Consider the following 125,482-nt stretch of genomic DNA (forward strand, 5'->3'; position numbering starts at 1 on the left):
TTCAAGTTTTTAATGCTTTCTTAGTTGGTCTTCATCTGCTTTATAAAAATTATTAAATACACATAACTTTTTCTTTCATTTTTTGAAAAATTATTCTTTTCAATAATAAACGTTTATTCTATTATCCACAGTGTAGAAACTCCATGTTAAACACATCCAGGTTGGACAAAGCATGTGCTCATTTGATAAACCCTGCAGATATAATGAATGCTTCTCTGCATAGCTGCCTGCTTTCACCTCTGACCTTTCATGTCCTACTTTAAACCCTTACCTTGATGTGACATCCCAGTGTAAAGCCTCCAGGTGTCACAAGGAAATGTTTTATGTTATCAGCTAATTACTCACAGCTCTAGTGACCCAGTTATTTTGCACGGTGAAGCAGAAGTTATATTTGGCAGTCACACAAGAAGGGAATTAAGAAAATTGAGAAATATGTCCGTGCCAAGAGATATAGGAAAGCACGGCATATGTTCACATACCCCCGAGCGGAGCTGTGGACCCCCCTGTTGCTGCAGCAGGTGGACCCTCTTTCCTCCCTATATCAAACAAATATACATAGAGATGTGGGAGCAGTCTTTCCTTGCAAGCATTTTCCACAGTGTGAGCATAGGGAAGACTTCAATAGAATAAGAGTATAACTTCTGAATACTCAGAAGGCAACTGCATGATGTGCTGTGATGCAACCAATGTTTTTTGGTGCAAAACTCCTGACATGATTTTATTGTATAGTTGATGTAAAGCAACTTTCCCCAGAAATAAATCCTAACCATGCAAACAACTCAATGTTCCTAAATAAACTGACCTCAACCATTAGGTTTCTGATGTCTAATGAAAGTCCTCTGATGTAAAAGATAATCAGTCTTGCTATTATTGTAATATGAAAGATCTCCATAGAGATTACTTCATTCCAGCCTGCTGCTTTATCTCCCTGCTGTCGTCATAGTTCGCAGCTATAGATTGCCCAATCCGGTTGTTGTACAGCTCATTTTGGGCACATGATCGTCTCCCCTCAGTCTTCATGCTTCAGAGAACCTCCATAAATTTTCCCAGCAGAGGGATTGGGAGGAAAGGGAACAGAAAAAGCCTATGGAAATTGGAGTGTATTTGCCTCATAAGGCTTCTATGTAGTCATAAAGCTGTGAGCTCCAACACAGTGAAGCCTCTGAATTCAACAGAGCCAGTTCATTAAACGTATGAAGAATATGTAAATGATAACAGGCTGATGGAATAGTGATATAAAAGGGTAGAGTCACACTAATAATTTATAAGCCTACCTACACTACCGCATCATGTATGCCTGCATTTTCTATCTTTGATATTCTGGTCCAAGACCCAGTTTTAAGCTGCTTGAATATGATTGGCATTGCAAATGTCTTTTCCCCCTTTTTTTGAAGTTCACTTATTCCCTCGTTCCATCTCATCTTCTTTTATGGCACGTCCTCAGCTGCCACATCTTTTTCTCCCTCCTTTTGTTGCCATTTCCCCTTTCTTTCTTCAATTCACACTCACACAAGTATTATGCAAAAGGTAAATTGGAGGAGAGAAGACATTGAAAAAAAAAGTGTAAGAGTAGTGCTTGATAGTCATCTGCTGTTCTAGGATCCACAGCAAATTCCTGGTCCATCATAAACAGTGTTTCAAGACTGCAAGGCAAATTGCTCATATGTGTGCAATAGGAGGTTATTCTCTATCTTTGCTATTTTGATAGTCAGTATTTAATGGACGAGTCCTTCAGGAGAGATTACATTCTGCTGGGCTCCATTGGGCCTGGAGCAAAATAGCCCAGCAAGGACCTCTATTCATTAAGTTCTTAATTGCTAATTGAGGTCTCTGAATGATTCAGCAATAACTGCTGCTGTTGGGGTGTTAGCTGAGTAATTTATGGCTGAAAAGAAGCAGGAAAAAATGTATATGGCCAAAAAAAGCACTGTTTTAAAAAGGACATTAGTGGCTGTATAATGCTACTATTCTATGCAAACTAAATATTCTTTTCATAGCTGATTGTGATCATTTTTTTTTATTTTATTTTGTGATAAGATGTAATTAGCTTAAATGCAATTTGCACCACAGCAACAGATTCATTTTATTAGACATAATATTTGGTCATTGTGACAGTTTTACATATGTAATAATTAGCGTTGGGGTCCTTACTAAAAAAAAAAAGTCATTCGTTTCTAGTTACTTTAGTGAATTGTAATGAGATTACAAATTACTGCATATTTATTACTTTAGTCAAGTTTCTTAATTCACCACTTTGATACATGAACCATACACTTTGTGGACATGTGCTGTCCGAAAAAGGAAATATGTCTCACTGTAAAATCCACAAGCAGGATAAAGGAAGCTGTGATGAGGCCATGCTACTAGAACTCATTCATTTATTCATTTTCTAAAGTGCTTAATCCAATTCAGGATTGTGGGGAAGCTGGAGTCTATCACAGAAATTAGCAGGGGAGAGGCTGAGTGCAACCTGGACAGGTTGCTGGTCCATCACAAGGCTCACACTCACTCCTAAGGACCGATTTAGAGTGATCAATCAACCATTAGACGGTGGGAGGACTGCCGACTATCTGAAGAGAATCCACACGGAAGAACATGCAAACTCTACACAGAAAGACCACTGGTCTAAACCTCCCCCCCAGCTGAAGTTAAAACCAGTGACCTTCTTGCTGTGAAGCCACAGTGCGAACCACTACGCCACTGTGCAGCCTGCTACTGAACTCTCTGAGCTAAGGTCTTCATAAGGCCGAAGAGACTGCAGCTCATCACCTCATCAACTTAGTGTTCTCGTGTAAAACTCTTAACATTTTCCACGAAGAACAAAACCCCCTAAAGATTTAGCTTCCAGCTCATGTCTCTGTTGTAGGGTTTACTGAGTGTACTAAAGGAAATTATAATTGCTGTGAAATATAATCTTGTACACCAGAAGTGGAAAAGTCAAGTTATTGAGGGCCATAGTACTGCAAATATTTGAGGTTTCCCTGCTGCAACACACCTAACACACATCAGACTTAATAAGCAGATTTGTGCAGCGCTTGACATCAAACTGTGCACAAATCTGTGAATTACCCATTGATTTGAGGCAGGTGTGTTGCAACCATTAAAGTTCTAAAATTTGCAGGACTTCAGCCCTTGAGGACTGGAGTAACCGTCCCCTGTTTAACGGCATCAGTTTTTTAGAACAGCTGTTGATCGATGAGATTGATCAGGTGACAGACAGAGGAGTTACCTTTTACTGATCTGTAAAGTGAAATAAAAAATTTAAACTGAGTGAGCTATAAACAGTATTATTTTATTCCTCACTTAAGTCCATCTCAATGACAAATGTGTTCAGACCAGGACACACACACACAGGCAGCACGTCCACACACTACTTAAACAGATCCAAACTTTACACACAGCTTGGGTAACGCAGGGTAACGTAGGCCATAGTAAAGTCATTTCGGAACTGATATTTTAGGTGTAATACATTACTTTACTTTGTAACCCCAAAAAGTAATAATTTTACTGTAATGCATTAGTAGGTAATGCGTCCATTGCCAGCATTTTGTAGGCAAGACAATAATGTGGATTAAAACCTGTATTAAACTACAAATACTAAAAAAAAAAATTTCTAAATAATCCAAACAGACTCCCACTTTTAAGTTAATTAAATATATAACTCAACATAAGTCTTGTTGACTTGAATGTTAGTATCCTTAAGTTATGTTAGCTAAGTATTAGCATAAACAAAATTAAGGAGGAATGTGTTCAGTGGATCTCAACACACCTAATTATTTACAAATTGAACAAAAACCATTTATTGAATCAATTGTCTTTAAAGTTGTTAATTAATTAATTTGACTTATATACTTTAGAATGACACAGGCTAGCTTTGTAGCCTGTATGCTAAGCTACGATAGCCAGCTATTAGCTGCTGCTGATCACGATTGACAGAATTCTTTAACTTATATAGAGACACTTTTACACGGCTTTGTCTGTGACTGATTAATATCTGTTTGATCTGTTCGAACTGATGTGTAAACTGTAAATAACAACAAACTTACATAAGTAAAAGAATAACCAATAAAGCCCATAAATAATTGTAATTGAAATCTTTATTTATTTTAAATCTTTGTGAAGTGTTTGAATTTTATTCAACAGTTTCTGCATTTTAAAATTTCATAAATTATCAAATCTTTTGAAAGTGTGACAAGGTCTAACTTGCAGGCAAACCAGTTTGGCACCCATCTCCTTTTTTTTTTTTTTTTTTTTTTTCATAGAGCCACACTGTTGTAATAACAGGATTGTGGCTTGGCACAATAATCCAGATGGACCCTGAAGAGGATTTCTACATGGCAGAATATATTTCTCCAAAACAAGTGTATATCACTGAGTATAATTTGACTTCAGATATGTGCATGTTGCTCATGTATTATTCATCATTGGATTCTCATACTGTTTCTGATTCTGGCTTTTGTAGTGTGTTGTAGTGTTTTCTCTTTGCCACAGTTTATCTTAACAAATGTTATCCTGCTGGATATTTATGAATATTGTCTTGTTTGCATGATATTCTATTTGCATTTGTAAACAACATTGTGAAATGGAATTTCTAATAATGTTTTCAAGACATCTTTATGAGTTCATGCTGTGATTTCCAATGCAGAGCAGTGCCATCGCTGTCTCAGGGTATGACCATCAAAGCCATTCAGTATTGGTTTGCAGTCTTTTACCATATGTACAGAGATTTGTCAGGATTCTTTGAATCCTCTAACATCATTGGAGTTGTTCAAATTCTTGGTAATTTGACTGAGAATTATTTTTAAATTGTTAAATTGTTGAAACTCTGAAAAGTTTTCTCATATCTCTACTTTCTGACTGAATTGATCATTTATTTTGTATTAATGTCGCTACGTTCAGGTCGGTTACGGTCATTACTGTGTCTGTAAGTGTACTGAGCGCTTTGATCTGAACATTTTCACTGGCCCATGTTCTTTCAAAGCAGTAAAAACATGGAAACAAGAACAAAAACTAATGGAAACTGCATAAAATGTAATTACATTCCAGTTCACATTTGCATGTTTGTGATGCAGTTTGGTTGTTATTCAAAAGAATTGGCAATAAAGAAAAAGTTAATTTGTCTTATGCAGCCAAATTTTTTTCCAGAGAGGCACATAAAGTTGAGACTTGGCTCCAAAAGGCTCAAGTCTGAAAGGCAGGTGTATCAGTGTCTCTCTGAAGGTGTTTATGAATAAAACACAATCTTATTTTCCTTTTTGAAGACGGTTAAAGTTAGTCATTTTCAGTTGTATGCTGTCAGCAGGCTAAAGATAAAATGCAGCAATGCAACATTCAAGCAGGAGTGTGTGAGTGTGGCCTGAATGCATCTCTCACATCCTGTATGTATTTGTCATCGTGTATGAGCAGTTCTCTTCTTTTTTTCCCCATTCAGAGTCAATGTACATGAGTCAGTGAGGAGAGATCAGAGAGAGGAAGTACTAAAATGATTACTTTCACCGGTTTCTCGCTTCTTTATCTCCTGAGAATTCAGACTCTGAAGCCCCTGACTGTCAGTGTGAAAGAACCAAAGAGGATCCATGAAATACCTAAACTTGGAACCTTTGCAACATGAGAGGATGCAGTTGAAACCTCAAAGAAAAAAAGCATCTCTGTCAAGTTCTCACTTCTCTGTCTTAAGAAACACTTCTAAGAGACAAACAAAGGGTGTGTCAGGAAAAACATGCCATTTATGAGTTGGAACGCATCCACAGTTCCACTGCTGTGTGAAAATGTTATTTAGTATTAATTTCTGGAGCATTAAGAGTGCCATTGTGAATCCAGCCCCACCTCTTCCCTGCTGTTTTTCCTATCAGGCTGCTTTGAATTCAGTCTGTTTTCTGGCCTGGGATGTTTCCACCAAATGTTTGCTGGCAGTTATACCTCATGCTTCTTCCTAAAAGGCTTTGAGGGTCTTACGGACTCATGAATATTGCAAAGGAATCATCTTTGAAGTCTCCCACTTCACTGCATGTGCTAACAGAATAATACATTTTTTTCTTTCCACTTATCATTTTATTAGAAATATGTAATTGAGGGTAACTGACAAGATAATGCAGAAATATCCCCGAAGTGATTCACAAAGGTGATGCATGCAAGGACTGAAAGATTGAAAGCTTATGAATACCTCTACTTAGCAGGTCTCAAATGCCCTCTGGTTATTTTGTTCCTCATGCAGCTTGTGGTTATTTAGTGCTTGATTGCACTGGTTGCATAGTGACCGCCCAGTGATGTCAGCTGTTGCCAGTTTGAGTTTAGAGATTTTTTTTGGAAACTAAAAACTATTTTTTGTGCTAATGGTCAGAGTCTAAAAGTGGATTTTGATCTGACCTTAAAATAAACAACAGCGAAGTATAAACACTTGTGAGGTAACTTGTTGCTTTGCACGTTTCCTGGTCCTCGTGCAGTCCTGGTCGAAATTAGCTGCAATTTTTTTTAAGTTTCAGTTATATGAATGTGGACATCCTCAGAAATAAATTCGAAGAAACCAAGTCTTTAAATGGAATTTTTAGTAACATTAAAAAAGTGAACAAAAGACTAAAAAATGAGCTAAACTTGTCTGATAATAAACAATGATGCCTTAGAAACATGAGCTCTGTTGCTTTACAGTTTTCAGGTGTTTTCACCAAATGGTGTTTAGCACATAAGCTGTAAACATCTCGCGAGACTCCGCTTTGAGGAGCATGGAGACGCAAAACATTTTGCATTTTGGAGCAGGTATTTTTGTTGCCACTACTGCTGTTCCCGCTTTCCTCACCAGAAGAAGAAAGCAGCGAGCTAGTGCAGACACAAGCAGACAGGAATATGGGATTTCTGGGAGAGGATCATCACAGAGGAAGTCACAGATGAATTATGGATTCACAATTTCACAATGACATGGGATATGTTTAATGAGCTTTGTGGCTCATTTCATGCTCTTGGGAGGCAATTCCTACCTGGAAAGCATGGCTATTGCCAGAAACCAGAAACTTTCTTTATGTAAAAAAAAAAAAATTAAAAAAAAAAAACATTTAAAGAAAGAAAAATGTTTATATTACATTTATACAACAGGTCTAAAAAAGCACTTAATGAACGTATAAAATTTTTTTTGGTGATATTTGAATTTTTTGTCATTTATGAGTTTCTATTACCAGTACTTTTTATAGTACTCTTTAGGTTTTGTGCAGTTCTAGGGGTAATGTCTGTGATGGACTAGTGACCTGTCCAAGGTTTTACCCTGCCTCTCGCCCAATCACTGCTGGGATAGGCTCCAGCTTCTCTACGACCCTTAATTGGAACAAGAAATGGAAAGGATGGATGGATGGATGGATGGATGGATGGATGGATGAGGTATTAATGGAAACTCAGCTATGGAAACATTATGACATTGTTCATTTATGTTCATTTGCAAAATCTTCTACAACAATAATGACATCTAAAAGCTACTGTAGTAATTTCTTAGCTTTTTGTCTGCTTGTACCTGGTAGTTTCCACACTGCATGACACTGTCTTTAGTTGCTGTTGTGCTTTTTATGAGATTCTGGTCAAAACTCATCATTAACCAACCTAAAATTGTACTGCTTTTTCTAATGAAATATATGTATACACTGTCCTGAAGATACACCTAAAACCTTCACTTCAGCGCTGGTTTTTGGCACTGGGTAACATTTTTGTTCTGAAATGCTTCGGAACAAAACATTATCATGTAGAACGTGTCATATTCTCCTTCTCAATAGCAGTTTGTGTCAGTATTAAAACACTGCAAACCTCTTTACTGTCTGATGCACAGTACACTGCTCTGCAGCTTTATATTACTTACTGGTCTGTAGTGGTAATCCATGAACCAGCTGCACTAAAAGATTCTGGTCACAGTAAAAAATCTCTAAAATGCTGGCTTATCAACACACAACAGATCATGTAAGGCCTGCAGACCTTTGACCAATTTAAAAGATTTTGTGCATCATGAAACGTTGACTATGGAGAAGAAGATGCCGGACTCTTGAGTAACTTGAATTCTATATCAGACAAGAATGAGAATAGAAAGAACAAATGGGTCCAGCAGCTAACTGGCCTCCTCTTTTCCTGTTTGTTTAGTGTTGTTTAAAAAAACAAGCGGGGATCCGATGGAGGGGCTAGGATGTGGAAACATAGCTCTGTTCCAATTTTTTGAGGTGTGTTTGTGTGGTGGTCAAATTCCAAATGAGCTATTGATTTTCATAAAAGGGTCAAATATCTTATCTGGAGTAATTAAAATGTAATGCTTTTAAAGTTTCATGTAAAAGCACTTTGTATTGTCTTGTGCATGAAAGGTGCCATACAAATAAACTTACTTTGCTTAAACTGTTTTCTATGTTCCATTATAAATACTAAATTATAAGATTGGTAAATTATTACTTTTTTTTTTTACATTTCAAACAGCAGAGTTGTACTTGCTCATGCATCAAACTCGGTTTAATTTAGGAAAACATTTGAATACGATATGTTTTCACTGTATTGTTGAATATTTAGAGACATTACATTAAAATGCTCTACAGAACTGGCTGATTTACATTTTTCTCAGGGTATTTGCATAATCTTACTGACAAACAGACAAACAAGCAAACAATAACAGTGGTTACGTACATCTGTCATGGCAGAGAAATAAAGAAATGTAATCTCTGGAATGCTTCACCTCTCGAATCATGAATGACTGCATGGTAAAAAGTCTAAATGTGTCAGCTAAGACTCTTTAAGAACCCCAAAAAGCTGATATAATGGTGACACATCAGGTGAATTTATGCTGCGCAGGACCTAATTGTCTCACTTTAACATTATTATAATAAATCAAATGATAAGGGATGGGTTATCAAGGTCAGATTATCCCGTGCGAATTGTAGACATGAGCGACTCATATTTAGGGCCCATTGTAACGGAGAACCCTTTTTTTTTTTTAAAATCAGAAGCTCTTCTTGCCAACAGGCAAATGCTGTGGCCCTCGAGCCGGAGGGGGTACCCCTGATGGCTGACCAAGTATGAATCCCTACAGAGCAGTAGAAATGTCGACAGTTTGTAAAGACAGTGGTCGTACAAGAAAAAAAAAAAAAAAACCCAGGAAGAGCCAAAGTGATCAAGACAGTAGTTCAGATAATACTCATGTCAGAGTACTTTGATCTGTCCAGAGGGCTGTTCTGTGAAACTCAGATAAAGGATTAAGCTACAATTTCCTGTTTATCCCGGCTGAATTGATTTTTTTTATGTGGTTGTACAAAAGCAGTGACACATCAGTTACCATGGACATTTAACCTTTTGCAGCTAGCCTGCTCTGGCTGCAGCTAACAGTCAGGCTTAGTTAATGATTGTTCACTATTCCCAGTAACTCCAGACAGGTATAACTTTGTACACTTTCAAAGTTATTTAATTTGGATTTTCATCGTAATATGCTCTTTGTCCTCTATTGAGTTTGTAGTCACACAATTAAATAACTAGGCTTACAAATTACTTTCCAGTTATATAATTTAATTGTCATCATTATCAAAGATCATCATATCACTGTGATGGTAAATGACACAAGGGTTTAGGAGTCCAGAGATTTATTGTAGTGCACAACTTGAAAATATAAGTTGACCATCTTGCAATGAAATTTCTTTTGATTGCGTACTCAAGAATATACTAAATTAAAGCATAGTATTTACAAAACATACAACACAGTAATAATAATAATAGAATAATAATAGTAACGAAAAATATTCATTCATTAATTCATTAATTGATGAACATACTGATGTTATATAGGGTTGGTCTGGATTAGTAATTGACATCAGTCAATCAAAATGTAGATTTTTTTTTTTCTAAACTGTATTTGCTCTAAGTTTTATACTACATTGTACATTGAAAAGACACTTTTATACAAGTTTCTGGATTTCTAGGTCCAATTTATTGAGGATTCTGTCCATTGTGGTAATAAGTTCCACCTCCTGCAGCACAACTAACCTTGTCAGTAGTGTGGTTACAGACATCGTAGTACCAGTTATCTATGTCTAGGAATTAACTAGATTGTACTAAATTATTGTCATCATTAAGTAATGATGCTGTTAGTTAAGTGTATAATTTATAGTTAATGTTCTTCTTGCATTTTTTAATTGAGTTTACATCTGTCTGCAAAAAAAAATCTGTATCATTTTAAATTAGATCTGTTTTCCATGTAAACATATTAAGCAAACAATAAAATACAACCCCCACTGGCACACGGCTAGGCTATTAATGGGGAGTCTCCAGAACACATAGTAAAGGAAAAATATCTACAAACATCATGTAGCTCGATGTTTCTGAAAAGTTTATTTATTTGCTTCAATATAGTGTGAAAATCATAAGGAGTCATAATCCAGGCTTTACCATTTAGTTTAATTTGATGTATCAGAACCATGTTTAAGCTTGTTGGCCTTTTAAGTGAAATAATAATTGTAACTAATAAAATATGAACAAAGAACTTTCAAAAGTTAAATTTGATTATTTTAACACTACTGCAATAAAAGCAATTCATACTATAGAAACATATGATCATTCACACAATAGAATATAACAGGGAGATAAATGTTGGATGAGGGCCCACTGTGAAATTTTGTCCAGGGCACCCAGGAGAATCATCTAGAATCGTCTCTGACTACATGAACCACCACATGATAGTAATGAAAAAATGAATGGACAGAGAGGCAGGAGTAGTACATCTTGTCTTTCATCCATCAAATAGGAGGATGTGATTCAGTAAATGAGGAACAAAATGAAAGCTGTAAAAGCCACAGAAAGAAGAAAAGATGACCAGACAGCAAGTCATGGGTCAGATGGAACATAGACGATGACAGATTTATGTTAAAGAAAGATAAATGAGAAGAGAATGATGCAGAGATCTATAGACAGACGAACACAGAGACAGGCGAAGAAGAGTGGAATGGAAAACAGACCAAAAAATTCACCTGCAGAGAGGCAAAAACAGACAGGGCAGAGGGGCCACAGCTGTTGGCTGTGGACTATTCTCCATTTAAACTTGGCTACATGAAAGTTTTAGTACAGCTGAACTTTACTGTTTTCCATCCTTATTTTGCAATAAGAGGAGAGAAGTGGAGGGGAAAGATGGGGAGATGGACACTAACAGGCAGCCCTGGAAAGCTGAGGAGCAAAAGTACACTGAGACAGGAGAGGGGGACAGAGACAATAGCACTACAGAGTAGAGATAAGAGAGGAGGACAGACGTAGGAGCCCAAAGAGACAGAAACAGCAGAGGAGGACAAAGACAGGAAAGAAACATTAACAGCTATGAGTGTATGTTTGTGTGTGAATTATGGTTGAATGTGAATTTCAGCCTTCCGCGGATGGAGGTGAAGCAGCTTTACATATGCCAGTAAGTTTTCCCACAGTGTCAAGTGTGTTGATATTGTTGTTTGTATTCCACAACTGCTGGTTGTGTAATATTATTTTACAACATTGGGGTGCAAGTCCTGTATGATGGACAATATACACAATGTTCTTTAGGTTGTAATTGCTGGGGCCCCCTTTCAACACTCTGCCTGGGGGACTTTGCATCGTTATTCCAGCCCTGATCTGGCAACAAAAATGTCTTTAAAATTTCATGACTGTCTGTTCAGTAATGTTGATGAGATATTTGAGTGAGGATGAAACTGAAAGACCAAACACATGCTGGTAGGAATGTTACTGATCACAGAAGCAGATGAAGGTGAATGTCTCTTTTCAGCTGCTCTGTTCACAGATGTGATAGATCTTGTGATCACTTGGGACTCGTTCGCTGTACAAGGTAGAGAATCACTTATAAACCTGTCTCATTTTTCACTTTTACCTGAGGACTTCTCTGCCTTTGTCTTTAATGATTTCATAAAGAGCTTCAGCCACAAATAGTAATATTCAGCTGTAGGAATAACATTGGTTTCCACACATTACAAGTAAACAATGTCAGTTTTTAAATGTTTACATTTTTTAATCTTATTAAGTAAAGAAAAGCTTGTTGACTTCAATTTGCAAGAATCAATTTTTTTTTGTTTTGATCCGAGTGTCCCTGTTTCTTTAAAAAATAATGAATGTATTTCACTCAATTACAGCTTGTCTTCTAAATATTTAAATTGCAACTTTTCCGCTAACGTTCAATAGAAGAAGCATTATATCCCAGCTCTAAATGAACCTGAATCAGGAAACTCATATTTTCTCCTATTAAAGCAATCTAAATGCTATTTTTCCTTGCTTAATCACCCATCTACCAACTAATGGCTTCACTTTTGTACATCTGAATAAAAAAGGCTATTCACCATGTTTCCTATTCATCAGTCTCCCAGTGAGTCAGATAGGGTGTCAGAGCTGTTGAAGCTGATCAAAGGTAGAGATGGAGTGAATGGGGGGTTAAAGTTTGATTGGATTGACTAGAAGTCTTTTGACTGCTGGCTTTTACTCTGCTGCTCTGCCACTAATTACAGCAATTAACTCTTAATCATTCAATATTATGGAGCGCTCTGCAGTGTTAAAATGATCCTTCCTTCGGTGGAAAAGGAGATTGTTTTTAAGAGCAGCATGGGGAATTGGGTATGGATTATGTGTGGGTGGAGAGAGATGGTGGAGTTGAAGAAATGCCGGGGAAAACTGCCATGATTTGACTCATACGGCATATGTGTCGAAAATGTTTGTTAAGGTTTTGTAATTTTATATCTGCACACATACTCTCAAATAGTTTGCAGCAATATGGAGGCTTTTTTTTTTTTTTTCAATTTTTCAATATCATTCTGTCCATCATTTTTATTCAATTCGCTGCCTCTCCAGAATGGTTAACAAAAAACCGGAGGACATAAAACATTTACATAAAACATCATTTACACATGAAAATACAAGCACAACTTCTTTAAAAATGTCTTCTAACACAAACCTGTAATGACCTTTAACAGCAATGCAATCATGCCCTAAAATGACCACGTTGAGACTAATTTGATTTTATTTTTGTATAAGTTTCTTAAAATAAATAAAGGTTGAATTTGAAAAGGATTTTGGTTTTTATTTGATTATGTGCAGCATCTCATTTATAAAACTGTAGAAATGGGCCACTGTTGGGAAAAAAAAAAGAATATCCTAGTGTAGCACAAATCACCACAGCCTGTCCATTGGACAAAAAAGTGACATACCAGCAGCCTCAGAGTTCAGAAACAGAATAAAAATGCAGAGCTTGGTCCATAAAATGGTCTGGCTGCAGGTTATGGTGTCACACGGAAGGTGACTTTCTACTCCAGCAGCGGAATATGAAAAAATGTCTCCTAGAAATAATAGGGTTGTTTCATAATATTGCAAAGAAACGCTCTGAATCGTCATAATCCATGTAAATTTCAAAGTGTGTTCAGTGAGAGGCTTCTTCAGGTCCGATGTAAGACTGAGAGATACAGAAGACCATTCCAGCCAGCAGCCATCGGCCTCCAGAATAAAAATCCTCATAATTCTCTAGTTAATTATCTACTAAAATATTCAATTCCCTTTGGGAATCAATAATTTCATTTCATTTCATTTAATTTCATTTGAAAGTATATTGCAAAGAACAAGATAATCACCAGTATGGAATAAGACAAAATGACTGACACATTTTTTTCTTTCATGCTTAAATGTCAGAATCTCCTCGTGACACTTGATGCTCATCCTAAGACTCAGTGGAGACGACTAATTTAATTTCACTTTCTACCACTATTCCAATTCAGGGTTGCCGGGAAGCTTGAGCCTGTCCCAGCAATTAACAGGCAGGAGGCAGGGTACACCCGGGACAGGTCGCCAGTCCATCGCTGGGAGATGATTTATTTAACACATTTTTTTCTCTTTTTTTTATGATGTGAGGAATGGACAAAAAGACTTCATCCTTCAAATTTCTGCAACAGACACAATAACAAGACAGCAACTTAATGTTTTCTGGTATTGTCCTGGTAGCTGGATGCATCACCATAGTAACCCAAAAAATGAAGATGGATCTTGTTAGAGAAGGGGCACGGTACAATATGAGATTATCCTTATTAAACATTATCTTTTAACCCAAAACCTCAGATTTTCTCAAACGTTGATGAGGAGAGGAAAGGAAGAGTGTGGTGTGTAGCGTCAGGAGATGTACACTGGAGTGAGAATGTGGTGAATCATCTGTTCTGCGACTGTGAGCTAATTTATTTGACATGGCATGGTAAATCTTTTATCCGTTCGTTTATTTTTTTTCTAAAAGGAATAAACCAGTCATTGGTGGAGATTTACAGATCCTTTACATACTGTATGCTTTCAACACATCACTAAAAATACTCAAAAGCAGCATAAAATCCTATTCAGCAGTACCTATAATACCATTATGTTAAAAATGAGCTAAGGTAAGTCAAAATGCTTATTCTGCTTTAAACCTCAATAGCTTATAATTAATTACACAAAATAAGGCAATAAAGTCGTATTACACTTTACATTTATTACACAAGATGACATTAAGACATGAGATTATGACTTCTTCCCTTTATTTTATTTATTTGTTGTTTCTGATGTAGGGATCCAGAAAGAAGATACAATGAAATGCAAAGACTATTTTTACCCATGAAGTGTTGTGAAGTGGAAGCAGAAGGCCTGTAATAGCTGGAAACACTCAATGATTATTGGGATATCCATGTGATGCTATTTTCATATGTGAAAATACAGTTCACATATATAGTGAGATTTATCAGACTCACACATGTGACTCACAGCTGCCTCCATGTCAGCGTTCCTGCCACCTCCCACTGGCAGCAGTGTGTCTCAGCCTCCACAGCAAAATGATTCACACGCTGAAATAAATGCTGCATAAACATTTACTGCAGAAAAAGGAGAACTTGTTGTAGTTCTCAAGCCTCAAGCAAAAATATTACATTTCCCTGCTCCTTAAATGTGACATTAAACCCTTTCCTTGTTGTCTTGGTTACATTTCTGTCCCTTTTAGCTGGTTGCTATTACAAATAAGCAACTACTCGCAACTGTTTTGTTTACCTGATAACAATGGAGATCAAGTTAGAACAGCAGGAATTCATTCAAAAGGACAATTAAAAACAACCTCGGGTGACTGAAGTGCTGTACAAACTATTGAAATAGAATTCAAAATGAGTCATAAATATGAAGTAATATGTAAAGGTAAACACCACAGTAAAAGCCAAGATATCCTGCTCAACCAGACTTTAAACCAGCAGGAGGGAATTTGTTTTCAGCTTTGTTTTAAAATGATCCTGAGTCTGGGCAGCTCTTATCTGAAAAGGCAGGCTGCTGCCAAAAGGCTCTGCCATATCTGTTGTTCAGCCTGGATCTAGAAATGACCAAGAACAGTCGCTTTATGGACCCCAATGCCCTGGCTGGAGGTGGGGCAGTAAAAGTTTGGACAAAAGGGATGGAGGTCATGCTGTGGAGAACCTTTAAAATAAGTATTAAAACACTTGATTCTGAAAGGAATACTGAAGGAAGCAAGGTTGATATGATCACACAGTTTCCTCTTATCGGAAGACAAACTGTTGCATCTAGTAAAACCTGCAGGCTACAAACGGCTGACAGCTCCAGACTAACAAGGAGAGACACAAAATATTGTGAATAAGAAGAAATGGAGGCATGCATTTCACTTTAAAGTCATGTTGGGGGGTTTCAATGAACTGATTCATCTCACCAGTATTATCTCAGCAAACTCACTGTTATTTTGTTTGAAAAAAAGTCAGAAAGATTAGTCAGAAAGACAATAATATCTAAATTTTAGCTCTAAAGTAATGTAAAGCTCTAAATAAGGATAACAAAATTAGTTGGTTTTAATAAGTTACTATGGCACATATCAAAGCTGAGAGATCAGAATAAAAACATGGATTAGTTACAGTTTATACACACCTGGGATATCCTTCTTTGTCAGTGTCTTAGTAAATGTCATGATTTGGGTTTTTCTGTGCTTTGTTTTTGGGCTTCCTGTTTTATTTTGTAGTTTTTCCTGTCTTGGTTCTTGGTTAGCTTCTTAGATTTCCTGTTCATTGATTTGATTCACCTGGGTTCATTTAGTTCATTTGTTTCACCTGTTTCTCGTTCGGTTTTTCCTGTGTATTTATACCACTCATGTTCACTCATTGTTTGCTGGATCATTTTGTACCTTAGTTTAGTTTGTCTGTTCTGAGTTCCCTGGGTTCCTCTGGGGGAGGGTAGAGCTGTCTGGGTTCTGCATGCCGGCTTCCCTCATCTCTGCAGTTGGGTCCGCGCCACATCTCCACTGCTTTCGTGACAGAATGATCCAGCCAGACGCGGACCCAGCGGAGAAAATAACCCCATATGAGCTCTTCTGCAGACGGGCTGCTATGAACTCTCCAAGCCGGGGTAAGCCAGCACCCAATCCATACTGGGGGTCCAGATTGGCTATTTGGTCTCCTCCATCGCTAGGGCTTAAATGGACTGCTGGGATGGCCAGGAGGAGGCGGGACTGCAAACAACATTGCTCCCCTTTGCCTCCTGCTCCGAGGCCCACGTCTCCAGTGTCCCCGCCTGCTCCGAGGCCCACGTCTCCAGTGTCCCCGCCTGCTCCGAGGCCCACGTCTCCAGTGTCCCCGCCTGCTCCGAGGCCCACGTCTCCAGTGTCCCCGCCTGCTCCGAGGCCCACGTCTCCAGTGTCCCCGCCTGCTCCGAGGCCCACGTCTCCAGTGTCCCCGCCTGCTCCGAGGCCCACGTCTCCGGCGCTGCAGGCTCCCACGCCAGCGCCCAGAGCTCGTCCACATCCCTTGCTCCATGTTCCCGAGGGGGTCCCAGGACGGGACGCGCCTCCCTTGCTCCATGTTCCCGAGGGGGTCCCAGGACGGGACGCGCCTCCCTTGCTCCATGTTCCCGAGGGGGTCCCAGGACGGGACGCGCCTCCCTTGCTCCATGTTCCCGAGGGGGTCCCAGGACGGGACGCGCCTCCCTTGCTCCATGTTCCCGAGGGGGTCCCAGGACGGGACGCGCCTCCTCCCCCGTCTCCAGTGTCCGGCGAGGAGGTCCCAGGACGGGACGCGCCTCCTCCCCCGTCTCCAGTGTCCGGCGAGGAGGTCGCTCCTCCTCCTCCGTCTCCAGTGTCCAACGTGAGGGATCCTAAGCCAGGCCTGCCCCCGTCGTCTGGGCCTCCCGGCCGTCCTCCAGAGCCGAGGCTGCCCCCAGACTGTTTCCTGAGCTGGGCCGTTTGGGGGGGGGGGGGGGGGGGGGTACTGTCATGATTTGGGTTTTTCTGTGCTTTGTTTTTGGGCTTCCTGTTTTATTTTTGTAGTTTTTCCTGTCTTGGTTCTTGGTTAGCTTCTTAGATTTCCTGTTTCTCGTTCGGTTTTTCCTGTGTATTTATACCACTCATGTTCACTCATTGTTTGCTGGATCATTTTGTACCTTAGTTTAGTTTGTCTGTTCTGAGTTCCCTGGGTTCCTCTGGGGAGGGTAGATCTGTCTGGGTTCTGCATGCCGGCTTCCCTCATCTCTGCAGTTGGGTCCGCGCCACATCTCCACTGCTTTCGTGACAGTAAATTTAATAATAATTAAAAACAAACAACATTGTTTGGTTGGTTGATAACTTTTTTTATTTATTTTTTGTAATAACTTTATATGACTTTTTATGGGACTTAAAAAAAGAAGTATTTCGGAGATATGTTTATGGGCACAATGCTCATCTTATTTTTAGGCTCCTTAAAAACTAGGTCACTGGTTAAAAGCCAGATCCATCCTCACATTAAAATTATATTTTAAATGATTCATTTATTCATTCATTTTCTGAACCCGCTTAATCCAAGTAGGAGTCGCGGGGAGCTGGAGTCTATCCCAGCAGCCTTCGGGTGAGATGGAGGGTACGCCCTGGACAGGTCGCCAGTCTTTCCCAGGGCTAACACAAACAGACGAACAACCATTCACACTCACTCCTTAAATTAATAAAATGTAAACTTTTTGTCCTTTACTTATTTATTCAATTGTACCTCCAGTCGTGTTCGAATCGATTTATTTCTCAACCTTGAGTAAAACCTTGTGTGGAGCATATTTTTCAGTCCTGGCCTGTTTTTAGATCCCACTGCTACTTTATTTTTTGGTTTTCTGTGTGTGTGTGAGCCTGCAGCTTTTCTGAACAGTGTTCATCTGTGTTTCCCAGCAGGCCCTGCTGCAGGACGAGGATGACTGGGAAGACCCAGACCAGCAACGTGACCAACAAGAACGACCCACGCTCCCTCAACTCCCGTGTCTTCATTGGCAACCTTAACACAGCCGTGGTGACCAAGGCTGACATCGAGGCCATCTTTGCCAAGTACGGCAAGATAGTTGGCTGCTCGGTGCACAAGGGCTTCGCTTTCGTTCAGTATGCCAGTGAGAGGAATGCCCGGGCAGCTGTGGCTGGGGAGAATACCAGAGTCATCGCTGGACAGTCGCTAGGTGAGAAAATGTTCCTGTGTTGTTGACAGTTTAGATTACAGCGAGGCAGAAAAAAAACATGCTGCTTTAATTTACAACTCAACTCACGTCCACCAAACCTGCACTATAGGGCTATTTTTCAAGCACTGTTTTATGTGACACCACAAAAGAAATACAAATACAAGATGCTAGTTAACATTAACTTAGATCATCCCAAGAGTGGCCTACACAAGAGGAAATAAACAACAAGTTCTGTGATTAAATTATGAGACAATGTCTCCCTGAGCTGTTGTGTGAAAAGCCCTCAATCACTTCCACAAAGCAGAAAGCTGAACAGACAGACACACAATGTTAAAAGTGAGCTTAGTTTCTTTTGCTGCTTGATTCCATTTGTGTCTCTTGGTTTTCTGGATATTTTTCTCTGTTAAAGCTGCTCCGTCTCTTAAGTGTTTTATATAGACTGACTGGCTGCCATTGTACTTGAGTGTCTTCATTTTTACCTCTTCTGGTCATTCTCTTCTGTTCCTTCTGGTCATCCTGTACCACTCTTTCGTTGTTCCTTAGTTGTTTAGTTATCCATTCTTTGTCTTTTTAGTTATTTTGTCTCTCATTGACAGTCCCTCGTACTTGTGTGTCTGTGTTTTTATCTTTCTGGTACCGTTGTGCATTTAACGTCACCTTTTTTCACTTTGCACTTGCTGTGCATTTTATTGTAGTTGGTGTCTGTTGCTTTTTTGATGTTATGCCTCTATTTAGTGATTGGCTTGCTTGTTGACTATGTCACCTTTTTTAATTTATTATTGTTTATGGTCCTTTTATACTACTTTTCAAAATTCAGTTTGTAGTCACCTCTCTATAAAGATGTGGTGTTTGTGGTGTTTTCATTACCTGTCATTGATTGATTATTGGCCGTTTTGTCTCACTATAGCCCTCTTATATTCTTTGTAGGGTTTGTGTGTTTTTAAAATCTTTGTTCCCTGCTTTATTTTTTTTTCTATATTTGTTGTCTTTGCTGTTATTACAGGGCTTTAACTTTTTTTTTTCTTTTTTTTTTTTTTTAATCACCAGCAAATGTCGCTAGTAGATTCCTCAAAATCACCATTTTTTTTCAGGAAAAATAATCTACTCTATAGATATATCCTATGATACTTTTTTGTTTATTAGTAATATTTTGAATTAATAAGATTTATTTTAATATATTATATAAAATAATAAAAAGATATAATACACACATAATATATAATACAGATACTAAATCAGAATTATATTATGTAAATATTCTATAAAATATAGCTGTATCCCTTCCTTTTCCTTGTTTAATTGCAATGTATGCATTTATGTTCAATTATATAATGTATTTATTCATTCTTTAGTGAGTGGTAATGTATTGGATGTCACACTAACATCCACTGAAGTGGTTCATTTACAAATATACAATCCTCATTCATGAATATGCAAGAAAACACTTGAAAATAGGTGTCTATTATAGTGACCACTATGCATGAATGGATTAATAACCAGTTACATATCAGCCTAGTTTATTTTATGAGCCAGATTTTAATATTCTCTCTGCATGTCTTTATTCATTTAAATTTCTTCCCTCATTCAGCTACACTTTATTCAGGCAGTAGCTCGTGAGCGACATCAGTTACATTAAAGTCAGCACACAGCCAGTGCATGGATGATATTCATGTAACAATTTTCATGGAAAATATAGTGAGCAGCTTCATTCATCACAGTGACAAAGAAGATTCAGCTCCCTTAAAACAACCGACTCTCTAAGGTCCATAATGATTCTTCATCCGGCATCACTCTGAGCTTCTTCTTTTTTTTTTTTTTTTCTTTTTTTTTTTTTTTAAACAAATTTAGCGTTCATAATGCCAAAAATTTGTTTGTATGCATTGTTGTTTAAAAAAAAATAAGAATTAGGACTATTGTTTTACATTATGGTCATTTTGGCCTCTTTCAGTCTGTTTTCGTTATGGTTGCCTGCAATTATAAACCTTCTAATTTGTTTGTCTTTTGTCTCCTTGTTGCCAGCATGATTTATAATTCTATTGTTCGTCTTCATAATTATTTGCCTTTGAAGCTGTCTGCATTACCTCTGCCAGATTATTTTTGATTCCTTCTGTCTCTTGTATTTGTTTCTGCTCATTTTGTAGCCGCATCTTTCTATTCTTTTTTTTTTTTTTTTTTTTTGTCTAAACTTGGCACAAAATGTAGGGCAATGATGGATTTTTTTACTACTCCACCTTAATATTAATAATAAAAAAAGAGTGCTATGTTATACATTGCTAAAAAACCCTGATTAGTCACCTATACATAGAGGTATAAGGATTGTGCTTCTGTGTAATGAATAACACAACCAAACATGTGGGTAGTCCCCCTACAACATTCGCCTGGTTTGCGCTTGTTTTAAGGAGATAATTGCATTCTTCTGCTGTAATAATTAAAAAGAAAACAGCACACATTGTCTGTTTTCAGACTTCATGTTGCACTGTTTGGGATCTCAGTAGTGTATGGAAGATCCATATGCACTCTCAAAAGCTTTGCACATCCTCATCGGGGTCACCAGTCTGATCCTATTGCAGGTGAATAACATCCCTTTCCTAGACCAGGATCTGCTGAGGGTCAACCATCCAGGGTTTGTGGATCTTTCTAGCATAAAGAATGCACAAACTGATCCCACTAGTCTTCTGCCTGGTTGAAGTCTTTACTTGAGCCAGGTCATGTTGTCTGCTTCACTGCTAAACTATGGAAGGGACAATCCTGGCTCTTTTGGGGAGAGTGTTGCCATCTTGGAGGATGAGTTAGGTCCCAGAATTTGGTGATATGGGATCATCCTGTCTTCAGACTCTCAGTATATCTGTCTGTCAGTCTGCTGCCTGTCATGCATTGTGACAGACACACCTAGCAGTAATTGAATCTCAAAATGAAAATGAATAATGCTGGGGATTTGGCACAGTTTGAGGGGCACTACTGACATGTCCAGCTATGCTGTTCATTCCACAGAGGAGAGCCTAAGTTATACCTTGTTGTTAAGGTGACCAATCAGGATTTAAAACTTTACATATATGTATTTAACACTAATTGGTGTCACAAAAGGGAGAAAACGGAAGAAATAATTCACTAAACAGTTTTCCTTACCTTTGTGCCACATTAATTTTCCATCTTTTATTTACTAGTGTCAAGTCATTTGTCTGTCTGCCAACCAATACGATGATAGCTGTTATGTCTTATTGAAGCTCTGGCTCAGAAGTAAATAATCCACATGAAAACGACTCACAACATCCACTGGATTTATAGATTTCACATTAATCTTGAGCACTTACACACTTGCGTAGTCTTACTGCTTATTGATGTGCCAATATTCATAATTTAAAAAGAACATTTCGCTCTCTATAACAATTAGGGAAAAATAATAACACTTAAAATAATCATTAGTATTAATTTTTGTGCATTTCCTTTCACTTAGATGGCTTGTATAGTTATTTTCCTGTCTGTCTAAAAACAACTTAAACTTCAAATTGTAAGCAAATATGCATAAATACAATTTTCAGGCAGACAGCGATGTCTCATAATTTTTTCTGTTTTGTTATATTGTTAAAATAACATAATTGAAAATACCTATACTGTATAATTATACAGCCTGTTACTAAAAATCTAAAAACTGATAAACCTTTCCTCCCTACTGCTTTAATATTTTCCCTTGCTAAGGTACTTTTGTTTTATGTTGATAAAATGCATTTCCAGGTTGTTGTTTGCAGAATCACAGAGAAATGTTTCTCTTTCATCTGGAAATGCATTAAATCAAGTGATATCATATCTCTCAGCAGCATTTTTCCGTAGCTTTGTACACAATCTCATTGCAGTAAATGAAATACAAGGTAATATAGAAGCAATAAAATCAAAACAGCGGTTCATTTAAAACGCAAGCTATGGGTTATAAAACTGTGGTTAAAACCAATAACAAAAGATAATTTCATAAACTCATATAAAATAAGCTTTAAGATTTGAAATGCAATACAGATTTACTCTGAGACCTTCATGCACGTTATTTTTAGCTCCTGCAGCCTGAATGGCAAATCTTCATTTTTATTATTTCCTGACGACCTCGAGCTACTGTCGACCTCATGCTGTTTATGGCCAAAAATCCTGCTATATATCTGTTTCGACCTTAAATTCAGCTGGTTAAATCTTAAAAAGGAATCAATAAATCAAAGTACAGCATGTGAAGGTGTGAAATAAAGTTGGAGTTAAATAAAACACATAAGACTGAGAGGATGAGAGGGAAGTGGGAAGAGAGACAGATGGTCAGCAACACAAAGGTAACAATCAGAGCTCAGTTCACATGGGGTTTTAGTAGATCCCTGTAAATCCTCCCTATATTACTTATTGATTGATTCAGCCTCCTCCATTGAAAATAAAAGTACTTCACCAATTCTCATTTCTCATCAAATATGAACAAGAGCGCTGCAGAGTCATGTTTCTAATTCAGCCTTGAGTTTGGCCAGTTTCATGCATTTTTGGCTGTGAAATTGTAAGTGGAAAAACTGCAAAGCCAAGTTGTGTTCACAGTGTAAATAATTACGTGCCTCGGGAGCTATGAGAGTCTACCTGGAGAACTATGTGATGGATAGCTGAAGTGAAAGTCATTTTTTTCTATCATTTTTATTTGTGAACACGACTGGAAGCAAATCCTCCTGCAATTTTTTTATTTCCAATCACAGACCAAAACTTTTAGGTTTTGAGTCGTTGTGCAAACAATGCTGGTTAAACAGGCCAACAGACAATAAGCAATGAGAACCACTGATTTCTTTGGACGGAGTGAAAACCACCTGCAAAAGTTCTTTGCTTTTTTTTTTTTTCCATTAACCACTTAAATGCAGATGCAACCATCACAAAACTCAAATTTGTCGTATCTCCTGGATCCTTTCTTTTTCTGTGGACGGAATGACGTGATACTGATAAATATTGTAACAATAAAACTGTGACCCTGAGGATAAAAGCAACAAAACCAGACGCCACAACATTTCATGCTCAAGTTATCTTCATAGATTTGCTGTATTTCTGTTTATGGTCACTGTTTTGTCTGGCTGTTGTGTTTTTCATTTTTGTGCTTTCTGGAATGAGTTTTGTTTTCTGTTTCATCGTTAGGATTTGGAAAATTTTGCTTTCTGAATTGTGCTGCATTTTTCTTTTTTACTGTCCTTGGTTTGCATTTGTAGCTCTGTTTCTTTTTTTATTTCATTGTCATATAGTCTGAAATGTTGCTCTTTTCTGTTTTGTGGTTTTGTTTGGTTTTATTTGTGGTTGTTTTTTTTGTTTTTTTTTTTTCAATTTTGTGCCCTGCATCTAAGTACCACTATAGAAAACAGCAGCCAGCATCATTACCACCCCAGTGCTCTGTCACAGCGCCAGAAACAAGGGACACGCCGGATAGATCTCCAGTCCATCACTGTAATTGAATGAATTAACTTGGAAAATCTGGAAAAGATGTTACATTTGAGCTGTGTATTTTTGTGAGAATGTTTTTTTTTTTTTTCTCTCTAGCTCATGTATGTATTAACAGTTAATGGCAAAATGAACCATAATCACTTGGCTAGATCCTACCCATATTAAGGTCCTCACACCCAAGTCCAAACAGGATGCCTCTTCCTCACTGATTATGATCACCTCTAGATCATAATCTAGAGGTGAATGGAAATCAAAAGTTTAAATTCTTGATTTAAAAGGTCAAATGACCTCAACATAAACTGATTTAAAAGAAAAGTATGACTGATCTTTAGCCTCCGCTGCTTCAACAGGTGTCAAGTGTAATCTATAATATATGGTATATATTTATCATTAAATAACCCCCATCCTGAATAGTCTCCCCTTTCCATTGTGTTAATAATTTTAATATAGGCACAGCAATACGAACATTTGGACATTCACTGTTAGTATAAGGCTATAAAGATTTGTGCAGATTAGCCTATGTTAAAACCACATTTGTTTGCAAACACTGTAATAGTCCGATTTTCTTAACTCAATATCACCATTTATTTAAAAATCTCTGTATTTATGTGGAGTGTTGTCATGAAGTAAGATAAGAGACATTTAAAAAGAAAATGAAGCCTGTCCTCAAATGTCAATTATATATAAAAAAAAAAGTTGCTTAATTCTTGCCAATCAGGCTTTGAGACTTGAGCTGTAGACGGAAGGTGATTGACTAAACATAACCACTGGGAGCAGCTGGTGTTGTGAAAAAAAAACTGTGAAAATGTCTACTGTTCCTTCTAACTACATAGATGGAAGTGTTGCATCTCTGCTCTGGTTCTGTTTCTTGTTTAGCAGCAGCTGTGGGGTTGCCAGGAAAACATCTATCTCAAGGGAGTCAATTTGCCTCTCAGCTATATGCGAAGATAACTGAAGTTTGCTGTTTTATCACCTCTCCGTGTGTTTAAAATAGCTGAACATACATGTTAATTAGAGATGTTCAGACCCTGCAGATTTTTTTTTCCTTTAACCACACCCAGGCAAACAGTGTGAAGTTCCTGTTTCCATACTTTATGCTAAACTAAGTTAAGCTAAGATTGCTAGTGGCTAAAGCCAACTCTGTTTTTGCCATGCAAAGATTATGCTAGTGTATTGTCAGTTCTCTGCATTTCAGCTCTTACACCAGTGTAGATCTGCATATCAGATGATATGACCAGAAAAGGGCCCTCTTTAAGCTCTTCATTTCCTTGCCCTAATTAGAGACAAGAAAAATGAAGCACAGACGAGAATCATAGTGCTTTCTACAGACACATCACACATTTACTGTAATGTCAGCATAAATTCACATGTCTAATCTGCATCTACTTTGACTTTTTTTTTTCATTAATATGCATTCTAATAAGCTTGCTTTCCGTGAAGAGCCACGACTGATACTCCACACAAAACTGATGTTAACATCTGAGCATGCTGCTGGTAAATTTTGAGGTGAACTCGTATCCTCATACTGCAGTCAAAGAAATATATTCCTATGCTTGGTGTTGCATATTGCAGCTCCACTCTACCCTTGTAAACACAGACTAGTCACGAACACACATGCACACACATGCAATAAATAAACTATATGAACAATGCACCTTAAGTGTCAGAGGTGTTCTGCACGTGCCTACAGTAATGTCTCCCTCTGCAGCAGAGATCTTTTCCTGTGCCTTTATTCTCCTCCCTCTGGGAAAGTTAACCCTTAATAGCTTATCTTTTAAACATGAACTTGATATTTGATTAAGCTCCTGCAGTGTGTGAAACCTGCACCAGATAAGATCTTCGGTGCCTTTAAATTATACTCAGTAAGGGGCAAAAATAAGGGGGGGAGGGGGAATGGTTATGTGACTGTATGACATACGACAGGAAGGTCAGAATCAAATGCATGACATCGTGGATACGCAATGAGCACTTCATCCCTCTGAGGTACCACATCTGCTCATGCTTGAGTAGATTTAATAGCCAGGAGATACTGAATCTCCAATGACTGCTTTTATTTCTGAAGACATCACTGAATGGACTTCAAGATAACTTCAAGTGTTAAGGCAAATAAAAGTGACATTCAGTTGTGCTGGTGGTAGGTGTCCTGGGGTGGCAGCTATTTAACTTTTGATGAAGATGCCTACTGGTGATGCAGGATGCACGGAAAGGGTTTATTCCAGTTTCAACAAATCAGCTTTGCTCTTCATTTCTGCATCTGTGGATCAAATATGGACATAAATGCATTGCTATTCCTACCCTCATGCTTTTTTATAATCAAATCTTGCTGTGATTATATCTGCGTCGGGTTGTAGCGTGTCAATGCGCTCATGTGTGACTGGTTTTTGCTGGTGTTTGAGTGCCTCTCTGTGGTTACAGCACAAACTGCAGAACTTCCCACTGAAGTCAGGTTATTACTCTTTTTGCTTGATCTGTTAAGAAGATAAGGCTAATGTCTAATTGATTAAACTCTTAGAAAATTTGATAGAGGTTGAAAACAATTATCTTAATTTTTGTGTTTGAGAGAATTGTAAGAAAATGCATTGGTTTGTTAAGAAAATTTCACCCTGTATTTACAGGAAATCTGATCATTTAAACAGCTTGTCTTTCAGGTTGATTTGGTGTTATCAGTCTGGCAGATTCAGAAGATTAAACAGACAAAATTAACTAAATTAAGTTATAATACACTCTAAAATTATTAAATAAAGTCAGTGCCAAAGGAAATTTCATTGACTAAGATTTCAAACTTCTGCATTAACTCTGAATTAATTGCTGATCCTTCTCAGCATGATAACAGTAGAACTACTTGCTTACACATTCAATTTTTTCCCCTCTGCATGAACACTAGATGGTGCTGAGAGCAAAGCACCGACAGGTTTCATTTGTCTGCATCCTCAGCAGTAAAACAGTAAAACCTTCCATGCATTCTGTGCAGAATATATAATCACAGTTACTCTTACAAAACATTAGCTGTTTTTAAAATAAATCTTTTATCTTTTATCTAAAAGTTTTTTCATGATAAATGATAATGGTTTGAAACTGAATAAAAGATCCATCTGTAATTAACTTCTATAATGAATTTCCAAATGCACATTTAATGTTTTTTGTCCCTCTCTTCCAGCTTCGACACTCTTAATAAATTGTTGTACATTCATTTCAGTATTTCTGCATAGATGTCAAACTGAAACAACAGATGGTGTGTGTGTGTGTGTGTGTGTGTGTGTGTGTGTGTGTGTGTGTGTGTGTGTGTGTGTGTTGCATTAAAGTGTCCAGCCTTGATTATATGAATGTGTTACATTCAGCTTTCATTAGCTTTCAGTTTCGTGGACCACCAAGATGTCAGGCTGAGCACAAGACAGCCGCAAACACCATGTCACGGTAATTTGATATTATAATTACACAGCTCCGTGTTCCACTGAGACCAAATGCTTCAACAGCTGGGGAATCAGTGGGCTGCTTCACTCCCTCTGAGATCTGCTTTTTAATCTGTCTTCTCAGTCCACAGCTCATCCTTTAAATGAAATTTTAAAAAAAGAAAACACTTGACAGATTAATCTGAGACACTGTAGAGATGATTTGCCTTCTGAGTGAATGAAAGAGTGGAATGATCACAAGAATAGAGTCAAACATGAATTTTACAGAAGCTTTAAGATAAAAAAAAAAAAAAACAGGAAATATATCTTCTGACATACCCCTTGAATATTAAACTATATTTGCAAAACAAAATGCACTTAACCTGTTATAAGTGTATGTTGAAGAAAAAAGTCATAAATTAAAAAAAAAAAAAAGAAAAAAATTATTAAACTTTTTCTCCCACATTTTTCTCAAATTAGAATTATTTTTCTCTGTAATGTGTGATAATTCATTTTGTGCAATAGACATTCCTGTTTTTTATGTAGTCCTTTATTTATATTTTTGATGAAGCTGTTAAGCTGTAAAATCCACAAAACATCTTTGCTACGGAAGAAAAATTTTAAATTGGTCATGAAATAATTAATTGGAGAAAATTTAGATACAATGAGATACAATGCTATTGATATGTGTATACAAAGGAGTACAGTACTTAAGCACCTATATAAAACGAATGGGGGGGAGTGCAGATTAAATAAAAAGAAAGCGACAGATTGTTTTTTTATACATGCAGATAACCGGTTCTGTCTGCTTTTTAGCATAAAAAATTTGGGGTTTTTGTTTATGAGTGAGGCAAATCGTAATGTATTCAAGCTCCATTTTTGTATATATTTACTATTTTGCATCTTTTTCAGTATTCAGGTTTACTGTTGTCAGTTGTTTACTCTCTATTAAGACATACCGGTGTATAAATATGTAGAACCTGCAAACAAAAGACAATGGATCTGGTGTCAGAAGCTTTATGGTTTCCATTTGTATTCCATCAAGTGTTGGCCTGTCTTTTGCTGCATGCATGTAAACGGTGTTTGGAGTAAGGGATGATGGATGTATGGGCAGAGAGAGAAGCTTGAAGCTAATGGCTGTCCTCCAACATTTTTGCCTTTGAATTTATCTGCACTCGTAAATGCTTGTTGACAACCCAAGAAGTCTTTGGCAGGATACCTTAGAGAGCATATGCTGATGGGTTTCACACAACATCCATCCAGTCAAAGTTGTTGCTCTGAGCTGCGACTCCAGAAAGAGTTCATTAAGTCCACGTTTTCCATGAGCATTTAAGCATCTTTCAATTCATTGTTTCATACAGATGAAACAATGAATTGCGTAGAGGCAGCCATTCCAGCAATTGTTTGTTTTTGTCATTAAAATCATCAAGATAATGGTCCTGATTATGTTAGAAAATTAGACTTTTATTTTGTTTTCTGTAACTGGTTGTCACAAGATAATAATGATCCAATGGTCAGAATCTCTGGCATTAAGTTACACGCATGCCTTAACAACAGTATGCTAAGATATGCATGTTTTATTCAGTTTTCTCCTTGGCAAGACTCTCTGAGCTCTAACAAAAACCTTGTCTTGTCATAGTTTGGAAAATGATAAAAACCTTTATTTAGGTCTCAATGTTGTACCAAATGAAAGAATTCTTGTTATTTTGAGATAATGAAATGGTTAACTTGTTAATTTGAGATAATGTTTTATTTTTTCAACCCTGACAGCGCTCAGTTTTGATAGTTTTGGTTTAAATTCTCTCACAATATGCTTTAATTCCACATATTTACCTTCAACCTATACTCATGGTTTTCTATTTAAAAGCTTTGGTAGAAATGTTAGTAGTGAACCAAACAAATAACAAAGACATAATCTGTAAGTATGTATATATGGTATATACCAAAATTAAACTCTTATAGTCATTAAAAGTTTTGGGTTTTAGGAAGGGTTTTTGCAGGATGACAAATGTTACAGTTTTGTAAAGGAGGACCTGAAAAACCAGGTAAAGTCCAGACGTCATGGCAAACAATAATGTAAACAAACCTTGCAAGTGGACGGGTAAAAGGCTAATCCAAAAAAGGAAGCATGCACAAAGTGAACAATGATACTTCCAGGTATTCATTAATATTTTTTTTCTCCTCTTTTTCATGTTTGATCCTAAAGCAACATCACAACTATATATATATATATGTCCTATAGACATTTTCACAAGTGTTGTAAACAAATTAAACAATGTGTCCCACTCCAAAGTGACATATGTCCAGCAAGGATAAATACTTTTTTTCTTTATTTAACTGAAAGACTTCAGAAATATTTCAAATGTATTCCCCCATCTGTTGAAATTAACTTGGTTTTTGCATATTTACGCACAAGATTAAAATATTTATCCAGAAAACTCAACTTATTTTCAATGAAATTACCCTGTTAACACAACATTTTTCCAGATAACATAAAACTCTGCAGCAATGAAAATTTCTTGAAATAAAAGACTGTTGTGGAATTAAACAAACACACGATGTGAAAATAATTAGATATACTAAAACTGGAATTTCAAAATAAGAGACAAGAAGCAAAGTCCCACAACGACAAAAAAAAGTTTCACACTTTTTAACTTTTTAGAAAATGAAAAGAAAAGAACTATTTATTCATTCAAATGTTGCGAAGATGTCAGCCGTACTTCGTTTATCAATCAATATTTCTATTTATTATTAATACATCCGTGAAGATTCATAATGAACGTGTATTTAATAATAAAGTATGAGACAGTAGGACTGCGGTTGAGGAGACCGTTGCTGCAGGCTGTAGACGCGAGGACCCCTCTCTCCCCCCCGGTGCAAGTCGGTGAATGGTACGGTCCGAGGCGGCTCGACGCGGAGCGTGAAGCTGCAGCTGCTCCGGCGGCAGTCCGACCGACAGCTGGCGGAGGAAGAGGAGGCAGAGGCGGAGACAGCTCAGCTCTGAAACGCCACCACTGCTTTTTCTCTGTCCCGTTATGACCATGTACAAAGGCAGGCGTCGCAACCACAGATGTAAGTATGAAGCGTAACATTAACGCTCAAGTTAATACTGGCGATTTTTTTTTTTGTCTGCTGCTGGTTAAGGTAAAGTAAAATGTTAAAAGTTCATCAACCCTGGTGCCTCGTATGCATCACAACGCAGCTATAAGATAGTTATTTAACTTGATAGTTGTTCGCGTTGTGCACTTCTGAAGTTTTAATTATGACCTCTGGACTTCAACCTACATATGTGTTTGTATTCCTGCAAAGCTTAATTTGTCATAAATGGCACTGGGGGCTTCATCAGTGTAATACACAGATACAAATCCTGTAGGACAACACCTCGTGTGTCCAAACTAGTCTTACACAAATGAGACAAAACACATTTCTCATTTGTGTGCTTTAATGTGGCCTGTTTCATAGACTGTTAGTGACTTGTTGACTGGCAGGAGAGTGTATCCCAAAGGCTGCAACATCAATTTAATATTGGTGATGCTCTAAATCTAAATTTAGTGTGTCTAAATCAATCTGTTTTGTGTGAAAGTTAATATTCAGCATAGAGTGCACGGAGACCTTTGAGAGAGATGGATTTACACAAGCCTTAGGATGCACAGAATTGTTTTATGTGTGTGGACTGAGTGCACAAGAGAGAAGTGTTTGTGTGAGTGATAAATCATTTATTATATTAATAGGTCTGATATATTAACTTCTACTGTATATGCATAGTTTTAAAATTAATGACTGTGTTTGCAGTTCTAACATGAAAACCACGTCTTGCTGATGCCTGGCTCGCTTGCAGAGCATCCATGTCTCTGAAGGTGAAGCAGATAAAAACATTATTATGGCGTTGATTGTTATTATTGACATGCTATGACATTAAAGAGAGGCTTGATTAGAGTTAAAGGTTTCAATAGATGCCTCATAGTGAATTTATTGATCATTTGTTCTGTAGAATGTCAGGAGACAGCAGAGGATATCCATCATCATCATCATGAACAGCCTGATGACCCTCTTTCGAAGTGACTGTAATTGTTTTTTCAGAATCAGCCTGAAAAGCAGTTTTACCTCCATGAAACCGAGCTGATAAAAATAGCAGAAACAAGAAATTTTCATCACTGTCTTCACAATATTTCCTTCATTTTCTGATACTCCCGGGGGGCTTTAATTGAGCATATATTGATGTTAACATTATAGATTTATGTCTGTGGCAAAACACCTCATAATTGGACGCAGTGATGTCTCAATCATCACAACAGTTGCTATTATATCCAAAGACGTTTGGTTTACTGCTACGCTAGTAAAACATTATGCAAGTGAGAAATGCTTATTTTCATAAGAATAGCATGAAACTCTGCTTCCGATTCTTCCAGTAACCTGTGATCCATTAAAGCGAGGGGGGGGGGGGGCATATGCTTAAAAACAACTCTTTTGAACTCTTAGATTAAAAATAAAGTTTTCATCGAACAAACAAGACTCCTGCACTTTGGTTAAGTCACAACAAATTAATAAAACCCACCTGTGGCTTTCAACCCCACCCATGTCTAGACTAGATTTTCTGGGCACCGCAGTCAGAGAACAAGAAGATCCTCACACTGTAATCCTCTTATATGGCTATACTGGAGAGCAAGTATCTTCCCATAAACCCCAGTTTCAGAGGAAATACGAGAAGTCTAGAATAACTTTATTTATTTATTTTATCGTCATGTTCCAAAAAAAAAAAAAAAAAAGTCGGTAAACAAACAAAAAGAAGTTGTTGGTCTGCATCAAATACTTTGAACCGGACTCTTTTACCAGTTTGAACCACTTCAATCAGGACTCTACAACAAATTACACCAACAAAGAAGTTCAGCTCCAGAGTGTCCTGTCTTCAGACCAGGAGAACGTAAGTATTTTGGAAATTATTCATATTTTGGGCATGTTGAATACTTAATGGTACAGCTAATGTTGATGCTGGTGGTCTTCTGGTACTTTCACTCTCTAAATGTTCATACTGCTGTTTGCTTCATTTCTTTGTCACTTGGTAGTTGATTCTGTGATCAGAAAACCTGCAGCTGAGCTAGATGTATGTTTGAGATCCTTGAGATCAAAATCTAGGGGGGGGTCATCAACTAGTGGTAGTTCAATTCACTATTTAATTGATCCATCATGGGTGCGGCACATGCTGACTCAATATTGACCTGTAAATGTTCCAAGATGATTATTTTTTTAAAATTGAAATGATAGACTCCGAGGATGACTTGGATCTTTCTTAAATTTATCCTTTATGAATCAGGGAGCTGCCAGCACACAGCAGGACGCAGGAGGACAGAACGACTCGGGTTCTTCGTCGCTTTCTGAGCCGAAGAACCCAAGAGCTCCTGGAGCGGCACCTGTAGAGGCCTGGAATAGCTCCACAAGTCCGATACTGCTTGATAGAAATGATGATGCTCATTTCTTTCCATACCATCTCCTTTTATCCTTCTATCTACTGTATTTTTTTAAAGATAGCAATTTAAAGTTAAGATTTAAGGGAACTGTTTATTTCATCAAGCCAGTATTGCTGTTGGTAAATTACATAGTTATGTTCCTAATCTTGTTCATTTAAAATAAAACTTTGATCCAAATATTCAGCTATCTGTTCGCTCACCGTTGGAAAAGAACCATTTGACAAGCTGAACAGTTTAACTAAACAAGGGTTTGCATTATATTCTGTTAACTATATTTGCACTAAACTGAGAAATGATGCGTACATAATGAAAGCAACAGCTCTATTCCTCTGATATGGAAAGGCTCATAATCTGTTCTGTCGATGGTCAAGACATTGGCTGTCTCAATCAGCGCACTAACACTACTTCGCGCACTATGTTTCAGTGCATAGTGCGTTTACACGGACTTTTGTGCAAAAAAACTCAGTGCACTGAAAGTACCCGGATGCTGCCCTAAACCCGCCCATAAATGCAGTGTGGAACGATGGACACTTCGCGCACTAAATGGACGCCATTCTGCTGACGTAGCGGAAGAGGATGGACTTTCCATCAGTTTACCAGGTAAATAATGGCGGAGTTTAACGCCGGTCCAGGCGGGGATTCATTTGTATAAATGTAAGTATTAAATTATTCCGTTATGATTGTGATGTATACTGCAACCTGCTAATCTATCCCTGACGACAGTTATGGATAGATTAGCACACTGTTAGCAGTTTTTATCCGCTGTAGTGGACGTATACAGGTTATATGTGTTATAAATGATGAATGTTATAGGTTCTTTATGTTCATTGATCCTTGTTGAACGTCCAGATGAAGCATTGTGGTGTTTATAACGTAAACTATTAATACCGATATAGCGCCAGTTTTTAGAGAGTGGTCCGTTACTATGGTTACCACTGATGGCATAAATCTGCATCGTATGGTCAGATCTGAACTGCTGAGACTGAACGAGAAAATATAGATATAAAATAAATATAGCAGTGAATTTAGTTGGTATGATTATTAGAGTGCAAAGTGTGAGGTGTGTAACTTTCTTCTGCATGGCTCCACCTCGTCTGTCCCTGATTGAAAATCGATCGAGTGTGTGTGTGTGTGTGTGTTTAGTTTACCTTGTAGTTGGTGTCATGTAATATTTACTGAATGTTTCGTGTGTTTTGTGTATGGTAATAAATTAATCATTACAAAATATTTAATTATATTAGATTAATGTAAAGAGAAGTTCATTGTACATCTTCATTATATAGAGACACACAATTTGTTTCCCATTCGCCAAATTATTTATTGTTTAGATATAAATGCAATCATGATCTGGGGAATAACACATCATTGCCATCCTCTGCTTCTCATCAGTCTCACAGATGGTTCCTGGAGATGCTGCTGGTTCTCCTTCTGGTTGTTCCCCAGCTGCCCTCCTGACATCTTCATCATCATCTGGCTCCAGAAGGTCACCGCTGCTCATGCAGATGTTGTGGAGGACGGTGGATGTACTTCACATCCTTCCAGAGCCTTTAGGAAGACGGACCTCCACCTGGTCTCTAGGATCCTGAAAGACCTCTCCACACACACCTGGCTTCTGACAGGCAGCAGTTGAAGCGAGCTTGCAGGTGGATTCAGACAGGCTGCCTGAGGAGCATCAGGAGGAAGATGGACTGCTACAAGCAGGGGAGATTCAATAAAGGATTCAATAAAATGTTTCTGTAACAACTTTGCTGCGTTGCGTCCCTGTGTCTGAGCATCTTCTTTACAGCATTACATTCCCTACATTATCATTTATAATCCTAATCCTAATCCTAATGTGCACAGCATCAGAGTAAACACCAGTTAAAACAGATGTGTTTAATGTAAAGGACATTTTTTCCACTGACAATATCTTTGCATATTTAAAAGCTGTTTTATTAGTGTTTTGATTTGCACTTTATTATATTAATAAGCCTGTGGGAGACATGCAAAGACACATGACAGTCTGATGTTGCTTTGTATTGTTAACAACTGAGATAGATCACTCTAGTGTAGGCCATAATATATGATGATATGATACATAAAGTTATGTTTGCTGGATTTGTTAATTTCTTTATTACAACTTCCTATAAAGAATTTAGTAGGACGAACTGTCCCTGAAACAATAAGCCAACAATGATGCGAGACTGGCAACAGGTATACACTCTGGGCACGTATGCAGGCGGGTCATACACGTTAGAAATGAATAAATATACATACCAACTCATGTTCAGCCAATCGGAGGAGGATCCTTTGTCATCTTTAATGCGATGTAGTTTCATGAGAGAAGCAAATTCATTCTCCTAATTTAGCGCTTTGTTTTACTTTTGGCGGCAGAATAATTGTGGTCAAATGCGAGTCCGTCACTACCGGTTAGTGCACTACGTCCAGTGTTCCATTTGGGACAACACTTACCCACCGTAGTGCACATTACAGAGAAAAGTGCGTAGTGCACACTATGCACTATATACTACGCACTAACGAATTGAGACACAGCCATTCTGTAAGTCATGAACATTTAAACACAGGATCCAGAAAAGATCTGCTTTAGCTTCAGATCACATTGACGCCCCTTCTTGTGCTGCTTGGTTTGAAATCGGAAGTCTTTGTGTAACATTTAAAAATAGAAACTGGAAACTTTGGGAAGGAAACAATATCATGATTGCTACATTCATCCATGATCTATCTTACCTGTGGTGTCTGTCACACACATTCTCTGGGACTGCAGACACTTTGCACCACCTGTAAAGTGAAAAGTGATAACATACGTTATTGGTATAGTTGGTCACAACCAAAGAATTATATTTGCTTTTCCCTTTTGTTATCGCTTTATTACATGCCAGTTCATTAAAAACAGGAATAATTACTACACACATATTACATCCTCATGTAGACATCTCTTTGCGAGAGCTAAAAACATGTCCAGCTGAAATGTCAAAGTCTTTCAGGATTTTAGTCTGACCTGACAAAATCCTGGATGATGTGTGCTGGATGAAACCTCTCACTGGGAAGAGTTTATCCCAGACTATGAGAAGGAAGTGTCACTGGCAATTTCACTATAGTTCTGCACAAACAACTCCAGTCTCTATGCCGCTGCCTCCTCTTCTCCTTCTCCTTTCTCTCCCCCTCCAGCAAAGTCATGGACAACTGTTAAATTCGGGCCAGATGCATGTTTAGCTCTCAAAAAGAGGACATATCTGGGTAAGAGAAGACATCTGAGGTCTTTTTGCCAGAGTATGATGGCATACAGGGATATCTCTCTGTTATCTGTGTTGACTTACCCAAACACTAGTTATCCTGATGAGTGGTACAACGAGGCTGGTAATGAACTCGGTAATTGAACCTAGAGTTTTCTAGTCTTGATCAATTCACGCTCACATAAAAGAGGTGGTGTTTGCAGCGCCTGACCAACTGCAAACAGAGAAAAACCCTGCAGATTTGCTGCTTTACCGTGGACGAGCAGACAACTGTTCTTCAAAAATGTGACAAATTTAAAAACGTCGCCCAGACCAAAAGCAACACTGTTGCTGCAGCAACAGCCAGGAAGGAATGCCAGCAGAAAATTTCAGTCCCCTAAATTTGTGAGATTATGATATGATTCATATTGATAATTCATCAGACAATAATTAGTACTATGATCACTCAATTTCACTTCATTATGGTACAGAGAACCTTCTGTGGAGCACTTCCTAGCAGCTTTGGCTTTCTTTTTATTTTCCATTGAGGCTCTGCATTTCGTAAACGTTTGTGTTGGAATATTCACTTTTTACATTGATAGCACAAGTAGCTGTGTGTTCCATATATTCATGGTTTTGCAGTAATAACATGTTAGGCCAGTATTATTAACACAAGGTTAAGGTTAAGGTTAATATTAAGCTTGGCCATTGACCATTGATTCAGAGGCAAACCCAGTGAAGCTAAATGGACTTGGCAACATGTCAGAAACAAACAATTTTAAAGCAGTCCGTAACAAGGCTTTTATTTCTTCACACTGATAAAATCAGCAATGGTTTATTTGATATTGTTCTATCTATCCTAACTATTTCTTTCCTAAGCGCTCCTGTTACAAGTCGTGCACCAACGCCAACAGGATGTTCTAAAAATGGACAGGCTTTTTTCTAAGCGAACTGATTGTTGTATGCTTTTGAACTCGGATGTCCCACCTAGAACATAACCTGCTCCAGAGCTGGTGAGCCGTCAAGCTTAAGTTACCATGGTGATTCACCATGGTAGGTTGCGGACCAGTGTCTTAAAACAAAAAACCCAGGATTAACCTTGAAGTTACTTTGGTGAGAGAAAATTCACCTAGTACAGGCCTCAGATGACCATGTAACCTGTTATCAGTTATGTGCACATTAGATTTACGTAGAATTTTACTTCCACACTTCCCTCTCGTGCACAGACTGTATATAAAAAGATGGACTGAGCCTCCCATAGGTTTCTGAAGAGTTGAATTGAAGCTCGGTGGGCGGTTCCTTCCATCGCCATCTTGGCAGGGGCATGCGTGTTGTCTCTCTGAAAATACAAATATGGACAAAGAGGTGGAGCTGAGAGGGGGGCTGTGAGCATCACGGTGGATGATTGACATAGAACGAACTCCGAGCTCCCTGTATCTAAGAGCTTACCGAGGTAACCTGGAGATAACAGGAGATGACCAGCTAACGGAGATAAGTGGGCAGCAGCTAAGTCACGTTGTTAACCTGCTAAAAACCACAGTTGTTCTGCGTTTTTCTGACTTGAAGCGGGAGATCGGGTATATGTCAATCAAAAGGACACTCTCCTAAATATGCCAAATTTTGAGATGAAATTACTTTTAAATGGGCGAGTTAGAACAAAATTCACTCCCCCCACAGTTGTCATGAAGGTAAACTTGACCTATTAAACCAAAAATGGATTTTTGAACCAGGCTGTAAACATGTTTATTTCTGTTATGAAGTAGTCCTTTCTAACATGGGAGTCTATGGGGATTTGCTCTGTTTTGCAGCCAGCCCCTAGTGGATGTAGGGGGAACTGCAATTTTATGTACTTCTGCATAGGAGGTTGCCACTCGTTCTCGTCATACACTCTATCAGCTGGTGTCTCAGATCCATCAGCGTTGATGGAAAAGTTCTGGTTTCTGCAGCTAGTGCGACTATCAGCTTCATGCTAAACAACACAACTCAGTATTCCTTTTAAAGCAAATTTGTTTCTCTTTGTGATGTCTTGTTACACGCTGCACATCTGTGATATTTGACAAAAATTCAAGATTTTTAAAATTTCCTTTCGATTAAAAGACAAATTTATTCATCACAAACTACAAGATAAAAGGAACCATGTCACCACTAGCCAGACTTAACTTTGACCTTTAAGATGCTACAGTCCACAGTAGCACCTTTGTCTAATCGAATTTGAAAATCACGAGTTGTTGTTGGGTTTTTTTTTTTTTTTTGGCTCAGATAAACTTTAAACCAAATGACCTCTGTTTGCTTCATTGAAGAGTTTGTGACCAGTGATGCTTGGAAGCTGTGTGATGTTGAGCTTTTTCACATGCTGCTTTGTTTCTACAGTAAACTCGTGAACGAAGCAGCTGAGTTTTGCAGCAGATGCACATGTAATTTTGAACAGGTGGCATCTGCCAGTTTGTTTTCCAGTTGCCTGCACTGATTAATGAGCATGTGGTCAGGTGGAAGTTGTGGACCACCTCCAGAATATTTCATAGTGCTCGTTTCACGTAAGACCAACAACATTACATCATAAGGAAAGATGCAAAAATGGAAAGAAGAAAAATGTATTAACAGCTTAGGAGAGATGAAAGAGTTGATTATGTTTCCTTCAGGCTACAGCAGTATACTCATTATAGTTTAATGACAAATTCAACACATAGCAATAATAATCATCACAGCAGCATCCACATTTCATTCTTCATGCTGGTAGTTTGTCTTTCAATTTAAGAAAATCTGCTCGCTGCATACTTCCTTACCAATACGATTTATTGAGATCAGTCAACTTTACAATTAAGCAATTTATCATCACATTCTCCCTTAATGGACCACAGCTCAGCAGGTCTTATAAAAATAATTTTATTAGCTGCCCGGGAGCTTAAGAGAGGCTGCCAAATATCTGCTCTGCCAAGAGGCCATTTTCCCTAATAGTGAGTGAAAAACAAGAGTACAAGGAATTCATTAAGGAGGGAAAGGCTGTGGAGCAATTAATCCTAATGTTGCCACAACAGAAACTGTTGACTCTTCAACATGCTGCTGCTCCTGACTGGAATCAGTTCGGGCACGATGCACTTCAGATGAGGGCGTGCAGCTCACAGAGGGTTGACAAAGTAATTTCAGAATATGCCAGCGTTGTGTATGAGCTGGCAGGATCCACATCTTATTCCTTTTTGTATAATCGGAAACTAAAAAAAATGATTCCCATCTGCATTGTGCCAACAGTTCAAAACTGCTGTCAGTATGCAAACAGTTTCAAATTTATGCTGTCCCCCCACCGAAGAGCACCTTCTGTTGGCTCAAAAGACATTTACATGATGCAGTATTTTTTAGAGTAGCATTGATCACAGAGGAAAATATGCTTTGTACCAAATTGATAGCTCTGAGTTGATTTCCATCTCCAGTTCCTAAAACAAACAGAAATACGTTACGCATAGAAAATACAAATTACGTATAGTTAATAGTAAAAACGTACATTGCAAAAGTGGAAATGTTGAACCTCAAGCCTCGTAACATGTGACCAGCATTCCTATGTCAAAGAATAAGTAGTTGACACAAAAAAAATGGTTATTTTAGTGGCTGCTTTCATGCTCAGAGCATAGATCATTGTTTAGAGATTACATCTTTAACTCATAATTTTGTTCTTGGAGTGACTCAGGACACTGTTGTAATGGTCTCGCCAGGATTTTCTGCTAAAGATCTTCTACACAAACGGTCCTCACACTCCCCCATAGATAACTGAAATAATTCTCAACCATTGTCATTGTTCATCATCCTAAAATTCTAGTAGTATTTGATAGTTTGTGTACAGGGCATATTTGTCTTGCACAAACAATGATATTGTAAGTCACCGGTGAAACTAGGGTGGGGTATCGCCACTTATTTTATTCATTGGTTCAATTTGATTCCCAACAGCCTGATTCGATTTGATTTCAGTTTAAATCCGATTCAACATTGATTCATTTAGATATTTAGTTACCAACACCAGTTTTCTTGACTAATAAAGACATTCTCAGATAACTGTTTTCTGAAACACGGAGTCAGTTTGTATGACCACGTAAGCATGAAAGCATCAGATATCTGGGAGTAACAACATGCTCTTCTGAAATACACTATTTTAAAGACTGGTGCCTACATTTTACCTATCAGCGTTTCTTCCAGTTTTACAGCCAGCAAAGCGGCAACAAAACCACTCAGGACAAAAAACAATTTAAAACTTTTTAAACGTTTCATTCAACGAAGCTGCTCTTTTATTCCTAAAGTTCAGATTTCAGATCATGAGTTGACAACCAACACAGAATATTAGATCTGTTTTAGACAAACACCTTGGATCATGGGGAATATTTGAGTTAAACATGTCAGAAAATACCTGAAAAATATTGACCCAAAGTGTGTGAAGTCTTGGGAAAGACCAGGACATGGACTCATAATCTGTTCTTGCATTGACACGAGGAGTCTGAGCCTGGAAAAATGTTCCAGAGGACGGTTCTGGTCAGATATGTGCTCTCAGGACAACCTCAAGCTGTATCAAACTGTAACTAACTGGGGGATGATGATTGATTTAAGTTCGGTACAATATCCCGCTGGGCATCTGTCACAGTTAGTCATAGTTCTCTTTTCTAGAGCAGCTTTTCTTGTAGCTACTGGAATCTACTGAAATGAATCGCCTTAAATGTTGCTTTGTTTCCCACCAAATCATTTAAACTCACTATGGCTGTCCCAATCCCACCCATATTCCAAATACTGGTTCACCTCGTATATAATGCTGGCTCGATGGAACACATGCATCTATAACATTTGTTGCCACCTTCTGTTATTAATTCAGAAAACACAAATTTCTACTTCATTAAAACATTCAACTTAAGTTTACAGAGCAAAAAAGAAGCACAAAAAATAAGATAAATGTTTATCTGGGTAATTCTTTATTCAATGAGTTACTAATGTGGCCACAGACTCTCCAGGTTCTCCAAAACAACATTATTGTGAGTCAGCAGAACATCCAGAAGACACAACATTACGTTCAGATTTTCCACACTCATGTTTCTGTTAATGAGAAGACAGCTTTGAGTTAGAGCCGGTCTCTTGGCTTAATTGGCTAAAAATATTACTTTGAGCCAATTTAATTACATATTAGGACATTCAAGAACTACACAGATTCATAGCAGATAAGAATTTAAACATTAGCAGCATGAAACAGTCCATCATATTCAGTCTTATTGATAAGATCAGCAGTCCAATATGATATGAGCTGGAGGTGATCACACTCTCTTGAACATACACTTAAAAGGATATGTGAAAATGTAGTAGAATCGGTGTCAGACTAACAGCTTTTTCAACCTGTCAGTCACCCAGCCCTGTGTGAGGAAACACACTCTCAGGTGTAATAAAAAAGAGCCTGTGCCCTTGAGCCAGGATTGGGAGATTATTCATGCCTTGTGTGTCGAATGTACAGAGCGTGGAAACACAGTGTAGATTGGATCTGCAAACTGCTGTCATGCAACATGTCTCTCAGTCACACATTTGTATTCCTACACATACCTGGATGATCTCTTAATCAAATATAGCTCACCTGCTCCTAGGATGCGTGTCACCACACAGATAGTGTTTGCTGAAAGCCGGGAGCCATCCTTCGCCTGCCAACAGATTTTAAACAACGGCAGAAGGAAGAAACATATTGTCCTACTTCCTCCCTCACTTCATTAGAACCTTCACTTTATCTCATCTGTCATCATCATGCAGCTGCATTGCACATTATGTATTGTATGAGCCACAAAAGAAAAAGAAAATGTTTGGATTTGTAAAAATCTAGCTGATTGTGTTATCAGAGTAGCGCCACTCATGAGGAACATTGTCAGTGGAACAACATTCAGCTTGTGATTTGTCAGTAGAAGCAGCACAAGCTTTTATTTATTTAGTTTTTTAACTCTGTTTTCCTTTTAACCAGAGTCAATCAAGAAGAGGCGTTAAGATTTATGTGTGTCCAGTCCAGCTATAATAACCACAAGTTAAGTAAGGAAGAGCTCAAGGGCACGCTGCAGCCAAGGAGGTTCGCATCTAACTGAAATAAACACACACACACACACACATATAACACGATGATGCTCTCACAGGTAATTCAACACAACTTCATTAATGTGAATGACTACTTAGTGTGTCAGAAGGCTCCTGAGGTGGTGATGATTGCATTCTTGACAGATCCAGTGTGGATATCCAAAACTCTTAATAAACTCATCACATCCCTTGCTGTTGGAGATGCTTAGTTCAAATAAGGCCTCGTAAATTTGCCTTTGGTGCAGTTGTCTTGCCCACAGATGACAGCAGATTGAAAACATCACTGACCTCTGAGAGTGTGACTTACAGCCTTACTGTGACAGAAGAAAGATGTGAAGGTGCGGGTGTTTTATAGTGCACGTTGAAAAGAGAAGGGGGGGGCATAACTCAGGTACGGACCTTACTGTGATTCAGAATTTAAAGTTGAAGTTGATTTATGGCCATCAAATCAGGCTTTTATCATTCCAAGGTTAATTGAATCGTGTTGTCTTTAGTATTTAGTGGCTGGCGTTGGTACTAACAGAAACATTATGGACAATTAATCCCCCTCTTTTACGAGTCAAGACTCTGATCAGCAATGGCTACCCTGAAAACAGAAGTTTGCTCTTTTGATAAAAGCAGTGAAAGTTCAAAAATAAAAACCTCAAAATCCTACAAAGTTTTAAAGACACACTACAGAACCATTCTCCCCATCACAACGGCTAATTCGGCATCCATCTTGCAACCTACCTGACTTGTTAGCTCTCTCCAGCCAGAACAAGACGATCTTACAATAACTCTTGTTTTGTCCCTTTCTCTCTTTTAATCTTCTGGCATTTCTTTGCTGAATCAGTGATGTTGCTTGTTTAAAATAGCCAGTTCCATATTTTACCGCGAAGCAAAACGTCACATTGCGTCCCGGATGTAAAAATTGTATAGTGTTGGTTTCTCAGCCTCGGGACGCTGCTGGGCAGCACCGGCTCTAAAAAAATACACGATAGATGTCACTGTGTCATCGAACAAGTCCGGGACGCAGAGTTTTAAAGTAAAAAAAAAAAAAAATTCACAATGCGTCTTTAAAGCTTGAGAGAGGTCTGATGTTATAGTTGTCTGAAATTTCAAAACTGATGTTGTTGAGGCAAATTGATTGATTGATTGATTGATTGACTTAGGAAGTTTGTTTTACCGCCATGACAAAATATGACAACAAAAATTAAAGTAAAACCAAAAAAGAAAACTCAAAAAGATTGAGTGGAAACATAAACTTATCAAACCCCGACCCAGTAAACTACAGCAAATTTTTAGACATTATACTATAAACACATTTAACATTGATCATAACTGCTAGGCAGTGCTTTTACTGATAACAGAACAATAGCAATATTATTAATATTCAGTATTTAAAATGAATGTCTTAAAGAATGATTTTTGTCATGGACATATGTAGTAATGATGGAACTAACAACAATAACAGTAATAATCATAGTTATATCAACATAGTAAAGTCAGCTCTGGTCCAAAATGAATAAAAACGTTTTTCATTACAGTTACTTATTCATTCCTATCATAGTTGTTCTCACAGTTATCAATTAAATACGCTTTCTATGTAATATGTAAATGTATTCATTCATTCATTTTCAAAACCTCTCAGTCCAGTTCAGGGTCGCAGGTTAATATGTAAGTACGATGTGTAGATCAATGAAAACCTCCAAAAGCAGGTTTACAAAACTGCCATAGATTTGCAAATGTCATTGCAAGTCTTAACAGCCTTTACCCCTGTGTGAAGTGGCTTCGTTCAAGGATGATAGTGTTTTAGCACTAAAGCCAAACTCGTACCAAACAAAAGCAGCAGCCAACCAGCTAATAACGTCCTCAGCATAAAGTAACTTTTTATGTTCCCCCTCAATGTGATGCTGCACAGTTTATAGTATCAATTAAGTCTTGAGTGGCTATTGCTTAGCAACACAAGTCCTATCTCCTCCATCTCCTGCCTTAAATTTTTATAGACACACAAACGTGTCTATCTGCAAGCACCTACACCCTTATTCATGCCACTTTTGTATATGATTAGTATAATGACTATAATTAATCAGAGGCTCAATGTGTCTGACAGGGGTTCTTAGGGGTGGCAGTGTTCATTTTAGAGTGCTTTTTAGAGCGTTGCGCTCTCTTTAATGACCCTAGCAGGGGAACTAGAGGAAAGCAGGCGCTACAATGCGAACCATTTCTCACGTCTTCCTGTGTCTTAATGATAATGATACAGCTGTCCCCTTGCACCTGAGAGCCACCGGCACAGCCCAACTCCATTAATCCATTAGAGGCAATCAGGAAGTCTAAAGAAAGAGAAAAAATGAGAAAGCCTGCATTCCAAACATACCTCCACAGCAATTCAGCAGACAGCATGTTAGAAGATGTGTTGTCTGGTGCAGGAGTCTAAGAGAGGACATGCCTTAGGAAATTTTAGGAAAATACCCAAGACATCCTATATTCTTTCATTTACAAGTGTATTTCATTAACATTGTTCATAGCACATCATTAAAATCTCTGCTAGTGCAGAAAGAAAAGTGTACACTCAACGACTTGGCATCAAATTCCGTCACATTTCCTACTTCATGAACCCCAACTATCGTGTTTAATCCCTGCGACTCCAGGGTGACTCTTTCATCAGAGAGGGATCTCTCCTATGCTGTCAGTGTAAGAATCTGCAGGCATGGGCGGGGGGGTTGAATTTTGTTTGTGTTTTTGTGTATGACCTTGAGCAGCACTCAAGGCTTATTGAGCTGATTTTGAGCAGAAGCAGCGACGACAAGCTGACAGGCTAAACGCAGTGAAACAAGCCGGATTTAAAGCAGCGGAGTTCTTGGCAGGTAGAGGAGGCCGTCAGTCATGACTGCTGTCGTGAGGTGGGTGCAGATGAGTCACAGCAGTCTGCTAATGCTTCTGAAGGGGCTTTCTTTGTTCTTGTTTTTTTCCCTACTTGTTTTGTGTCCCAACATTGACTTTGAACAGATTTTTTTTTTTTTCACACCTGTCACTCTGCCATGAAAACACTTACAAAGTTCTCACTGCCAGTCAAAATGCCAGTCATCAATGGGCTGATGTAAAATCTAGATTAATTGATTCTTTCCATTCCCCGGGTTAGACTCATCACACAGAACCCTGCTTGAACCAGTGCTTTCCATCAAAGGTGTGCCTGTGGTCTTAAATCGTTTGTTTTACAGGCCCTGGTAACTAAGTATGTTTGGGCTTTGGATTGTTAATTAGGAAAATTGAAAGTTGGTTGGAAATTACAAAGGTAATAATCATGATACACATAACTGCTGTTTCAAGTCTCTGTGTTGTTAGTATAAATAAAATATCAAAAACAGAGAAATTAGGAAATTTTGTCGTTTGAACTATCAACTAATTCTCAGTTGCCTCCAAAATTTCTTTCTGTCTCAACTAAAATGATACCTCATTGATCTGTACAGTTGTCCTAAAATTATTGATTAAGTGCATTTGGAAAGATTTAGTTTTACTTAAAGTGGCTATAGAATGCACATTTCAGTCTAATTTATTTTAGTATGCAAGTCCAGAAGGGCAAGAAATATCCAAGCATTTTTCACAAACGCCTTCGTTTATTTTGTGTTGATCCTCTCAGACCAGCCACTGCCAGAAACAAGCAAACAGAGAAAGCTCCGCCCTATGTCGTCCCTGCAGTCGGCGTCTGTTTGTTTATCTGCTAGGAGAACCTATATTGAGCATTGAAGGTGGGCGTGGCTTTCTTCTCGTGAACATGCACAAGCTAGAGAAGATGACCAATCACTGAGTCCCTTCCCCGGGACGCCACTAAAATTTCAAAGTACAAAAAACTCTCTAAAGCCAATCGTTTCCATCGCCGTGGAAATAGTTTAAATTGTTAATTAAAAAAAAAAAAAAACTGTTCCGCTCATATGTCATATGAGTATTCAACACTATAGCACTGTAGGAAGCTCAGAAAACCAGAAATAGCAGAGTAGAGCCACTTTAAGTGTGAAATGAACCAGTGGTAAGTAAAGTAGCTGTAGTTGGAATTTAATGGCATCATATACTATGAATAAGTGACATCCTCACTCATTCATTATCCTAACCACTTAGTCCGATTAAGGGTCCCAGGGAAGCTGGAGCATATCCCAGCAGTCTTAGGGTGAGAGGTGGGGTACAACCTGGACAGCTCGCCTGTCCATCACAGGAATAAGGGACATATGCTTTCATATTTAAAATATACTAAGTACCCTCAGCTGAAAGGCAACAATAAACTGATGTTTGTCAGAATTTCATAGAAATCTGTCAATTCATTATCAGAATGATTGACTGATAGGTGATTTAAAAAATCCCTCCGTATTTAAGTTTTTACTTAAATACAAAATGTTACATTACAAAAAGCAGTGAAATTGACAAATGCACCTCTGCCCCTACTAAAAACAAGAAAACAAAAACTCATCAAAATCAGAAAAAAAACCCAGAAAGAAGTGCATCTTCACAAGAAGGTGGAAAAGGATTCTCCAACTGTAATAATAAACAGAAAAAGTCGGCTGTGCATAAATATTGATTCCGTTCTTTCCTAAAATGTCATGCATATAATCAAATAAAATATGCCTATAGATACTTGTTACATAGATATTTATTCACATGCAGTTTGTGCAATAATGAAACATGTTTATATGCACACATGCTCACAGTCACATCTCATGAAGCTGGTGTGTGTTTTAAAACACTGCTCACATGCTATATTTTACAAAAAAAATTAATTTATGCAGTAGCTTTTTCTCATAGCTGAAATGCTTTCTGCATATTATAAGCTGCTACTCTGTCTTTACCGCATTATTGGATTTTTGTTCTCAGATATCAACATGGCAGGAGAACCAAAACCATACAGGCCAAAGATGGGCTCCAAGAGACCCCTTTCATCTCTCTACAGGTCTGGATATTTTTTTGTTGAACTACTTCTGTATTATGCTTACCTCCTGCTGTCTGTAAGATTTGTGCTCATGATCCTCACTGCTCGGCCAACAGCTTGTGGGGGCTCAGGCAATTCCTTACCTGTGCTGTTAGAGCCATGTGTTTTTGTCCAGCTATGATTTTATGATTTATAGTCCTGTTGGAAGCAAAGAAGAACCAGTGTACGAGTAGAAATTAATAACAACTTTAAAGTAGTATATAGTTCTGCGAACTGTACTTTTTTACAGAGCTGAAATATGAAACTACAGTCAGCATCAGGTTTGTTTGACTTAACACAAATGTGTTTCAAGAGCTGGTCATTTCTCCACAGATCAGTGTCGTTTAGGCAGATCAGGTCCCTGACCCTTTTCACTGGGAGAACTAATGAATAAAACGCTAAATATGGGGGTCTGGAGATACTATTGAGAGCCCTTATCATTGTTGATGTCTTCTAGTAGTGTTGATCGTTTCTCATTATTCACCAAATCTCTTCAGCGCTCTGAGGGGTTACAAATTTACCTCATTTCCGACTGAACAAGCTGCTAATGTGAAGCAACGTATGGGGAAGAGTGCTACACTGCATTTAGCGAGCTGCAGTGGATATTCACAACTTTCTAATAACTGATTGATAATCTGTTTCAAGGTTGTCCTGCTGGGCCCTCGTTCAGATGGGATTTACACACCCAGCTTTTATGGCTTATAATTACCCATAACTCCTTCAGAGTTTAAAGAGGGAATAAATGCATGTTAAACATTTCCACACATAACTAAACAAACTAGTGTTATTGTGTTTCTGTTGATTTTTAATCAGTGTAAAAAAAACAAACTACAGTGAACTCATGCACTGAACAACATAGACAAACAATTAGCTTTAACAAAACTAATAGCTGCCGGTGTCCATTTAGTTTAGTATTTAAGATAAACAGGCTGCAAGTTGTCATTAATTCTTTAAATAAGCCAAAAGAAAAAATAATGAACACAAGAAAAGAACTCTGAAATGCAACGATGTGGTTCAACTGTTTGACAGCAAGTTTTTTCAAGTAAGCTGTATGAGCTAATACAAGCATGACTTTAAATACATTTGAGAAAACAAAGCAATTTTTAGTGAGCATATGTTTCGCTACACTGGTTTTACTGCTTTCAATTGACCAACTTTTTTGGTTTATTATTTTATTATGTTTTAATTTTTATTCATTTCCTATGACCCCAAACTACAGCCCTTCAGCATCATCAACACTACTTCTGATACCTATACTGCTTGCACTAATTCACAAATTGGTATAAAAAGCAGCTTAAAACGTATATGAAACCTTTTCCCTAAATATATATAAATATTTGACTTATTAACCCAGGATGCTATCAGAGTAATTGGCTGTAGTTTTTTTCTACACAACAATAGATGATGTTTTTTTTTTTCCATCTAATTAGAATGAATGAAAATATGACGTTTCTTTGTCATCATACTGAAAATGTCTTTGTGTTTTGTTTTGTGTCAGCAGTGGCTATGAGTTTGACTATGACTACTACAGAGACGATTTCTACAGCAGGTCTGTAAAAAAAAAAAAAGAGTTTGTTTATTTGGAGTCTTTTCATTTTCTGTTTTTCTGTCATTTCATCAGCGATTCCCCGGTCGCCTGTTATTTTGCTTTTTAAAGCACAAATCCTTTCTTCCTATTTTCAAACCTGAATGAAGATGATTTTTGAGCAGAGTGGTTCCATTTTCATATGAGGCAAAGTAACTACATTATTACAGCTGTAATGAATGTCATATTGGGGGGGGGGGGTTATTCCTCTCGGTTGGGCTTACTAATGATGCTTTTATCTGCTGAATGTCAGAAAGTCCCCTGGCTGGTTATTTGTGCTGCCAAGGAAAAGAATGTATCTTTATTCTGACATTTTCATTGGTTTGTTTGTTTCTTTTACTTTGCTCTGACCATGAGTTGAATCCTTCAGCTTTGAGTCATTATTGCTTTTTTTTTGGCACTTTGATGCGTCTTGGACAATTTGAAGCAGCATTTTATTTCGCTGCTGTGGCAACACTCAGCTTGTACCTCAGTTGTTCAGATGTCTTTGACAGTATTTTTTGTTGTGATTCTTAATGGGGTTTTTTTTTACAGCTTAGATAAGATCTATCTAACCCCAGAGCCTATGTGTTGCTGCTTATTTCTCTTTTTGCGAACATTTCTGTAACTTAACTGGATTTTGTTGTGTGTCTTCAGACTCTTTGAGTACCACGGCCGTGTTGTGCCCCCAACCAGAGCTGTGATCCCCATCAAACGTTCACGGCTAGTCGTCCCATCCACTCGCAGAGCCAAATCATCTTTTCCAGTCAGGGCCTGTTCTTCGTCCTCTTCGTCCTCCTCCTCTTTGTCCTCTCGAGCACTCAACATTGGCTCCTCCATAACTGTTCCAAAATGTATGTTGTTATATATTATGTTTTTAAATAGATGCATAAGGCAAAAATGTGGCTACTTTTTGCTTTTGAGAGTAAATGTTTGGCATTTTGAATCAATAATCAATTGATTATTCAGTTTCATGCAATAGAGCAGGATTTAACTTCCAATATAGCTTATTCATTTATTCATTTTCCAAACCGCTTAGTCCGATTATGGGTCTATGGGTCTAAGGATCTGGAGCCTATCCAAGCAATCTTTGGCCAAGAGGCAGGCTACACCCTGAACAGGTCGCCAGTCTATCACATAAAGAGACAAACACATTCACTCCTAGGGACTATTTGTAGATTAACCAATTACTGAACATGCATGTCTTTGGACGGTGGGAGAAAGCCAGAGTACCCAGAGAGAATCCACGCAGACACGGGGAGAACATGCAAACTCCACACAGAAAGGCCACCGTTTGAGCCTTCCCCCAGCCAAGAATCAAACCAGCAACCTTCTTGCTGTGAGGTCATAGTGCTAACCACTACGCGACCATGCAGTCCAATACAGGATAATCTAACAAGTACATTGATTATTTGGTGCCTGAAAGTCAAAATATCTTGTCAGGATTAGCTGAATTAGAGATGATAACATTATAAAACTGACAAAAAAAAGTTTCGGAAACATTCAGTGGTGTTTCCATAGTGACACGTACAGGAACAGGGAAGCTCTCCGTTGCAATTCTAAAAGACACGAAAGCTCTGAAGTTGTTTAGATGTCCTGATTGATTAGCGTGCACAAGGTGACCTAACGTATGAGACGGCCGATCCCAAGTGTAGGGTGGGGGTAAGCTGTTGAAGGTTTTTCTGCACTTGACCTTCTCTGCAATACTGAGATTTACTCATCCGGATCAATAACTCAGAAACAAAACATTACTAAAACGCCACCTCGTTTCAGTGGCACTAAAATGTGCACCGAGCTTCCTTTTCATTTTTTGCGTAAACAAGCCGTTTGACTAGAAAGTGAAAAAAGTGGTGTCCACCTACAGAGACAAGGTTGCAGCAAATGTTTGGGAAGTGATGCTGCAATTCATTTTCTGTTTTGTACAAATAAGCCCTGTAGCATTTATTTAACAATTTCAATGTTTTGTCAAATTTTATGTTAAAGAGTTAAAACGGTTTTCATGTACTAATTTTATTACTCTTTTTAAAGCTTATACTTGTGCAATGTGGATCACCCCAGAAATGTGCGGTGAGCATATCTCTAAATAAAGCAAATATATTGATTTGGAAAGCTGAAACATGAGATATTGCAATATTAATAACACCATATCAATAATTTTTGAGCAAATGGAAGTCTTCATTAATGCCTCCAGCAAAAATTATCTGAAACATTTGATGCGTAAAAAAGACCTAAAACTTAAAGCTTCAATTAAAGTAGGAAGGCATTTTGGTTGTAATTGTTCTTTGTACCTGCTGCCTCTCATTATTATTCTTATATAAAAAGTGATTGACGAGGTGTAAAGGTAAATATGCCACACAGGTAACAATGATTATCTCATCACTTCTTGTTGAACTTCAGCATCTTGTGATAACTGCTGTCTTTGAAATGTGCATTAAATAGAAAATAGAAAAGGTCCTGATTTACATGAAAAAGTACTCATAAAAGTGCATCGGTTCAAAATCAAGTTCGGAGGGGAGGAAATAAGATGTAGATGTAAAAGGAAAATGATCATCAAGCACTGGTTGGTCAAAAAAATGAAACAAATGACGATGATGCAGCCCCGTGTTTGTTGTCTAACATTAGAACCACATTGTGCAGGTTAATGTTAGCGAGTATCGCTTCCTTAAGTGAGAAAAATAAAATTAGCCCTGTAAAATAGCACTGTAACGTCAGTTTCTGATGCATCTGTATCTCAGATTAATTATGCTTCTTAACCTTATTTACATTTGCTCACAGTGAAAACAGACCAACTCCTAACCATCAAGAGGGAGCTGTCACAGATCAAGACGAAAATCGACTCACTCTTAGGAAGGTTGGAGAAGATTGAGAGGCAGCATCGCTCTGATGCTGGTAAGACTTGATGGAGGGGAGGAGAGGACCTGTCCTGACATGTGGAAGACACACTCAGAATTTGAAGCAGAAGCAGGCATGCAGAAACATAAAAGCTTTACCAGACAGTTTTTCTTAAAGGTTCTTTGTTTTATTTTTTTGGAAATATGGATAATAATCAATGTATTTTGTTCTAAGTGCTGACTGCTGGTCTCTCTCCATCTGTCTTTTGGCAGAGATGCCAAGGAAACCAGAGGAGGTGTGTGAGTGTCTCCATGGAGATGCAGCAGACAACTCTGGTGAAGAGGAAGCAGAGGGGACAGCCGAGGTGGAGGCGGGGGAGATGACGGACGGCGGCGAAGACGACTTTGAAGATGAAGGCACCAGCGACATGGTGAGCAGATATTTACAGTCTCAGCAAGGTGTGAGTGTCTTTTCCAGTCTGAAGTAAAAACAAACTGATGTGTTCAGCTGAGTTTATGTGTGTCTGAAAGCCAATAAAATCTGAAACAATTTTTGCTTTGCTCCTCTGTGCACAGTCACTGTGTTTGTTTGGATCAGCCAGACATTTTCTGTCTTCTTTTCACAGGATTAAAGTCATAATCTTAGGTTGATTTGGGAAGAATGTACCAATACAATGTCCAGATTTTGTAAAGATTTAAGAAAAATAGATGTATGTAGTCATTCAAATCCAGGTAATTTCTTAGTAAATAAATAGTTTATTTAAAATACTTGTTTATTTAAAATTATTTTTTAAGATTATCATTATTTGACCAGTTATATTGTCCAGATTCTTTGTATATTTGAACGGTACACTATATCAAAGATTTTTTCCTTTTCATGAATTTTTGGAAGAGTTTTAATTTCATGGCATGTTTTGGAAAATTGTAAGGTTTTTTAACACTCTTCGCAGGCTTTACATTACACATCTGTTTCTCCTACACACTGTTCTGACATCCTAAATAAGCATTTTTGTGTGTAGGAGTGAGAAGATGGGTGCTGGATGCCGGATTTCCGAGCAGGAAAAGCTTTATGTTAAGAGTTAAAGTTGTATAACTTAATTTTTTGAATGGCTCTCTTTTCATCCACCTGCCAAGGTGGTTTTATAATACTCTGAAGTAAGTAATAATACAGAAATTGCTCAAGCTACAATAGCTTCTCTAAATGGTACCATTGTAAGATCAGCCACGGCTTTAAGCTCATATATGTTATTGAACTAGGACAACTTGATTGACTCTTTTTACACTGCATTTCTTAAAGGGGTGCTATTATGGTATTTGGAGTTTTCTGAGCTTTCTACAGAGTTACAGTGTTGAATCCTCATCAGACATGCGAACGGCACTGTTTTTTTTATCACCTAAACACATGTTTGGGTTTGAGTTTAAGTTCCAGCATTCTCTCCGTTCGGTTTCCATGGCGACGAAAAACGCGTCGTTTTAGAGAGTTTTTTCTACTTGGAAATCCTTGTGACGTCCCGGCGGATAAGGTTCGGTGATTGGTTACCTTCTACTGGTTAACAAGGGCATGTACAAATACATCAGGCGGGTGGAAAACGTCGGATAAAGTTATTTCCAACGATGGCTGGTGAGTTTACCAAAGAGAGACATCCTGCTGCATTCGTTGCTGTGGGTTGCTGTTTTCCACTTCGTTTTCAGGGTCTGATTCAGGTTCCAACATGTAGGGCTGTATGCTGTGTGTTGACATTGTATTTTGTTTTTTTTATTGAGTTCATATTAGCCTAATCCTTCTGTTTATGAGATGTTACAATGACGGAGAAAGCAGTTGCGGTGCGCGCTCCTGATGTAGTGCAGTGGCGGGAGGCGGGGCTTAATGCAGAAGCGTCTCAATCCACTCGTTTTGCCCACAGGCTGATCTGACAGCCTACGGAGAGGGTCGGTCTGAAGTAAATAAAGCGATTTGTGACAATAACTCGATCAATCCCAGCCCTTCTGGTCTCAGAAATAAAAATAAATTAGCCTGAAATGCACATAATAGTTCCACTTTAAAGTATTCAACTGGTATTTCTTTTCTGCCCTCGAGTCCTTCAATTCACCTACAGACACATAACTAATATTCAGATTACATGACTTACCTGTTGTTTTCAGTCTGAGTAAACAAAAACAACTCGCATGACTGACCAGGGTCCTCCTGGAAATGATCGAATATTCCAGATATTGTCAGAGATTAACGTAGTTCCTGGAGAAAAACTTGTCCTTTGGTAATTGCTGATGGCAGTACATGTTGTGTTATCATCCATGTGACTATAGTACATGACCCAAACTTGACCTTTTAATGCAAATTAACTCAAATATCTTATTTAAACTTGCCAGCCATTTCATTGTGGAAGTGCCTAACATCACACTCTGTTTCCTTTTTGTGTTACAGATCGAGAACCACATATCAGACATTGACAACTGAGTACGGTCAGTATTTAATCTTGTCGTTAATGACGCCACATGAGCTGAGCTCCCTTATTGCATTTCAGGGACACAGTTTGGAAAGCAAATGCGCAGTAGCTGTTTTAACACCTAACAACCTCAGCAGAAGCAGCGATTCAAATGATCATTTCTTTTCCACCTTTAAGTGGACCCAGAGATTGAAAATCGCAGCTCATCACCGTTGAGTTTTATTCATCGCACTATTGTTCTAAATGACCCATCACTCTCCCCATTGTGGGGTAAAAGTAGAAGCAGCTTCTCTGCAGTTATCATTGTTATCCATGCAGTTAAGACTCTATGCCAGCTGCACTCTCGACTAAATGACATTTAAATCTCCTCTGATTTGTGAACAAATGGCTATGAGATTTAATTTTCCTATTGGCTGACATTTTCTACCTGCTATCCTCAAGTCCCCACAAACGGAAATCATTGAAAGTGCTCAGAAAATACATTGATAAGATGATTGCAGAAAGATTCATTTGTTTGGTTGGATATCAGGTTTGTTCCTTTATTTTATTGTTAGTCTTCTTGTTAATTATTTTTTCTTTTGTTTTTTAGATTGGGTGGAAAAGAAGCAAGAAGTACAATAAATCGTGAGAACAGATACCAGCAAAACCTGCTTAATCGAGGAGTTTGACATTATGGGAAAGAAGAGAAACGGCGGAGGTTTTCAGACTTGTGTGGAGCTCGTTTGCCTCATCACAACACGTCACTCCCGATGTGTGCTTCATCAAAATGCTGGGATTGAATATTCTCCAGACTACTGCAAGATCAGCTACAAAGAGCAATCAATAATCTCACCTCAGAATGATTGCTTTTCCTAAAAAATATGGACAGTACAGTATATTGTGTGCTTACTATATTATAGTCTGTATTGTGCATAAACATGCAGTTATTGTAACCAGGTGAAAATGAAATGATCTCCTTTGTTGTATCTCAATGTTTGTTTCAATTTCTGTGCATTGAAAACTGCAACAAGTGTAAGAGAAAACACGTTTTCTTTGGCAACAGACGATAATGTGCTTTGCTTTATTTCTACAACAGGATAAAATGTACATGATGTAATTTATTCACAATGCCTCATCACTGTATTGTATGCATATCACGTTTGTCATTAGTCTTACAAGATAAGCATTTTCAATTGTTTGCACCGTTTATGGTTATCAAAAGATGACAAGTTTTTGCTATCAGCATGTAAGAGTTGTGATTGTTTTGGACCATTTGTATTCATTGCATATGTTGTACAGCTATGGATGATAAGAGTTTTTGACATAAACCCGCTCCCACTCTACAAACAGTGTTGTTCTTTTTTTTTTTTCTGTAAACGTGTGTAGGGTTGAGGATGGGCGGAATTAGGAGTAAAGCAGCATCCAACAGTTTATGTTTTATTCCCAATACCCTATAAAGGTGACATTTGGCCTGTTTGCATTCATGATTTTTAATGCACATGTTGAACTTGTATGTGAGAAAGCAGATAATGGAAATTGTATTTGTTAGTGGTTTGGGACTTATCACTGTTGGTGAATGAGAACAATGTTTATCTTAATTGATGTTTATCTGAAGCCACCGAGACATTGTTGGCTTTGTGCTAACATAAATCTTGTTTGATGGCTCTCACATTTCATCAATGTAAAGAAGAAGACCTTTTCAAACAGCCACCACTTCCCTTTGGCAATTACCACAGACCAAACAGAGCTGGCGCTGGGATGCAGATGTGTGTGCCGATTTTGCTCTCAACAATCATTGCCAGCTCAAAAATGTATCAGCAACACATCATCGTTGCTCACAAAAAATGCATTTTACCTTGGAAACAATACATAAATCTGCATAAATCTATTCTTGAAATAGCTGCAGAGTGAAGGCTGAGCATGTCAGGGGTGGAAAGGTGGGGATATTTAATATATACTTAACTTAAATCAGACTTAACTTAAATCAGACAAATGTGCCATGCCAGAGACATATAAAGCTGTAAAGAGATAATTGATTTGAACAAAAACGGGTTTTGAATGTGCATTAATAAGTGAAGGTATTGCGGTATATTTATGTTGGAAGAAGAACTTAAGTTCATATCATGACAACAAATTTGAATGAGCTTTTTTCATGTGCTTTAAAGTGCCACTATGGTTCCTTTTGTAAACACTTACTGCTAAAATCAGACAGTTTGACAATTTATATAATCCTTACATTTATATTCAAGGTTGATTTGTTGTTATTCTTGCTGAACAAATAGTGCTATGATGATGAATAGCTTAATGAAATGTTGCAGAGAATAAAATACATTTTGAGCACATTATTTGGTTTCATATAGGCGTGTGGAATGGTTTAAATGGAGCCGCTGCCTTGTATGCAACATTAATTCATTCATTTTCTATACCCAATTAAAGGCTGGGGGAAGCTGGAGGATGTCCCAGAAATCGTCAGACAAGATGCATGGTGTCATGTTCTGTGTTCTGTGTTTTTGGTCTTGGTTTCTTGTTTTGTTCTAGTTTCCTGTTTTAATTTGTAGATTTCTTAGTTGTTTTTTGTCTAGTTTCCTGTTTTGCATTCCTGTTCAGTAGCTCACCTGGTCTCATTAGTTAAATCATTCCACCTGTGTCTTTTTGTGTGTGTGTGTGTGTGTGTGTGTGTGTGTGTGTGTGTGTGTGTGTATATATATATATATATACATATATATATATATATATATATATATATATATATATATATATATATATACTCCTTGGTTTCTGTTCCCTGTGACTGGATCATTGTGTTTATCTTCCATGTGTTAACTCCCTGAGTTAATTCCCTCTGTTAGATCAATTTTCCCTGTATTAGTTTAGTTCCTTGTGTTAATTTCTGTTCCTCGTGTTAGTTCTGCCTTCCTTCCGTTCCTGGATTAAAACCCTCTTAGTTCTGCAACTCTGGCTCCCTTCTCATGCTTTTGGGTCCACACCTCCTCCATGCAATTATGACACATGGTACACCCTGGACAAGTCACCAGTCTATCATAGCAAAAATGCTATATTTTTAAAGTATAAATAGAGTTTATAAGTTAAACATTTATTACAAAAGGAGTGTGAACACTGTGCTGCTTCCTCAGACTCTAGAATATGTCTTAATATCATACATTACCAACAGAACTGCCTGTGCTTCTGAGATTAAATCAAAGCTGCATGAAAACATAAAACCTTAGACTGAATTAAATTGAAAAATTGTTATTCAGTTTAGCTTTTTCATTTACACTCATTTTCAATAAACAACTGGAAGCAACAATGTGGGGGAAAAGGCACATAAGGATGCTAAATGTACACATTTTCAAGTAACAAAACTGTAATAAAAAATGTTGTCACCTGTTTAATAATTTCCTCATAGTCTACGCTTTGTTTTAACACAGTGCCCTTGAAAACCACAGCAAATGAGAGATGTGGTGGTCCGGCAGTGGCAGATGGTATTTCTAATTCAGTCACTTCATTAGCACCAGATCATCATTTTAACAGGTTAAGGAGGGTCATTGGCTGGGTTGCAGGTATAATTGGTTCTATCAGTGCTGGCCAGCAGCCAGTGAGTACAGTGATCAGTCATGCAGTGCTATATAATATGGACAATGTTCAGTGTGAGATGAACTAAATCAATCAATGGCATGTGGAACTGCTGGAGAAATTATGAATATAATAGGGGTCAGGATCTCAATGATTCATCTGTGATTAGCCATAAATGAGCAATGACACAAAGCTCACTGCAAGCCTTGTTTCACAGGCTTATAAGTCAAAACGGCACTAATGGTGGCTGCTTTTTGAATTATATCACAGGAAAACCATGCATAAGGAAATCTATTATTCCCATAATAGACTAAAGACATAAATATATATGTCTACATTTACATACAATTATTTTAATGACATTTTTCAAAACTGAATATATTCTCTCTTTTTAAAATCTGTTTTACTTAATTGAGTTTCTTTTTTTTAAAATTCTAATTATCTTTTGAGTGAAGGTGTTATGGTGTGTCTGAGCAGGGGGTGTTTCCGAATTTTCTTTTGGATCAGAAAAGTTTATCTTACCTTAAATAAATTCAGCATTCTTCTTTGTAGAATTTGTGAATTGCAAAGATGGTGTTGTCTAATTAGGCTCTGCTTGTTTTATGACGCTTGACTCTTATTTATCATCATCACATGCAAGATTTTTCAAATAAAAGAGGTACATATAAGCAAAAGGACAAAAAAGAAAACTTGCTGATTCATTTCTGATGTCTTTTTTAATTAATAATTCCACCAAACCACAGATCTGTCCTGTTTTAAAAATGTTGATGCACCAACAGCAAGTCTTTAGTAAGTGTATGAAAATATCAAAAATATTTTTTAAAAGTCAATCTTGGTTCAACATATTTTGCTAAATGAAAACATATAAAAGTGTTTCTTCTGCCCTTGAACACTGAGAATTAGTTAAGAAAACCTTAGACTGAATTAAATTCAGTTCAGTCTAAAGATGTTCTGCATTTCCTAAGCTAAAGTGAAGCAGTGAAACTACAAATTGTCAAGAAAGCTATCAGTAAACAAGTACACAATGATTTCTGGCATTTTTTATTTGATCAATAAATTCCTTCTTTAATCTAAAGTCCTTAGAGAGAAAAAAAACACAGTCTGAAAGAAAAACTATCAAATACATGAAGACTGAAAGAATCCGACATACAAGAATGAAATCTTTGAAAATGAGAAAATATGTCAAATGTACTTTTAGTTTTACAAATTTTGTCATAGTTTTTATCACAACGATGTGATGCCTGCAAAGGCTACAACACAGAAACAGATGTAGGCAATGTCCAGCTATTTGCCACTAAGAAAGCTCAACCCACTAATGATGTTCAGATAAAACTTCTAACATGACCATTGAATGTGTAGAAGTGAGACTGTTTTCATTATTTGTGTCTAAAAATCTATTTAAATTTATTTATGCCAATCAGTTTTAGAAATTGACATTACCAAGAAAAATAGAAGAAAGATTTAACTTGAGGGCACACTGAGCGTTGAATGTGTCAGGTAATAATACCCCTAATTCATTATTGTACAGGTACTGAGAGAAAGAATGAAAGATAAGGGGATATAGTTATAGTCAGAGTTTACTAATCAAAAGACCTATCTAAGCACATAATAAATAACAATTATTAGTTCAAGGTAACTACACATGGGCTTTTCATTCAAAAAATCTGTTTAAAAGATGTTTAACCATGTTTTTCCATGCTTTTTTGGAAATATAATTCTACATCATATAAGAGATGAAAAATAAATTCGGAAATCCATTTGTAAAGAATTTGAAGGAGGGTTTGTTATTTCTCCATTTTGTTACAATGTTAAGTAAAAACTTCCACACAAAATAAGTATGTTAATGAAATTAGATTGTTTGGATACCTTTATAGCATAAAATATCAGAGAAATGAAAATTGAAAATTAAAATCAATGATTTCAAGAGAAAGCCAATCTTTCATGTTGTTCCAGAATTTTGGCTCTTTTTGGGCTTTATCTTAACTTTGACAGAATTTTAAGACAGTCATTGGCTACAGTGGCTGGGAAAGTTAAATAATTTAACAGACAATTCCGGTCATAAAGAAAATACATTAGAATACATTGAATATAATATATTTATATATTAGTTGCATTAAATGTAATACATTTAATGGGACTACTTTACATATGTTTCTGAAAACTGACCTAAGTAACCATGGGAACTTCAGTGGGCGGAGACCTTCAACCTTTCCGGAAGGAACACTCAACTACGTCATACAAACAGGAAGTGCAATTTAAGAGCGGCTAGTTTAACTCGACGCATCTAAACAAAATAAGTTACTTTTAGTTGCTGGTGTTTAGTTGTCAAAAACGAAGTGTAAAAGAGTTTTTGGCTGTTACAGCACTTAAAGCTCCTGTTGATGAAGGTTTCGCTGTTACTTAGCCGTCCTTGAGCTTATTCGGTAGGACCTACACTTTGACTTAGTTGCTAAGTAGCAGCTAAACAGTTGGAGTTTATGGTTTCAGGAAGTTTTTAGCTCATGTTGTGAATTGTAACAAAAACAGTCGGAGTTTATGGTTTCCAGGAAGTTTTTATCTCATGTTGTGAAATGTAACAGGAGCGAGTTGTTGCTCGTAGCTAAAGTTGATGTAAAACGGACGGGAAAACACCACAAACAGCTGCCAACGTCGTTATGGGAGAAAAGGAGCTCAGCCTTGTTGACAAGAATTTAACAAGGTAGTTTCTAATCACACATCTCTGTCGTTTGGGTTTAAATTGCGATTTAACATTTGCAAAACGTTGAATGAATTACATAAGGTATAGAGAGCATTTAAAGGTGGATGGTGATCAACTTTTACATAGATACATTGTTGTATTATGCAACTTTTTGTTCACAACTAAAAAGAAATCTTAATCTTCCGCTATCAATGTTAACATGAACACCTTTACCTGATCACCAGTAGATTTTGCATCAGAATAATTATTGTAAACAAGTTTTTAACATTGTGACAGTTATCCAGATTTGTGTCAGCTGATTCATTTTCACTAATTTTGCTTATTGATTGTTGGGTTTGTTTAAGTTTTAATGTTTAAAATAACAGAAAATGTGGTACATGCTGAAATGTGCTGATTGTAAATTTTACTTGTTCATAGCGAATAAGTTTTCAATTTTCCCTTGTGATTAAAGTATTTTTCATGCAGTTAATTTAACTGAATAAAAAAAATGTATTGCCTTGCCAGCGTTATGTCTCCTTTATCTTGGATTTAAACTTTATATTTCTGATTTTAAAGGCATTTATTCAACCAAATAGTATAATTATTTTATGGATGCAAAGTTATAAACTGAAATGGTCATTAGTACAATTTGTCATACAGAGAAAATGCTTGTTTGTGCTAGTTTTACCCTCTGCATTGATTCTTAATGTGTTCCTTCCTCTGTAGTTTGGCAGACATTCCCCTGTCTCCCAGTGTCACGTCTCTTAGTCTCCACTGCAATCACATCCCAAGGATTGAGGGTTTAACTTCAGCTTGGCACTTGCGGCACTTAGACCTTTCGTCCAATCGCATTTCTAAGATTGAGGGTCTGAGTTCCCTCACATCCCTGAGGACTTTGAATTTATCGTGCAACTTAATCACCAAGGTTGAAGGTAAGTCTTAGTCAACATTTTACTTAGACAATAAATGTTTTGGCTCTGCACAAGTTATGTAGGTAATAATTCTTTGTTACATTGTCTTGTGTTTGCTGTCACTGTTCTGTGAGCAGTGAAATCACTCAGTTGTTATTGTCCTCCTGCTTTACATCAGGACTGAATGGCCTTGTAAACCTAACAAGATTAAACTTGTCCTACAATCAGATAAATAACCTTACCGGTGAGTCACACACTGTGTTGTCACCCCCCCAAAATGGGGAGTCTAACAAGGTACTAATATTTCAGTGATGTTTGTTCCTTATCTCCTCATTAGGCCTGTTATATCTACATGGCACAGAGTACAAACTGAAACACCTCAGTCTCCATGGCAACCTGCTAGACAGCATTGATCATTTCCTGCAGTGCCTGCTGGGATTACAAGGTTTAAGAGATGTCACTTTAAGCCAGGATGGTGGAGACAACCCCATTTGTGGTTCACCAGGTAGGAGAGGAAAGACTCCTGTTGTTGTGTGTTATAAAATAAACACAGTGATGTAACAATTTAACATGCACTTACATGTGTCCGTAGAGATATTGAAATGAATGCTGTTCTGGCGTCAGTGGTTACCAATTTTCTACAATTTGACCAGCTCAAGACAGACTTTAAGCTTTTTTTTTATTGTGTTATGAGAAACACTAATTCAGAAACCACCAACAGTGTACCTGCAGGACCGTGTCTTTCCTGAACCAATGGGGTCAACCAGACACTTAGTTTCTCATAATATGTCAAACATCATGCTGCCCATTTTCTCTTTTTAAATACAGTTATAACAAGGATTTTGATTGAATTAACTAAATATTGATGCATCAAAAATTGAAATGTCTCTGACTAGGTGCACAAAAAATGCTCATTACACAGAAAAAATGGAATTAAGAAGCGTTATGTATGTTTTAGATTATGTCATCATTTAATACTGCAGTTGATTTCTGCAAGTCAAGTTTATTTATATAGCACAATTCAACAACAGGGTGATTCAAAGTGCTTTAGAGACAATAAAACGAAAAAATAGAAGCATAATTTTAAAGTAAAAACAAGAAAGCAAGGGAAAATAATTAACATTAAATAAACAAACATGCAGTTTTGGAATTGAAATGTCATCAATGAAACTTTGAATAAAAAGTACTTAAATGCAGCTGAGAACTGGAGGGTCTATAACCTTGATTTAAATAGTGTTTCAGCTGATCTGAGGCTTTCTGGAAGTTTGTTCCAGATATGAAGAGCACAGGAGCTGAATGCAGCTTACAAAAAGTATAGAGTATATTTAATGTGAAGTCTGATTTTTTTTCTTTCCCTTTCAGAGAGGTAAAAAAAAATTTTTTTATGAGTACTTTTTTATGTCTCAATTTGCATCAGAATATTGCCAGCAATGTTTTTAGATTACGTTTAAATTGTTATTGCTTGGTGTAAATGTCGGTTAAATTTAATAGGCATCTACATAGAATACAATAAGCTGCATAGTTAATTGCCTGAACTGTGGATCACAACATAAAGAGCAAACAGATTATATGCTGCAGGAAAGATGTAATGAAAAAGAGAGGAGCGGTACAATCAGAAATTATTTTTACATTATAAATTAAAGTTAAACGTGAAAGATCCAACATGACTTTTTTTATTATTGTATTTGAAATATTTGCAGAAAATTTCTCCCAAAAACGTGTCTAACATACCCAGAGATGTTTTGTAAGCTATCATGTGTGATAGACCAACACCAAGAGGGTTATATGTGGTAAATGTGCCTACAAAATTGGTTAAAAGTTTATTGACTTATCAGTTAGTCAACTTGCATCTCAGTGAAAAGGACTATTACTGTGCAAAAGTGACAAAATTTGTGTATTTAGTTTGCTGCATCAGCAAACATTGCCATCTGGCGTTTCACCACTTGTATAAAAAGCTCGATACGACAAATTTTCAGATGAGTAATTGAGAATTTCATTCATAAATTGGCCATGAGAATGAGATGCTTTATATAGCTAGACATTTTCCTGTCTTTGTTTTTGGTAGTTCCAACAAAACCTGAGAGTTGTACTTCTGTGTGCTTTACTGTATAATTATACCTCAGTAAAAGTCTGTCACATTCAGGTTGACAATCTGTAGCAGTAATAACTGATCTTTTCTGTCTTTTTTTCCATCTCATGGCCTTATATCTTTGTTATTTGGATTGACGTTGGTATTAACGCTAATAAAGCTTTGCTTTGTTCATATTATCTGTGTCTTCCTGTTCACAATTCATTCAATACAGTAAATGGTTAAAAAAGAAGTCCCTTTAATCTGAAAACAAAAAGTGTACTTTTCTCCCTTTTCTAATGCTTTATATTTTAATGTGAATGTATACGTATGGGTGTGTGTGTGTGTGTGTGTGTGTGTGTGAATATATATATATATATATATAATATATACATGTATATGTAGATAGATAGATATATATGTAAAAGGGATAATTTTTTTAATGTAATTTCTGGATTTTATGCAACATGATAACCATAACACCTGCTGATAATGACATTCAGTCACACAGCTTCCACTTTGTCAGGTTTTTCTAATTCATATTTATTCATGTTCTTCTGCAGGTTACTGGGAGGTTGTCATGGAGTCACTGCCACAGATCTCAGTTTTGGATGGCCTGGATCGCCTAAGGCATCCATCATCTCCAGGTATAAGCAGTCTCTGTGACATTCCTGGCCTGGAAGACTATGTGGAGTTCCTGCTTTCCTCTGATACAAGTCACAATGAAGCGGTGAGGTGTTTTTTTTTTTTTTTTTTTTTTTTTTTTTTTATCAGTATCATTACATTAAAGTTTATGTACAGTAAATGATTCATTTCCTGAATGTCTTAGGGGCTGCATTTCATTAAAGCTTCTTTCCAGTTTCATATGATGCTGGATATGGGCTCCCTGTTAAATATGTCTTTCTTAACTGAATTAATTGTCTCTCCCCCTCGAGTTAAAAAAAATCCCTTAAAACATCAGCCCTTTACTGCTTCCTTATATAAACTTAAAATGTTACTAATATAACATTTAATTTCAGGGTAAAGGTGTTGTCACGACACCCCGTATTGACCAGGTGCTCACCCAGTTTCGTGAACAGATTGCCTCCAAAGCAGCCACAGATCCAGCCACACAGTCACTGAAAGAGCCAGTCGCCCAACTTGTTAGTCAGAGGGCCCACCCTGTTGGTTTCACCGAGGCTGATCCAGCAGAGCCCATTAATGAAGAACGCATCAGGAAGCTGGAGCACCAGGTGTCTCAGCTCATCCAGCAGGTGCAACTTTAACCATACTGCTCATATATCTCATCTTATGTCTTCAATAGATGGCAGGTGACTGAATTGTCATATTAAAGCGGTTTCTCTGCTAGTGAAAATGTTTTTTGACTTTCAACTCTACGTAAAATTTTACATTCTTGTCTATTAAATGATGTCATCACAGAGACCAGTGATCAGCTCCATTTAAAAAAAAAACAAAAAAGACCAGTATCATGAATATTAGTTTTCATTGACATGGTCTGACTCTCACAAATCTCTGATCTCATTAATCAGTCTGGGGTTATGAGATGGCCAAAGTCCACACAGATGCTAATCATCTAACCTACATGACAGCCAAGCAGACCTACACAACTGCAGTTAACCACTACTTAACTGACGGTCGTCTTGATTTAAATAAGATTATTTTGGCACCAAACTTTTTGGTATTTGTATTATTATTCTTTCTTTTCATCCCAGTAACTTTTGTAAGTGTCAGAAGTCATTAAAAACATCCTGCACATTTGCATTTATTCTTACACAGTGTTGATACTTTTGCTCAGGCTCCTGCTGGTGAAAAATCAAAAAGCCCCACACATTATGTGAAGTTACACAAAGCCAAGAGGGACACAGATCGCACGTCAGAGAGTGAGTGTGACAGTGGGAAAGAAAACAAGATACGCACTAGGATTCCCAAACATCACAGCATCATGACATCGAGCACGACCACTCAGGAGACGAAGAGCACAAGATCAGAAAGGTAAATCTGGGCAATAACCATGTCTCAGCTGCTGGTTTACTGTTGAAAATATATATCCTTTTCCTTTTTGTTTGCATTTGTACAGTTTTGTTATAACTACCGTCCTGAAGGGGCCTCAAACTCTTCTGAAATTTTAAAACTTTGTCTTAAACTGAAGAACAGAGTCAGGGACCAAACCCTGTAGGTAGTGAAAATACCCAGATGCATTAATGTAGTTACTGATATAGTTTGCATCAATATAATCAAATACATTGTGCAGCAGAGGTTATTGTCATCTTCCTCATGCATCGGCTTGATATCATCAGGTATGTTAATCATAGAAAAGCAGAAGAGGGTTGAGAGACTTTTTTCCTGTCATGTGATCTCTGTCACTCCTGGGATTTAAGACCCCATTTATACGGTCTATTCTCTCATCTTACTTTATCACCACTAATGACATGTGCTTCAGCTTCAGTAATTCAGTGTAAGCAAAGACACACTGCCTTGTCACAAACAAGATGAGCTCCAAATTCCATTTTTGTTGTCCAAACTTTGCTTACCTGTAAAAGGAAGTCTTCTGCCTTTGGCCTTTATTTAGCCTGATGTTTTCCTGCGTTCTCTTGAATTAAAAATGAATTTCAACGGTCGTGTAATACACTTTTTTTTTATTTACAGTGAACAGGTGAATTATAAACCGAAGACTTCAAAGTCTGCCGTGGGACCCAAGAGGAAGACTTGTGGTGCGGGGGCTGTAGAAGCAACAAGGCAAAGAAGGAACGCACCTTTAAGAGCACCTAAGACCTCGGGCGATGTCAAAGCCCAGTTCACTCAGGAACAGGAAACCTACAGGGTACAACTGGACAGTTCACCTGCAGGCTGAATAGCAGCTTCATTTTTTATTGAGTGAATGTTTTCTCAAAGTGGTTATGTCTCCATTGAATTATTGGGGAACAAAAGTAAAGTTCTATCCAGTTCACCTATGAATTTCCAGTTAAAGAAATTCACATATTTTATTTAGTAAAGATGTTTTACACTTATCTTTTGCGCACACCGAAGGACTGCAAAATAATGGACCTGTAAGATAATTTGACCTCTTGCCTTCTTTATTTTTCCTGAAGTCTCTTGTCACTCCTTTCCTGTGTCCATGTCTTCTCATCTTCACCACATCTGACCATTTTGTCCAAGATTTTCACCAAACAAAAGAGGAGGTAACCAGGTAGCAGGAGCAAGTAATTGGAAAACAATCTCACAGGATGTCACTCCTTTCTCAACATGTGACATGGTGTGATGTTCTTTCACATTCTGCTAATGAGTCACAAGTTGTAATGTTTTAGACAGTCTGTATGATTTTATTCTGGCCCCCTTTGCACCTCACTCAGTGTCTATATGTATATATACGTGCGTGTGTCTATGTGTATATAATGTATACTTTTCTATGTGTGCTGTGTGGTAGACAATTGTAGAAGAACGTGATCAGGAAATGGAGAGACGTTGGAAAGCAGAACAAGCTTTGAGGAAGCTGACGGAGGAGATGAAGTTTCTTCAAACAAAAGTCAGTGAGGAAAAAGACCTTCAGAGTCTGGCTTTGCACACCACAGACAGGTAAAGAGGAAGCGCAGGTGAACATGTATGGACAATGCACATAAGTTTCTAAATGAAACAAAAAATTTATGCAGAAAAAGTGTGTTTGAACTTGCCTTTGCTGATTTTAGCCGTCAGCTGTGTGATGGATCCTCTTCTGTTTTACCAGTTTAGTCTTTTGTACCGACTCTCCTGAGACGAAATCCCACTGCCTGAGTATCAGTACTACTATCACAGTTTATCTCTGTGTGCCAAAGCCTCTAATGAAAGCACACATTTAGGCTGTTACCCCATAACCGTCAAGTAAGCCTGTAATTGTCTGTGATTAAAATGGGCTAATTACCATAAGGCTCTTTACTCTACACACACATCAAGATAACAGCTTATATTTAAATTTCAGATGTCCGAATTATCCATAATTTGACGTGTTTGTTTTTTCCTGTTCTTACAGAGTGATATTGTGTTTGCAGATTGTACAGATAGATCACCAGGTGCAACTGAGCCGTGCATGTATTTGTTTTGCACATTTCTACTTAGATAAATCAGCATTATGCTGTAATTAAGGTCCGGTGATGTGCAGATTTCAGCAATATTACACACATCAGTCTTAACTGTCACTATCTAATGATGGCAAACACGACTGATGGTGTCGAGGCCTGCTCTTCAGGAGACGGATTATAGAGAGGTGACTCATCACGGGAGATTTGAAAAGCATCTACTGCGAATCAAGTGCTGCTACTGCTTGGCTGTTTTTTTTTTTTTTGTCATGAGTATTTTTGTTTTGTTTTCTTTTTCCTTGGTTTAATTTTTTTTTATATTGTCAGAATGCCATTTATATTTTCATCTATGTCAAATTTAAAAAATGTTGTGTTGTCACAGTATTTGAATGATGATGCCTGCTTCTGTTGGTTTTACATGCTCACAGCACATTGTTCTTCCCCTCCAGGCTGAAAGAGATGTTGCTGAAAGAGCGATCAGGGCGCTCTGAGCTGCAGACGCGTGTTGAGGAGCTGGAGGGGCGGTGTCAGTCCCTAACCCAGAAGCTGGAGCAGGCCCGCAGCAGTGAAGATGAACGCAAGACTGCATTGCGTAGACTGGAAGAAAGCATCTCCCATGGTGACGCACTCAGGGCTTGCCAGCAGGCTGAAGAGGTACTGAAGCAGTTTTTTTTTTGTTTGTTTGTTTTTTTTAACAATGCATCAGTTGAACAAATAGTGTCCACCATATTCAGTCTGGTGATTCCTTTTAGTTGTTAACATACATTTTGTGTGAGAAAACCAAGTTGGGTTTTCTTTTTTCTTTTCTACACATATTTGTCAGAATATTTCCTCTACACCTGGCTCTTACTGAAGTCCACCTGTTGGGGGTCCTTATACAGAGCAAATATATATATAATATATGTATATATATATATATATATATATATATATATATTAGATAGATATAGATATATATATATATATATTAGATAGATATAGATATATATATATATATATCTATATATAGATATAGATAGATATATATATATATAGATATAGATAGATATATATATATATATAGATATAGATATAGATATATATATATAGATATAGATATATATGTATAGAGAGAGAGGCTTGGTTCTGCAGGGAGGGTTGTTCCAACTCCAACAGACTGCTACAAAACATGCTTACCACAGATGAAGCGGTACCAGGAGCTGGAGAACAAGGCAGCAGCACTGAAGAGAGAGCTGGACATCCAGAGAGCCTCAGTGCGCCAGCACAAAGACAAACTGCAGCAGCTGCATGAACTTCTGGCATCCAGAGAACAAGAGCACAGGTACACCTGAAGAGACCTTTCTTGATATCAGGGTCACCCCGTTTTTCAAGCCTGTTGGAACCAGATCTCTCAGAGAGCAGTGATGTTTTAAATGTGCTACAATGTTTGAGGTTTCATGAAGGACTTATTAAAAATCTGTTTTTAAAATGAATAATAAAAAAAAGACTTTAGAATTGTTTTTGTTTTGTGTGAGGAATCTAAACTTTGTGATTTTTTTAATAACAATGCACAACATAACATATTTATTTTTTCTCAAATCATAACCGGTCGTCATTTTAAGCCAAGTTATAAGGAGATGTGTTGTCTGATTGTAACCTATTAGTATTAAGTTTGGTGATGGCTTCTTGTAAAACAGAATATTCTTTTCCTACTCAAAACAAAATAGCTATGTGTGCAGGTTAATGTTCATTATATGATTCCCTATTTCCACAGAAAACAACTGGAGTTGCGGTTACAACCTGGTGGAGCAGATTTCCGTGAGGCAGTGTTGAAGGAGGTTGCGTCAGCAGAGCAGAGACACAGCCAGAGGGAAGCAGAGTTGCAGGAAAAACTGTCAGAAAGCAGGAAGCAGTACGCCGCTCTAGAAGACGAATTTCGCATGGCATTAACCATTGAGGCTTCTCGTTTCTCTGAGGTCTGCGAAGATTAACACGCCATCCAAATAGCCTGTAATCATTGTAATGTTGTCCTCACTTTTAGATTGTTTTCTCTGAGCAGACCAGCTGATGGGTGATTACGCTGTACAATACAAAATATAATTATTGAACTGACACTGACCTCAATTATGAGCTTGGCTGTGAAAACTGAGATTGGATAAGCGTTACTAAGCTCAGAGCAGAATTTGAAGCAGTTTTCACTCTCATTAAACATAAGCACAACTTCTAATCTTATTCTTGATTGCCACCACTTGCACACTCCTTCACTGATGTTAACCAAAGTCTTCACCTTCAAGAAAGTCTGAACTAGAAGTAGATGGTCCTTTTAAAGGCTTGCAATACATAAGATAAAGCTGATCACGACCTTGGCAAATCAGTTAAAGCTTTGGCCAAGGTTTTTTGCTTTCACTGACACTCACAACTCTTTATTTTTCCTCTGCAGGTGAAGGAAGTGTGTGATCACATGACAGCAGAACTGGTAGAGCTCAAGGCAGCCCTCACTCAGTCCCAGCAAAGGGAAAGGAAATCAGGCTGTCTGGTGCAGGAGCTCACGGCGATGGTCAAAGAACAGAAGAGCCGCATCTCTGAGCTCATCAAAGCCAAAAAAGAGGCTGTCACTGATCTCAAGGTGTGAAGCTTTACATTAACAACTTTTTAATAAAAACTTTTCCATTTAGAAATGATTTGTAAGACAAACAGGGTAGCATCAGCTGGTTACATCTTAAAATTTGTTCACTCTGAGCAAGTCAGAGAATGGCTAATATCTGACTGCTTCCTTAAAATCTGTCAGGCCTGAGAGTTGGCTGTTGATCATTAATACGGTTTCTGTATGTCCCGTCGCCAGAGCCGTCTGCATTCTTTAGAAGCAGAGGTAGAGCAGGACCGTCGCATAGGACTGCAGCTGGAGATGCTGAAGAAAGACAAGGCAAGGTTGTTGTCTCAGCTAACAGCTCAGGAGTCGGTTATAGACGGCCTCAGGGCTGAGAGGAGGATCTGGGGCCAGGAGCTCGCTCAGCAAGGTGGGAGAAATCCAGGAGGACACTTGCTATGCACTTTGAGTCAGCACTGTAGTGCAGTATTAGTTGTTTATTGGCAGTCTTGTGTGTACTACATTAGCCTGTGTATTCCTAGTAAAATTTGGGAGGAACGTACTGTAGAGCCAGTATGACAAAGCAGTGATTAACTTTACTATTTGTGGTTAGATATTATTTGATTTGGATGCAGGAACTTCTGCCATCCAGTGGTTATTTGGGATGCACATGTTCTTACAGAGCCAAGAAAAGCTAAGCTCATTTAGTTTCAAGCACATCACTTATTACTTTAGCACGTGCATCTATTTACTGTATTAAAATTCTGAGAATTGATATAAAGATGATCGAATATAAGAAAACAAACAAGGAATACGATATCTGTTCATGATTGTTTATGTATTTCTTTACCAGGTGCATCACTAGCCCAGGATCGTGGACGTCTGGAGGCCAGGATAGAGGTGCTGACTACTGACCTGGAGACTCAGAAGAAACAAAATGCACGGGACCATGATGCCCTCAAAATCAAAGCCAAAATCATAGATGACCAGACTGAGACTATTCGTAAACTCAAAGAGGTATCTTGATACCCGTTTTGTTCTACAGTGATTACAGCATGTGTACTTTCAGATTGACTCAAATTGGCCTAAACAATTAGTGCCTGCTCCATTTTATCGGGAGGTAATAAAAGAAGCTAAGGAAGAAGAAGGTACAGTCAAATGTATCCAGATAGCTTAAAAGACAAAAGTAGATCAAAATATGAAGGATGAAAGTTGGTGTTAACCTTTTAAACTCTATTTAAAAGGTCATATTGCCACCTACTAAGTAGATTAAAACATTGAATTTGATTAATTTATTCCCATTATGTGGTCCTATATTGGGACATGGGTGGTACATTTTCTACAATTATGGCTTAACTTAGTTGTGGAAATATACTGACTGGGAGTTCTCCAAACATCCTCTAACTTCCTGCTGTTTAGACCTTGCAGGAGCGGGGCGATCAGATCCGTAGGCTGAAGGATGAGGCTGTCCAGGCCCAGAAGAAGTTCCAGCAGCAGCTGGAGGAGGAAACAGTCCAACAAGCAGAGCTGAAGGAACGGCTGGAGCTTATTAGTCTACGCAAAGAGGAGTTAAAACAGCACCTAGAAGACAAGGAGGCTGAGCTTCAGGAGGTCAGAGGAGCTTATAGGTAAGGGGCTACATACATACTAGAACTATGTACACAGAAAAATATTTTCTATGGTATTGTGTGTGTCTGATAATGTGTTAAAAGCAAAGTAAGACAAGAACAAAAAATTCCTGAGTAAAATATTGAATGCAAATAAAACAAAATACATTGAATTGCAAATATTAAAGCCTTTTATCCAGTTGAAAATGTGTCAGTGAGATTTCCTATTAGTTTCTGAATATTCATTTTGCAAATAGTGGTATCCTTGTTGCATTTTTTTAAGCTAGGTTTTTTCTGTTCTTTCTGTCTCCTCTGTTAGTGATTCAAGTAAGAAGTGGCAGGAGAAGGCCGATCTGCTCACTCGACTGGAGAGCCAAGTGAAGCGTATGAAGGAGAATTTTGATTCTAAGGAGCGCCTGCTGCTGGAAGAAAGAGATAAAGCAACAGAAGCACACAAGTAAAATTAGCTAAAACCAAATCCTGTTGACTGGATGTGACCTTATAAACAGCTTAAAATAATTTACAGTTTAATTTTAATCAGAATTTAATTAATAAGTAACAGTTATTTTTTGTCTAATGTAATCAGTAACAGTAGGAGTTTGAAATGTTTTAAATCTTTGTTTTATCTTTCCCTGCCTGCTGACAGCTGCAGTCATTAATTTATGTTAATTTTCAAATTCAAACAATCTTTTCCATTTCCATTCAGACAACTTCTTTATATCACAACAGAAATGCTTTGCGGCACCTCATGACCATTTTTTAAAAATCTAAATTACAGTAAGGTTTCTGTGATATTTTATATTTTTATTTATTTATATAAATGGCAACACATCCTGAAAGATGAATATGTTTACTTTTTTGGAGGCAGTCTTTACATCATGTGACATGTTATATATGTTTTACTTGTGGTTTGTCTTGCAGAGCTGCAGTGGAGAAGTTGCACTGTGTGGATGATGCTTTTCGTCGACAACTGGAATCTGTCCAGGCTGCGCACCAAGCCGAGTTGTTGCAGCTGGCAAATGAAAAACAAAAAAAGATAGAACAAGCTAATCAGAAGGTAAATTATAAACAACGGTCATGTAAAATGGGTCTTTCTCCTTTATTGAGAGAAGAAGAGCATCTGTGTGCCTCTGTATTCATATGTTATAAATGTAAACACAAAGCAATGTTTCATTGGACAGTTCACAAAGGTGCTGTAATGAAAGTGCTGCAAGGTGTATGTGCTTAAAGAGAGGCAGCCACACAAGCATTTCATGCACAGCTTTTGTGGTTTTTGACATTGTGAGATTCATTATTCATTATGGATGACAGGAAAGAGAAACTAACTCCATGTTGGCATTCCACACCTTGCAACAGATCTTAAATATTACAAAGACTAGATAAATACATAAATGTAAGAAGTGTAAAAAGTTCATGCAAATTCTAAAGTCAGAGCCTCTTCTTACTTCAGATTAATATATTTATTTGCATCTCATCCCATTAAAATTCTGTCAACAAAAGCTTTTATTTCGGTGACTTTTCAGTGTGAAATTTTTGCTTGATGCACTTTAATGAAGCTGAACTATGTGCTTCTTACAGCTGTGCTTGTCTCTTTGTACTTCAGGTATTTGAAGTTGAGGAAGAGATGCGTCAGCTCCTAGAAGAAACAGAAGCTAACAAGAGAATCATGGAGGAAAAAATGAAACGTCTCACTAGTGTTCTGAAAGACTTTAACACATGAAGGATGGATTCCTGTTCATGTGAAGCACTTCTGAATTTTGATATACTTTTCAAATACAAATGTATGTTTGTAATATTGTAGTCTATTTTTTGTTCTTTAGTATGATTTGCACAATAAATATTTCAGATAACTATAAAGGTAACTATTTTTTTCAAAAATACAAATATATAGAATTGTAAGTATCTTATTTAAGTAAGAATTTTGATTGTTTTTTTTTTTTGTTTTTTTTTTTTTACCACTTTATATAGCACTCTTGTACCAAAATAGAACTCCAGCAAAGTACCGGTAGCTTATTGCAGTCTTGATTAATTCAAATTTAGCACTTTTTTCTGACACGTCAACTTTTCATGCTGTGAATATTGAGATTTAAGTCAAAAGGTTTATAGTAATGCTTTGAAATGATGATTTCTGAAGAAAGGCTTCAGGGTAAGAGAAATTATGATTGTTGTTTATATTAAAATAATTTTAGCTTTTGCCTTTTTAATGACTTAAAATAAAAAAAATCTTTTTATTATTAATTAATTTCACTGCGAACTGTAAATTATTTCACATTCCACATACTTTCATTTATTCAGATTTCTTAGCATCGACTGATTGGTCAGTCAAACGCAGAATGGGCGTGGCTTAGTAGGAAGGGAGATTAGGTTCTTGGCACGGGCAGGACAAGGGTTGCCATGGCAACTGTAACCTAACCTAACGTCCGTTCATTTAAAAAGGCCACAGGTACTACGGTGGTCCCGTCCCACCGAGATATCTGTTAAATTTAGGTCGCTAAATTTAGCGAAGTGAAAGAAAGAACTGAGCGCTTTTTCTTAGGACGGAGATGGAGTTTGAAACGACGGAGACTGTGCGCTCAACGCCGAGTCGCCACGAAAAAAGTTTGGGGCTTCTCACGATGAAGTTTGTCAGTCTGCTCCAAAAAGCTGAGGATGGCGTCCTTGATTTGAAAGTGGTCAGTGATCTGGAGGAGGAATTCAGTCTTTTTCTTTGTATGGAAGACTGTTTTACAGCACTATTTAGTTCCGCCGTCTTCACAGCAGATGTTGTTAACAAAGGGTTGTCAGTCACAAGCGTCGCCAGACAGGTGCATAGATGTATTTAACAGGTGGACGAGCCAGCCGCCATTAATTGTCCTTGTTTGAGGATCCAGTTAAGATTTAAAGGAAGTGAGAAATAATTCTCACAAAGGTGTTCACAAAATGTATTTAGCACATAGCAAGTTAAACAAGTTGATGTTGAACGGAGACGATAAAATATTGTGAAGCATAAATCTTCCCTTTCTCAACCTTTTAATCACAACGACACCCTGAAACAGTTTTGTGACTTAATTTCACCAGATGTCTGTCTAATAGCCAGGACAAATACCACCTGTAGTTATTGTTTCATTTGTTGTGTTAAAAGGCTGTATGTAAAATAAGCCAATATTTGAAGTGTGACTAAAGTTAAGAAGAGCCAGACCTTGTCTTAGAAACCTGTTTGTCCTCGTAAGCTGTATCAAGACGGAGATTGTTTTTATTTAGATTATTTAAAATGTCTTGGACATTCAGTTTAATAACCCAGGATAACCCTAGCTACAGTATATGGATTTATTTCCCATGAATGGACGTTTTCCCTCTCTTTCTGTGCGCCAAAGCTGGTAATGGTTAAACTCACCCTCATCCTCTGCATACCATACTCCTCTGCCAAGAAATGTGATTTCCTCTGTGCATCTTAATAAGTCAAATCCTTATTTTTATTTATTTGCATTGCATTAGTCTGTATACTGGTCTTGTTTCTTAAACTGTTACTGAGTTAGACCCTTTACAGTCATCTCTTTCTAAATGAACAGGCTGCAGACAGCTTGGCAGTGAAGCAGAAGAGGAGGATTTATGACATCACTAATGTACTGGAAGGTGTGGGGTTGATCGAGAAGAAAAACAAGAACATAATCCAATGGAGGTTTGACAACATCAACACCATTTAAGATAGCTGAATAAGAGTTCTGATACGTGTAATTGGCTGCAGAATCTGTGGAAATGCATGTGAAATGGCATCCATATTTTAGCCTGTGCTTATATAGATTTAAAGACCTTTTGATATTTAGAACAAATATTCACCAGCAACCAAATGGCATCCTCTGATCTGTTGCCTTAATTATGTTCAGGGGGCACAGCACAAGTGGCCAAACGCAGGAGATGCTGGAGCAGATTGCAGTATTAAAGACTCAAATATCAGAGCTAGATGCCCAAGAGAAAGCGCTTGATGACCAGAAGGCCTGGCTGCAGGAGAATATTAAGCACATCAACCATGATCCCATTATCAGTGCATATCCTTTTATGTCATGCTCTCTATTTTAGATGGTCTTGTAAGAGTAATGTTTGTTGTGTACCTCTATTCTTGTCTACAGTAGCTGGAAAATATCATGAAAGTATCTTTAACATTTCATAAAACCTTTTCAGTAAAGTTGATAGCTTCATATTTGTTTTCACTTGGTAACATGTCCTGTTACCATGTTTTCACTAGTCCTCCCAAGGCATCTTTTTTTCCTTTTAGAAAAAGGAAATTCCTGCTTGATCCTTTCAGGATTGTTTGCTTATTGAACAGAGAAAAGCTGTAAAGGAAGGCTATAATTGCTGTTGTCAGTCAGTGAAACGGCAGCCAGGTTAATCCTAACTCGCACAATGCTTGAATGCCTTGTTTTTCCAGTTTATTGTCTTGATTTTGTTCCTTGAGCTAATCCTATTTCCTTAATACCTCTCCACATATAAATTTGTGACACTTGAGGACATCTGCGGTGCTTTCAGTGGAGAAACACTCTTAGCTGTTGTAGCTCCTGCTGGAACCCAGTTGGAGGTGCCACTTCCTGAAATGGTAATCTGCCTTATTGATTTGAATGTGTTTACCATTGTATTTTGTCTTGCACTAATGATAATATTCACCAAACATTTACTATATCTATGCCAGAGTAGAGGCATGCTGTCTTGTAAAGTCTTAACAGAAAATGAATGGCAGGCCTCGCAGTGCTGCACAAGATTCTCAGGACTCCTGTCTCTGCTATAGTGCTGCCTGAGTTTGTTTTCAGATAGCATGACAGGGTTCTTTGTTTTACTGCAGCATTGCTGTGTATTACCAGCTCTTCCTGACAAGCAAATGTAAATTCAGATCTATGTTTACCATTTTCTGCTAATTCAAAGGACAACAATGTGACTGCCTTGAACTTAGTGTCTGCTCCTAATTTTCTGGCCTCTATTTTCTGGAATCCATGTGCCCCGTCCCCCACCGACTTTTTTTTTTTTCTTGACATTCGATAATGATAAAGATGTGCTAATGCCTTGAGTTGGTCACTAAAGGAACTGCTTTGACATGGTATAGTTATGAGATCTGTTATGTATGTAACCATGTTGATAAAAGTTGGTTTAATAAACTAAGATTATTCATATGCTGCTGGTTCTCAGGGCAAGGGTGGCCAAAAGTACCAAGTGAACCTGCGGAGCCACTCAGCTCCCATCCAAGTCATGCTCATCAACAGAGACTCAGGCTCCAGAGTACCTGTGGTCTTTCCTGTACCACCCACTGATGACATCTGTCCAACGTTAACTCCACCCAGCACCCCTGCCAACCTTCAGAAGTTTCCCCTCTCAGTCTCTTTGAGATCTACTTCCAACACCACCTCCTCCGACTGCAGCCAGGACTCGGTCTGCTCAGACCACAAGATGGTGCTATCAGACCACAACGAAGTGCTGACACCATCGTCCACTCCTGGAGATGTGCAGATGGGTAAGGCTGATGCATCTGATTAATCTAATGAATGAATGAATGAATGTGTCTAGAAGGCCGTTATGGTTATTTGTTTACTGCTGTCATATTGTACAAAAACAGTAAAAGCTTAGATTGAATAAAGAGAAATAAACTAAAATTTCTGTAACTTTACAAGCTTATTTGTTTGAAAGGCAAAAATAAACTGTGTTTAAGCTAGTACACAGGTTAATTTTTTAATTTACTTTATTGAACATTGATGAAAGGAGTGTTGATTCTGTTATTTTCATAATTATCACACTGATGTGTTGCTTCCTACAAAAATTCAAGGCAGACTTTGCTTTTTTTCCCCTCCATTTACAACATGTGATAAATAGGAAAATATTACCAAGATGACAGTGTTTCCAATTTGTGATTGTTCATAGCAGGAGGATTTATGCCTGACATTAAATGTCTTGTGCTGCGGTTTGATTGCCATATCTGGTGATTCTATAATTGAAATTATGGACTAAGACGAGTCATTTTGAAACTATTTGGTAATCAGCAACGCTCAAGCCATTGTATCCACATTTTGATTAATATGCAATATTTGGGTTCAGCGCCATCATCCAGGCTTATAATGTTACAAACCTGAAGTGTCTACAGAGTAAAATTATTACCACCCCCTCTATGGTTGAATTTTTAGAGGTTAAATCATACTAGGAAGAGGAAAATTTAATAAAACAATATGCCTGCAGCGTAATGAACACAACCACAAACAAATGTGGAGATGCTTGTGGTATAAAACGGACAGTGTTTGATTATCACTGAAGAGTTGTTGTTCCGCATATGACTCTGGAATATCAAATACCAGAGCATCTTAACATGCTAGGACAAGAAAAGTTTAAAAGAAGAAACTACTCATCTTTCACGTTTTTTAATATTTTATCTTGAAACTAAAGTAAAAGCTCTCTGTCAGTCATAATAGCACCACTTTTTCAGCAACGTGACTGAACCAAAACCCAGTGGGCCGGTATTTTAAAGCAGAAAACTTAGCATGGACGTTGGCTCTACAGTAACTTTGAGCACAGCCACCCTAATTCAGTTAATATAGTTTGTTTTCCTTCCCTGAAATGATCTGTTCAGCTTTATTGGCATCTCTGTGTATGAGAACCCTCTCAATGGCAGCTTCTGTGATCAATATGATTTAGGGTTTTTAGTCTGTCCATAAAGGCTGTCTGATGATGTCATTGAATTAAGTTTATTGGCCTGACTGCATCTGCAAAAATGACTGGCTATTCATAAAAGAACTATGTAAAGTTTCCTTCTACAACAACTTCAGTGGATGAAAAGTAAAAATATACTTCAATCGGATTTTCATCTAACAGATTTATTTGTGAGAGATTATTTTGCCACAGTAGTTTTTTTTTTTTTTTTTTTCTGATAAAGCCAGCATGGATAGAAAACTTACTAAAAGTAACACCAGCGTTGCAGTAGATACTGTGAAGAAGCCTCTTATTTACAGATCACCCATAGGCCACATTAACTAGTTTTGCATCTTTCATGTTGTAACATATCAGATGGATCAGATTTTCCACAGTTTGTTTGACAGAAAAACTGCTTTAATACTCTGAATGTAGTTAACTTGAAGGTGGAGAACTTGGTTTTGGGCTAATTGTAATTTGAAGTGAAACTGGGTTATGACAAGTCAAGACAATGTCAAAATGAAACTCAGGCAGACTTCAGTTCCAGGAAAGAAATGAGGAATTTGCACAACAGCAGCATTAACGTTATTTATCAGATTACTTGAACTATTACACAATATAATGTTGGAAACAATGACTAATGGCACAAAGTGGGAAATTTAGCATTTTAAGTCTGGATATGTTTTTTAATCCATTAAAGCCAGATAAAAATAAGTAGAATTTCCTGGTCAGACTGAATGATCTTGTGGACTGCATGTGCAAAACGTCATCATCATCATCATCTCTTGACTCTACTGCATGATCGACCCCTTCCAGTTTGCCTACCTACCAAATCACGGCACTGGGGACACCATATCCTCCGCTCTACACCAGAGTCTTGCACACCTGAAGAAGAACAATATTCATGTGTGCATACTGTTCCTGGACTTCATTTCAGCTTCTAATACCATCATCTGTCAGCACCTGGTAGACAAACTGGGACCCCAGGACATGAGCACTCCCCTGTGGAACTGGCTGCTTGGCTTCCTCACTGGCAGACAAATTCAATGTGGGTCAGACAGAACACTTCCAGCACAGGCTCCCCTCAGGGCTGCATCCTGAGTCCTCTGCTTTTCACGCTGATGATGCATGACTGTGCCCCCAGATATTCCAGAACCCACATTCACAGATGACACAACAGTGGTGGGCCTCATCAGGGATAATAAAACCTTGCCTACAAGGAGCAACTGGTGGGCTGGTGCAGAGACCACAGTTTGATCCTGAATGCCGAAAAAACTAAAGAGATCATTGTTGATTCAGGGAGAACCAGCCAAACCCCGCCCCACTTATCATCAACAACACGGCCATGGAGGTGGTCAGCAGCAAGAAGTTCCTAGGAGGGCACTTCACAGACGATCTCACCTACTCTGTGAACACGGCATCTCTGGTCAAGAGGGCACAGCGACGTATGTACTTCCTGCAGAGGAAGACAAGAGCCCAACTGCCCCACTGTGCTCGGGAAAGCTGCATGTCTCAGGCTGGAACCGTTTACAGCGACTCCTCGCACCCCCATCATAGTTTGGTCTGTTTACTCTCCTGGCCTTTGGAAAAAGGTTGTGCAGCATTCTGGTCAGGACTACCCGCTTCTGCAATAGCTTGGTCCCACAGACCTCCAGACTGCAAAATACTTAACTTTTTTTTTTTTTTTTGACTGATTTTAACAGTGCTTAATAAAGTCTCTGCACCTTATTGTTATCATCTGCACTTAATCCACCTTCATGTTTGTAAACTGTAAACCTGCATCATATTTTGCTTTGTAGATACCTGGTGTGTAGAAAATGACAGTCAAAACCAGTTTAACTAGCAGTGTGCTGTAACTTATTGACCATATGAGACAAATATGAGAGTGGTATGAGTGTTTCTGATGTGCAACTTCAAACACTATTTTTTCATTCCAGGACACTGAGCCAACTAAATGTCCTTGTTTCATCTCATTGCACCTGCAGAGTGTCATCGTCAGCTAGCAGCAGCATTGGAGCAGCATCAAATGGACCTGGTGGGCCCAGAGTTTCAGTCTGTGCTGGATGTTAGCAGCCTGCTGAAGCTCAATACTGCTATAGAGGCCAAGGATGACAGAGAGGGTGAGATGCAGTGAAGTGAAAACAAACCAAGTTCATTCTGTAATTGTACCCAGCAGGGAAACCCAGAGGCGGTCTGGTGTTTGCTTCACATTTCTTTCAGTTTTGATTCTGTGCAGGCCTTGAGCTCCCAGCTTGCTTTTGTTTAGAGTTTAAATTTCAATAAGACACGGGACTGAGAGAAAATGGCAGAACTATGCACAGATGTTTTAGGATGCACCATTTTCAACAAAAACATCTTTTAAATTTTCTTTTAGAAGCCATCGACCTGATGGATGAGTTAATGTCTGCAGATGGTAAGCATCATAAAATTGCACTTCTGACTCCATAGTTTTCTGTATTTATTGTCTAACATATTTCAACGGCAAAAAAAATGTGTTCTCCTGTATTATTTGCTTGAAAGTTTCCATTGTGATTCTTCACTCATGGCTGTAGACAAGAGTGTACTTTGTTCCAAACACATACAACCGGGATGTTGTTGGACAGGGGTACATTTGTAAATAAACTGTCCTATGAACTGCACCTCCATCCATCCATCCATCCATTTTCTGCTGCTTATTCAAAATTGGGTTGGGTTGGGCGGGGGACTGCTAAAGCAGACAAGCCCAGACTTCTCTCCTCGTGCCTCGTGCCCTCGTTTACCAGTTTGTCTTGGAAATCCTGAGGCGTTCCCACACCGGCTAAGAGATGTAATCCCCCCACCATGTCTTAAGTCTTCCCTGGGGTCTCCTCCCAGAAGGACGTGCCCGGACCACCTCACCAGGAAGACATCCAGGAAGTATCCTAACCAGATGCCCGAACCATCTCATCTGGCTCCTCTTGATGTGGAGGAGCAGCGGATCTACTCTGAACCCCTCCTGGATGACCAAGCTTCCCACCTTATCTCTAAGGAAGAGTCCAGCCACCCTGTGGAGAAAACTCATTCCAGCCGTTTGTTATTCGCGATCTTGTTCTTTCGGCCACTACCCACAGCTCATGACCATAGATCAACCAGTAAATCAAGAGCTTCGCCTTTTGGTCCAGCTACTTCTTCACCATGAAAGACCAATATAGAGTCTACGTTTCTCCAGACGCCACGCTGATCCACACGTCAGTCTCATGCTCAGTCCTTTCCTCACTCATGAACAAGACCCCAAGATAGTTGAGCTCCTCCGCTTGGGGCAGGAACTCACTCCTGACCTGGACAGGTAATCCAGCCTTTTCCAGCTGAGGACCATGGTCTCCTTCTCATCCATTATCTCGTCCATAAAATTAATGAACAGCACTTTTTTTTAACAGCAAAGTACCAGTTATTGCAACAAGAGTAAATGTTGTGGGTGATTGTGCTCCCCAAGGCTGCCCTTCTGGAAGATCTGGAACTGCAGTAGATGATTGAAAAGAGTTTGTATCTCTTTACTTGAAGCCAAAACCATACTTGAAAATCTGTGTGAGTGAGAGTGAGAGTGAGAGAGAGAGAGAGAGAGAGAAGAAACATATTCCCAGTATACTCATTGATCTCTTTCTCCACTTACAGATATGGACTACAGCTTCAACCTGGATGACAGTGAAGGTGTGTGCGACTTGTTTGATATGCAGATCTTCAATTACTGATGACTCACAGCTGCCAGATTAGAAATGACTGACAGGCAGTTTTTTTTTGCATCTCAAAAAGCATTCAGAATTACATTTTCCCCATTTAGTCATTGCACCTCTAAAATTTTCTTTTAAAAAAAGAAACGAGACGAAGAGTGAGAAGTAACCCCTGTGCCTCAAACAATGTAAACATTTAGTTTACTACACTGGCTTACTGCCATCAAAACAGAATACCTGAATGCCCATGAGGTTATTACGTGACCACAAGTCATGCGCCATTTGAGATTTTAATGGTTTCCTGAGTAAATATCTAAGATGCTAGACATGAGACGTGACTAGCAGAAGTAAGAGACTAATTCTCCAGCCTGACGTTGTTATTATGAGCTTCAGTATTTATATTTGTTTTCCACGTCTAGTGGAAAGCCTGAGACTTAAACCTCTGTTGATGAGCTTTGGGTCTGTGGCAGGGCTTTTCTGCAGCTGATGTGTACAATAACTTGTAATTATTCAGTATTGTCTTTGTTTTTTTTCTTTTCTTTTCAAAGCAGGGTTAATGATTTTGTTAGAAGTATGATAGTCCTCACAGGAAAACCATACACACTGGTTTTATAGTTGTATTTCACAGAGATTTTGTTTAACGAGCAAATGTTCCGGTCATGTTTTGATACTTTGTTCAAGAAAAAATACTAGAAAGTTTTATTTTCTAAATTATTGATGCTGCCATTCATATACTGTATACTGTTGTGCATTTGCGTAGTTTTGTTTTTTTTTTTACTTGGAAAAACATGAGTATCTAACTGAATCTGAGTTTACTGCTTTAATTGTTATTTAAATAATTCCATTTGCATATTTTTATTTTTTCCAATTATTAGAAAATCCATTTTTTGTTACACATTGTCAACATTTTTTCCAATAAAACTCATTTCAACTTACATTTTCTTTAAAAAAAAAAAAAAAAAAAAAGAAAGAAAAGGAAAAAACAAATCAGCAGTTTACTTATAATAATAAATATAAAAACAAGGGCTTGTTTGGTAGTTGTTAGACCATACAGATGGCAAAGTTTATCGCACATTCTCCAGCAACTCTAACCCGTCTTGAAGTGTTTTCTTCTCTATTGGCTCAGTGAATTGTTTTGCAGTCATTGTACCAGATGGTTACTGTCAGTCAGATGGTTTCCACATGAGAGCACACCAGCCAGAACACGGCCTGCTGTGTCAAGCATGGGTTGATATGTATCTGCTGGGATATCAAAATAAAAATCTGGTCAATAAAAAGTGTAAACTTTACACCAAATTAGTGAAGAATTAATGTCAACTGTCTACACACATTTTTAAGTATCTTAACAGCAAATGTTGGATCACAAGTTATTTGTAAAATTTGAACAATGTGGTGTTATGTTTGTTTGTTCAGCTGATCTACGAGTGGCAAACCAAATATTTGAAGCCGTCCCAACTTTCCCTCCCTGTTCAGCTATGCACGCTGATATAAACTAAAATCAGGTTTGTTTTAAATCTGTAGTGATAAAATCGACAGCATGTAAGAGGCTGCTAGGAGTTGCTGTGTGCTTCTTGTGCGGTTAGTGGTGTCGGCACACAGGATAAACCGAGGCGTAAACATACAGAAAATGGGATCTTTAGATGTACAGGAAATGACCAACATGGCTTCCTCATCAAAAAGATTTCAAATCCCTCTGGTTGTCAAAGCTCTGGTGGATAGCTTGATTACTGTTATCTTTTAATTTTCTGCAAGTGAAACTCATGCTGAGCTCATAATCAAACCCACATGACTGGAAAGAACATCACTTAACTGGAGTGATACCAAAGCAGGCTGACTTTACAGGTACAGGCATGTGTGTCTGGTTATCAGGCTGCACAGATGCATACCATCAAGTAGATCTGCTGTATTTACTCATGCTAATGATTGTTAAAATGAACATTTAATCATCTGAAGGGCTGGTTTCTGAAAGACTTTCTCACGCATCTTATTTTTGTTGTGACTTGAGTCGTCTTTGAAGAATAAATCTTCTGTACTTGAAATTCTGTGGGCATAGCATGGAGGTAAGATGTTTCTTCTAATTTATTTTCCCATGAAATCACTGATACTTCTCTCTTGACTCATACTAACAGAAGGATTAAATCTAAGTTTCCTAATCATTTGTCAGTACAGTTGAAATCAGACACTTTCAGTTTCAGGAGGCTGAACTTCATAACTTGGATTAAATTTATTTCTCATATGCGTGCTACCCTCAAAATGACTCTTAATAGCATACTTCCTCACCATGACTTTTCCACTACTTGTGTCTAAAACATTTTTCATGACTGACATCTAGCCACGTCAAAGCAGGAAATGCACAAGTGTTTTGGTTTTTTTTTTAATGGCAGATCACTTTTTGTTAAAATGAACCACAAAAAAAAAAAAAAAAAAGAACAAAACATGGAAAAATATTTGCTAGGAAAACGTTGAGACATGCACTCATGATGTTCCCACACAGCCTTAATGGTACTATAATCAGCAAATGTTAGTATATTCAGACAAAACCCTCTTTTCCACTACAGCTTTATTTCTGTAACATCATTTGTTGTCATTCTCAGAGCTTTAAACATGATTAACATTTCAGGTAATTATAAAGCATACTTGAAGCTATTATGAGAAACAAGCATGTTAACAGTTTCACTGTGGAAAATTAGCATGGTGTTATATTAAAATATAATATAGGCTTTTTTTTTTTTCCATTTAACTCAAGGTTTAGATAAAAAAAAAATCAACAGGCAAATCTTCCGACAAAGCATTCAGAAACTATTTTAATGTGCAATTTTTGCATTTTAATGCGAAATACTTTGCAAATAGTCTGTTTAGATTTTTTTTTTTTTTTTTAAGAAAAAGAACAGTAACATGCAATGATATTAGTGTCCACAAATGACTGGAGTTTAAGAATATCAAATGTGAAACCATCCCAGCCCTTTTGTAAAACAAATTCAGTAAGAATATTATCTGGTTTCCTGCTCATATGGATGACTCATTAATGTATACAGATGAACTCATATTGAGAACGTGTTTGTCTCTTGGGATGCGCTGTTAAATGACATCTCTATCCCCTCCTCCACTGCAGATGTTTCACCTCTCCTTGTTCTCTTCCTTCTCCTCTGTCCAAGCTTCTTGGCTACTTTCATCATGTGCTGCCTAAAGGAAGACCCCATGAAGGCATAGAGAATCGGGTTGAGGCAACAGTGAATGAGGGCCAGGCTCTCCGTCACTTGAGCTGCCTGATCCAGCACCTTACTTGTTCCACAGTGGATCACCAAAATGTAGACTAAATCCATTGCACGATACACCTTCAGTACATTATATGGCAGCTGAGTGATGACGAAGACCCCTACTACTATTAAAAGAACCCGCAGAGCTTTCCACTTCTTGCTTCTGCTCTCAACAGGGAGGCCATGTAGCACTCTGCCCACACGCCAGTAACAGATCACCATGACCAGGAGAGGCAGCAGGAATCCCAACAACACTTCAACGATCTCAAGCACAGCTTTACCACCTTGACCCATAGATGGAGGGTACACAGCCAGACAGACATTCCTATTGGAAGCAAACCTAATCTCTGACAGGATTAAATCAGGAAAGCCGAGAAGGAAAGCCGTCGTCCAAACGGCTAAACACACCTTCCAACAGTGTCTCCTGGTGAACACCCTCTGTAGCCGTCCTCTTTGGTCCTTACCCTGCAGTCTGGCTAACGCTAAGTAGCGATCCAAGCTGATGCACGCCAGTAGCAACATGCAGCAGGTGAAGTTCACCGTGTAGCAGGCTGACACAATCTTGCAGACTACCTCTCCAAAGTCCCAGCCCCTTGCAGCATCAGCAGCCCAAAAAGGAAGTGTGAAGAGGAGCAGCAAGTCGGCCACAGCCAGGTGGCTCAGGAAAGTGTCCATCATGGTCTTCAGGCGTTTGTGGTAGGCGTAGATGGCCACAACCAGAACATTTCCTGACAGTCCCACTACGAGACACAGACTGTACATGATGGGGAGGAAGATGGCTGCGAAAGAACGGACCTCGCCCTTCTCGCACAGAGTCGGATAGTCATCGTAGCTGAAGTTCAGGCTGATGTTTTCATGGTTGTCGTAGTAGTGGTCTTCCTCTGAGACGTCCATACTCGTCAGCTTAAGCTGGAATAAAGCACAATTTCAATTATTTAGGTGAAGCTTTAAATGATCACAGCTTGTGTCACAAATTTCTACTGCCAGTCACATATAACGGAGCGTTCTAAACAGTGGAAAATATGAGCGATGCCGTGGAAAGCAGCAAGGTTCGCCGCACCAGCAGATTGAGACAAAACTGTTTTCTTTGCAACCCGGGCTAGTTGGGAATTTTATACGTCTACAAATAAGTCATAAGCCATTAACAGCAGATTTTATGTGTATATTCCCATTTTCGAACTTCTGGAAATGATGTTTACACATTTTTATTTTGTTTCAGCCTGATATGACAAGGACATTGTATCCAGCTTGTCACAGTTTCGGATGTTTTCAAGCTTTTTACCGGCATAGAAAGGTTTAGGCATACAGTAATAATTCGGTCAGGTTTTTCTCAGGAAAAAAAAGTTTCAGATTTTAGATGGCTGTCTTTAAATACTGTCAAAGTTTAGGGCTTTTTTTTTTTTTTTTAAATGGATACATTAGGTATGAAAAGGTCAAAGAATAGTTTAATTCATTTAAAAAAAGATTTTAAAAAAAAAATTGTGTTCTAGATAACTCAAAAGGTTATGGACAAATTTTCATGAAACTTTCAGGAGTTGTTGGAAATGTGAAAAGGAAGAACTAATTTAATGATGGCGGGGATCCGGATCACCGTTTGGATCCAGGAAGTTTTTAACATTGTGCCTGGCGGAGGTTTGCCCTCTCCAAGTGCTTTTCTAGTTAACTTTAAATCTATTAAAGCTTTCTTGGTTGTAAATTTCATTGTCTGAACCTTTTAGTTTCTGGATTTTGGTCTAAGATTATAGGCTCAAAAACTCTAAATTCAGTCTGAAAGTTGTTCAGAGTTTTTTCTTCGGAGCACATTTCTGTACACAAACACACACACACACGCTGATGAGCACATCCAGAGGCAACATTGTTTTTCATTATGAAGCTCGGGGTCTCTTGAGCTGCAGTGATACTTACAGCATGTCTTCTTAAAGAAACATAAGCCTAAAAATAGAAATGTAAACTTAAATTGGACTTTTTTATTTTTTTTAATTTTTTATATTATTGATTCAATAATGTGAAAGTATTTATAATGCTCAGGGATCCCCAACCCTGGTCCTTGAGGCCCGGTTTTCTGCATGTTTTCCAAGTGTCTCTGCTGGAACACATCTAACTATGACTCAGACTCTGCACATCTGCTAAATACACATTGATTTGAATCAGGTGTGGTGCAGCAGGGACACTTGGAAAACCTGCAGGACACCGGTCCTCGAGGACCTTAGTAGATTTACTCAGCGACTCAGGACCCCCTGCCCTGCATGTTTTATAGGCAACCCTACTTTAACACCTGAAGAAAATAAAGGGCTCATTAACAGGCTGCAAAGAAGTTTATGAGGAAGTTCAATAATCTGACTCAGGTCTTTGGAGGAGGATTATGTCTAAAACAGGCGGGGGGGGCCTGAGGACCGGAATTGAGAAACACTGCTTTTACTGAACAGCAAGTTTGCTTTCACCCAATCCCTCCACCAACTTAATGTCACAGCATAACTGTGAATAAGAAAAGGAGTCACCGAAACATTCAATACATCTTTACTAAAAGCAAAACTTAAAAAAAAAAAAAAAAAAAAAGGTATTCATAGCAGCTGAGTTGAAATGCAGCTGTTGTAGAGATGTGTACAGATTTTCCCAAATATCTATACCAGAAAGTGTGAATGAGGCTGCGCAGAGATAAAGAAGTACAGCTTTATGTATTTTATCTTGCCTGAATAAAAATATGTATTTTGTGATATAATAATGATTAAATTGCATTGACAACATAAAAATGAACAATTCGCAACTTTATGAAAAAGCTACTCTGCAGATTTTTGTGATTTTTTTTTTTTTTTTTTTTTTTTTTTTTAAAAACGGGTCTTGTTTTAACTTGCGTTAATTTAAGGAAATGGTCTGAAAGGAAATGTGAACACAGGAATTTTTTTAAACGATTCAGCTTAATTTAGCTGGAAACTGAGCTCCTCTGCAGAGGTCTGCGCTCTCCACAGCTTTTCTAGTTCTTCATTAAACTGTCTGTCACTGCCCAACTAGCAGTAAGCTGGCGGTGGGGATCTCTGGAACACACAAGAATCCCAATTTTATTTAAAATGGAAAGTACTGAAGATAATTATTGTCATGACTGAAGTCACAAACAGCTTATGTCTGGATTTAATGTCCTCAGTTAAGTAAAACACCAGCGCAGGATTCACAATGTTACACATGTAAACACAAAAACATCCTCTAGTTTGGAAAAGATTTTATGCAGAAGAAATGTAGTTATCTGCAAATGGTTTTGGGCTAATTGTGTTGTAGCGATGCCATTAGTGTCACCACCTGCTCATCATGTCCTGAGCTAAACTCCCCCCCCACCCTGCTGCACCTTCATTCACAGTGGTAAGTATGGTAAGTGGTATGAGCTCATTTTCACTCACTGAAGGACAACAGCCAAGTACAGAGCTGGATAAAAACAAGTGAAGGCTGTATAAGAGAACAAATTCTCCAGGAAGTTGTTGTGCTTTCCTACCTAAGTTACATTTATCTACTACTGTTGTCTTGATTTTGTTTTGTTTTGTTCTGTATGTTTATTTCACACAGAGTTTGAAGATATATCCACAGTGTCTCCAGAAGGATCCTCCTAATGGAATAAGCTGGTCTTCAGCTTGCTGTAATTCTTATTTTCAGTCAGTCAGTCAATCAACTAATCAACCAGTCAAGTATTATTCATAAAGCAAACCCAAGTGCTGGACAGAGATGAAACCAGCAACATACTACACCTATAAATGATGTGCATCTGTTCATCTACAGGTGACACCACAGTGTGGAAGGCTGATCTGAATTAGTCTTCAGTCTGGAATTAACCAGCGGCAGCTCCATGATGGAGTGTAGCTGCAGGGGCAGAAAGTTTCAGAGTTTCACCCCCCGCCACTGCAAAGGCACCATACATTTTGGTCTGTCATTCAACACAGGCTTTGAAACTTCTCTCGTGAGAACTGCTCGGGGTTTGGATGGAGCACAGAAAGCTTGAAGAAAGCCTCAGAAACCACCGACTTAACACAGGCTTTCACGTAACAGAAACAGCATATCCTCAACTCCACATTTTTAAGTCTCTATTTCTGTTCCTTTCCATGTTCTAAATCATTTTCTTTTTTTTCTGTACATTTTACATTTCTTCTTTTTTGGATAGCTTTGTGGTTCTTATTTACCATTTTGACTTGTCTAAAGTGTGCTTTATTCTTATTTTTATGTTTTAAATGATTTTTTAGTCTTTTTAGTTTTTTAATTTATTTTTTATAGTGGTTTGTATAACATCTCTGGTATTTGCATCTCTTTGTAACGATGTGACAGATTCATTTGAAACTAAATATGTGGATGAATGTCTGGAGCTTGTTGGGCCCTGCTTGGTAAGTTTTCTGTTCAGAGCTCTGACTACAGACTACATTCATGCTTTCCAGAGATAAAGTGGCAGATGCACCTCAGCTTCAGATGTTTAGAGGAGTTTGTATCAATCAGGTCTTCATAATCAAACTGCTGTAAAGAAATCAGTGAAGAAGAACATAAAAAACAAACACACAACCACATGGGAAGAAAATAAGGAAAAATCCTGAGTGAATAATCCACCATGTTTTGTGAAGGCAGAAAGGGTGACTGGATGGTGCGTTTGTGGTTCTAACCATAAAGCACTGAGGAGGAGCTGTGATGGTGTTAAGAGTGACAATGTTGGTCTTTTTCATCAGAACTTAAGGCGACGCTCATCCAGTATGACAACCACAACGTCCTGCCACAGCGCAGCATCCCATCTGGTTTGAGCGTAGTGGGAATATAATTCATGTTTCAGCCACACAATGAACCAAAACACACTTCAAGCCTTTAGAAATGCTGTGTGACCAAGAAGCATGGTGATGAGGGGTGCCTCATTTATCAGTCTAAACCTGAATAAAGTGGTTTGGACCACATAGGGATCAAAAAGCTCCAGATTACAACCACATGAAGTGGGCATGTTGTAAACGTGTACACTAACTCAGTGAACAGTTCAGTCAGTTTTTAAAGTTTTAAGGTTAATGTTTTCTACACAAAAAGATGAAATAAGTATCAAAACTGACTAAACCCGAACCGTGAAAGATAACTGAGGGAGAGCATCCAAGATGCTAGTTTTGTAAGGAAATGATCCGTTTCCATATGATGTTGCACCAGGTTCATGATCACATCAGACTCAGTGTCTGATGAAACTTTATTACATGTGTTCCCAGCCCTCTTCCATCACTGGTCTGTCAGCATCAGAACTGGGCCATGAAGCAGTGAAATAAGTACGGCTGGTCTGATTAACTATTTTGTATTTTGCATGATGAATGATGTTGCTATGTAGATGTTGCACAGAAGGTGTGATGTCTGTTCCTCCAGACTCTTCCAGTGGATTTGTTGTTACACAATATTTATGTTTAAATGTTGCCGTTTGTCAGTGTATGTACATTTTATTTTAACAAGTTTTGCAGACCAGTCCGCCTTATCCCACCCTTGCCAAGTACATCTTATTAGCTAACATTAATTAAGTGCCTTTAATGCATAACAAAGTAATATTATGGTTAAAAGCATAATAATTCAAAGTACAAGCTGTGAAAAACAACAGTCTCAAAGTGTCAATGACAGTTTTCATTTTGTATTTGCTTTCATGCAACTGGTGCATCATTTCCCTCTGCAGAAGGAGATATGTCTGTTCTGATGCTGATGATCAAACCAAGCATAAAAAAGGTGAAGAAATAAGTGGTGTGGGTGCCTGATGGGCTGGTCTGAGTATTTCAGAAAGTGTTTTAAACACAACTGGAGGTTTTACGCACAACCATTTTCAGGATTCATAAAAATGGTCCTGAAAAAGGGAAATAAAAATATTGAAGAATGGGCTCAATGGTTTGACAGGATAGGCAACAGTAAATCAAATAACTACTGGTTGCAAGCAAAGTATGCAGAATAACATCTCTGAATGCACAACACATCGTGTGACAGAAAGGCTGCAGCAGCAGACCACACAGAGGCAGACTGAGGCTACAATTCACTCAGACTCACCTAAATGTGTCAGTGTTTCAGTGTGATGAGTCTCCATATCAGCTGCAACACTCAGGAGGTAAGGTCAAAATTTGTTCAAAGATACATGAAAGCATGGATGCATCCTGCCTTGTATCAACACTTCAGTTTGTTGGTGTCATTGTGTGAGGGATATTTTTGGACCGTTTTAGCATACATTGCTTAAGTGCCAGTCTGCTTGAATGTATCCATCTTCTGGTGGCTACTAGTCACAAAGCTGAAATGATCTTTGAAACATAACAATGAATTCACTGCACTCTAATGGCCTCCATCTCTTATTCTGATAGAGAAGCTTTAGGATGTGGTGGAACAGGAGAGTCTCATCATGCAGCGGATAAATCTGCAGCAACTGTGTGATGCTTCATGTCAATGTGAATGATAATCATTGAAGAATGTTTCCAACAAATGGTTGAATTTACGAAATTAAAGATGATCCAAGTTCCAGCAGGATGTAGCTAATGAAGTGGCTTGTGATTTCCTTTTCACAGTCACAGCATGGGCTAAGCTCACTGAGAAGTTCCTTTTAAAAACTGCAAGTATTATTATTATTATTATTATTAGTAGTAGTAGTAGTAGTAGTAAGGCAGAATAATATTCAGGATGCATTTAATTATTCTTTAATTTAGATCGTTATAGTTTCAAAACGCCCTTTTAAAGTAAACTGATTACTTTCAATTATTTATAAGGTAAAAAGTATGCATGAAAACTGCTGCATTTCAGTAGCTAACTTTTAACAGAATGTGAAAATAAGTGCATATACGCCCAAAAAATATGCCTCTATACAGTTTTTTTTTTTTATTTTACTTTATATTGCACAATGTTAATGACATTAGACATACTGGAATACGCGCTGAATGCAATAAAAGTCAATCGGTTTGAGCAAAGGTGAAGAAGGCGAATTGACAACAAAATAGTCCCTCGCGGAGGTCATAGTCAATGTATACATCTGCAATTAGTTGAAAAAATGTATTACTAGTTTAAATCTAAATATAAATGTGTTTTAAAGCAACTCACCGTGTCTCATGCAAGCTTTAATCCGCTCCAAAGTTTGGCAACCTAAACTACAGAGGGTTCCTTTGATTTCACACCGGCGTAGCGCAAATGGGCGGAGAGTTACTTCAAGTCGCTTCATAGGAGCTCGAGGTTAAGATAGGATTGTCAATCATAAAAGACGAAGATGTTCCTGAAACGGAAATAGTATGACATCTAGAGTTAAACTAAAATGTGCTGGTTTTCACATTGGTAGTGAAATAAAAGTGGCCCCCCGGAAGAAGTCGTGTTTTTTTCTGCTAATGATAGATATTTATTTGCAATACCTGCTGCGTATTTTAAAGCAGCTCGAAAATTTAGTCAGTTAATTTTATTCAGGTATTAACATAATATTTTTGCTATAATTGAAAACACAATATTTTTAATTGTTGCTTTCAGTTGCCTAAAGTTATTAGTTGAAGACAAAACATCAGGAAGCATTTACAATGTGTCTCTTCTCCTCTCTCTATCTACTCACCCAAACAGCTTTACTTTATACGACAAAAAATGTATTGATGCAACACAAGGCAAAATATGCCCAATCATAGTTTTTATGGCAAACACAGAAATGAACTTTTGTTACATGGAGCATCACCTGTCTCCTCCTTTGTCTCAGCATCTCCTCATCTTTCTCACCTGACAATAAATGGATGCTGAGGAAACAAGTTTGTTGCTAAGTGTGTGTTATTATTACCATTATAAATGACAAAATAGTAGTTGAGAAAATAATTTCTTTCTGTCTTAAACTTTAAATAACTTTAAAATACCTTATGATATCTACTTTTATTTTCTTTATCACTGACAGTCTGAAGACACAACCATCTCTAGCCCCGCTGTCTGGCACTAGCTAGTGCAACAACATGCTGGGAAGAAACACAAGTTGAAATGGGTAATATGGCAGGACTTACAGTGAAGCTTTAATTGCTTGTTGCAGATAAAAAAAACAGATTACAGATTTTTCAGCTTTTTGTGCAAAGCAAATGGTAGGTATATTATGTCTCTACCATCGCTACAGAATTATATGTCCATGTATGTCCATGCATACATACTGTCTTTCATTAAAAACACAAATTTCTCCTGCCAGAAAGTCTTGTGGAGCATAAGTCATGTAGCACAAGTATCCCTGCATGGAAAATGAATCCTCGCAGTTATGGCAGATGACAAATTGTTGTTTTGTTTTATTCTGAAACAATAGATATTTTTCAGCTATGTATAATATACAGAGAAACTCAAGAGTTTATTTGATTTAAACAGTATGAATGAAATCTAACATTCATTCTGCCTCTGCAGGTTTGTTTTACAATCATTGTTTTTTGCAGATCTTGGAGTGTTTGAGTCACATCTCACTTCATTTGTCAATACTGAGGGCTGACAAGGCAAAAGATGAGGTTTGACTTTGTCTGTCCACAAGAAAACACTGACCGTTTCTAAATACACAAGTGAACCAACAATAAACATTTGGAAACTATAAGTTTTATATTACGGCCCTAAACACAGTTGGATGTAATATAAAGCTGTGTTTGATTTGTTTGTGTAAAAGTTTTGGACAAGAATGCAGAAGAAGAAAAAAGATCACAGATGTGGGTTTAATTGTATGTTCCCGTCACATGTTTCTATTTAAATCTGCTGGCCAGTTTCCCACCTCTGGATTTATTATCCACCCAGGAGGAGGTTCCATTTAAAGTGCATATTTTGTCATTTTTGTAGTACAGGTGGCATAACATGGATTTGAGTCTTTATTGCTTTATGAACTCTGCTGGGAATTAGGTCATTTTCAAGTCCAGCTGATTCCTGTTGCGCCACACAATGTACACAGACAGAATGTGTTTATTGGACATGCACTCATACGAGTCATTGACAAATCACACAAAACTACTTGTTTGGACCATTTATTGAAATAGTTTTTTTTTTTTCTGTTTTTAAGTGTGATTCCTCATCTTTATAATGAAGTGTTTACAAGTATCTCAATGCCAAAGGAACAACACAGACCCAAAGGCTTTATTCGTAGTAGGACTTCACAGTGAGCAATAAATATCACAGGAAAGATCAAATACACATGAATATTTAAATTTGATTCATTTTTTAAGCTTATGCATGTAGCTGCAGAGCATTTATTATGTTTAATGATCCACTGCTGCTGTAACTGCGAGGTGTCAGGAGGATTTCCCTCTAAGACTGAGTCCACACAGTTTTGAAAGAGGGAACAGCTTCTACTTCAAAGGAAATACTTCCCAGTTCTGCCTTCTTTCTGAGCTCAGTAGTAAATAAATACATGCTTTACTCTTAAGTTCCCAACAGCTTCATTTAAAAATAGATTTTTTTAGGAACGTAAACTGCTGAGCTGGTTTGTGAAGGCTTACAGTTACAGTTAAGCAAACTATTTTGTTCGTTTTCACATTGTGCACACATACGTGCATTTACTTGATCTTTTTATTTGTAACTTTGAGCAGCTCTCCAATTTATCTTTTAACAGACTTGCATCGTGTCGGCACAGATTTTCCATGCAAACATTTATTCAACAGTTAAATTCACAACATACACTGTAACTGCATGCAGAGCAGCACATTGCAAGTATAAGACACACTTCAGTGTAGCCAGCTTGTTAGTATTATGGCCATTAATATCCTCAGCACAGGCCTGCATGGAGAAAGAGAGAGACTGGGTAGAAATGCCCTCCAGCTGTAAAAAGTCAGACACATCTGGTACCATTTCCTGAACCCCTGCTCACCATCTCTCCTCTAATCTGAGTGCCCCCTCATACAGACAAGATGGCTGTAATGAGTGTTTTAACCTGCTTTAGAAATACATTTTCATTATGTTGCAGTAGTTTAGCCATCCATTATTTACGTAGCAATGGGTACCTCAACTGTTGCACTGAGAAGTACCTTGCTCTATTTCTCTAATATATTAATGTATAAATATATGTAAATATTGCTGTCTCTAACTAATTTCTCCTTTTTCCCGCAGGTCTTCCTGAATAAGTGCAGTTATACATGTTCTGTCTTTCCTGTCATCTCCACACCAACCAGTCGAGACAGATGGCTGTCCATCCTGAGCCTTGTTCTGCCGGAGGTTTTCTTCCTGTTAAAGGGGAGTTTTTTCCTTCCCACTGTCGCCGCGTGCATGCTCAGGATGGGGGATTAGATTAAAGTCATGACTGAATGCAATTAATTGGTTTCTATTATAGGATATGTATGAATTGGCTTGAAATGAAGTGTATGTTGATTTGTGTATGTAAAGTGTCCTGTGACAACACTGTTGTGAAGTGGCGCTATACAAATAAAGCTGAATTGAATTTAATAGCTTTATTGTTTTTATTCAGCAGTATTTTAATAAAATGTTCAGTGCCTTACACATTTTGGCTTTTAAACCCAGTTAAATAGAATATTTGACACCATACCATGCAAATATGTCATCCCTGATGATATTTATGTTGCATGAAAAAAAAGCATCAGATTGTAAAAGACAATGAATAATTCAAATGACTGATGACACCAGTAAAGTCCTCCATTTTCTTTGTGTGGTCAGTTTGTGTCATTCTCTCAGTCTACATCAGGGATGGCAAATTCAGGCTGTTGAGGGTTGTCACTGTCCTGCAGGCTTTTAGTTACCCTGTTTCAGTAAATGTCATCCAAGTTAATGTTTCTCCATCTTGTACAGAACTCCACAAGTTGATGGGGAGATCCATTTCATCTGAATGGGGTGCTGAAGCAGGGAAATACGTAAAAACTGCAGGATAGTGGTCTGTGAGGACAGGAACTGGACGTTCCTGGTCTACATAAATGACAATTCAAAGCTTAGTATTCGTTCTCTCTTGTGTAGACATTAAACATCACAGAAGATACTTGATGTTCTGAACAGACTTTATTTAATGCAAAAATTAAACAGTTTATTCTTGAACTTTTTACATTCTTAGTACACTGTGGCAGAAATGTCATATTATGTTTTTACCCTTTGAAAGAAGCAGGAAATCCAAATTAGAATAAGATGGTGAAGTAAAAAAAAATGTTTCAGTAACTTTTTGCACATTGATCTCACATTCTGTATTAAATGCAAACATCTACACTGCACGTAATGACAGATGAAAACATCCTGCAACACATCAATGACATCATTCTTTAATGTGAAATATTTGTCAAAATAAAATTTATGTTGCTTACAGTGCACACATAAAGTTGATATGAAAGCAAATATTTGGTTAATGCAAATTTAAAATATGTATTTGTTTTCAAAAGAAGGATTTATCATTTGGCAGCAGAGAAACTTCACTGATGTGAAGCGGCGCCTTCAGCTGCAGGTTTGTCCTCACTTCTTCCATCCTCACTTCTTCCATTTTACTGTATCGTTCCTCTGCAGACTTTCTGCCCAAAACAAAAGAAAACAGTCAATAAGAAGCAGAAAAGAATAAATGTACTAATGTACATATACATATACATAATGCTTGGGAAACAAGCATTATTACATTGTTTACTTACACAATCTCTTTTAACTTGGCTTTACAGAGACAGAATGGGAGCCAGACCACCTATTTTACTTGAAATAAAACCCAAAACAAACAAGACTCTTACTGCCAAATAAAACACACATTTTTCACAACTTGACAACCTTATCATGTCAGTTGTCACACCATTATTACCAGTAATGATAGTGTTTTACCTGCTACGATGCTTGGGAGCTGGCTCTTGTTCTGGTCTCTTTGGTGGCCGCTGTTTCACAAAACACACAGGAAGTTTCATAAGCAGTTGTTGCAGATTAGCACTGAGGAATAAATTCTTCTCGCTGAGATCAACTACTATGTTGCACAGGCTGGCTATCCTTTTGTAACAATCAGCAAAGTAAAACAGTAAAAGCTGTTTTAGGATACAAAGCAGAAATCTAGCCTCACCAGTCTGCATGTCTTCAATCCTGCCTTACAGCGTAATCTGTTTCTGTTTCCAGACATTTTTTCCATTTTCTGCTGGTGCTCAGCTCCTTCTTCTGCCTGTACAAAGAAACCAAATTATTGTATATTTTACTTGCATTTCTTTTGTTTAAATGTTTTTTTTTTTAAACAAATCTCATCTTGTTACCAGAGGATCCTGTGGAGTCTTGAGCTGAGAGGCCGTAACCAGCAGGAACACTTGCACGCACAGCAGCATCAGCAGCAAACGCTTGTCCATGGTTGATGATGTGGGGGCTTTGATGCATCTGTGACAGACTAAGGTCTTTATATTCTCTTCAACAGGAAATCATTCCATTTATTTCAATGTAAACCAGGAAATCAAGAGGGTGGGTGTATATACAAGAAAGCTTGTTGATAAATATATAAACACAGTTAAAAGGATCTACACAACTTATCTTATATCATCCTGACATTTACATGTTGTATATTTAACTTATCCTTGCTTCCTCTCTCCTGCAGTCCCTCCTCAGAAATTTCCTGCTCCAAAGTGAAAAACAAGCTGCTTCCCAGAGGAATGAAACTTTTCCACATAAACATGGTTGACACATTTTTCAACTCAACACAACCAACATATTGAACATATCTTCTCTCCAAATGAAGTTTAGCTACTTTCCTCATGAACTTACTTGACGTGTGTAAACTGGATTATTTGCAGTATTTTAATTTAAGGCCATGCAAAATGCTTATTTACACAAGTTGTTGCTTTTTTCTTTTTATGACATTTTGTTTTTCTTGCAGGATGTTTTTCTTCTTGTTGCAGACTCTGTCTTGGGGTGAAAACGCAGCTCAAATGTGATGTTGCACGCCAAGTCTTCTTGTTTTTGTATTCATACACTGAAGGTTGGCCTGGTGGGTGTACAGATGGAAATTGAGGGCACATCTATTTTTAATCCTAAAATTTAATATTATGATAATTTATCTTTCTCAGTTGTGGAATTAATGTAAATCATTTTGTTCTTTGTGAAGGATTTACATATTTTGTATTTAGTTTGTACTGTGTGACTGGAATAGAGACAGGGAATACCACAAAAAATACATTTAAAAAAAAGTTTGGCAAGATTATTTAGAGCATTTTGTTTCCAATTGGAGTCGATCTCAGGTCACATGAAATAATAATTTTACACTTAACTTTCCAAGATGCAAAGTTCTAATAAAATCCACAGAATGAGTAATAGTGAGTCAGCAGACAGACCTCCTTTCTGCTTTTTTCTATTGAAGGCAGACTGACTCCATCTTGTGGTCATGTTGCAACACTACATGATGATTCTTTGCAACAGCAAACATTTCACAAAAACCATGGTGCAGATTTTTTTTTTTTTGTTTTTTTTTAAATCAATGATCAGATCCTGTTTCTTTCTTTTAAAAAAAAACCACGAATACTCATGTGAACAATAAAAGATAGTTTTTCCAAAATGATTGATGATGAACCACTTCTCTTAATTTTCTTATGAAAGAGATCTAATACTCTGAACAGTTCATGGACATACTTTTCCATCTTTGCCTATGTTCAGGCAGATCTTCTTATGCAGTTTATCTCTACTTTCGATCATTACAGTTCCTACTCACACACAACCTGTTTGAGTAAAGCAACAGTAACAGTAAAGCAAGATTTTTCTCTTGAATTGAATTGAATTGATTAACAGGTAGTCTGGTTGTACTGAGCAGCCCTAATCATGCCCTCCTTGTGACACGTTTATCAATTTCTCACAACTTTTTTTTTTTTTTTTTTAGCTGGTGATGATTTCAGCTGTGTAACAAAATGTAAAATAAAAAAGTACCTAATCCTTTTTTTTTTAGGGATATTTATTATGTGATCTGTTAGAATTTTTATGTAATTTTCTGCTTTCTGGAGTCCATTAATGGGGCAGAAGACAAAAATCTGAATGTCTTCAACAGGATTTTGTACAACGTTTGTACTATAAAGTGATTCTAAATGTCTCAAAAACTGTATTTATAATATGTAACACAGGGTAAAAAGTGTCCACATTTGGGGAAGGTTTAATTTCCACTGGAATGTGGCTTGCAGCATGTTAGTGAACACTTCCCCTTTGTCAAGATAATCAGTTCATCTACACATGCATCATATCAAGACACTGATTTGACTGCATGATTTTTCTCTAAGCTCTGGATCTGTCCCACACTCCCTCAAGCATGCCAGAGTACAGCCTCTTTTAAAAAAGAAAAGTTTGGATCCATCGGTTTGAGCTAATTTTAGACCAATTTCCAAACTCCTTTTAATCTCTAAGGTGTTAGAGAAAGTTGCTTTTATTCAACTCCAAGAATTTCCAAAAAACAGCTAAAGTGTGTGAACAGTTTCAGTGTGGTTTTAGACTACTTCATAGCACTGGAACTGTTCTTTTAAAAGTTTTTCACTATCTTTTACTGAGTATTGATACTGGTAATTGTGCTATCTTAGTCCTACTGGACTTGACAGCAGGATTTGATTGTGTCGATCATGCAATTTTTTTTTAACAGCACCTGGAGCCTTGTGTTGGACTAAAAGGCACAGTCCTGAAGTGGTTTCAGTCGTATGTCACAGATAGATCGTTCACTGTCCAAATGAAGCAGTTTTCCTCCTCAGTAGCCCCTCTGACCCGCGCGGTACCCCAGGGGTCAGTTTTGGGTCCACTTTTGTTTTCTCTTTTTATGATACCCCTGGGGTCAATTCTCAGGAAGCATGGTATTGCTTTCCATTGCTTTATTGATGATCTGCAGGTCTACCTACCATTGAAAAGCCCTTCCAGTGATTCCCTTCAAGCTCTGCTAAATAGCATGAAAGACGTTAAATCATGGATGGACTTTAATTTCCTACAATTAAATGAAAATAAAACATAGGTGGTCCCGTTTGGGTGCCCTGACATTTTTCAGGTCCTTGGTAATTACTTTGGGCCACTTGAACCTTACAAAAGATTCCATGCCAGGAATCTTGGCGTAATTATAGATAGTAATTTTAAGATGGACAAGCAGGTCAGCATGGTGGTCAAGTCTAGCTTTTTCCAGCTAAGACTAATCAGTAAGGTCAAGCCCTATCTAAGCAAAAGAGACCTCGAAAGAATAATACACGCCTTCTTCTTCTTCTCTTAGATTACTGCAACTCCCTGTATGTAGGAATCAAACAAACCATTAGGACTTCAGTGTCTGCAGCTTGTTTAGAACTCAGCAGCCCGGCTTCTGGGACAAAAAAGACTTGAGCACACAACTCCAGTGCTCTCTTCACTCTTCTGGCTTCCATTCAAGTACCAGATTGATTTCAAGATTCTTTAATTTGTTTTTAAGTGTCTGAATGGGCTGGCCTCAGAGGATCTGAGCTTATTGAAACACATCGGCCCTCTAGAGCCCTCCGGCCAGCCAGTCGGATGGTCTTGAAGGTTCTATGCTCAAATTTGAGAACAAGAGCAGATCCTTTGCAGTTGTGGCTCCGAAACTGTGGAGCGGGCTGCCTTTAACTGTGCAGTCTGCTGTTAAATTTTAAATCTAGACTGAAAACACATCTGTTTACTTTGGTCTTTGGCTGATCATGATCACAGCCTTGAATTAAATCCCGTGAGTAGAAATACGAGACCAGGTGATTACGTCCTGTGAGTAAAAATATAAGACCAGGTGACAATGGGGAATCAAGGCAGAAAGGATGAGCAACTTAAACCAGATTCTATTATGGTGTGTATTGTCGTGGAATTTATCAGATGAGAAATAAATCTATAAATCAACTGTTTTCTGTTCAATTTATTGACCATGTACAGATGTTGTGGGCGAGAGGTCTCGAGAGCTCTGCCCCTGCTCAGAGTGCTACAGCCATCTTTAGGCATACACAAACCTTTACCTGGCAGCACTAGTCAAAACAACTGCCAGCTTGAAGATAACAGAACACTTAGTTTTATGCATGAATCTACTAAAGCAAGCTTACTGAACTACTCTAATTATGCAGAATATATATCTTGTACTACCTAGAAGAAACTTAATAAATGAGTAACATATTAAAACTACACTATATGCATAATTCCCAACACAGTATAAAAAAGAAATATGGTGAAGACGCACATAAATCTTTTATGGTCTGGTGTGAAGAATGTATGTTTCCAGAAGCCTGGCTGACATGGGCTGAGAATGTGTCAGGGCAGGAAGGGGTATGGAGTACTCTGAAAAGTTAGGAACAAAGGCTCGACAGTATGAACAGAGTCCCATGAATGAAAGGAACTGCCTCACTGTCTTAGGCTTGGGAGCCTTCTGAATCTCTGTGAGATGTTTCAAGGAGAGACGTCTGCCCCGCTCAGAGATGCAGTGACCCAGAAACACAACCTCAGGTTAAGCAAACTGCATCTTCTTTTTTCTGACCTTGTGACCCTCCGCCGCCAAGTGGCAGAGCAGAGCCACAGTGTCAGCCACACATTGCTCCCTCGTCGGTGCACAAAGAAGCAAATCATCCATGTACTGGAGGAAGGCCGACCCCTCAGTCAAAACCAAAGAAGACAAAGAATCGGCCAGGGCCTGGTTATACACAGTGGGTGATTCACAATACCCCTGTGGCATCCGAGTGAAGGTGTAGCCCCGGCCCTCAAACTTAAATGTAAACCAAAACTGAGAGCCCTTGTCCACAGGAACGCTATAGAATGCGTTGCTTAGGTCGATCACCGTAAACCACTTAGAATGCGGAGGAACTGTAGACAAGATGGTATGAGGATTTGGCACCACCAGAGTGCAAGTATGGACCGCTGCATTCACAGCAGTAAGATCCTGGATAAAATGCCACTCCTCTGGTGCAGGGGGCTCATGGTACTTCCTAATCGGCAGAATGGGCATTTTAACAGGAGAGTCATCACAAGGCACTACCACACCCGACTGTAGGAGTGAATGAAAAACCGGCCGTATGCCTGCAATTGCTTCAGGCCTCAGGGGATATTGAGCCCGGCGAGGGCGAAAGTGAGACCTAGGTGTGACCACCAACGGTTGACAGTTCTTTATGAGTCCAACATCATAGGGATGGGAAGCCCACACACAGTCAGGAACCGAACTCAATTCAGAGAAATGGCCATCCTGTGAAGGGGAAGAAACAAGAGAGGCAGTCAGAGCAGTATGGATAATGTGAAGTGATCTCAGAGCTGAAAGCTGGAGCTGACACGGGGTTTTACAGACGTTCAAGGAAGGAGAAAACAAAACCGAACCGTCAGCCAATCTGACACAGATAGACAGGCCCTCATCCAGGGCCCTAGGTCCTGCCAGTTATCCGATTTCACAAGAGCAACATGAGGACAGCTATTCTGCACATCAAAGAATTCCTGCTGGCCTGGATTAAGCAGACTAGAGAGGGCACATCTTGTGGAGGACCAAAACAGATCTTGGGAGTGTCTAGCATCTCCTATGCCTGCAAAGAAATGTTTTTCCAAAGTCAAGGTCAGGAGCACAGGCCACGTGTGCAGTGCACAATGAAGACGCTCTGCAGACATGCACTCTGCAGCATGTGAAAGCCGCTGGCGTGCCATAGAACACAGCCGTTCAGACTGCTCTGAGTTTATCCACTACTGGTAGATAAACACACCGCCAGAAGATAAATGGTTTACTAAGGAGTAGGCAGATTTAGAATTTGGACCTCTACTCCTGGTGGGGTCGAACGAAGTTTGATACCCATAGCAATCATAAGATCCCGTCCCAGCAGATTAAACGGACAGCATTTAGAAAGCAAGAATGAATGTTTGAATGAGGGCGTACTGAGGAGCAAGTAAGAGGAACAGTAAAGTTTTCCTTTACTTCCGAACCACTTGCACTCACAGAATAGAGATATCTCCCACTAAAGCCTGTTACATACTCCACGAGAAGCGAGAACTTTTTTCTTGTCCTCGAGGCTCCGAGAAGAAAATGACGTCATTTTCTTCTCGCGGACGTGTTTGAGGACAGTTCTTGACACACCGGGCTGGCAGAACTTTTTTCTTGCGGGGCTGCAAGAAGTATCGTGTGATTGGTCGGACATTGGAGGTGGGCGTGGTTAACACAGAGAAAGCATGAAGCGGAGTTGCTGCTTCCGTGTGTTTGCTGTTGCCGGCAAAACGGATTGTTTTGATAAAACAGCTGATCGAGGTGGTGAGAAAGTACGAACATTTTTACATGTGGCAATAAAACACTCGGACCCAGCCGCGTGCACGACCCGCCCTGCCGCGGACGAAGCTGCTCGTTAAATATGAGACTAGAAACTCGGAGAGCGGAAACCTCCACCAAGCACAATGTTTAAGAATCCTTTTAAAACATTCCTGGATCCAAACGGTGATCCTGATCACCACCAGAATTTAATCAGTTCTTCATTTTTACATTTGCAACAACTCTTGAAATATTTATAAAAATCTGTCCGTAACCTTTTAAGTTATCTTAAGCAAAAAGACGCCGGGGAAAACAACCTCCTCGGTGGAGGAAACAACCGGGTTCATTGCACTTGAAGCAGACATCTGCCCCCCGCAGCGATCCCTCCCTGCTGCAGACGTGCTTCTCATGGAGTATGTATGGACCTGCCGAACGAGACGTTTTTTCTTGTTCTTGCAGCCTCGAGAACAAGAACTCAGTTCTTGCATCTCGTGGAGTATGTACCAGGCTTAAGGCTGGTGTTTGGCAGGTCAGAGTGGCGATTCACTGGAAACGTTGCTCCAGAATCAACAATAAAACTGAGGGGTTTTTTTTGTTCCAACAGTCAACATCATACCGACATCCATTTGGGAATCTGCAGTCAACTACTCTCTGGAGTCGAGAGCTCTGCCCCTGCTCAGTGTTACAGTGTTCTTTATCTATACACAAACGTCGTCTGCCTGGCAGCACGAGTCAAAACAACTGCCAGCTTGAAGATAACAGTCAAAGCTGAAACAGGCCTTGAACAGAACACTTACTACAGCTCGCCAGTTCATCGCAGGGCCATACAGACACAAACAACCACTCATGCTCACACTTACTCCTAGAGGCAATTTAGAGGAACCAATTAACCTAAAATGCATGTCTTTGGACGGTGAGAGGAACCTGGAGTACCCGCAGAGAACTCACTTATACACGAGGAGAACATGCAAACTCCACAAAGGAAGACCACTGTCCAAACCAAGGATCAAACCAGCGAGATCACCCACCACCCCTACCTTGGACGGGTTGTACTTGCCTTGAATTTCCCCTCGGGGATGTCTAAACTTTGACTGATTTGACCGTTCCCCTCATAAACAAATAACTTCATATAGATCACCACCCAACTGCCGTTCTGCATTACTGGTTCTCCCTGCCTGACCTTCACTGGTTAGCAATTGGACTTAATCCAAACTAATTTGAAAGCAATGGACATAAATACAGCAGAAAAATACTGATGTGAAGGTCAAGAGCCAGTGATAAACATACAGCAGCAGTGAGATGTTAAACATTTTAAATACTGTATTCAGAGTAAAACTGCTTTTGTTCATCACCAGAGTAAGTCTATCATATTTTTGTTGGCTAGTAACATAAACATTATTAAATATGACCTCACATTTGAAACAGTGTAATTTAGATGTCGAATTCACAACATCAGCTCTGTGCCCCTGGGTTTCTACGCCCTAGCCTGCTACGGTCCTCAAAGGTCATAACCCTGCAGGTTTTCAAAGTATTTCTGCTCCAACAGACATGACTCAAACTACTCAGTCATTGTGCTGAACTCCATTGTCCGTTACATTGATTAAATGTAAGCCAGGTATGTGGGAACAGGGATACATCAAAAACTTGCAGGACAGCAACCTTCGAAGACGGCAAATCAAGCATCTCAGAGCACTTTTTATTTAGAGTAGCTCAATAGCATAGTCTTCATTCATCCTAGTATTTTTCACACTAGTAATCCTGCCTGCCCACTCTGGACTAGTGGGCTCATGACTGGTGCGTGTTGCTGGATCTTGCTTCTGACTCTGAGGGATTACAAAACATACTATTATTTCAACTGGGCTATATAACGTTATGTTATGTGCCAAAATGCCACACAATTCATTGACCCAAAAGGTACTTAACGGTGGTTTGCAGCAAAGTTAAATATCTTACCCTACCCATTTCATCGTCTTTGTTTAGCTCACTGTTTTCTAATAGTTCTTCTAGTTTTCTTTTGCAATTTTTTTAGGCTCAATGTTTCCTTTTTTGGCTTGACTGATTCAACCAGTCTGGTTGGAAAAACATGCAGTAAAAAATTATCACACAATTCTATTTCACCTTGTTAGTGTAGCCGGAAAGGCAGGAGCTTCAATAAAGAGGCCACAACAGTCAGTTTCATTTTATAACTCTAAAACTCAGAAAAAGCAGATAAGAAGAAACAAGATGACAGAATGTCATGCTGAGACTGGGAGGTCCATCACTCACCACGAGGGGAGCTCAGCTGGGAGTATACTAGCTCCTAAACAAAAGGGTCTAAATAAACACGACTCAAATGAAAAACACCACACTAATAACTATATACATTACACCACCCTCTAAAGTGAACTCCCAGCGTCCAAACCAGGCCGGTGGATGGAGGACCACACCAGCCACAGCACTTGAAACAAGAGAAAATGTTAAAACTCTAAAATGAAATAAGATCAATAACCTAAAAACGTATCACAACTAACTAAAACAAAACGGCGGCCAGTGTTGTACCTAAAAAGCCAAATACATAAAACATGATTAAACAAATGTGGCAGATCCCAAATTACAACAAAAAAATATAAATACCTCAGGGTCTTACACCCCTACATTATCCTAACAATTAAAATACTAAAACTTATAAAACAATCAAACTTCCAAAGTCTCTTACCAGAGGTACAGAGGATCTAAAGTCAGGAGAAAGCACACACATCGTTTTTAAAGAGTCCTGCAGTCGCACCTGCTGCCAATAAGTCCTCCTCCGGTTCCTCTCTTCTTATTGTTCTGCAGCTTCTGCAGGATCCCAGTGGCCCACTGCTACATCCGTCAACTTCACACCAACTCAGTTCCACTTTTACAGCGAAACATACAGCAGTTTCCCGGACAACACGGGATACTTGACCGCTACGCTGCGGACTTTACCTTGAGCAGCCATTTTCCGCTTGGTCCTAGTGCTACACATGTTTCTGTTTATTGTAGCAAGACACTGCTTTGAACAGTAAAAAGTGCAGGGGACCAAAACTGCCTCTTGAAAAAGTGAAGCTGTATCATTCTTAAAATTATGACCATGACTTTTATAAATAACCAAAATGCATAGGCTGGATTCACACCGGATCACAATCTGAGGGTTAATGCACGTCACAATACCAGGGCAGCCGGAAGTGAAACTACTCGCAGGCCACTATAAAGCGTCTGCAGCGATGAGCGAAACGGCACAACCTGAAAGTCAAATCATCCAGAGCTGAAGCCCGCCAGGGAATGAGAGATCAAGGAGGCGAGCACGCACACGAACGGGCGTGAACCTGCCCTGAAGGCATCCAGCTCGGTCCTGCAGTCAACGCGGAGGGATCGCATTGTAGGTAGATGTAAGTAGATGAAAGGGTTTGTAAAAACTCTAGTAAAAACTAGGGGTTTGACTTTATTTTTTATTAAAAAGAAAAAAAAAAAAGAAGATATAATTAAGTGGAGGATTTGTCTTAAAACATTTTTTTTTTAAAATAAATGTTAAAACTAAATTTCGATCAGCTATAACCATTTTAATCACCCCGATACAGTTTTCTTTATTTAAATTGAGTTTAGTGGAAAACTAAATCAAATAGTAAAAACAGGCTAAATGTGTCCAGTAAAGTTAAGGAAAATGTCTTTATTTTAATATTCATAAAAAAAAAAAAATGAACAGTGAAAGTGAAAGTATCACAAGACAAGTAAAAGAAAAAAAACAAAACAAAACAGCTCCAGCAGTTATCTAATTAGGAATCCAAGATGTTAAGCAGGATACTTTGATTCTTTAAATGATACCAATCACAAGCTTCACTATGGACATTATGTGTCAGGAAGTAGGGCGGGATCATCCCGAGGGAACAAAATATCCTACGTTTCATTTTATGCCTAGTCACGGAGCTGATGATACAATACCTCGGCTGTTGCTTGAAGAATGACGCAACCTGCTGCAGCAAAGACCAGCTGGGTTGGACCCAATGTGAGAACTTACATATGTAATGTATTTTCATAGTTATCCATACACATATCTGCTATTACCGATTGATACCATATGTTGTGTAGTGAATTTTTGATATTTTACAAATGCACTTTAACTCACGGTGCAGAAAGAACAGGAGCCCGGCAAAGCAGGATGGGAATTATGCAAACGAGCCACCCAGTGAGCGAATCACAGCAACAACGGAACCTTGTAGGGTAAAGTGCACTGCAGCAGAGGGTCCAGCGGAGTCAAGAACCAGGGGAAAGAACCAGAAATGTTCTTGCTGCACCGCAGTCTTGTCAAACGCTCGCTGCCATGAGATGTCGTTCTTTGTATTTTGATTTTATCATTGGATTACGGTAAAAATACACAGTAAAAGTACATCAGAGTTTCTGTGGAGGTAGTATATATCAGGTACTAAGTCCAACTGTACAGGTTTGGTGGACTAACCAATGAATAAATTCATTTTATTGCACTTAGCACGTTTTGACCAAGAATTTTTTTTAAATGTTTTTATTATTATTATTATCATACCACTTTAACACAACTGTCTGCTATTGCTATATAAAAAAAAGACTGCTAGACAAGGATTAAATAAGATAGAGAGATGCTTTATTTTGAAATCCGAAGTAATCGTTGGTAGCAGTTGACTTTACCATAAAGCGGCTCACTTGACCGCAGTTTCATACCCCTCCTTTCTAGTTCTTGCCAACACACACACATTCAAATGTAACACTGAAGTACACACTTCGTCCCCTTAGAATTATAAGGTTCTATCTGCGTTCTGGGTACTTTTGAGATATTGAGGTTTAAAGTTTTGACCACTCATATGAGGAAAACTATACTTACAATAAGTAATTTCATTAATTGAGAATTAAAGGCATCCTAAAGGAAGCCTAAATGCCAAATTTCAGATTATTTGAAAATTTCTAAATAGGTGATCTGGAAGTGTCCATTTTGCAGATAGAACCTTCTAATTCTGAAAAGCTCAATTTTATTGAGAATTATAAGGTTCTATCTACATAACATGTTAAAATCAATAGTTTATGTTCCCATACTTTACTTATTTTTATCAAACAGCTTTTTCTGAGATAAAGTATACATGTAAAAGTAGAATGAAAAACAGTTTGACAATATTTTACTTTTTTGGTACTATACTGTGTACAGACTGTAATATAACTAATTGACACGAGTTAGTATAAGCAAGTCAGTAAATAATAATGAATCATAATATCTGTTTGGATTAGGCCTATTTGATGATAAAAGGTCCTCTATTTGGGACTATTTTATTTATTTATTTTTTTTCAAAAAAGATTAAAAAAATACTGTCAACAGTAAATTTATTAGATATAAAATCACATAACAACACTTGGAAATAGTTAACAGTAGTACATGACATTAATAACACAACAATATCATGTAATAAATAAATGTAATTAATAAATATTTTATTTTATCTTTATAGTTTACCTTTATTTTTTAACAATAACCCTCACTTTTAGAAAAAAACAGGCTCAAAAATTACCTTTTTAGTGTAAACAAGGCTCTGTAGTACGTTCTATCAACAGTAGGCATGAGTGGATACATCGACACAATGTCTCTCATCTTTGCATCAGAAATACTAGTTTGCTTGCGAAGTACTTTTGGATTTGGCAAGACAAGAGTAGGTGTAGGTGGTGATATATTTCGCAAACATTTCTGTGAGGCTCTCAGATCTACTGTAACTAATGTTTCTTCAGCATGAGATGTTTTGTATTGGATTCTGAATGGGCACTGATCAATCACAAGCTGAGATACCTCTGAAAAGGGAACTTTGTTGTACTGAAGGAGCTGGGAACATGCTTTAAAGTCAAAGAATTCTGTTTCTTTCATTTGGATGACATGGAAAGGGCATTTTCTGCTCACTTTAAGTAACACTCTTAAAAATGACACTGGAGAGTAGAACTCACATACACTCATTGCTCTTTCAATTTGACTATGCATATTGTCAACCTCCTGTACAGCTGAATGACCTGGTGTGGAGTATTTCATTGTAATCTGTACTAAATGACTGTGTTTTTTCATGAAGCGTGTCATAGCATATGCCATTATAGAGTTCCGATTTTGTGGCACACAGCTGTCACTCCATGTGGTGATGTGGGTAGCATTTGGATGATCTTGCACAACCTGGTCAAGTATTTTTCCAAGAGCACTTGCAATGTCATTTGCACCTCTTCCTGACATCCCCTCTGTCCACAAAGCACAATAGCCTTTCTTTATCTGTGAACTGTGAGCAGTAAGATTGTACATGTTTAACTTTCTTTTGTAAAAAAATGAACTTATTTCAGCTCGTGGACATAAAATAACATTTTGTAGGTCAAAACAGATTGTTAGTGTATTCTTATTTTGCCTGTCTTTTTGCCTCTCATTACGCATGGCAACTTTTGCAGCCATGTGCTTTCTTTGTTTTTTCACCTCACTTTCACTTAGTAAGTTGTGCTTTTCAGCCATTTGGAATGCTTCACATTGGTCACACCTGTCCTTTTTTGGTATGTGAAAACTCAGGTTGAACTCTGTATTGAAAATAAATCGGTAGTATGACTCCTTTACTGGCGTGTGGTTGTTTTCGGTGCAGTGAATAAGGTAGAGACCATACATTCGAGAGATATTCAGGCCTGCTTCCAAATAGTGTCTTCCTGTCTTTGCACGACAGTAATGAGATTGGACAACTGGGAAAGAACGAATGTGGCTTTTTACTAGCTCTTTCTGTTGTTCATCAACTTTTTTTTTAGGATGCTTTCCTCTTTTGTCTTCTTTCGGCACACCATTTTGGCTCTTTTTAAAATGCATATTGTAAATAGGTTTCTGACTTATAGCCAGTGTGCTGAGATAAAATTTTTTACAAACCCTAACATTATTGCCTTCAACATTTAAAAAATATTTAAAGGATAACTTTCTTCTTGAAACTGCTTCACATGTTTTCCTTTCTGTCACACCACATTCTGTTGTCATTGCAATGTAGTCGTACTTACGACTTTGGTCTAATTGATAGAACACCTTAAAACACCTCTCTCTTTCAGTTTTGGTTACTTTCTGTTCGCATTTAAATTTACACGCTGTTGTGCAGTCTTTTAGTGTTGTGATTCTCTTGGCTGGAACCATTTTTTTTGCAGAGTTTACATGTTCTTGTCCTTCCTGATAAAGTTTTTTTCATATAGATGTTTTCCACATGGATGGATTTGAGCCTCTTTTTCTGGTTTTTATTTTTAAATGATCTGTTATAGTATGCTCAAGCTGATCCTCTGCCAGAGCTGTTTGCTGGTCTTCGAAGACGCCAAGTGTCTCCACTTCATTTGCCTCACAGTTGTCCTGAAATTATGAACATACAAACTTAATCATGCACTTATTGCAACAAATATGTAATATTTATAAACATTTTGGTGATTTTAGTTTAACAACAAATTACTGTATCTTGCCTTTTCTGTATGTGCTGTCTGTGGCCTATTTTCTTTATCATTAATTTCCAAGCTGTCCATCTCAACTATGTCACATTCTTTTGCTTTTCGCTGTAACGTTGTTTCTAATCCTCTCTTTTGTGTTTTATTTCTTACATGTTGTTCTTCATGTCTGTTCTTGTTCCTTTAAAGATGTTGAATATCAGTATTCATTGCTGACACAAGCAAGTCATTATTAACATATAAATTTATATCACAGTGACTTACAGAACACCTGAAGTGGTTTGTACAGGCTGATCTTTTGGCATGGCTGACGACTGGCCTTCACAGATCCTCCATGTCTCCACTGCTTCTGCTTCGTCATCGTCCTCAAAGATAAAAAAAAAAAAAAAATAAAAAAAAAATGTATTTATTGTCATATGTAATATTTAAGATCATCCTAGTGATATTAGCTTTTGTATCTTGCCTTTTTCTCTCTCTCATCTTTTATTTCCAAACTGTCCATCTCAGTTGTGGCACATTCTTCTGCTTTTTGGTGTGAAGTTTCTAACCATCTCTTTTGTCTTTTATTTCTTTTACCTTTTCCTTCACAAGTGCTCTTCCTTTAAAAACATTAAACAACATCGTTATATATTGCTGTAGGGGGCATTTGACTACATTAACATAATCATTTACAAAGAGTAACTTATTTACAAAAGTATTAATTCCACAGTGACTAGCAGTTATAATTGTGTTAATGGGTATTTATTTCATGGTTCTAATAATTAGATTCATTCATCAAATTATTCTATCTAATTAAGTAGGTAAAACTAAAATAGCTACAGAGGGCTAGTTAGATTAGCTACTGAGCTAACAATGCTAACGTCTTTTTAAACTGTTTAAATATTAAGAAAAAGACCAGAGAAAAAATCCTTACCTCTTAGTTTTGGTTCTGCCTTTAAAAATCTCAGTGAGGGCATCTTCCATTTTTAGTGTTTTCTGAAATTTTAACCGTGATGACATTTTTTCCTCATTCATTTAGCTATCAGAACAGTCTGTTTTCCCCAGTAGCCTACATGGCAGCTAGCTTGAATGTGATTGGTGGATCAATGTGGAGTCTACGTTCTGATTGGCAGAAGCAGATAGAACCTTCTAGCACCAAAGAAATCACTGAAATCGCAGATAGAACCTTCTGTTTTTGCTCATAAAAACCTCAAAAATGGACCAAATGCTATAAAAATTAGATACAGTGTACAGAAGGGCTCCAGAAACAAGAATATGTAAATAACTCAATTTTGACAAAAATGTCAGATAGAACCTTATAATTCTAAGGAAAAGTCTTTCCTGGACAGACCTTCCCATAACATCTCATGATACTGGAATGTGTTTTGTAACAGTGACCAGATTCATCAGGATTCCGTGCATCCTCCACACTTCATCTTGAACTTTACACTATTTTTTTTTGCCATCTGACTTCAAATGATCCCAACTAAATAACTTTTAATCACTACGCAACCTTGTCAGGGGGGCACATGGCATGCGGGGACCTGGAGCGCCCGCCCCCTCTGCCCCCAGTGCACCCCAACCCCCTCCCAGAGTGCAGCCAATGTTTCCTGCGGACAGAGTTTCTTGTGAGCGTTTTTGGGCAGAGGTGGAGCGTGCGGAAAAATGCTCCTCAAGACTCCAATCTGTTCTGTGGGTTCTCACTTAAATAAATAAATGAAAAAAAATAAACAAACAAAAAACAAAACTTCTTGAGGCTCTTATTATTTACTCATGCCCTAGGCTGTTTTACGGACCAGTACCTCCTTTGTAATTTCATATGTTTTTAATATTTATCTTTTGATTATTTAATTATGTAATTTTTAACATGTATTTTAAACACTAACCATTTTATCTTCATGTTTTTCCTTTCTGTATTATAGTAAACCAAAGTATAATTATTTGTTCCTATCTGGGCTGTTTTGTCGGTGACACCCTCTGCGTTGGCACCTGGTGTGAATGGATACCCAGGATATCATTTCCTCCCAGTGGCACAAAGCAAGATGTTTGTTCATTTATTTATTTATTCATTTGATTGCTAGTTGGTTAAGGAGTCAGACAATATGCCTTTAGAGTTGTAATACATGGGTTAGTGTGTGTGTGTGTGTATGTGTGTATGACATATGCATATATTTGTTTAAACTCTTCTTTGTTGTTATTTAATAAATAATAAACTTTGCCGTTCCTAATGTATGAAAGGTGCTATATATTTAAAAAAAAAAAAAAAAAAAAGCACAGGAAGAATATGCAGTTTTTGGGTTACAGTTTTATTGCCAAAAGCTGTTAAAAATAAATGAGAAAAAAATAAGAAGAAATGTATGGAGCAGCTCATTCTCCCATTTTCCCATCTCACTCTATAAGGGAACAGTGTGAAGATGTGTGTTTTAACTTGCCACGTTTTTGTATGATTGCCTTGTGGTAGAGTTAGGACTGGTTTATTCACTTATTTTATGTTAATTAAGTCCACAGTCATTCGTCTCTGTGTGGTCCTGCGATTGACTGGCGAGCTTTCCAGGGTGTACCCTGCCTTTTGCCCAAAGACTGCTGGGATAGACTCCAGCTTCCCTGTGACCCTTAATCAAACTAAGCAGTTAGGAAAAATAATGAATGAAGTCCACAGTCACTAAAGCCTGTTACTCCATGAGAAGCAAGAACTGAGTTCTTGTTCTCGAGGCTGCAAGAACAAGAAAAAACGTCTTGTTCGGCAGGTCCATACATACTCCACGAGAAGCAGGTCTGCAGCGGGGAGGGATCACTGCTGGGATCAGATGTCTGCTTTAAGTGCAATGAACCCGGTTGTTACCTCCACCGAGGAGGTTGTTTTCCCCGGCGTCTTTTTGCTTAAGATAACTCAAAAGGTTATGGAGGGATTTTATAAATATTTCAAGAGTTGTTGCAAATGTAAAAATGAAGAACTGACTAAATTCTGGTGGTGATCAGGATCACCGTTTGGATCCAGGAATGTTTTATAAGGATTCTTAAACATTGTGCTTGGTGGAGGTTTCCGCTCTCCGAGTTTCTAGTCTCATATTTAACGAGCAGCTTCGTCCGCGGCAGGGCGGGTCGTGCACGCGGCTGGGTCCGAGTGTTTTATTGCCACATGTAAAAATGTTCGTACTTTCTCACCACCTCGATCAGCTGTTTTATCAAAACAATCCGTTTTGCCGGCAACAGCAAACACACGGAAGCAGCAACTCCGCTTCATGCTTTCTCTGTGTTAACCACGCCCACCTCCAATGTCCGACCAATCACACGTTACTTCTTGCAGCCCCCGCAAGAAAAAAGTTCTGCCAGCCCGGTGTGTCAAGAACTGTCCTCAAACACGTCCGTTTCTTCTCGGAGCCTCGAGAACAAGAAAAAAGTTCTCTCTTGTGGAGTATGTAACAGGCTTTAAATCTCAAATCAGTCAATAAATAAGCCACCGTGCATGAATTCAGGATCAAAATAGGCCTCATGAGCAAAGGGACTGTGCCACAACGGGTTAAACTAAAAGTGATTTACTGAAGTTGAGGGAAGGATGATGTGGAAGGGACGTCGGAGGAGGGATGGAGAGATAAACAGAGAACACGGAAGGCTGTGGAAAAAGACAACAAATGGAAGTGACTGGGAAGGCAGAATAGAAGATCCTGAGAACAGGGATAAGAAAGGGTGGGTGTTCCTCATGTGTAGCTTGCTTGTTTAAGCCAGACAACTAACAATGAAGTGAAGTGCTGAATGGCAACTTTGTGTTATTTTATCTTTGGTCAGTGGGTGTCACTATTTGTATGGTTTAGCATGAGATTAGTTGTGAAATGTACAGCAGCCAAAGATGTGTGTGTCAATATTTTTGTGTCAATTTAAATAGACTATGCCCCACAATTTATACATAAAAATATATGTATTAAAATAACATAACCTTTTGTGTACACACAAAATAACTTGTTCCTTTATTCCAGTCTATATAAAAGATGTACTGGTATATAAATCTAATACACGGTTTCTTTTTTTCTCTTGTCTTTCAGTAAAACTCAAGTATCCCACAAAACAACCACATAGCAGCCTAAAAATTCATCAAAAATGGGAAACACCTTACCATCAGAGAGCAACATGGGCGACCGCCTGAGATGCTGCAAGTGTAACAAAGTCCTTCCTCCGTGCAAATCCTTTGATGACTTATATTGTCAAACCATTAATGGACGATATGTATATGTGTTCAATGGAGGTGAATACTACAGACCATATGACATTTTTAAACACGAGTGTGCAGATTGCTTTTATAAGGCCTACAGAGATGAAGTGGAAAAGAGAGAAGAAGAGAGAAAGAGAAAAGAAGAGGAGCGGAGGAGAGAACAGAGGATGAGAGAAGAAGAGCAAAAGAGAAAAGAAGAAGAGCGGAAGAGAGAAGAGGAGAGATTAAGGAAAAGGAAGCAAAAACAACTGAATCAGAGACTCCAAGAATCTCGGCAACAAGCCAAAAAGCAGTCTGAGAGACAGCTGAGCATTAATATTTCAGAGGAACAAGAGTCCAAGCAAAATGTTCTGAAAAGTCATTTAAATGAATTTGAGAACATTTATGACTCAGGCAGCGACAGTGATGAGCTTTTTGAAATCCTCTCTTTGAGATGCAGCATTGACATATCAGATCTCAGTGTCACTAAGCTAACAACTGATCAGCTGGGGGAGATTCTTTCAGCTCTGGACAACCTCCTGTTTGATGAATGGATCAGTGCTCCACCATCTCTCAGCACTTTGCAACATGCTCAAGTGTTCATCACAGAGCTGTGTGGCCTGTCTGTGCAAATATCTGAGGAAGTTTCCCTTGAAATCATCTGCAACCATACACAGTCCCTGGTTGGGTCAATCCAACAATCAGCATACAATGTTTCTGAGAACTTTATGCTGACTCAAGCCCTTTTTCGTACACTGATGCACTTTCTTGGTGATACTGACGACCTGGACACAGATGGCGTCCTCATTGCTAAGCAATGGGCGCAAGGTGAACTGTCCTTTGAGCATCTCTTTGCTACAGAATTCCTGAGCATCCTCACATCTTCACTGGATGATGCAGTTAGAACAACATCTTTGTTCATTTCAGATATGGAAATCCAATGCTTGGAATTGCTCTTATCAACACTTAAGCATGTAAATGACAAAGAGGCCCTCTCAGAATCCACTGGAATGATCCTTAGTCTTGTGAAAACAAACCAATGGACCCCAGTAGAGGTACTGACTCTGCTCAAAGCCCTGTCACACAAATGTGCACAGGATGTTTCAGTAACTGAAGTCCTAACACTGGTGCAGCTATATGGCATATCACCAGACTGGACCGATGAGTCTGGGAGGTCTCTCATCCAGGCTTTTGACTTTGTTGAACCTGAAAGATTCAATCAAGATTTCCTAAAGATGCTTAGAAAGAAAGATGAAAAGAATTTAGATGCAGCTTTGAAAGAATTAAAAACGTCACATGACTTGGATGATGCTGTGATCGATGTGATAAAAAACATCACCACTGGGATCTTGAAGTATTCAGAAAATGTACCAGAAGAAGAAGGACTTCAGGAGGATTACCTGAAATGTTGCACCTTTAATGCAGATGACTTACAGAAATGCCTGTCTCAGCTTTGCAAAGCAGTCTTTCAGACAAAAGGCTGGTGGCCCACAGTGAAGCACATGCTGGAGTTCTGTGTGTTCATATGGAAGAGGAAGATTGGAGTGCCGCAACTGGTTGATGTGAATGAAGATTCATGTGCCATTGCCATGTTTTCCGCCGTGCAAGTCTACATGGGAAACAAAGTGGGTCTTGTGTTGAGCTCTGATTGCCAATCTGAGAAGCAAATTGAGGAGTGGTCGGAGTTCTTCAGGAATCTTGGAATTTCTCTCGACACCAACACTGAAAAAACTGTTGCATCAATGAAAGATGTGTATGAAGCAGACATTGTATATGGTGCACTGGAAAACTTTGTGTCAGATTACTTTCAGCAAGGCATAGAGGCAATAGAAACAGGGATCCTTCCACTTCAACATGAGTTTATTATTGATGAGAGAAGTCTGAACTCATCTAATCTGGAACTTTCAAGGCTCAAGAACAATGAATCCCTGGTGTTTGCTGCAGAAGTCCTGCAAAATGCCATGAATCATTTCCAAAGTCAGAAAACAGAACAAAGACAGAGCTTGATGAAGGCTCTTTTACAGGGGCTCAGCACCAACTTCAACAAGGACAAAAACACTGAGAATAAAATCATCAACATCTTGAAGAAAATGACTGGGAAAGAATTGTCCTCTAGCGAAGTCGTCATTCTGACGTTTCTTGAGAATCTCCTGAGAGTGTTTACCAGTGACACAGAAGCCGTGAAACACATGACACCTACTAAAAGATGGTGTTTGGAGACTTTACTTACTTGTGCAGGGCAAATTCATTACTCAAATGAACAAATGAAAGATGTTTTCTGGAAGGTTTTAGACCTTGGACCTCGAACACTTTGGGCACCAGAAGAAATCTTAAACCTCCTTGGAGCATTAACTGACCACCATCACGATGACGGCTGCATTTCCATCTTGAAGATTTTGCATTTGATGGCAACTTATCAGGTTTCTTCAAAGTGGAGAGACGAGAGCAACAGATCCATCCTCGAGCTTTTAGGTTCACGGAGATCTGGCAATCTGATCCAGCATTTAGAAAAGAGCCTTATGCATGAGAAAAGTAAAGACATCGACAGTCTTTTTGATGAAATCCGTCAGATGAAAGACATTGATGAACAAACCCTGACTACAGCTTACAGTGTAGTAACTCATGTATCAAACCTGATCAAAACGGGTGAAATTAAAAAGCACAAAGATGTACAGCAATTAAGGAACCTGAACACCAACTTGGACACGGGAGACCTTCAGAAGCTCTTGGCAGTCCTATGCAATGCTGTTCACCTATGTGTTGCTAAAGAGAAGTGGTGGCCCAGAACCACTCAAATGATAAGCTGGTGTTTGTTGGCCTTGTCTGACACCGGGAGGCTTCTGGAAATGGGCACTGGAGAGGGAAAGTCTTGTGTCATTGCAATGTTTGCAGTGTTGCGTGTTCTTAGAGGTGAAAAAGTAGACGTGGTGTCCACTTCGTCAGTGTTGTGCCAAAGAGATGCAGAAGAATGGAGAAAATTCTACAATTACTTTGGCATCGCAGTTGATACAAACACAAATAAGACTGACGATAAGGATAGAAAGGAATGCTATCAGAAGGATGTGGTCTATGGTACTATTGAAACCTTTGCCGCTGATCACCTTCGCCAGACATTTGAGATGAAGGATGTGAGGCCTGAGCGAGGCTATCAGTGCATCATAATTGATGAGGTGGACTCATTGTTGCTGGATCAGGGAGTGCAGTTGACCTACCTTGCCAGCCCAATAGTTTCCATGCAACACCTGAACCCCATTCTGGCTATGATCTGGGCCCATGTCAGCCAGTATGGCTTCATGTCTTCGGGAGACCAGACTTTTGTACAGGGTCCCCCTACCTCATTCTTTAAGGCCATCTTTGACTCAATTAACACAGAGGATCTTGAAATTGATGATCCCATGGACATTTTAAGTATTGCTGAAGAAACCAACACTGTGCCAAAGGGCTTTACACAGGAAATCTACAAAAGCGAAAAGAAGGAACTTCTTAGGAAACTGAAGACTGTGAGTCAGGATGCTGTGGTGGATTTCTTTGAAAAAATGGAGGACTATGTTCCCTATGGTTTTACTGTGTACACTTTAAATGATGTGGGATTGCTCTGCCTCAGAAAAATCAGCCCTTATAAGAACCCTGACATCCCAGAGCTGAAGTTTCTTGCTCTGGATGATGGCTTGTGCTGTGCTCTCTATGATTCTGAGGAAATGATCATAAAATCCATTGCAGAGTTAATTTCAGACCAGATTCAGTACACCCCTTGCACAAACGACAATGACAAAATAAGCATTCCTGGATTCTTGAGGAATCTGATAGAGAAGAAAGTGTCAGTGTGGGTCCAGAATGCTTTTCTGGCAACTAATCTGAGAGAAGGACGAGACTATGTTGTAGAAAACAACAATATCTGTCCTGTAGACTTCAGATCTACTGGTATTGTAGAGCTAAATAAGAAGTGGGGTGATGGCCTACAGCAGTTTATTGAAATAAAACATCAAACCAAAATGAGCACACTTTCAACAGTAACAAACTACATTTCTAACATCTCCTTCTTTGAAAAGTATCAGGGGAAAATATATGGAACAACAGGGACACTTGGTAGTAAACAGGACCTTCTGGTTATGCAGGATCTGTATCCAAATCTCACCGCCTTTAAAATGCCAACGTTCAACAGGAAAAAGTTGTTTGAGTTGGAAGGTATTGTGAGGAATTCATCAAAAGAGTGGAAGTCTGAAATAAAACATGCGGTCATGGCTCAAATTTCCACAAATTCATACAGAGATGGAAGATCAGCTCTTGTAATCTGTGAGACAATCAATGAAGCCAAAGAGATCTATGAAGAGCTGAAAAGCAGCATCCCAGGTGAAATCATTCTCTACTGCCGCAGCGACAATGAAAGTTTGAACAAAATAGAGAAGGAACTGCTTCCTGGTGATGTTATTGTAGCGACAAACCTTGCTGGACGAGGCACAGACATTAAAGTTTCCAAACAGGTGAACGGTAATGGAGGACTGTTTGTAATCCTGTCCTTCATCTCTGAAAACACAAGAGTAGAACTCCAAGCTTTTGGTCGAACAGCACGCAAAGGTAAACCTGGATCAGCTCAGATCATCATGTGCAGTGAGCACATGCAGCAAGATTTCAGAACAGTGACATCGCTGGAGGAGGCTAAGAGAATAAGGGATAGACTTGCAGAGGAAAAGATGAACAACATGATGAACGATCTCACTGAGATGAATCTGCGTGAGGAGCTGTTCTCAGAGTACTGCAAATTTCTTCAACACATTTACAAGAACACAGATGGAGATGAGAGAAGAGCTGTCGTTGCCATCATGAATGAGTTCTGGGGGATATGGCTGCAAACAAAATCAGAGGAAATTGACCAGCTGAAAAGAGAAGAACTGACACAGAGTTTGAAATCTGATTTAGCAAAGGCAAAGAGTCAGTCTGAAAGTCATTCTTCACCATGCTCTAGTATTTATCACTTCATCAAGTTTGGAAACATCGCACTGGATGAAAAACAGTGGGACCTTGCTGCGAAGCTCTTTGAAAAAGCCATGAATAAAGATCCAAGTTGGGCTGCTGTAGCTTTTTATAACCATGCATACTGCACTATAAAGCAGAAGAAGGGAGATTACCTCACTAATGCCAGAGAAGATCTACAGAAAGCACAGGAGTCTCTAAAGTATCTCTGTGAAGAAGCTGTGATCTGCTTGCAGTTTGTAAAAATGGCCTCTACAGATTCACCCAAATTTGAAAAGACCAGTCTTGAGAAACAGCTAACAACTCGGTGCAGCATGTACAATTACTTTGACAAAAACATCACAGAGGCCATCCAAAAGCTGGATGAAATAAAAGAGAGAGGCAGAGATGCATTGGTCAAAAAATCCCCAGTTTTCTTTCTGGTGCCAAAACATGATGAAGAACTTCAAGAGGAGGCCTACACCCTCTACAATCGAGGTCTGAAATATGTGTTTGATGTGGAAGAGAAGCCTCGCTTTTCATGGGAAGGTCTGCTGGTGTTCTGTCTTGGACTTTTGCAAATTATTGGAGGAGCATTGATCACTGCATTCACAGTTGGAATAGCAGCTCAAGTTGGCATAGGACTGATCACTGAAGGTGTATCAGATTGCATCTCTGGCATAGAGGCTATGGCAACAGGAGAGTTCAGCTGGAAATCCTGGGCTATAGGCAAAGCCATTTCTATTGGTGTGTCCATTTTGACATTTGGAATTGGGAAGCTGGTGTCAAAGGGCTTCAAAGTGTGCAAAATGGTAATCAAAACTTTGGGCAAAAAGTTAAAAGCATTGCCAAAGTTTATCTCCAGACAGGCTAAAGACACTTTAAGTGTTGTCACAAGGACACAAATGAAGAATGCTGCAAAACATGCTGTTAAGAAAGTGGTGGAGGAAGTCGTTATATATGGGTTTGGGATAGCTGAACAGAAAATTCTGGAAAAAATTCTTGATGGCATCAAAAGTGAGGTGAAGAAGGGAATAGCTGATGATGTGAAAATCAACATGGAAAAGGAGCCTCTGAATAAATTGGTGAACTCCATTATTCTTTCACACATAGAGGATGTGGACCAACTCCAAGATCTTCTGCAGGACAAAGACAGGAGAAGTGATCTGCAGGCCATTTTCAGACACTTATCCAACAGTGCATTACAGCCATTCTATCAAGATCTCAGCTGGCAGAACAAGATTAACTCAGTCCTCATGACAGTGACGGATGCAGCTAAAGCTGAAGCCAAAGGAAAAGTGCGTGTCTTTCTAACAGCCATACAAGCTTCCCACTACTTGATTCTAGCAGAAGAGGCTATCAGGGCAGTACATAGCCTCTCCAGCACATTCTTCTCAACCTTTAAAGAACAGCTGAATAAATTTAAAGAAGAAAAAGGCTTTCCAGACAATGTGAAGATAAATGAGCTAGAATACTCAGAAACTGGAATGTTAAAGGCGTTCAAGGAGGAATTAACCAGTGCCATTAGTGCTTCAATAGCTGATGCTTTGGTAGAAGTTTTCCACCAAAAGTTCTCCAGTCACATCACGTCTTGTTGTCAAGGTGCAGTAAATGGTTTCATTCGGCACTATTCAAGAGGAGTATTAAATACTGACAGAACATATGATAAACTCAAAGCTGGACAGAACAACAGATACATTGCATACATGCCAGTAAATCAGAGTTCTAAACTAGGAAAGGATGCAGGTAAAAATTCAATATCACACTCCGAAAAGATCAAGAACCCCAAGACAAAGGGGACCATTCTCGATGTCAGAGTCTTGTCAGAGGCCACTGGTACCAAAGTTGTCATTTTAACAGAGGATAAACATGGCAGACTTAACAAAATGCAAGAGGTGAATCCAAGCACAAAACCAAGCTCTCAAACTGTGACACTGATTTACAGACCAAAGAGTTCCCAACATCCCACTGGTCATTATGATGTTAGAATCAACAACACGACAGTACAGATAGACAGCAAAGGTAATAGCTGTCTGTTTCATGCTTTTGCACGAGGCATGAAACCAAAAGCTAGTGAAGAAAGTATCATTTTGGAAGCGAACAACCTTCGAGTTATGGAGAGTGACACTCTACGAAGACACCCAGGACAATGGGAGCATTTCATTAAGTGCAAAGAGTGGACTGAAAAGATCAGAGGAGGAGACTGGTATTTAGCAGAGGGAGCTGCACCACTTATAAATAAAAAACAGAAAGACACATTTCGCCAAATGGTTGGAAAAACAGGGAAATACAGAGATCTGAGAAAACTAAACTATAACAGTGGAATGGGGCAGTTCATCAATGCTGATCACCAGCCTCCTGTCAGCTGTGTATTAGATGCTATAAAGTTGAACCAGAACAGCAAATTAGCAGCTGCCATGCTTGAAGTGGCAACAAACTCAACTCCGCTGGACGAGAATCTGATTCCTAATGTGAAGAGAAGGCATGGCCTTGAACTTCCGACTGTAAACGTTCCCACTGAAGTACATCGGGAATTTCCAAGTACAATATCACCAAAGTACAGAAAGTTGGTAGCCGAAACCATAAGCAAGGATGATGTTGTGGGCACATTCAAACTGACAATCATTGGTTCAATGCGAAGATACAAGTTGGATCGCCACAAGGGTTCTAAGCGTTTTTCCAATGACAGTGACCAGGAATTCAAGCTTGGTGTGTTTGATAAGAGTTTTCATGAACACAGCAAAAAGATGGTTGACAACTGGTTCTACAACCTTCAACATAAAGGTGTCATGTCTCAACAAGATCACGATACCATCAAAGAATGGATCGACAAAAAGGGCTACAGCAATCAAAATGATCTTTACAGGAACAGAGTCATTGACTCCTTGCCTAAGGTAATGTAACATTTAATAATATACAAAATAAAAAAATAACTGTAAACTTTTTATGGCTCCACAATACTTAGTTTTACTAAAAAGGATTACATAAACATATTAACATACTACTCATATTTAACTGTACACTCCAGATAACTTTTGATCAGCTAACCATAGTGAATTTGTGTTTTCTGTAGAGCGTTAAGAGACCTCGGAATATAATCAACAAACATGAAGAATGAAGACAATGGAGGTCTTCCATCTGCATGGTCATCACCAAAAGATTTCCCTGCAAAGTGAGCATTGTTTGTCCTGTGAGCTTACAAAAACTGAATTCATCCTCTGAACACTAATTGTAATGGATCATGTTTTTTCCATTAATGACAGTTTTACCTAATGTGAAAAACACTTGAACGCTGTAAGAATATCTAATATGTATAAATATCTTACTATCTATTACAGTGGTGTAGCAGAAAACCAGTTCTGGTATGTAATTTAGATAAAACATATGTGTGAAAGGAAATGATACTTTAAGATAATCTATATGCTTCTTATATATGTCCAACATGTTTCTTCATTTTTCAAAGATGTAAAAGAGAAACAGCTGGTCAGTCATTATAGGCCAATTCCAGAAAGGCTTTCTGTTTTAGGGTTTGAAATATTTTGTGAGCTAAAATGTATGTATTTTACTTCTTTTTCTAATTCAAATTCTTATGTATGTATGTCAAATTCAATGAATTTACTATTTTATTTGTATTGGTGGGTTTATGTTAATTTGCATGTGTGTTAGCATTGTTGCCATTTTTTAAAAATGCCATTTTTAAATAGGGATTTTATTTGTTAAGGGGGAAAAAAACTCTCCAGACGTTCATGACCCTACGTATTTGAAGCTAAAAACTGGTTGTGCCACCTGCAGCAATAACTGCAACCAACCGTCTACAATAACGGCAATAACTCTTTCACATGACTGCGGTGGAACTTTTGCAGACTCTTTTCCACAGAACTGTTTTAACTCACCTACACTGGATGATTTTTGAGCATGAACTGCCTGTTCAAGGTCACATTTCAGGATTTTAATTGAATTCAAGACTGAACTTTGACTTGGCTACTCCAAAACCTTAATTTTGTTTTATTGAAGCCATCCGGGGGTGGAGTTGCTGGTGTCTTTTGGGTCTTTGTACTGCTGCAGAACTCATGTGCAGAACTCAAGGGGTCAAATACTTTTTAACCACACTGTGATCTTCTGTCAAATATATTTGTCTTTATAAACGAAACAAAAACCTGGAATATTTTCCTCAAATTATTATAACTGGGTGGTGGATGTTATTGTAGGGCAGCAGCAGCATTATGGCGTCAAGATGTTGAAAGTATTTTTTGAATGTTTTATTTTTCTTTAATACAACAGTAAATGTTGTTAGCTGGAGAATGTTTTATTATTAACAAATTTTATGACAGATTTAGTTTTATTACTCATTTGTGTTTAATACTGTTTACTCTGATTTGGTGTTTATTTTCAAAATAAATCATTAATTATGTGCTTGAAAAATGAGGCGGATTTGTAGTTCTCCTTTTGTCCTATAGGTGTCCTCAGTCACCCACCTTTATTATCGCGATATCTTGCTGGAAATGACCACGTTTGTTTAATCCTAGTTCTGACTTCACCTTATTTCGTTTTTGTGAAAGTAAACTTTGAGTCCAAAATAACATGCATTCCACATACTTAAGTGACAAACTACAGCGGCATTAGAAGTAAAGTTGCACACCTGCTTCCTTGAAGAATAATTAATTGCCCTTTAATTTTTAAATAAAAGATATCAGCTTTATTTTCCACATGTATGCCCTTTTTTATTTGTTTGTTTACCTTTCCCCCCCCTCTCGTTAAGTGGTATAAAGTAGCCTACTCGGTCTTTCATCACATCCATGTAATTTTAGCCAGACGGAAACACTCGGAAAGTGGACTTTTAATCCAGATAATTCCCGATTTTCTCTCAGACATAAAGCCCCACAATGATTGGAGCTGCAGCAGCGACACTTTCCCCTCACTTCCCATGACAAGTTGCATTTTTCATGTGTTTAAACTGAAGGTGTGTGTTGATCGTCGGTTCACAGAAAACTCGAGGTAGGATTAGGTCGTTTCTCCGTGACGCAGCTCTGAAGGTGTGCAACCCAGCAGAACTACACACACATCAGACAAACACAGGTAAGTTTGTTGTTGTTTAGTCATTCATCTAGTTTTTTTTTAGGTTGCAAATATTATCACAGCGTATTAAATGTTTTGATTGCAACCTTTAGCTGGGTAGTCTGCAGACGAAGCCATTAAAGGTTTTTCATTAAAAGTTTCTTACCAGTCTGGGATTTTTTTTCCTTCTGTGGAATGCTAATGCAGAAAAATCCAAATATAGATGTTTGTTAATGCGTCATTTTCATGCTGCATGACATCAGCTGCTTTTTAAACGGATTGTACTACTGGTATGTTTAATGGCTACTAAAAAAAAAGGTTTGTGAAATCTGTCAGTTTCTTAGCAGATCTGTGATCAGAGAGAAGATCATCATGCTGCACATTGTCCTAACATTTATTCAGCTTTATAGTGCAAAGACTTAGCAAATGTGGTTAATGATAAGCTACATAAAGAAGGGGTTAAATTATTTTTTTCACTTTAATTTAGAATATTTAACTAAACCTATTCCAGCATGAGCTCATCACAGATTGTATTGTCTGTTTTGTATTACAGTGGCTGCAAATGGACTCATATTGTTGACATTATTAAAACTACCGATAACCTGCAGATATGTTTAAAATAAGAAGCTGGAGTCAACAGCATTTCAAAGTTTCTGAAGGTATCAGAAACTTTTGAAAGTCTGGCATTTAAAACTATTTGAAAGATTGCAAGGAACTTTGTATTTATATGACACCAGATTTGTAGTATTTTAATCTGCAGTCTGAACTCAATGGTATGTTTGAAACAGTTTGTGGTCTTTATAAGCTTTTGATTAAATCCAGTGTTTTTTTTGTGTGTTTTTTTTAAATTTTTATTATTTTTTATTTATTTTAAATGTCAGTCCTTTCACAGGTTCTTAAAGTATATCTGATGTAGTAAGATGAGTACTGTAATGTGGTAAAAGAAGTATTTCACAGATTCATGTTTGAATTCATTCAGTCGTCCATCTAGCTTTATTTTTCTTTTTTGTAAATTGATAGATGTGAT

The 125,482-nt window shown here is 38.2% G+C and overlaps 6 protein-coding genes and 1 long non-coding RNA gene across 11 annotated transcripts; 5 read left to right on the top strand and 2 right to left on the bottom strand.

The window, feature by feature from the left end:
* Nucleotides 1-18,158: 18,158 nt before the first annotated feature.
* ralyl (RALY RNA binding protein like) lies at nt 18,159-54,728 on the top strand (the record flags this gene model as incomplete). Its single annotated transcript, XM_079244139.1, has 8 exons — nt 18,159-18,414; nt 46,831-46,906; nt 48,426-48,473; nt 49,146-49,342; nt 51,264-51,377; nt 51,593-51,750; nt 53,742-53,779; nt 54,353-54,728. 7 exons carry the CDS (start codon nt 18,159-18,161, stop codon nt 53,772-53,774), a joined length of 882 nt encoding a protein of 293 aa, XP_079100265.1. The 3' UTR covers nt 53,775-53,779; nt 54,353-54,728.
* Nucleotides 54,729-59,969: 5,241 nt separating this feature from the next.
* Nucleotides 59,970-72,913, top strand: lrrcc1 (leucine rich repeat and coiled-coil centrosomal protein 1; the record flags this gene model as incomplete). The annotated part of the gene is made up of 19 exons (XM_079243776.1): nt 59,970-60,013; nt 60,719-60,924; nt 61,082-61,147; nt 61,241-61,408; nt 63,535-63,701; nt 63,991-64,224; nt 64,767-64,963; nt 65,618-65,792; nt 66,396-66,544; nt 67,470-67,674; nt 68,202-68,341; nt 68,774-68,975; nt 69,440-69,625; nt 69,842-70,016; nt 70,440-70,603; nt 71,006-71,214; nt 71,513-71,650; nt 72,115-72,250; nt 72,797-72,913. The coding sequence occupies 19 exons, from the start codon at nt 59,970-59,972 to the stop codon at nt 72,911-72,913; spliced, it is 3,078 nt and encodes a 1,025-aa protein (XP_079099902.1).
* Nucleotides 72,914-73,736: 823 nt separating this feature from the next.
* e2f5 (E2F transcription factor 5) lies at nt 73,737-81,539 on the top strand (the record flags this gene model as incomplete). Its single annotated transcript, XM_079243979.1, has 8 exons — nt 73,737-73,865; nt 74,742-74,851; nt 75,057-75,214; nt 75,651-75,763; nt 76,348-76,669; nt 79,818-79,952; nt 80,207-80,245; nt 81,463-81,539. 8 exons carry the CDS (start codon nt 73,737-73,739, stop codon nt 81,537-81,539), a joined length of 1,083 nt encoding a protein of 360 aa, XP_079100105.1.
* A 3,020-nt stretch (nt 81,540-84,559) lies between these two features.
* On the bottom strand, nt 84,560-85,669 carry ackr4a (atypical chemokine receptor 4a; the record flags this gene model as incomplete). The annotated part of the gene is made up of 1 exon (XM_079244123.1): nt 84,560-85,669. One exon carries the CDS (start codon nt 85,667-85,669, stop codon nt 84,560-84,562), a length of 1,110 nt encoding a protein of 369 aa, XP_079100249.1.
* A 10,017-nt stretch (nt 85,670-95,686) lies between these two features.
* LOC306758836 (uncharacterized protein) lies at nt 95,687-107,005 on the bottom strand. Of its 5 annotated transcripts, none has more exons than XM_079244250.1 (6): nt 106,969-107,005; nt 96,907-97,024; nt 96,723-96,818; nt 96,494-96,543; nt 96,313-96,370; nt 95,687-96,198 (listed from the first exon to the last, which is right to left on the bottom strand). In XM_079244250.1, the coding sequence occupies exons 2-5, from the start codon at nt 96,994-96,996 to the stop codon at nt 96,334-96,336; spliced, it is 273 nt and encodes a 90-aa protein (XP_079100376.1). In that variant the 5' UTR covers nt 96,997-97,024; nt 106,969-107,005; the 3' UTR covers nt 95,687-96,198; nt 96,313-96,333. The 5 variants fall into 5 exon arrangements, with proteins under 5 accessions (XP_079100376.1, XP_079100375.1, XP_079100374.1 ...); XM_079244249.1 differs by having other exon boundaries at nt 95,687-96,194; nt 106,785-106,982; XM_079244248.1 differs by having other exon boundaries at nt 106,785-106,982.
* On the top strand, nt 105,983-107,105 carry LOC306758837. Its single transcript, XR_013771403.1, has 3 exons — nt 105,983-106,234; nt 106,762-106,848; nt 106,976-107,105. It is a non-coding gene; the product is annotated as an uncharacterized lncRNA (long non-coding RNA).
* An 8,490-nt stretch (nt 107,106-115,595) lies between these two features.
* Nucleotides 115,596-119,641, top strand: LOC306758790 (protein translocase subunit SecA-like). The gene is given in 2 exon segments (XM_079244179.1): nt 115,596-119,396; nt 119,398-119,641. Coding segments are annotated over 2 exon segments (3,813 nt in total). The 5' UTR covers nt 115,596-115,685; the 3' UTR covers nt 119,500-119,641.
* The last annotated feature ends 5,841 nt before the right edge of the window (nt 119,642-125,482 follow it).

The sequence above is a fragment of the Telmatherina bonti genome (assembly GCF_933228915.1).
Source record: "Telmatherina bonti genome assembly, chromosome: 7".
Lineage (NCBI taxonomy): Eukaryota > Metazoa > Chordata > Actinopteri > Atheriniformes > Telmatherinidae > Telmatherina > Telmatherina bonti.

Coding starts and splice junctions, on each gene's coding strand:
- LOC306758836 (XM_079244249.1), bottom strand. CDS start 106,879: ATGAAAATACATTACATATGTAAGTTCTCACATTGGGTCCAACCCAGC. Junction 96,819..96,906: donor AGACTCCACAGGATCCTCTG/GTAACAAGATGA, acceptor TTCTTTGTACAG/GCAGAAGAAGGAGCTGAGCA. Junction 96,371..96,493: donor GCTCCCAAGCATCGTAGCAG/GTAAAACACTAT, acceptor TTTTATTTCAAG/TAAAATAGGTGGTCTGGCTC.